This window comes from Pongo abelii, chromosome 14 (assembly GCF_028885655.2).
Source record: "Pongo abelii isolate AG06213 chromosome 14, NHGRI_mPonAbe1-v2.0_pri, whole genome shotgun sequence".
Classification (NCBI taxonomy): Eukaryota; Metazoa; Chordata; class Mammalia; order Primates; family Hominidae; genus Pongo; species Pongo abelii.
Window position 1 is genome coordinate 45,097,150 of NC_071999.2, and position 144,179 is coordinate 45,241,328.

The 144,179-nt window shown below is 42.5% G+C and overlaps 1 protein-coding gene and 1 long non-coding RNA gene across 3 annotated transcripts; one reads left to right on the forward strand and one right to left on the reverse strand.

Annotated features, from left to right (window-relative positions):
• Positions 1-3,092: 3,092 nt before the first annotated feature.
• LOC134759884 (uncharacterized) lies at positions 3,093-112,870 on the reverse strand. Of its 2 annotated transcripts, XM_063714893.1 has the most exons (6): positions 112,707-112,870; positions 43,096-43,158; positions 21,512-21,622; positions 19,073-19,209; positions 18,175-18,271; positions 3,093-6,297 (listed from the first exon to the last, which is right to left on the reverse strand). In XM_063714893.1, the coding sequence occupies exons 1-6, from the start codon at positions 112,707-112,709 to the stop codon at positions 6,232-6,234; spliced, it is 477 nt and encodes a 158-aa protein (XP_063570963.1). In that variant the 5' UTR covers positions 112,710-112,870; the 3' UTR covers positions 3,093-6,231. The 2 variants fall into 2 exon arrangements, 1 of the variants encoding a protein (XP_063570963.1); XR_010136750.1 differs by lacking the exons at positions 18,175-18,271; positions 19,073-19,209; positions 21,512-21,622; positions 43,096-43,158; positions 112,707-112,870 and adding an exon at positions 6,673-6,719.
• LOC103892214 (uncharacterized) lies at positions 110,041-117,228 on the forward strand. The gene is made up of 4 exons (XR_656435.3): positions 110,041-110,094; positions 114,352-114,459; positions 116,125-116,226; positions 116,657-117,228. It is a non-coding gene; the product is annotated as an uncharacterized LOC103892214 (long non-coding RNA).
• The last annotated feature ends 26,951 nt before the right edge of the window (positions 117,229-144,179 follow it).

The following is a 144,179-nucleotide window of genomic DNA, read 5'->3' on the forward strand; positions in this document are numbered from 1 at the left end:
GTTTACTCTGGCTTCCCACCCAATGCAGGAATTGCCTTTTCTGTGATCTTGATAGATGGCTATACAAGCCTCTGTTTGAATACTTGGGTTGGGGAACTCATTTCTGCACAGACGTAAATATTAGGAAGATCTTCCTTACATCAAGCTATACGGTGTCTCCAGCAATTGTCATAACGATACCAATCAAACTTGTCTTCTTCTTAAAAATGCTCTTTCTTTTATGTTTCCCATCTTAACTAATAGAACCACTAATCGACCACTTCAAAACCAGGCCCTACACAGCCTTCTTGTTTCCATTCAATGGATTACCAAACCCAAGTGAGTCTGTCTTTCTAAAATAGCCTCTTGGGCCTGCTGCCTTCTTTTTGTCCCAGGGATTTTGTCGCCTCTTTCTTGGATTATCGCATTAGCCAATAACTGATCACTCTGCCTCTAATCTCACCCTTTATGGTCCCTCACCCAAGTTGAATCATCAAGACTTAATTGGAAAAGGCCTGCAATGAAGCCCTATAACATTAAAGGATGAAGCCTTTCCCCTATGATCAGGCTCTGGCTTACCTCCCCAAACGTATGCATCAGTGCTCCTCCTAACACCCTTCTCATTGCCTGTTCCAGGCCAGCCCTATGGAACAGTTATGGTTACTTCCAGGAAGGTGCAGTGGTTATTCATACCCCATATGTTTTCATGAATATTGTTACTTTGCCTGAAAGACTGTCTCCTTGGTCTACGTAGTGAAGTGCCACTGATCCTTCATGGCTGTGCCCTAGCATCCACTCTCCCTGACCCCCTCTCTGTCTCACTGTACCTTCACCAAACCTTTTATCCACCTCAATCACAATAACTATTGTTTTTAGTGGTGTTTGTTTAAATGTTTACCTCCCTACTAGAATGTAACCTCATGAAATTATCCATGCTTGGAGCCCTGGGGGAATAGCAAAGTAAATGACTTGCAGGAAGTAGCATAGCTCAACCAGGCTCTGCATGTTTGTTGCAGGAAGGAAGGAAGGAAGGGAGGGAGGGAGGGAAGGAGGGAGGGAGAGATGGAGGGAGGGAAGGAAGAAAGGAAGGAAGGAGAGAAGGAAGGAAAGAGGGAGGGAAGGAAAAAAGGAAGGAAGGAAGGAGAGAAGGAAGGAAAGAAGGAAAGAAGGAAGGAAGGTAGGGAGGGGGGGGGAAGGAAGGAAGGAAGGAAGAAGGGAAAAAGGGGAAGGAGTGAAGAGACAGGAAGGAAGAGTGGAATAAGTTGTCTTCCCACACCATAGTCTTTAAGGTTTACAGACAGCTAGTCCTACCCTGAATTTTGAAAACTATCTTAAAATACTATTTTTTCCTAAACATTCTTCAATTATTCTTCATAAAATACTTTTTGCAGACATTTTACTCTCCTGATAGTTCTATCTGGATGAGTTCTAGAGTGGAACGAAATATCCCATGTATGTCTGACCAATTCTGTAACTATGCACTTGGTTGTACAGCTGTGACTAAATACACCTAAAGCAAGTTATCTGTTCTATTTGGTATATATTACGTCTAAACTCCACCTACCCAATATTTCTTTCTCATGACTTGCTTCTGTGTCATGATGTCTCATTCTAGGAATGTGCAGTACACATACCTCCTTCTCTAGAAACCTCACTAGCCACCATCCCTGCTGCCCACATGACCCTTGTTCCCCTGACCACAGCTGATGGGATGGTTTATAGGCCTCTCAGCTCCTCCTGGGGCCTGGACCACCAGTTCCTCCTTCTAGACATTGAGCTAAGACCCATGGAGGATGCGGCTAGATGGCGGTGGGGCTATGTACAGCTGGGGAAGCCTTTGATTAATGTGCACACTGAGGAGTAAGCAGAGAGATTCAGTTAGCAGAAAGCAATGGGCTAATGGGACAGACACCAGAGAAAAAGCGATAAGAGATCCTACAGGAAGAAAGAGAGGTAGAAGAGAGGGAGGCAGGGGGAAGGAGCAGGAGGAGGAAGGGAGCTGCCTCAGTCTCTGGTCTAGTTATGTGAGGTCCAACTGGGCTTTGTTCCTGGGCGGGGGTTGGGGGGTGACTCTAGATCCTTTCAATAACCATATGTATATGCTCTGCATGTATCATTAAAACAGTAGGACCCAAGGCCATTAGAAACGTAGAGGACTGTGTTTTAGCTATACAGTCTCTAGTCTTAGCTGTTCCTGAGAATTTGTCCGAAGATAATGATGCCCTATCAGCACTGAAACTTATTCCTGTGCCTCACCATGGTGCCTCCCCCCAGGACACACTTACACAAACACCGGAAACACACACAGCATTTTGTTTCCTTGAAACCAGGGAGACTTAACCAGGACTCTTAGCCTACTGATTTTTGTGGATCAAGAATCAAGCATTACATTTCCTCCTATTAAATGTAACATTTTTGTATTTGTCCATCATGCCAGTACTTCACAATTTCAGATTTCATTAAGTCTCTCTTCACAACTTTAGGCAACGTGTTCCCTGTATCTTTCAAGCTAGTGACCATGTGAAGAAAGAAAATGAGAGTTGGTATGGCCAGGTCTTCACGAACCCATGAGAATTCCTTATTCTATCCCAGTCTCTTCTAAAAAATTACAGGTCATTTCTTTAATCATCTAAACCAGAATTTTGAAAACTAAGACATCTTTTCATTTCTAGTCCTCTGCACCTTTTCCATTCTCCATGATTCTCCAGACACTTGGATATTGTCCCAACATATTACATTATTTCTTCCCGCCTCACGTTGGCTCAATCCTTTCTAGTCTGATCTGAAAATCGTTTTTCTTTGTTGTTGTTGAAGAAAATTGAATTTACAAAGGATTATGGAAATTTTTTCTGCCGTGTTGGAGGCAACATTATCCCTACTCAACCCAAGCATGAGATTGCCTGCTTCATGTTCTGGACTAAAATATTTTGTCCAGATCTCAGTTTCTCAGTTTCTCAAATTGAGAAGCTTTCCACAATTTCTCAAATTGTGGAAAGCTAGGATAATCTCTACCCTGAGTCTATCATTTTGAAACATAAAAGCATAATTTCTCACTCATTTCTTTTCAAATTCATTTAGTCTGGCTATACACACATAAAAGACAACAAGCATAATAACAGCAGTGAATATTTATTTTTTATTTGCCATATACAAGACACTAGATTAAATACTTCCATTATCTCATGTAATCCCAATAGCGTTATGAATTTCTGTGTATTAATGTAATAATAATTTATCCATAATGTATTAACTATCCACATTTTTCAGACAAAGAGATACAACTTAGAGAGATGATGTGGCTTGCAAAGTGATATTCAGGTATCAGACATTAGAGCAGAGATTTGAGTCTAGTCATGGTTTCCCTCCCCATTTACATCTATGTCAATGAAAGCGGCTAGAACTGATGCTAACTCTCTTAGCCACTGCACTCATGAAAAGCTAGCTCTTGTCACTATCATTATCATTGTTATTAATCCCATTAAGATTTCAATGCTAGTCAGTGGTGATGACGAAACTTGAACCTTGGATGATCTGATGCCTCTCAACGTGGATACCAATAAACCCAAAGCCAACAATCTGGTACATCAGCCATTGATAGACATAAATCCTCAAACTATTCATGGATTTTATTCAAAGTTGTGTTTGTAAGTTAGTCATTTAGAACCCCAAACACATTTCCTCATGGAAATAATGTTTTACATAGGACCAGCCCATACAAATAAAGCTGAAATATTCTCCATGTATAATTAAAACAGGAGAACCCATGACCATTATAAATGCATAGTGCTGTGCTGTAGCCATACATTCTCTAGTCTTGGCTGTTTCTGAAAATTTGTCTGAAGGTAATGATTGCCCTATCAGCACTGAAACTCATTCATGTTGAGGTCTACATGAGAAAGGTCAAATGATTCTTTAGTGTAGTCATCTTTGTGAGCTCCCACCCTCATGCAAGGGCTTGATACCAGGGAGGCAGTAAATGTTTCCTGGCTGAATGAAAACATGCAGTGGGGAGGGGGTAGAGAACACAGGAACCCAAAGGTGATAAGGCAGAATAGTGGGAGAGGTTCACTGAGACCCTTACAAGTATAGCTGTAACTCCATCGTAACTCCTGTTTTTGATGGATTCAAGTAGAAAGCAAGGAGAATTGGTGCTAAGCCTGAAATCTGCAGTGGGGGTTCATAATTACCTTGAAGTCCTATGCACAGTTGGGATTCCAATGCAACTGTTTTAACTAAGAAATATGCATTCCCTCCACAAACCAAGTTAGCCTAAAAGAGAGTTCATTCAAGTTGAATGACCCTGAAGAAACTTGTTAGTAAACAGTTCACCCACAGGCTCTATATTCTCCCTTAGCTGTTATTAAGCTGAACAGTTTATCTTTAATTTAAAGAAGCATCCACCCAGTATACACAGGTGACTTACACTGGGAATTGCCAGAAGCCATGGAAACATTAACCACCTAGATAACATTAGGCCCACTAAATTGATGGTTACTATCATGTGCTTATGTTCGTCTCCAGGGGCTCAGAGAAATAGAGTTCATTTTAATTGCTACTCAAAAAATGTCCTTGGTGAAAATAATAACAGCATCTTGCTACCACTAGCCCACATTTAAATGACAGGCCCAGGCCTGACTGATGGCTGCCTCAGGGAATATTCCCTCTGCTCTTCCCAGGGGTCCCTAAAGTCTTTCAGTCTCTCATTGTTCATCTGGAACTAAACCTAAATACATCTCTTAAAACCAAATGTCTAAGAAAAATGTATGTACATACAAAACACTTTCACAAATGTTTATAGCTGTATTTATAATCACCAAAAAATGGAAACAAATTCAATCTCATTCAACTGTTGAATGGTTACCCAAACTGTGGTACATCCATGCAAGGGAATATTACTCAGCAATAAAAAGGAACAAACCGTTGTAACAGGTAACAACGTGGGTGAATCTCAAATGCATTATGCAGAGTGAAAGGAATCAGACCTAAAAGGCTACATACTAAATGATTGCATTTGAAGAACATTCTGGAAAAGGCAAAACTATAGGGACAGAAAATCCATCAGTGGTTGCCAGGGCCTGGAGCAAGAAGAGTCTGACAACGAAAGGGCACAAGGTAATTTTGGGTGGCAAAGGACTATTCTATATGTTGATCGTGGGAGTGGTCACATATGAATATGCATTTCTCAAAAATCCTAGACCTGTACGCTAAAAAGAGCAAATTTTAGTACACTTAAGTTATACCTCAAGAGACTGATTAAAAATAATAATAAGATAAATTTCTTTTTGTACAAAGAAGAAAAAATACAAATGGCTAAGCGAGATTATACTATACTTGGCAGGGCGCAGTGGCTCAAGCCTGTAATCCCAGCACTTTGGGAGGCCGAGGTGGGCGAATCACAACGTCAGGAGATCGAGACCATCCTGACTAACACGGTGAAACCCTGTCTCTACTAAAAATACAAAAAAATTAGCCAGGCGTGGTGGTAGGCGCCTGTAGTCCCAGCTACTCAGGAGGCTGAGGCAGGAGAATGATGCTAACCCAGGAGGCAGAGCTTGCAGTGAGCCGAGATCATGCCACTGCACTCCAGCCTGGGCAACAGAGCAAGACTCCGTCTCAAAAAAAAAAAAAGATAAATTTCTTTTTGTAAAAAGAAGAAAAAATGCAAATGGCTAAGTGAGATTATACTATTCTTAACCCCTAAAAGTATTCAGGTAGGTGTTTTTAGTTGAGAATGATTAAGTTGATAGCTAAGTGCGGGTTAGGATTGGGCAACATCTGCCCAGCAGGGCCAGCTGATTGTTGTTCTGAGAGACCATAGAGACCCTCGTGGGAACAGCATTTCTAACTTGATTTCTAGAATTTGTTGATGGCATAGTTTGGGATGGCAAAGGATGGATAGGGTAAAAGCCAGAATTGGTGACTATGGGCGTAAGTCCCTAGTGGTTCTCCTCCAGGGCAAAGGGCAGATGTCTGAATGACCTGTGGCCAGAAATATGAGGCGATGCACACGCAGTTTCCAAGTGCTCCACACACCATCATGCTGAATGCTCCTAAGAACTTTTCATGCCAGGAGCCACCATTCCTGTTGTGTAGGTGACTGAAATGAGGTGGAGGGGAGGTGACTTAGCCAGATCACAGTGAGGAAATGGACTGGAGGCTGGGCCACAGGATTCCTGACTTCACGCTTGTTTGCTTGTTTGTTTGTTGGTGCTGGTGGTGGTGGTGGTGGTGTTCAAATGACATCAAAGCTCTTCATCCTTGATGTGAGTCCATCATCAAAATTTTGAAAAAGACCAGATAGAAAAAGGTTTTCTCTCCCTGCAAACATAAACACAGGAGTGATTTATAAAAAAAAAAAAAAGACAAAACAAAGGTCAGAATTTTGTCCAGAATAGTCGGGCTATGGTGACATGAAACCAAGCAGCTGACTTACTAATACAATGGTGTATTTCAGAGGAGCATTTGGGTATGTTGACTACACAACTGAAAACACCTGGATATTTAGTTTTGAGATTAACTGTATGATATTGTCCATGTTGGTCAGGTATCCAGGAATGATTGATTGACACCCTCCCAAGTGAAGACACGGGGCAGTTGAGCACTCCCTGGGCAATTCAGCATCTCACAGAGTTCTGTTGTTATATCTGAAATCACTAGACTCTCCCACACAAAAGAATGGGCAATAAATCAAACCTTTCATACATCTTCCTGGTACTGAAAAGCCCACTGCTACACTGCGCAAGAAACATAGATTGTGGAATGTTTTTCGGTTGGCATAGGAACAGCCTTGGAAATGTTCAGACCAGAAGGGTCAGAATGTTAGGAAGTTTGCAGCAGGAAAAATTCCTGCTGTGACCACGATAAGTTAAATATCCTGACTAGACTCTCTCCTCTCTTTCTGGCACGTGGCCTAGCTGAAAGGGAGCCTCGTGTGGTTCTGTAATAGTCACACAAAACAAAATGGACCGCACCCTCCCAAGGCACCCTTGCCCGCAGACCTTTTGAGGCCCTGAAGTGCCTATATGGGAAACTGAGGCCCAGAAATATGGAGTGCAGGGTTAGTGAGCCTAGAGAGAACATGGAAGTGGGGATGGGACAAGTGCTATGTGTGCACCATGACATATCACACCGAGTTCCCCTTCTCAGGCCCTGTGTCCGAAAGAGAGCAAGGAGTTTAGAGCTTGCTGAATCCCACCTTGCTGCTACTCCCTGCACTCTGATGATGACAGTGACCCTGCCCTGGCACAAACCTCAAGTTTCCTTAGAACCCACTGGCAAGCAGCTCACCTCTTAAGGACGAGGTGAAGATTATTTCAAATGTCTCTCTTCTCTTTCTCCCTGGGGGTCTGGGAGGGGGTAGGTGGGAAGGTAGGGGAGAGATGGGATAGGGAGGGGCACCAGTGAGGCAGCACAACAGTGGATGAAAGAGAATAAGCAAAAGCCCTCAAGCCCCAGTGTCTTAGAGGACTCTAAACACAGTAATTATACATGTCCATGCCACCTGCAGCCAACCTTTCACAATCTCCTGAACCTCTCTTGGAGCAAACACAGCTTGTGAAAATCTGGATTTTCACAGAAGAGAAATTATGGACTTATATTCCACTAGCAACGATGATACTTTGAAAGTACTCATAAATACCTTCATTAAATGGTCAGCTTTTTTTCTACTACACTTTGAATATGACTTGATTTCTAAAAATGTGATTTTCCCATAGCTCTTTGAGACCACACCTATTGCGTAAAGTGAGTCATGCCTCCAATAAAGTCAAGGTTTCCAGAGATGATTCTCCATTTCTTCCACCATTTACCCTAATACTTGGGATTAATGCAGAAGCAGTGAACATGAGAGCTAGGCTGAGCAGAGCAAAGACCTCTGCCTCAAGCCACAGTGGAACCGTTTTGAGCATTATTCTTTGCAAGATTTACAGAGTGACAATAAAGCTTTCTCTGGGCCAGAGTTGTCCTGTGCTAGCATAGAAGGCAGCCTCCCAAGTTACATGGAAAAGGGGGAGAGAGGAAAGAGAAAGTGAGATGGATGAGCTTCCTGATGACTTTATTTTCCATGGTTCTGGGTTTTATGGGGCCAAAGGGAATGAAGTGCATAAGCTATGAGTGAAATGAAGCAATCCAATTGCCTTTCTGACCGTATGTTTTCAATCCTGTCTCTCAAGAAGCAGTCAGTTTAACCTTTGAGCATGCCTGTGCCCAATCTGAATGTTACACTAAGAATCACTTGACTTGGCCCAAAGCTATTTACCGCGTTAAAATCACAGTGAATTCTGTAGAAATGATCAGCCAGGAATGGGCTTAGAATCATGGAAACTGCTTCAAGCATAACAGCCACTCATTCAATCAACCAATGTTTATTGAGCACCTACTGGGTGACATTTTCTACATAAGGCAGCAAGGCATCTACTATGAATATATCCTGGATCTTGGCCTTAAAGAGTCTACAGTCAAGTCAGAAGACACATACATACCCACATGGCCCAGAGCTATGTTAGTAAGACTTCAAACGGGGGAATAAAGCAACATGAAGGTAAGGGCAGTCCCAGTGATGACCTGTAAGTGGGAGTTGCTCTGGTTAGGGGAGGATATCCCCAGAGGATGGTTCTTGATAGAGTGCTGATAATGAGCAGAAAGCGATGCGGTGCACTCGCCATCCTGATTCAGCCACTCCAATGACTCCAGAACCAGGAGTCCCTTCTTCAGGACATTTTTGCCTCTGAGGAATTCTCAACCCATAAAGCAATGGATTTTCTATCAGGAAGGCTGCCAATTTAATTTTTTCCATGAAAATATATACACTCACACACATGCATGCACTTGCCCTTCTCGGTCTTGTCAGATTGATGGCAATTATTTCTTTTGTTCTATCTTCCCAGGTCAGGGAGCCATTCAGATCTAAATTCCAAAGGTGAATAGAGAGCAAATGTACCTCATTTTTGTGATTTCAAGCACTCTTGGGAAAGATTTAGGGTAGTAAATGAATAACAATTAACAATATTTTCCCATCTGATTGGCAGATCATATGGTGTTTGCTCTTTAGAATTAATTTAGCTTTCTAGTAAGGTTATCTTGCACACTTTCCAGGGTCCCCTGATATAAATAGACTAAGCAGTAAGAAGGAAATCAAAACAAGTGTGCATTTGTCTGGAACACAGTGACAACTATTTGGAGTGGAGAAAGACAGTAAATACAAGAAAACAACAATTAGTAGAAAGCTTTAGGACCGAGCTAGTGCCTACAGTATCTTCATCAGATCAACCGGTTAGTCACAAAGGACTATGCTAGAAATTCAGCTCCAAGCCAAGCAGAAGCTATATGTTGCAGTGAAAAGATGGGGTTGTCTTTCCTAATTTATTTTAAAAATCAGTTGAAGTTTAGCAAATTTTTTTTTTGTAAAGAAATAAAAAAGAAATGTCCTTACTGTTAGTAAATAATGAAGAATGGATCCAGCACCAGTCACGTAGAGCAAGTACTTGTTAATGGCAAGCTGGGGGGAAAAATGAATATTTATCAGCCTGAATACCTTAGTTTTCTCCTTTTGGGGGCAGAGGTATGGAAAGAAATCCTGTGGCAATCTTTACCTTCATTTTATCTGTAAATCTGAATGAACAATATGCCCTTCATGATTCTACTAAACTAAAGAAGAGATGCGTGAACACAGCCCCTGTTTGCCCAGAACTCCCCCAGTCTTATAGCACTGGCAGTCCCAGGGGCAATCTCTCGATCCTGCGCAAACCAGGATGGTTGGTCACCCTGGGAGAGAATGAATTCCCAAATCCATTCCCACCAAAGACATTCTGAAATAGAAAGGGCTTTTTGTCTAGCTCAAAGCACCCCTCCTACCCACCCACTGACTCAGTGGTTCTGGCTCCTTCCTTAATACCTGGTGAGTGGACTGTGCTGGGAAGGTAAACAAAAGGAGAAATCCCTTCTTTTCCCTTCAGAAGTTCTCTGATTGGTGCCTCTTTCCCATGGCCAACTCAGGTACTGACAGCAGATGGAGTTATTGGTAAATGAGAATCTCATCCACCTACAAACAGTAAGCTGGACATTCCCAAGAAGCTATAAGATGTTTCTCCCTAAATCAGTGGTATCAGCACCACCCACTTGTTAGACATGCAAATCATCAGGCCTTACCTCAGACCTACTGCACCAGGAGCCCTGGGGTGGGAGCCCAGCAAGCTGTGTTTTAATAAATCCCCCAGGTGATTCTGAAGCATGCTCCAGTTTGAGAACTGCTACTCTAGAGACTGATTTTGAAAGATCAGCTATCATAGGTATGCCTGATGTGCCTATTACAGGTACAAAGAATACACTCAGAATTTAGTATGTGAGTTTAAAGAATTTTCATTGCAGTCCAAACAATGGCTAAACATAATTTTCTTGCCTGATTTATACTCCATGAAGTAGCTAGCCTGTTTCACCATTAGGTTACACTCAGGTCCAGATTGACTATGTTTTCTCATTCCCCAAATCTCCAAAAAAAAAAAAAAGCTTAGAGGACAACTACAACCTGGATGGGGGTAAGCAATAGAACAATCACCATTTTAATTGGAAAGGATCTCCAGCAAACATTCATCCATGGCACAACCATGCGCTGGGGTCAGAAATTGTCACCCCTGAGAATAAAAGCATCAGTAGATTCTGGAGAATGTTGTTAGATGTCACCTTCTCTCCTCCTCTCCTCCTTTCCACACCCTCACCCTCACCACACCTATCTTTTCCTCCCCCTGGAAAAAAGAAAAAAAAAAAAAGCAGAAATTGGATCCTAGAAAAGTGCAGGCGCCCCTCCAATGCTGGCCCTGTCAGGGAAGTGACACCTCTCCGTTAGGCCTGTTGGTCTCTGCCCTCCTGGACAAGCCCACTTCAAGTCTGCCCCGCAGCCTAGCTTCCTGGCCTTTAGAAATGGTGATGGATTCATTTAGAATCAGGGGCTACCGAGCTGGGAGCTCAGGTGCCGCCGAAATGGCAGGTGGTTGGCGCTGACTTGACAGCAATTAAATGTACAAATCTTTGATTAGGCTCCCGGGAATGGAGTCATTAGCAACCCTGAACGGACCAGCTTGCTTTCCACCGCCTCATTAACTGCTCCGCTAATGTTACTTTAGAAAGCCAAGGGGATGAGGGGAAAAAGAACACCTCTCCAACACAGAATGAGTGACAAAGCAGAAAGGGAGGGGAAGAGGCCGGGGTAAGCATTTCTAGCTGAACAAACAGCTCCCTGCTTTTTTCATGCTGTGGTCGCTGACATGAGTGTGCACATTTGCTGGACTGTGAAATAGCCCCATACCTGTCTGATTCATCTGCCAAGAAGGGCTTTTTTTCTTCTTTTTTCTAATCTGCCTTTTCAAAATCCTCGGTTGATTCACTCTTCCAGCCAAAGCCTCCGTTTTGGCTCAAAGTCCATATCTGTCAGATCTAGAGTGGGGCTACTGCACAGCTGTCTACACCTTTCCAAAGAGTGGTCAGTCTGGAGTCTGCATTCCACCCTTTGGGAGCCACAGAAGCTGTGTTAATACTCCATCTCTGTTGCGTGGTCCTGGCTCCCACTGTGATGTTCATCTCCCAGGGATGGCATCCCCAGTTGATGTCTACCTGGCAGGTTTCCTCCATATTATTGGACAGCTAAGGTCTGGCTAAGCACAGCCATGCATGTTGAAACGTCTTCCCAACAGGGAACTTTAAAACAAGAGGGAAATTTGTCTCACAACCTTAATGTAAAATCCTGTGTGATCATTTATTTGATTAAACTGAATTCATTGCACAATTTATTATTTTTATTTTTCTCAATCTGCCAGTCACTGGATTAATATTTATAAAGTATGTGCCACACATACTTATTGATCATCTGTTATAAACCTCATTAATTTGTTGTGGAAAAGCTATGGGTGAAGGACGGTCTCTATCTTTGAGTTTAGAACCTATTAGAAAGAAGCATCCTGTGCATCTTCCCTCATTTTTTTAATTTATTTATTCAACAAACATTTGTCATGAACCTGCTTAGTTTAAGCATTGTTCTTGTCAATAAAAATATGAAGGACAACATAGTATAATAATTATAATTGCATACTATCTGATAAGCATTTTATATGCATTAATTCATTTAATTATCACAGCAACTCTGAAAGGTACTATTTTTATCTCCATTTTAAAGATAAGGGAACTGAAGCACAGAGAGGTTAAGTAACTTGCCCATGGTCACACTATTGGTAAATAGCAGAGCTGAGATTTGAGCCTAGGCAGTCTGGGTGCTTAACAACTATGCTATGCTCCTTTGAGGTGCCTTTAGCTTAACGGGGAAGACAAACATTAAAACCAACCATTTCAATACAACGTGATTAGCACATCTGGGTAAAGTATATAAAAAATATATGGTAGGGAGAAAAGGGAATTATTAGGTGTCCATGGAAAAAAATTCATAGTTGAAATGATACTTGATCTGGGGTTTGAATCAAGAAGAAAACAAAGCCATAGCCTTCAAGAAGTTTTAATCTAATAAAATAGTTCACCAAATGTCCTTGCCACTGTTATAACATAAGTTTCGAAACAAAGATATCAAATAAATGGAAAATTCTGAAAAGGAAAATATCACATCCAAGTTTGAGGGTGTTGGCAGGGAAGACTTTAATTAAGGAGGTGATATCTAAGGAAGCCTGTAGGGGCTGGTCGAAGTCAAGGATGGAGCCTTGGTAAAAGCAGAGAATATGGGAGAAGAGAAAAGAAAAGGATTGGAGGAGGGAGAACAGAGAGAACAAAGATAAAGGTGTTTTCAAGAAGGTGAGCATAAGGACATATGTTGGAAGAATGGTCTGAGCTGAAATATGAAGGACATTGAATGAGAGATTTTATCTAATTCTAGAAATGTATTGACAGTTTTAGGAGCAGGAGAGTGAAATAAAAATGACTTAGGAATACCAAGGAAAGCAATAGAGAAATACAATCAAATAAATATAATGAAAAAGTACATTTTCAAGCTAAGAAATATAAGGGGCTATTGTTACTCAGAATAACAACCTACTACAAAGAGTTTTTACGAAGCTCAAATACAGTAACAGGAGGCATTTCTTTGCAAACCATAATGTGCCACACAAATGCCATTATTACTTTCAACAATATATTTATGTGACCTTTATAACTCAATTGTCTTTTGTACAAAGTTAGGAGGCTCCACAAGTTATCTGCATGTCTCCAAGGGCCATTAAAATGGGACAGGCCATCTCAAAGAAGCTTTTTATTTTGCAGTTGACAATAACGAGAGGCCTTTCTAAACTATGTACCAGAGGAATCAGAATGTGCATTCTCAGAGCTCCTTGGCCTCCTGAGGAGGAGGCACTTCTAGAGTGGTGGGAGTTCTTCCTCTATTGCCACTACTGACGGGGTGGGTCCCTAACGAGGGAGAGGAAGTAATTATTGCTCTTGTGCCACCACCAGCAACAACGACCAAAAAAGATGGTTCTGCTGATTAAATTAAGGTAGCACGACAAACTTATTTACTATATTTTTAACTTTTTCATCCAACCAATTGACTTCTATTAGGCCACTGCCTGTTTCTTTTAAAAATAAACTCTTGGTCTTTCGTTCTACTCTTATTTTGTTCCACCTGTATGTTCCAGATGCTTGTTAAGTGACTTCCAGGTCTTCCATCATTTCTTTCTTTCTTTCTTCTTTTTTTTTTTTTTTTGAGATGGAGTCTTGCTCTGTTGCCCAGGCTGGAGTTCAGTGGTGCAACGTCAGCTCACTGCAACCTCCACCTCCCGTGTTCAAGCAATTCTCCTGCCTCTGCCTCCTGAGTAGCTGGGAATACAGGCACCCGCCACCACGCCCAGCTAATTTTTGTACTTTTAGTAGAGACAGGGTTTCACCATATTGCCCAGATTGGCCTCAAACTCCTGACCTCAGGTGATCCGCCCACCTCAGCCTCCCAAAGTGCTGGGATTATAGGTGTGAGCCACTGCACCCAGCTCCTTCTGTCACTTCTATCTAGAGTTCACTGCCCTGCCCTCAGCATTTCTGCACAAGGATCCCTCTTCCCTTGCTAACGCTACATGAAGTCCATGCTAGCCCCCAGGTCACAGGGAAATACCTGACTGCTATGGGAGCTCATCCAGTGAAGTTAGGAACTTCCAAAACTTTAAGCTGATTGATAACCGCAGGACAAGGAGAAAGAGACTTTTTTTTTTAGTGGCAGAATTTTCCTGTCACTGAGGCTGCAGTGCAGTGGTACAGTCATAGCTCCCTGCAGCCTTAAATTCCTGGGCCCAGGTGATCCTCCCACCTCAGCCTCCTGAGTAGCTGGGACCACAGGTGCAGCCCCCATGCCCAGCTAATTTAAAAAAAAAAAAGTTGTGTAGAGACAGGTTCTCCCTATGTTGCCTAGGCTGGTCTCAAACTCCTGGCTTCTAGTGATCCTCCCTCCTGGACCTCCCAGAGCACTGGGATTACGGGTGTGAGACACTGTACCAGTCTAGAAAGAAACTTTTAAAGTTAAATATATTGTTTTTCATGATTATGAATTGGAGCAAAAATAAAAATGGGGTCTCATCCATGAAATAATGATAAGACAGACATAATTTCTTTTGAGATAATTTCTTGTCCTTGAGCCTTTTGGGGATAAACAAGAAGACAGAAGGACTCTCATTAGCTTTCCTGAGCCTATTTTCTTGGCTGTTCCTTGAAAATACCATTTCACCAGCATCCCCAATTGCCTTTGCATTCCTGGACTTTCTCTGTGCCTAAGTGGCAAAGCTCCAAGCCTCAGTGAATACTACAATCTGCATTTCTCTTCTTATACTCAACTCATTAAATGAGGAAGGAGAAATATTGCCCAGCATTGCAGATGGGTGCTGCCATCAATTTGTGGTCTTCCATCTTTCTCTTGTCCTTCCAAAGTGCCTTTGAGTAGAAACTCCAAATCTTCATAACTCTCCAGAGAGGTCTTAATAATCTACTGTATCCCTCACTTATAGCACATGGCCTCCACTTCCACATATTTTAAAAACTTGAGACTGTTATGTGCAAACTTCAAGTTGGTGCACACCTACAAAAGCTTTCATCCACCCGTTTTTTGCCCAGAACCTAACAAAAGATGGAAAAGATGGTGGGTTTTGCCTGTTTGTTTTCTCCTATTTTATTCTAGACCAGTCTGTTTCCTTGTGAAGCTCTTGGTATTATATCCACCTGTCTCTTTCTGAACTTCTTTTTCTTTTGGCTCTAAAACCTCTTCCTCTCCGTAAGTTCTTTCCTATTAGATAGAAACTTTCTTCAATCTCTCCCACTAGAACAAAAAACATTAAGCATACTCTAGCTCTGTTTTTCCATTCCTTCCTCTGGCTACCTCCCTCTCTCTCTCTCTTTTCTCAACACAATAGCTGAAATAAAGAAAGGGTCAATGCTGTCTGTCTCTGCTCCCTCACCTCACATTCCTTCCTCCCCACTCTCACCTCCTTTTCCTACATTTGCAAAATCAGTTGGCCCCTCTCTGTCCTACCTTGGTGGGCCTACACATGTCATTTAAGATGGTGGATCTCTTCTGTCTCCTAACTCTCTATTCTCTTAGTTTCTGTCACACCTCACTCTATTATTTCTCCTTCATCCTCTCTGATCAGTCCTTCTTGGCTTTATTAGCTAATTTTCTTCTTATACTCCTTAAATGGTATTGTTTCCCAGTGTTTCATTTTTGATCTCTCTTTTCTCACCCCATGTTTTTTCCCTGGGCAATCTCATTCACTCTCATGGTCCCATAATCATCAATGTGCCGGCAACACCCAAGTCTGTGTTTCTAGCTGGGATCTTCTTCCAAGTTTCAGTGTAATATATACAGAGGTCCACCTGGCTACCTACAGATTCCTCAAACTCAGTTTTTGTTTTGTTTTGTTTTTGAGACAGGGTCTCACTCTGTCACCCAGGCTGGAGTGCAGTGGTGGGATCTTGGCTCACTGCAACCTCAGCCTCCCAGGTTTAAGCGATTCTCCTGCCTCAGCCTCCCCAGTAGTTGAGACTACAGGTGCGTGCCAACACACCCAGCTACTTTTTGTATTTTTTGGTAGATATGGGGTGTCACCATGTTGGCCAGGCTGGTCTCGAACTCCCGACCTTAGGTGATCCACTTACCTCAGCCTCCCAAAGTGCTGGGATTATAGGCATGAGCCACCTACCCTGACAAACTCAGTGTTACTGATTAATCTTTACCTGTGTCTTTCCTGTATATGCTTCTTTGACTTGTCTCCTATATCAGTAGATGAGTCACTGTTCATCTAGTCACCTAGCTTAGAAACCCTGGGGATGTCCTCAGTTCTTTCTTCTCCATTACCAACTCCTATCACATTTACCACCTAAAGTTCTCAAATATACCCCTTCCTTTTAATCCCCGTGGCTGCTTCCCTGGGTTAGGCAGTCCATTATTACTTCTCACCTGGACTACTGTAATATTGCTCACTGGACTTCTGGCCTCCAGTCTGATCCTCCCTCTCCAAATCCATTCACTGCACTGACCCCTGAAGGAAACAAACTATCTGAATTTTAAATCTGGTCATTCCCATGTTTAGAACCCTTTAAAAATCCCCATTGGCCGATAGAATAAAAAATCAATGTGTCTTTGGCTTCATTGCTCACCGTTTGCCTTCCACTGCATTTCTGGTAACAGTGAACCAGTGATGGTTGTCATCATCACTGCCATCATCATCATCATCATGAGTAAATACTCAACGAGTGTTTACTATGTACCAGGCACTATGATCATCTCTTCATAGACGTTGTATCACATGGTCCTCACAATGCCCCATCTGGTAAGTACTGTCATGATTTTCATTTGTACACAAGGAAACTGAGTCAGAAAGAGGATAAGTAAATTGCCAAAACAGCTAAAAAGGACCTGCGTGTTTTTCTACCTCTTCAGCTTTACATCCAACTATTCACCTCCTGTGGCCCGATTTTTGAGCACTTATCCTCCCTTTGGCCTTCCGGCTTCCATACTCTTGCTTGTGCCACTTTGCCTGTCTTTCCCACCTTTGCAATTCCTACCGATGTGTCAAAGGCAGCTCAGACAGCACTTCTTATCTGCAGCCTTATCTCCCCTCCTACCCTTGGCCAGCAGTGACCTTCCAGTGGTTCTTCTCTACATAAACCATTTGGAAAGTAATTAAACAGCAAACTAATTCTATAATGTCATAAAGCATTCTTTTTCATGGTCCGATCTCAAAACCAATTGTTTGCTGTTCAGGTTTGTGTAGAGTTGTGACTTCTCTCTCCAGGGAGAGTGTAAGTACTTTGCATGGTTTACACTTTTCTCCTGCAGTGCTCAATTAACAGGAAACTGGTGTTTTTTTCTTCTCTTTAAGACCTTGACTCTTCCCAACCTTCCCATCACGATGATCTTTTTAAAATTCCAGGCTCAAAGAAGAGACTTCTTTTAATATCTCCTCTCACCCTATCACCAAATCCATGGATCCTTTTCCCATGACCTCTGATGGATCTGTTTCTCTATCTGCAGCTTTCCAGTCCTAGGCCTGGCCTGCAGAGCCCACTGTTAGATCCAGTGCCACACAGAGAGGATCAAACAGGAGCATCCAGATCAACTTCTATGTTCTCCATTTCTCCAAAAGCAGCTATGCTAGTGCTGTGGCCACTGGTTAAGCAAATCTCAAACGTTCATGTTCCTTATGTACTTTTAGCAGCTCTATAAGGGGAAGAGCTGACAGACAACACACTTACAGAATGCCCACAACGTTGAGAAAATCAGGAAAACCCCTTGAACACTATAATAGGTAAAGAACAGCTGCCTTTACTAAACCCTACTGCAAATTTTGAGCTGGAATCAAATTGCATGGAATAACTAATGCACCCCTGCAAGGTGTGATGAAACCAGCTTACTTGTGGTTTAATTTTCCATTCAATATCCTGCTCTGTTTTATGAGCCATATAACTTTGCGATGCAATTATGGCTAACGTACAGACTCAGGCAGGAGGCAGGAACCTGTGAGCTGGTTACAAAAGACTGTGGCATGGATGGATCACCGATGTGGGAAAGTCAGGGGGCATGGACTCAGGTGGCAGAAGTAGCTGGAGAAAGGTTTTGGATGAAGACTTTGGTGACAGAAACTGTAGCATGCAAAAATAAATGCTATAATATGAATAAATGAGTCCTGGCTGATATTTAAAAGTAACCAATAGAAGGGGTAATTTTCTCACCAAAACTTCATATTGTCTCTTCATGGTAACAGGACCATAGATATCACAGGTCACCCTATTACCTCCTTTACAGGTGATCTCTTTTCGTAGTGTCACCCTGGCAGGAAAGATTTGACAGAAGCCATATAGTTAAATAATAATTTTACTGAGTACTCTTCAGGGGCTAGGTGCTATCTGAAGTGCTTTATAATATTAACTCACTTAAGCCTCTTGACAACCCCATGATACAGCTATTATTATCTTCCCCATAAAAATGAAGAAACTGAAGCTGAGAGGATTTAAGTCTCTAGCTAAAGGCCACACGGTAACAAAATAGCAGTGGCTGGATTTGGACTCTGACAGCCAGACACCAAACCCCATAGCATCCTCCTCTGGTGTCTGACCATGTCTTTGTATAGTGCCTTCTAGGTTCCAAGCACTGTCGTAAGTGGGTTTTTGCTTTTTTATGTATGTATGTATGTATGTATGTATGTATGTATGTATGTATGTATTTATTTTGGGATGGAGTTTCGCTCTTTTTGCCCAGGCTGGAGTGCAATGGCTTGATCTCAGCTCACTGCAACCTCCACCTCCCGGGTTCAAGTGATTCTCCTGCCTCAGCCTCCCGAGTAGGTGGGATTATAGGCACCTGCCACCACATTCGGCTAATTTTGTATTTTTAGTAGAGACAGGATTTTGCCATGTTGGCCAGGCTGGTCTCGAACTCCTGACCTCAGGTAACCCGCCTGCCTTGGCCTCCCAAAGTGCTGGGATTACAGGCGTGAGCCACTGTGCCCGGCCATGTAAGTGTTTTATATATACTAACTAAATCCTCACTACCACTCTATGGAATAAGAACTATTATGGTCTTCATAGCTTGGATGAGGAAACTGTGGCACAGGGAGATTATGAGACTTACCCAAGGGCACCTTCCTCGTGAGAAGCAGGGACTGGATGGAAAGGCAGGTGCTCTGGTCCCGAGGCCATGCTCTCAAGCACTGGTTGTAGGACCCACTCACTGGGAAGGAGAGGCATAAGAAGGGCCACCTCACTGAGCTGCCCAGAGATAGTGGGTGTAAGGCATTAGCACTGAGTGTGGAATGGGGGTGTCCCACCCAGCACATGTCCCCAGACCCATCTGAAGGCTTCCACATCCCCTTGGTTCTCTCTCTCCCTCATTTCTGGTGCAAGGCATCCAGGCCCTCTCCTGTGGCCACAGTCCTTCTCAGAGCAGACCAGGTGGCCGCACTCTGGCTCTCTGGAGCCAGGTTTTTTGGCCCCCATGCCTCATGCAAGCTGAGCTATTATCGCATGGCTACAAGACGTGGTTTTGCTAGAAAGGGACTCAGCGGGGCTGAAGTCCTTGTGTGTTCTAATCCCTTCCACGGCACTTTGTCTGCAGGGGCGGAGCAATCAGCCTGGCTTGTTCTCGTGCCTGTCCAGATGCCTTTCACATTGTCTGTTTGTTAACCTGCATTTTTGGCTTTGCACCTCAGACTCTGTTTACTTGTCTGCCTGCTTGTTCTCAGTTAATAAATTGGAATTGATTTGGCGACTTCACAAACAAGTGAGTCTCAATCTTGTTTAAAAATAGGGATGGGAGGGTGAAGTGTAGGATAGATCAAAGGGTTGGGGCTGGGTCGGGGGACTGTATAGCTCCTGATTCTGAAGATTTCCCAGTGAAGCTTACATAAAAGAGAGAGTTGTGGGGAGGGTGAGCAACATTTGGGCTGAAAGCTCAAAGTCCTGTTCCCCTGTTCTTGGGACAAACATTGCAGAATTTCCAAATGACAACTCTAAATGGTTTGCATTTGATATGAGAAACAAGAATGGCTGGCATAGCTCTGTCAACAGGCAAAAGATGGGGAACGTGAAGCTTTCAGATTCTGCCATGCAATATAAATGTAGCCAGGGAAAGAGTGGAGGAAGTCAAGTTCAGGGTATAAAGCATAGCCTCTGGAGCTTGGTTGCCTGGGTTCCTGCCCCAGCACTGTGACTAACTAGACATGCAGCCGTGAGCAAGAAAAGAATATCTCTGTGCTCAGCATCCTCCAAAATAGGAGAGTGGAAATTATGCCCTCCCCATGGGGAGATGGTGAGAATCACTTAGTTATCATTTGGAAAGCACAAAGCATAATGTCTGCTGCGTAGTAAACTCTCAATAAGGATTACTGGTCATTGTTCCCAGTGAATAACATAATGGGAACCTGAGCTAGGACAGGTGGTTGCAGAAAGGAATTGCTGCAAGGCTGTGAAGAGAATATAAGCTGAGCTTGCTTGTTCTTTGCCTCTGCCGATGCTGTTCATATTGCCAGTTTGTTAACCTGCCTTTACCTGTTAACCTGTAAAAATAGGCTATGATTCTAGGAGGGCTGTAATACTATTCTTAACCTTTTGTGGACATTTAAATGTTTTCATACTAAGACGTCTTTAAAATGCCAGGAGTTTGTAATGGATTGTTTTTGTTTGAAATATATTATTCTCTTTCTAGAAACTTTAAAAAAAAAAAACTTCATGTAATAACGTTAATAAACTAGAAATAGAAAGGGGAAAGTAAGATCCAGAGGAAAGAGCGAACAGCTAACACTGCCTTACGAAAACACTTTAGAGCCAGACAAACCTGGGCCCACATCCCAGCTGTACCATCCAGAGGTTTGGTGTCTTTGGGGAACGTACTAATTCTCCTGTTATTTGTTTGTTCTGCTCATAAAGCAGACTGATGGTCTCTGCTGCTGGGATTGCAGTGAGCTCTAAATGATATGCCATAGGTCATCTCCCAGCCCTCAACAGGGGCCCTCACACAGTGGGCCCTCAACCAACGTGACATCTTTCTTTCCTGCAATAGTGGAGTATAAGAGGTAGGGAGGAAATGGGGTGTGGAGGCGGAGGGGAAGAAAACTCCAAGGCAGACAACATGAGTTTTGCAACCTTGATGAGAAATTGGTTTTGTACACTTTGTTGGAATGGACTCAAAGCAAAACTGTGCAGCAGATGTAAATAGAGTGGAAGCGTAAGGAGGTGTAAGTAGAATTTTTTCCTTTTCCTTCCTGGCCGATGGCCCCTCCCACAGGGTCCTCAGAGCAGAGAGTGTGACTCATTTGTGTATACAATAAACAAATAGAATGACCTGAAATATAATGACTTCTAAGAAAATTTGCATTTTCACTATGCATAAAAGCCATAAACAAAAGAACAAAATACCACTAGATGCATTTCAGCAGGCACTGTAGAGGGGAGATTTTATTTTTATTTCTTTGAGGGAAAGCTGGCAGAGCAAAGGAAGGGCCTTGCTTGTCCTTGAGCCGTCGGCTGGGTGAATGAAGGGGGAAATGTGAAGCTTGAATTCAGTGCTACTCACTTTTAGGTGCTGACTCTGGTGGACAGTGGGGGATCCTGAATGGTCACAGCCCAGCAAGAAGTGGAGTAGGAGCTTCAGCCAAATGGAATGAGGCAGGATGCCTGCACAGGTCTTGAGGCACCAGTGTGGACAGGGAGGAAGAGGGAAAAGGTCTCAACGTGCCAGGTAACACAGAAGCTTCAACCAACATCATCTCACTGAGTCCTCACAACAGCAACACGAAGAAGACAAGGCTCTGTGAGGCCACGCAATGCACCCAACATCACACAGCTCACAACTGGCAGAGCCAGGATCTGAACCCAAATAGCCTGATGTCAAACAGCCCCCCAAGACTGCATACCAGGCAACTAAGAGGAGAACCAGGAGTGTCCCTGTGTCCCCACAACGACCAATTTGACCCAACCAAGCTACAGTAATTGGCATATGTGTCCCATGTGGGCATCTCATGAATGCAGCCCATGTGCTGGCCTGTGCTCCACCTGCCCCCTGCATCCGGAAAGGGGAGAGGGCTGGGTCCCCAGGGCTGTCATCCACTATCATTTTGCCATCCTTCATTCCATTTCAAACAATTGGCCTTCGCTGCCTCCACAGACTGGTCTCCCTGGGAGGCCATGTTCTGGCTGACCGTAGCCTGGCCTTTCCAGCTGTCTGCAGGAAGGCCTGCATTTCACACCCTTCCTCCCCATTCTCTCTTCCTCCCACCTCACCTGCTGCGCCTGCTGGTCCATTTTCTACTCCCTCCCCAGAGCTTGGTTTTGCTCTCTAGGTAGATACACAGATGGCTGCCTCTTCCAGGCACTAGTGGGCCACTGCTCCTGGGTTACTGTGGATGACTTTGATGATAAGGATGAAGGTGCACACAGTCTAAGCAACCCAACCAAGACCTTGGAAAATGTGCCAATGACCAACTCTTTCTTTTTGGAACTCTTGGTGGGGCTTTGGGATAAATATTCCACCATCTTTTGTCATGGGACATCCTGACTCTGGTGGACAGTGGGGTAGGAGCTTCAGCCAAATGGAATGAGGCAGGATTCCTGCACAGGTCTTGAGGCACCAGTGAGGACAGAGAGGAAGAGGGAAAAGGTCTCAATGTGCCAGGTAACACAGAAGCTTCAACCAACATCATCTCACTGAGTCCTCACAACAGCAACATGAGGAAGACAAGGCTCTGTGAGGCCATGCAATGCACCCAACATCACACAGCTCACAACTGGCAGAGCCAGGATCTGAACCCAATCATAATCTGAATCAAAAAATGAGACAGGAAAGAGTGACTTCTCCATCTTAGAGCTCTGGGGCATGAAGTGGGAAAGCCTGAGAGGAGAAAGGAAAAGGCATTGAGGGGAGGGGAAGGGCCAAGCCACTTGGAGACAGGTTAGGAAACAGAAATACCACCTAAGTTGTTTCTCCCCAAGGGAAGTGGCAGCAGCAACAGCAGCAGTTTGGGAGCCTCCAGCCTCACCAGAAGACATTGGCCTCTGGGACCACACCTGAGTTTTGCTAATAGGGTGACTCCTGGTGGGACCCTAGATAGTTTCAGGATGGAGGCTGGCCAGGCCAGTAAGACCAATCATGTGATTAGAGACTCGGGGCTTCAAGCCATTTGGTATTCACCCAGCCTCCCAGGAGAGGCACTGGAGATTGAGTTCAGACATGTGGTCAATGATTCAATCATCCATACACAGTGAAACCCCAATAAAAACTCTGGACCCTAAGGCTTGGGTCCCCTTCCTTGGTGGTGAATACATCAGCGTGCCAGCAGGGTGACACATTCTGATTGTATGGAGACTGGGCACAGAAGCACTGCATTTGAGACCATCCCAGGCCTTGCCCTAGTATCTTCTTTTGGGTGCTCCTGATTTGCGTCCTTTATAATTAAACTGTAATTTTAAGTATAATACTTTCCTGAGTTCTACAAGTTATTCTATCAAACTATTGAGCCTGAGGGGGTTGTAGGAACCCCTGAATTTGTAGCCAGTTGGTCAGAAGTATGGAAGCCCGAGGAGCCCTAGAATTTGTGGCTGAGATACTAGTGCTGAGGACTGAATTGATTACTAAACAATCAAATTCATTTGGTGTCTTTAAGATGGAGAAAATTTCACATAGTTCAGATACTGCCTAATTATTTTGTTGTTAAGAAAAGTGAATTGGCTTGGCCCTTTGCAATTTGATCGGTTGCTTGGCAATCAACTTGCCAATAGTCTTTGCCTCCTCATTTTTCTTTCCGATTTTAACTGTGGCATTGGAATAAAAGGATAGTCTATCCATCTGCTGCCTTAGATTTTGAAGCTTAATTTAAAAAGTCAATCCTTAGGCTATTTTTTAAATTCCCAGACTAAAGGAATCTAACTATTATTTCACAGCCCTTTTATTTCTTTCCTTTCACCCACGTCCCTCAATCTCCTCAGTATCCTTTTCATCTCTTTAAAAGATATGAAAACAAAACTAAATGTAATAAAGATTTAGGCAACACTAAGAATACAAGAAATTCTATTGGCTCATATTAATCATGTTCTAACTCAACTTAATTGTGCATATTTTGCTTGTACATATTCAGCAGTGCTTGTGTTCCACTATGACCCCTAGATCTTTGTATGTCACGCTTGCTTGGATTTCCACCTCCTTTCTCCCAATCTCTCCCTTTCCCCAATATCTCTATATCTTTGTATAATTTGTTTTACCCCTAAAGGTGATGTGTGCACCAAAATCTCAGAAATCACCAGTAAAGAACTTATTCATGTAACCAAATATCACATGTTCCCCAAAAAAATCTATTGAAATAAAAAATAATTTTTTAAAAAATAATAAAATAAAATTACATTAATTAACTATTTTATTTTACTTTATTTTATTTTATTTTTTGAGAAGGAGTCTCAAAACTTGTTGCCAAGGCTGGAGTGCAGTGGTGCAATCTCAGCTCACTGCAGCCTCCACCTCCTGGGTTCAAGTGATTCTCCTGCCTCAGCCTCCCAAGTAGCTGGGACCATAGGCGTGTGCCACCACACCCAGCTAATTTTTGTATTTTTAGTATTGATGGGATTTTACCATGTTGGCCAGGCTGGTCTTGAACTCCTGACCTCAAGTGATCCACCTGCCTCAGCCTCCCAAAGTGCTGGGATTACTGGCGTGAGCCACCACGCCCAGCCTTAATTTATTATTGGTTTCAGCAACATTATATTTTATCCTATGCATAGTTTATTAGGCCACATCAAATTTTCTCCATATTTTAAGTACCTAGTGACAATATCGCAATTTATGACATTTGCCTGTGATTAGAACTATTGCTTTTCCCTTTAATGGAAGTGTTTTTCACTCTTGACTGCTTGTAGTACAACATGGTCAGAACACACCCGCAGCCCTTTCTAAGGGACACTGTCCCACTCAGGGCCACTGCTGAAATGGCAGTTCTTGATGGGCCCCTATTACATCTGTCCTCATCTGATTGGTCTGGAAGTAGACACCTGCCTCAGGGATGCCTGTCCAGGCTTACTGGGAGATCTACTGTAAAGAGCTGAGCTCTAACAGGAATTCACTGGACCAATCATATTCTCACTCACAGGACTTTGAATTGAAAAATACACAGAGACTCAAGCTGCTATCAGGAGCTGAGGTTGAAAGAGTGCACGAGTAGCCTTGAGTTAGCTGAAGTGTAGAGTAAGCCAAAATTGTGAGAAAGTGGAAACTACGATTGAGCAGAAGATTAAGTGTAGAGAAGTTGTGTTAAGTCACGGTGGTGAGAGGAGAAGCTAAAGCACATACATCGAGAATAACCAGAGCGAGGGTTGGCCAAGCCACTTCAATGACAGAGCATGGGATTCACCGCCCCCCCAAGTGCCAAGGTCCCTAGAGCCTCACTGCCTCCAGCTCTAGTCTCTGTGTGGACTAACTACACAGCAGTTTCTTATGAGAGAACTTCCTTCTTCATTACCCCTTGCTTCTTGCAATAACCCAGCCCTTATTATGTGACCTGGTTATCATGGGTCATGGTTCCTTGTAAGTCTATGAGCCCACACCTACTGCTCCCACCTGTGCCTGGGTAGTGGAGAAACTGAGAGGCAGCACTGCCAAGGGGCCATGCCACTAACTTGTAGCTGTTGTTCCACCATGGGGCTCAGCTCACTTGCCCCACAATGCTTGTTTCAACATGGACTGGCTGCTTAGTCAAAAACTCCCTCTCCCAGGACTGGCTCTCCAACAAGAATGGCTAAAGGATCCAAGGTAAAAAGAAACAAACAAAAATACGTAAAGGTCATATGCCTTGCACTCCTTTGTCTACCTGGAAAGAGACAATTGTTCTGGCTGTATCAGCTTACCGGCCTCCAGGAAACTTTTTGGTTATGCATGAAGTCCGCCCTCTGTTCTGTGAGTCCTGGTTTCTAAATGATTCACAGGTGTGTGGCAGGAGAGGCACTTTCCAACTCTGGCAAAAATGATGCCAGAAAAAATCTGAGTGACACACTGTTTCTTCTCTTATGTCTCAGCCTCTAGTTGTCCTGCCAGACAGCAAGGTTTTGGGTACAATCAGTCATAAAATCAGAAGAGAGTGAATATTTATGAGCACTGCCCCACGTTGGGCAACTGCAGGGTCAAAGAGGCCAATATTTCACCCTCAGAGGGATCAAGAAGAAAGAGTACCTGAACTCAGTTCAGATATGTACATAGTGCATAGCGGGACTAGAAGCAGACTGAATGTCACTGATCCACCTCACCTCTTTCACCTAGGACTGTCCCAAGTCATTGACAACAGAGGGGACTTATTCAACCCCCAAAACACATTCAGGGATTTAGATCCCCCACCTCTTGTATCTGGCTGATGGATACCACCCTCAAATACACCCAGCTAAGTTATAAAATCTTTCTAGAGCTAACGCCTTAGTGAATTTGTTTATTCACTGGGAGCAGGTCTCCTAGACCATTTGACCCCACAATTCCACTCCCTTGTGTTCACACCCCAGGGCAGGTTCCAGGAGAAAACTGTCTCATGTCCCTCTCTTTTACTGGTACTGGTGATTACACAGCTGTTCAAGTCAAGATGGCTCCCTACCATGCATCCAGGGCCCGCTCTGGCAGGGAGAGTGGTTTGCCCGCTTAACCTGGCATGCCGAGGTCTCGGCTGTGCCCCTGAATCATTGCTTAGTGCGTCAAGGACTCCAGTCTCCAACCCTCTGCAGGCCTGACTCATGCAGCAGCTTCCCCAGAGTACGCCCACGGGCTCCAGGTACTGCTCACAAGCTGGTCTCCTCCTCCACGTAGACACACAAACAAAGCCAGTTACTAGGCTTGCTAAGCTCTGCTTAAAGTTACAGGGCCTTGCGTTTGGGGCTGCAGGCTGCCTCATGCACGCCTCTCTTGTTGTGGATGCTGGGCTCTACCATGACAACATAGGAAACCCAGGAAGGGTCCCTTTCACATTGATAATGATGTTATGAAATCTGGGGCCAATCTTGAAAAATGCAGTGCCTTATGGGAGGGGAAAAAGAGGCTGGGAGGGCAAGGGAACTCTATCAAGCAGCAACCCCAAGGCCAGACCTTGGACTCCTGGGCCCAGCCTCAGAGACTGTTTCAGGACATATGGTAGAAACTCTCACTACTGTCTTTTTAAAAAGCATCTCAGATGATTCTGATGATTCAGACAGGTTTGGGAACCATTCTCCAGGGACATATGTGTATACACACACACACACACACACACACACACACACGACTACATTGTATGTAGATAGGACTACATAGATATGACTGTGTTGTCATAGCAGAAATAAAAAACCAGAAAGGAATCGTGCATGTGTGGAGTCTTGTGTGGGAAGGCAGGAGATCTTCCATTAATGAATAAAACGATCTGGAGTAAATCCCTTCTCTGCCCCAGGCCTCATCTGGAAAGTAAGAATTTAGATTAAATTTTCTCCAAGATCTCTCCAGCTCCAATGAATGTGGATGCTGCACATTCTACAAATCGCTCACTGCCCTCAGACTTTAATTTTTTCTTTCAGGCAATCAGTTGTTATTTGAAAAGAGACATACAATTGGAGATAACCCAGAAGGATCTTTTTATTATCTTCTCATAGGTGACTAATATTTAGAAGGATAGGTAACAAGAGCAGGTAGTGGGAGTATGAATTAAAGAGGATGAGCTGGCTAAGGTGTAATTGAAACCTTCCCCATCAAGTAAATATAATGAATCCATTGCAAACTGTAAACAGAGAAACTCCCCAGCTGGGCATTGTGGGAGTTGTCATACGGAAAAGCGTTTATACTGGGAAAAGCAGCCAAGTTGCAAGATGGGATTAGGGGAATATCAGAGTTGGGGAGTAGAAACAAGATAGCAGCCACCAGCGCAGGGAGCCAAGTCTCTTCCCTTGCTAAATTCAGAGGGGCATTCAGGTGCTTCAGGCAGAGATCAAGCCAAGGAGGCAAACATTACCGCCTGGCTTATGGCTTTCAAAAAAGCAGGAATTGAGGAGCATGAGGCCACAGAGGAAGGAAGAGGTGGCATTTCAAAGAAGAGAATCTAAAAGAATTGTCCTGGCTTCCTTCAAGTGCTGGTCACGGCTATGTGAGAAGATCAAGTGCTGGTCACGGCTATGTGTGACGAGTCAGCCCTGATGAATAATTATGTATTTATTCAATAGCTAATATTTCCAGTCTGGGAGCTTGAGGAAGACAGAAGTGGGTATATTTAGTAAGAATCCTAGTAAGGTAAGGAAGTAGAACATGAACCAAGTCTACTCAAGATCTTGAAGGAGGTAACGTCTCAGTAGTTGTGGGTTGAGGCACATGGATTTCATAAACAGAAGTCATAATTCTCAGTGATTACAAGCAGGCTACACAAATGATGTTTAATGGCTATTACATAGTATTTTCAGTAAATCAAATTTATTTATGTAAATTTGAGGTGCTAATTTCATGTGTGATCTTCCTAAGGGCACCAAGAAAAGGAAACAGTCTCACAGGACAATATTCAACAAAAGAAACTATTGTGGGGATCTTTTTTTAATGGAACTTACTGCTATCAATGGTGAATCAAACCTTTTCAGGTTCCCTCCATTTTAAAAGGAAAACTAAAACATGGAAAAAATGCCATCAGAGTCTACAAATCTCAGAGGAGACAGATGAACCCTCTCTAGCTCTGGAAAACTAATCTTCCCCACATCTAATCAGAACGCTCCATCCCACCATATGTGTTTTGTCATAGATATGCCACCTCCCTTTTGGACAACATCTATTTTTCCTTCATATCATAAGCATGACCTTCTTTGTTAACCTTTCATGGGTCTCATTCTGAAGACATTATCAATGGTCACTATTTTAAATCCCTGAAACTGTCATACCTCTCTTCTGCATTTCACGACTCAGTTCTTTGGATCTCTTATACCCTACATAACCATCATCAGCTTCTTCACTCTCTTGCCATCTGACTTTTGGACTCACGGAAGCCATCAGTGATCTCCTCCTCATCAAACTCGATGACATTGCTGGGTTCTCATCCTTAGAACTTCTTCCTTAGTGCTCTTCCTAGCCCTGGCTTAATGAATAACTTCTTCCATTTCTCCTCCACGTCTGCTCCCTCATTCTGTCTCTATCAGTGAGTGCGAAGTCAAATGACAGCAGATGTCAGAGAGGTAACATACATGACCAAGGCAGGCCAGAAAGGAACTAGCGCTAAGGATGTGCTCAACCGAAGAAGGCTGGCTGGCCACTACCCACCTCTGAACAACGCCTGTGCTCAGGGGAAAGGAGGCCCAGTGCCGTCAGGTGTGCAAAGTTTAAGAGAATCCAGAAATCTGAGCTTTTAGGGAGGGAATATCCTCTTCAAACATTAGAAATTAATTCAAAAAATGTTTTCTTGCAAATACTTGTGAGCCAAATTAGGCACATCAGAGTGGAGATCAGCCCCCAAGCTGTGTTTTCCACATCTGCCCCACTCTGCCTCCTCTATTCCACTCCATCAATTACATAAACCCTGAGGCCAAGAAGATCCTATGTGAGGTGGGGAGTAACCCACCCATGGACAGAATTGTCTGGTATGGAATGGAGAGATATGCTCTATTTGTGTGAGGAATAACATGCAGGAATTTTCTTGAGGGGGCTGGAGAAGCAGAAAGGGAATTCAGGAAAGACAAATGGAAGCATCATGGATTATGAGAGTCTCTGTTGGGCTTCGTTGGCTGCAAAGGAAAAAGACATACCCAGATTCCCAAAAGTATTCGAGGTAGAACATGACTAGACTTGAGATCCATGGCAATTCTAGCAACCTGATTATCCACATAGCAACCAGCAGCAGATGCTTGGTGATTTCTCTCTGGTGTTCCTCCTTAACAAGCCTCAGTTACTGTCAGATTCCAGGTCCCTTATGCACCTTCATTCCTGGGCTCTCCTTCCAACTAGTGGGCGTTTATCTACATCTCCAGTTGAGTTCCTTCAAAGAATTCCAGTTTGAGCCTAATGATTTTCTGACTTTATTTGAACACTGCTTTAGTACCAGACTACTCACAGGCTGCAAGCCATGTAAAATTTGATTCCGTTGAGTCTCTACTCATGGGTCCAGTGTCCACCCCTGGTCAAATACATTGCAGTGGGCTGGAAGATTGTGTGGTGTTTACAGGACGCAGTCAGCTTGAGGCAGCTCTCGTACTAGAAGCCTGGATGAGGCCAGCAGCTAGGGGATTAGATAGTCTTCTCTAGCCAGTGACTCTGCGGACGCCATTAGGACGTGACTGAAACATTCAGAACAACTAGTGCTGGAACAGGGAAGGAGTTTCAGAGGAAAAAAGGAACTCTGAGATTTCTACCAGGATCTGCAGAAAACAAAGTGTTCAAACCTAGTCAGCTCAGGGAACAAGGGCATGAACTACAACAGGTAAAGGGAACATCTCAGAAAGCTGTAATCTCTATCTGTATACTAAATAACACCCATCCTTAGTGCTGAAGCCATCGAGGAAATAAAGAGGTCAGATAGAAAAGAATCTTTATCTATGCATAGATAAAGCTGGACTGGATAATGTAGCTCAGACCCATCACCAAATGGACTTTGGAATATTTCATGCTGGAAATAGGCAAATCTACCTCCATCAGTATTAGTCAAACTGAAATAACCCAAGTCTACTCACCCCAGAAGCCTTTGCAATAAGCAAGCAGTGAGCAGAGCATATTCTGTGTCTGAGCAGATGCATGAAACAAGAGTTTCTTTTCCCAAACTTGCCAGAGAAATTCAGGTACTCCCCCCTTTTGTGAAGGGTGAAATAAAAGGTCAGATCTTTTCACTTTGTGGTTAAGATACAAATACGGAGAGGGGAAGAACTGTGCCTCCTAATAATTCTCAGGTCAGTTTTCTGGGCATTGTTTTGAAAATTCGATGAGATAATAAATGTACTTATTTAGCCAAAAATTTTTTGAGCACTCACCATAAGCAAGGAGACCAGGTCTCTGTCCTCATGGAGGGCAAATGATTATGGTACCTAGGGCAATAAACTGTGTGTATGAAAATGTTTACTCAAGAGAGATTCAGGTCTTAAACAAGAACTTCTTTATGAATCTACGTAACTTTACTTAGATTTTACTCACATCATAAAACCTAGGCATGGAAGCATAGTTAAAAGATTAAATCTAATGACAGTTATCTGCTGAGACATAAAACCTCCTACATGGAAAAACTTAGAGACTGACTCTAAAAGTCAGTCTCTGACTTCTTTTTTTTTTTTGAGACGGAGTTTTGCTCTTGTCGCCCAGGCCGGAGTGCAATGGCACAATCTCAGCTCACTGCAACCTTCACCCCCTGAGTTCCAGTGATTCTCCTGCCTCAGCCTCCCGAGTAGCTGGGACTAGTCTCTGATGTCTTGAAACTGTAAGCATCAAATTGTGTTTTCTCTAATCATACTCAGACTCTGCTATACAGCATGAGAGTCTCCAGTACTTGCCTGCCTCAGGGAAGGGTGACTCCTAGGCCAGGCCAGGTGGGCCATCTAAGTATAGGTATGTACCCAGTGAGAGAACCCACCTGTTTCTATCACCTCCTCTATCTTCTCTAATATTTCCAGCCTGGGAACATTTCCCCAGGGGTGTCCCCAGCTGGTTCTTCACCCCTCCACATGGAAGATGATAGTGCCACAGGCTTGGCTCCCATGGGAGCAAATGGATCCTTAGTCTGAAACATGAAGCAGGTGTTAACACCCGGTAAAGGTAATAAGTTCAGAGCTTGCACGGATCCATTACCCTTTCTGCTCTCAGAAGTGCTAATATTTATTCCAGCATGTTCAGTGACATCCTGCCAGGCCAGAGTTCTTAACTCTTCCTAGTGTAGTGGTTCTCAAACTTCCAGGCATCAGAATCCCCTGAAGACCTTGTTAAAACCCAGATTACTGGTCCTCACCCCCAAAGTTTCTGATTCAGTTGGGCCAAAGCATTTACTTTTCTAACAAGTTCCCAGTACTGCTAATGCTGCTGGTCAGGGACACACTTAGAGAACCTGAGTCCTAGGGGATGCTTGATTCTCCTGAAATTCCATGCTTTATCTGTCTGTATGTGTGATTTTTGTTCTAACGTGTGTTTCATAGCTTTCATCAGAATCTCAAAGTGAATTAACTCAACCAACCAAACAAAAGCCAGTACCTTTAAGAGCATCAACTAAGGCAAAATACCTAGAGGAATGCTCATCTCAAAAGAGAATACACAATGGTGCCAAAAATACAAAACCATTGGATACAGCAAAGTTAGCTCCACAACAAGTGCTCAGAGTTATTGGGTAGGAGCTGGGTAATGGCTGATAGGCACAATCAAAATAAAGGGATTTGAATAGGAATTGATATTCTCACCCTACAAGAATTTATTTTTAATTATAGATAATTATTCTGAATTACAACAAGATGATTTGAAGCATTACGCTAATTCAGGAGTAATGAAGCATGAATTGCCGATGCAACCTTTAAAAATGTAACCTATCAATCAACACTGGAACAGCAACAGACAACAGGCTATGATGTGACATTATTATTTTATGGAGTCGCAGTTAAAACTGGCCTTCAATTTACTCTTTACAAGCCCCCATAGGACAATGAGAGATGCCAAATACCTGTGGCTCCATGTGGAGCTGAATGAAGATCTATATCCCTGCAGGCTGCCCTCCCCGCTGGCTGACTCCCAGAATCCCTTGCTTTTTAGAGGCAATGGAACACAATCCATACAAGCACAAACTTGTGTCCAGTCAGAACTTGGCTCAAATCCTATCTTTGACCTTTACTAACTGAATGACCCTAAGCAAGTACTTCAACCTCTCTGAGCCTTAGCTGCCTCATCTGTTAAATGGGAAGGATAGCCTAACATACAGAGTTCTCCTGATGATTACATAATGTAATTGGTAAAATGCCTGACAACAAACCATAACTTGAAACAGGTCCTGCCCTGTACTATGATGGTGCTAGTAGAATCATATTTAGCTATTATATTTAGGAAGTAGAAGTAAGTCTTCCAAGGAGCCATCCCAGACTCAGTGTCATTTAACAGGATACAGCAGGCTGCCTAGTTTTCATATAGCTAATATTGCATAAGCATTATGGCTCACAGTCTAAAAATGCTACCCGAGCTTGCAGGCCAAGTGAGATCCCTTTAGTCAGGGATGGGAGAAAGTAATTGCTCAGTTGCTGACTAAACATCTGCCCAATGTATATTCTCTTTCCTGAATCTAAGAGACCACAGACTGACGAAGAAGGAGAAGGGAGAGGGGAATAGGTTACAAATGTCTCCCATACAGTGAGTGCTAATTTCTATAGCAAGAAAGCAGATACCGTGGCTACTTTACTCAAAGTGAAAATACTTCATAAGGAAGGGAAAAAAAAACAGGATTGAGCACCATCTATGAGTCAGTTTTGCTTGCACGTAATTACATAATGCCCTTTTTTGTAGAGGAAAAACCATAATAACATTGCCTAAGTTCATGGAGGCAATGATTAGTAGAGGCTGGATTAAAACCTAGATCTACCTCACCCCAAATTTCATGTGTTTTTGGTTAAATCATTCTGTCTTTACCAAAATAGCCAACTTCTTCTACTTTATAGCATTGTTGTTTTAAGTTGAAGAAAAGAAAGATGATGGATACATAAAGAAGAAAGACCAGAAAGTGCCTACAACTGAAAGTAAGTTAAGAAAAAATCACCTCCCCATACGCAATCAGAACAAAAATTAATGGCCAAACACACAAAATCACTTGACACAAAATACATGATCAATCGCAGACCACAAGATCTTCTTTATCTCTTTTTTTGGAACTCAGAGAGTCAACCTGGCTAAATAGTAAAGGCAATGAGGTCAAGGACCTGTTAAGGGCAGCAGAGAGTTGGAACTATCTGGAGCACCCTTGGCTGTCAAATTCAGAGGGAAGGCAACAAAAAGCTTTGCTTGGTGAGCTTGTATTGATCTTTGAGAATAGGGATCTATGTAGAGATAGACCTAAATTAGTTAGGGTAGACCCAGAGACAGATCTCTGTACTTGGTTTCAGCCAAGCATTGCATTTGGATCAGGGCAGTAAAAGGGCCTTAACCAGAGAACAAACTGCCATAGCAATGGGTTAAAAGACCGTGGAGAGTTGATGGAGCTAGAGGCCTAGTAATATACACTGCAGAGGCATGAACCTGCTCAGCCCAGTTGGCTCTAAGCAGAGACTGCAACCCAGCAGCCCACCAGCCAGAAGTGCCCATCACACAGACAGGCTTGGTTTGATCTTCCTGGTGTTCCCTTGTGGGAAAAATATGGAGCTGGATGGACATAGTCCAACTTGATTACTTGCCTGCCCCATGAAGGCATGAGTTTGAAACTCTTGGTTTTAAGTGGACATTACTCCTAGGCAATAGCTTGGGGTTATCAACCTGACAACACTCATCATTGAAATTGTAGATATTGTAGACATAACTGGAATTCAGAATCTGCATAACAGAATGGACAATAATGAGGACTATTTGGTAAGTATAGAATACATAAAATGTTCACCTTCTCATCCATACCTTAGGTCTAAGGAGTACTCATTATGAGTCAGAGGCTATGCCCAATCAAACTACAAAGACACATAAGGTATAATGACTACCCTCCAAAGGATTGTGTAGTAGTGTAACTGGGGAGGTAGCCTGTGCGTAAAAAGATTTATAACAATGCCTTGGCATCTGTTAAATGCCAAGTAAGAAGGTAGACAATAAGGGAGAAAAGTGCACTGGAGTTTATTGTGGTCTGAGATGGTTTAGGTTGGCTTCGCAAAGGAGGTAGAACATTAACTGGATCTTGGATAAAGTTAGGTTTAGATGAGTAGAACAAGAGAAAGGAGGGTACTCCAAAGAACCAAGGAGAGGTGCCAGGAATGTGCGTGGCAAGGTTGATGATATTGAATAGATCAGTCTGGCTGAATTTGTGAATTCATACAGAAAGAGGAATGTTCATTCAGGAATTTTAAGAATAATCTCACATTCAGACTTGGAAGACTATATATCATATTACAGCCCCTAATTTTTGGTTTGGGAAACTGTGATCATCATAAACCCTGATAAAAGCTTTCAAGCCAAGAAAGCAAGTCCTGTTTGTCATTCTATCATTGTGTCCCTATCACAGTATTTGGAACTTAGTAGGCTAAAAGAGCTAATGCAATTTGTTCTCTATACTTTAAAACTTATGTTCCTGATAAATATTTAATTATCAAAAATCATATAGGGACTTAGGGGTTAAATTTTCAGATGTGCAATTACAAAGTTTTTTTCTTTCTGGAATTAAAAATTCATATATAAGAGCATAGCTTTAAAAAACCAAACATCTTTGAGCAAAGCCATTCATCTAGCTTAAGAAAGGCATTTCTTTCCCTATCACCATGTAAGGGCAGAGTTGCTCACATTTTCTTATCATTCACTAATGAGCCAAATAAACTACACAGCTTCTCCAAGCGGCTGTGCAGGGCAAACTCGAACATTTTCTTCCTTAAGAAGGTATGATTACTGGGTGGTTTTAGTATACAGTTGTTGGAATAAACAGTAGGTGTAATCCATTATTCTTAATTAATTGATCCCATCATATTCAATTCTTGTTACAAAAGCTCTGTTGTAGAAGAAATGCCAATGTTTGTGGATGGTTGGATGAATGAATGAATAAATACATGCAGAAGAACTATTGGTGACCACACTCTAGATGTTTCTCAGAATGTTGTTAGTGAACTACTTGCATCAGAATCAACCAGAATACTGATTTAAAACTCATCATTCTCAAAGGTGAGGCTCAGAAATCTGCATTTTAATAAGCTTCTCAGATGATTCTGATGAGCTCTAATTGCTAGAATCTTTGCTATAAAGTAGGGAGACAGCAGACTTTGGAAAACAATGTAAGTTAAGCTAAGAAGTAATTCTACGAGCTCCTGATTATAGGGCAGGGGGAGTCCAGGACAGAGAACTCCAATTGTTTTTCTGAGGCTCCTGCTAGCAGAAACACCCTGAATGTATGATTTGAGTTGGGGGGCGAAAGGGGCAGTTTGTAGAGCAAGAAATAGAGAACAGAGTTCAGTCTAGAACACTGAGACCTGCCTTCTAGGATCCAGACAAGCAAGGGTACCATGAACCAGCACAAACAACCACTGCTCCTAGGACGGTGTTGCTGCCTCATGCCATGGCTCTTCCTTCCAGGAATGGAGCCACACAGGCTTGTGGGATACAAGATGTTCCCTGGAGCAAGACAGAATCCCACAAGGGCAGGTCACAACCATCAGATCCTTTGGGATCCTTTGGGAAGACTACACAGCTTTAATAAGTTGTTCGGACTACTATCTGTAGCTAACAAGGGTCACAAGGCATTTGATTTTTAGGATGAGGGAGGATGTGTCCAAAAGAGCACTTGAGAAGATGAATCTGGGAAATATATGCAGATTGTATTGGAAGGAACAGAAATCATAGGAATCCAGTAAGGAGACCACTACCTCAGTTTACCTATTATAGTCTGCTCAGTTCTTTTGATGGCTATCACATTCTCTGCCAGCACTGATTACTTCAGGCTGTCTCTCTAAAGTGTAGAGATGATGTCTGACCAATCTTTGTGTTTCCTATTATGTCTGGTGCTGAACTGAATTAAGCACTCTCATTCAACATATACTACCTCCTAGTAGTGGAAATACAGTTGAGTGTCAATTCAATGCAAAGTATACTAAAAGGTGTACTACCTCCTAGTAGTGGAAATACAGTGGAATATTAATTCAATGCAAATCATACTTATCAGCCTTTTTATATTCTTCTAATTATTCAACAAGTATTAACTGGATAAAAATTTTGTGCCAGACAATGTACTTAACACTGGGAATAAAACACTGAGAAAAACAGACACGGACCTGCCTTGATGGGAAGTGCTGTCTACTGGGAGACAGGCGTCAGACGCAGAGAGCATGCAAGGCCATTTCAAGCAGAAGAACACAAGCAAAAGAGTAGAGGCCCCAAGAAGACCTGTGTCCACCATGTTGGTAAAGTAAGGGTCTCATGAGGTGGGGCAGTGGGGACAGAGGGCAAAGCATGGCCTTGAATGTCCTGCAAACGAGTTTGAAATTTAACCAACAGACACTATAAAGCCATTGAAGGTTTTTTGGAAGCAGGTGATTTAACTGAAAGGTTTGGGTTTTTAGAAAATAGATTTTATAACAAAGCACAACATAGGCTACAAAAGATTGACTCTTGAGACAAGTGTGTCAGTTAGAATATTATTGCAACAGTCCAGGTGAAAGATGATAAAGGCCTGAGCCCAAGCATTAGCAAAAAGAATAGTCTAAAGAGGTCAAAAAGGTCCATATAGGAGTTAAAATCTATGCAGCTTATCGCTGGCTGAGGAAGGGGAGGAGAGTAAGCTAGAAAGAGTTGAAAAATGTCCCTGTTCTGATGACCACTTGAATGAAGAGAATCTCATTAATTAGATTATGCAAGAAGGAGGGAGAGTTTGTACGAACCAAGCTGGCACATTCAGTTCTGATTCAACCTTCATGATGCAGTTAAGAGTATCCCATTAAACTTACTGACGTGACCACAGCTCTTAGCTCCTCTGAGCTCTCCAGTACACCACCATTAGTTAACCTCATCAGGTACAAGCTCATTACCTCCTAATGCAGCCACTGTTTGCTGGATGCCTACTTTGTTAAAGTCTGGCAGTAGGTGTCATTTTGGAGTGGAGTAGATTAAATGGTGAATTGGGATATAGCTCCTGCCTTCATAAGCTCGCAAGCCAGGAGCAATCGATGCATGCATCCTTCCTGCGGGCCCGATCGTGCACTGAGCACTGGCTACACCAGAGGAGTGAGCTGCTGCACCAGTAGATCCACATACAGAAACAAATTAGGTGCCGACGGTGCTCTACGACTAAAATGGATTCCTGTAGCTCACAATTCCAAATGTTAGTTCATTAAGCCCATTTTATTTTTCTCATTTATTGCTGCTTGTAAAGGGAAAGTTATCACTTTAAACAAAAATATGCCCCCTATCTATTTTACGTGCAGACAATACACATAAATACTTCATTTGAAATAAGGATTCTGCTGTTTAAAAGTAAACATGTAGTCTGACAGTTTGAAAACCACTGGACTACAGCAGCAGCTTCCCCATCGGCCCAGAAGCTGGGCAAGCATTGGTAAGTCACGTGCTACAGAGCTGCCACACAATTCCCATTCAATTCAATTGCCCAGTCCCAGCTTTGGACAAGTTTGTCTAGACCCAACATGAGTGTCCACAAGATGCAAAAATAGCTGCTTAATTCAGTTTAAGAAATTCAGTCACCTAGACTTTTTTTTCCTCTAAGACACCAGCCAAGTGTTTGGACTAATTTTTTTTTATTTCTAGAGAATTTATTGGTTCACATCACATAGACAAGAACTCTATGTCCAAAGAACTTGGAGTTTCAAAGTGACATGATGATGCAATGAGACATTTTGACCAAATTCCATTCTGAATTTGATAAATCCACCCAAAAGAAGAGAAGTGGCTGCTTCTGGTTTGCACCCATTCTCAAGGCAGTGGGGCATAGTACAAACATACCTGGACTGGGAGTGTGGAAGTCAGGATTCTCTTAAGGGCCCTGCTCCTAACTGGCTACAAAGCCTGGGCTCTGGCTTCCTCATCTATTAAGTGAACTATTTGAACTGGTTGATTTCAGAGGTTCTACCCAGCTCTAAAAATTCTATAATCCTGGGAACATCTCTTTAAGCATAGTTCTCTAACTTTGCTGTTCTGAATAAACATGATCTGGTCACACTGAAATTTCCTGTCCTTGGTAATTACAATTAATTAGCAGAAATCTATGGCATAAAAAATTAATCATAGTGCAATAAGGATTATAAAAGCTAGCCAGATGGTGTTGAGATGAACTAAGAGAAGAAACTTCTTTTTCATTTCTAAAGCCCTATTTCAAGTGTTTGTAGGCTTTTCGGACTTGGGTGGTTACCAGCAAGTCATTAGTAGTTTCTGCAAGCAGGACCCAGCCTAAGCTCAGCCTGGCTTTGAAAGAATACAGTCTGGTCTGAAGTTTCATTTGGAGCCTGGTCAGAAATACGCTGTTGATGGTGGTGAGATCTATCTTTTTCTGTGTTTAAGGACAAAGAGTCTTCTGACAAGCCAGTGGAAAGAAAGAGTCTCAATCCAGACAGCGCGAGTCAGGTCTGCAGTGTCTGTCTTGTTTGCTGTAAAGCTAAGAAGGAGGATATTTTAGAAGAAAATATAAAAAGGAAAGAAAGGCTTGCTAAGGGCCTCCTGCTGTTTGACTGTACCTCACCCTGGCTAGGGAGTGGGAGAGTTTTATTAAGCTATTCCCTTCAAGTCTGCATAGCTTAGGAGTGACTTTTCAACTCAGAAACTTGGGGTTAGAATATATTTTGAAAGCAGATCTGGGTTTCTAGTGGCGTCTGGTCTCCATCCTTCTCGTGTTTATTCTTAAATCCTGGTTGCCTTCCTTTCTCTTGTTATCTGCTGATGAGGATTCAGGTTAATGCCTTATTATGGAATTATTTTAAAATTTACGGTAATTTCAGAGTAGAACTAAGACCTTCCAGGTAAGTTTGCTTGTGCCAAAGAGTGGCACACTGTCCTCCAACCTATGGACACTCATGATTTTGTTTCACAAATTGGATTCCCTTATTCTGGCCTCTCATTTCAATGTGCTGGCCCCCTGGGGAAAAGGAAACATGGCCTCAAACCAAATAGAACCCAATCCACACCTACATTTTCACAAGGGAGTTGGCCCGCATGAAACTGTAGGAAAAGACCTAATAAAGCATGTGAGTGTTTAACCCAACTCCAACAAATGATTAACTACAATGTGACGAGAAAAACAATAACAGGAACCAACAATGGTATGAACATGGTGATGAATCATCCGCCAACCCTTGCTGATTGACGTCAGACCAGCCACAAAGGGTGTTTTACAAGTTAAGGACAAAGTGACCTCCAGGGTTACATGCTACAGTGTTCTTTAGATTATTTCCTTTCCTCCAGGTCCCATGGCTAAAGATGTATAAATGCATAGCAAGGGGGGCTTTCAGCAAGTTGCAGTCTCAATTTCAGAACTGCTGCCCAAAAGAGGTTTAAATTATCTGAATGTATTCTAAGAAAACAAATCTAGCAATTTCAAAACTTTCCAACAAAAATCTATATTTACATTCTTTCTGACCACCAGTATAAAAGTTTTTTTCTCTTTCTACCCTGACTTTATCACCATAACTCTTCCCTGCATGACATATTTTTCCTTGTTGCACTTATTACTGCCTGACGTGCCATATATTTGTCTATGTCTGCCCCATGACCCACTAGAATACAAACATTTTGAGAACAGGGACTTTGCTACTTTCACTGCTATATCCCCAACATAGAAGTCGCTATCCAGCTCACAGAAGGTATGAACGAATTAATGAATCTAATCAAACACCTATTATGAGGGCATTCAGTAAATATTTATGGGAATTTGTAAATAGATAATTAAGTTTAAAAAAGAGAACGGAGGCAGATTAAATGACTTCCTAAAATATGTCTTCAATTAGTGTTAGCCAACAACGTAATCATTATTTTTGTTTTCATCTGGGTTACCACTTCTGTCTTCCTTCCCACCTTCTTCACTTTACCTAGGTCCTCTTCTCACAGATAGGTAGCCTGTCTCTGATTTTAAGTAACGTACCAGCCCGGAGATCAAATCTTGGAGCTCCCACATGGCCATGGGATGAAATCCTGACCCACTCAGACTGTGCACGAATTCTCTTTATTTAGACAGTAAAGGAAAAACCTGTTGAATGAGCAAGTAAAAGCAGTAATAAGAAGATAGAGGGCTTTATTAGCAGGGAAACACTGATCATGAGGCAGTCAAAAAGCAGAGACTGATTAATCAATTTGTTTCAGAGAACATTTTGAGATTCTAGTTTCTTTCAATAAAATGCACTTATATATCTATTTGATTTGATATGGTTCACTATTTTTTTTAGACATTCTCTAAAAAAAAGTTGCAAAAAATATTTGAAAGTTTTTTAGTATACAGCTAATGATTGATGCTTATTAGTTCCTGAGTTCAGCTAAGTTCTTGTATTCCATGTAGACATAGGAAAGGTTCATTTAAAAAACATGCCTTTAGGGAGATGCAATTTTATTATATGGTGGCAGCTCAGATACAAATGATCCAGTTTTACAAGTTAGGTCTAATTTTACCTGGTCACTCAGGCAGGCACCTGACCCAAGCAGGCCTTGAGTATATAACAGCCCCAGGTCTCACAAGACAGTGCTGCCCCAGAAGGGTCCTGAGAAGACTGGGGACTGATGGATGTGGGAGAATTATATGGGATGCAGAGGGGAGGAAGGAGCCCTCTTTCCCCAGTGACTCTAACCAGAGATACTAACTGCCTGGGGAGAGGGAGGCAGGCACTTACAGGGTTTTCTCTCTCTTTCCATCCATAGAAAGGTGACAAGTGGCCCCTGGGGGAATATGGAGGATTTGTGAGTATTCCAGTCTGGAGTCTCAGGATGGTATGGTAGAGACAGGGAGAATCCTGGGCCTGATAACCCAGACCCTTGGTTTCTTAGCGAGGGGAACTTAAGATTCTGAAATTATATAAGTGAAAAAGAACACTATAAAATTCAGGACTTAAACTGATAATTATCTTCACCAACCTCTGGACTTTATTTATATTTGAGTAAGAAGCAGTAAATGCCAGGAATGCTTGGAAAACATAACTTTCACTGATACATAACAAAAAAGTTCGAATATATTTCTCTTACGATGAAGCCCCAGTCCAGACATGGTGGCTCATGCCTGTAATCCCAACACTGTGGGAAGTTGAGGCAGGAGGGTGACATGAGCCAAAAAGTTCCAGACCAGCCTGCACAATATAGGGAGACACTATCTCTACAAAAAAAAATTAAAAATTAGCTAAGTTTGGTAGCACGCACTTGTAGTCCCAGCTACTCAGAAGGCTGCGGTGGGAGGACTGATTGCTTGAGCCCGGGAGGTAGAGGTTGCAGTAAGCAGAGATTGCACCACTGCACTCCAGCCTGGGTGACAGAGTGAGACCCTGTCTCCCCCCAACCAAAAAAATAAATAAATTTAAAACAAAATGAAGCCCCTTATACTGTCTGAAATTATATACAGGGAGTTTTCACATTTTCAGTAATTCAAAGAGAGCATGAGTCAGGGCCTCTGATATAAAGCTGGCTCTGCCACTTGCCACAAGAACACCCTCTCAGTAGGAAGATTTTCTGAGCTTTCGCTTCTCTGCAAAATGAGTGATGAGCCAAGTGGTACTATACTCCATGAGGATATCTCTATTTTCTGGTAAGATAAGAGGTCAGAATAAATAAGAGTTTTCCAGAGGCCTACATAGTCAGAATAGGGCAGGAATACTACCAAAAAGCAGTCCAAGGAGCCTACAAAAATATATAAATGTAATAGAACCATTATAGTAAAGGCACAAATAATAATTAAGTCATGGAGGAAAAGACAGAGGGAGTGGAAGAGTTGTAGAATGTTCTAAGTTGAAGATACATATGTGATTACGCTTCCTTGTTAGTCCAAAAAAGGGAATGGGGCAATTATGATTCTCAATAGCTAATAAAGGGAAACTTAATAGTTTATCAAAGGAGAGATACTATAAAACAGCCTCAAAATCTAAACAGAATTTATTGTCTGGTTCATTATATAAGAAATGGTGAAAAACACAAATGACAATATCAGTAAGAACAGATTTTCAAAGCTCCAAAAATGTCTTTCATGCTGTTTCTTTCTCTTGAAGAGATCTCAGTAACAACAAAGCACCACCACCAATAATGACCATAATAATAATGAACCAAGGGACCTAAAATAAATAACATGACTATATTGCAACAGACCTTTGGTGGTCAGTATTTCCCTTAGACAATACTTCTCAAATATCAACCATCTCAGACTGGCGTGACTGGGCAAGGCCTATATACATGCAATGAAAAAACACTATAAATGATTGCTGCTATTATTATCAGATCATTCAACTTATATGAAGCAGTCATTAAATTAAAATTAGAATGACTTCATTTAGGCAAATGAATTGCTAGAGGCCCACCTCCAATATGCCTTCTGAGTAGCCACAACTTACCCAAAAAATGTTTTGGCCTTTGCAGGAGGTGGCCAAACGTTGGGCGGGGTAGCCATCTTTTCTCTGGAAAAGATTGGTAGATAACAAAATTAATATGGATTATTATTTGGAACCATCTGGAAGGAGTCAATATGCTCAGGGTTTGCTAGGCTGACACATAAGTTTCTATGGGCTTCTGAGGTTTCTTGAGATTTGTCTGGTGTGAGATTGGATAGGATCCTGTGCCATAAGTTTCCTGAGAAAAATACATGTTTGCTGGTCCTACATTCGTTTACATATAAAACAATTATATGAAACAATTATGCAATATGAAAGCTTACATTTGCTTGACAATGATAATTTTGTAGAGATGACTCCGGAATTTCAATCACATAGTATCTGATAAGTTACAGGTTTTAAAATGTCATTGTCCATTTTTTTAAACCAAATGAAGACTCACAGAAACATTCTCCACTTGCATCAAGATATTGATTACCACATTAGTTTATAATAGAGAACATTTGGAAACACCTACATAAACAAGAAAAAGGGAAATAAGAGGATTGTGGGTGTATCAGTTAGCTACTGCTGCCTAACAAACTGCCCCCAAACTTTGTTGTTTTGGATGAAAACAACAAGCATTTGTTTTTGCACATAAGCCTACAAATCAGCTAGGGGTTTCTTCTAGTCTCAGCTGAACTCATGCAACTGAGGTCAGCTGGCAGTTCAGCTGGGAGCTGATGGGTCTGGGAAGGCTTAACTGTGATGACTGGGAAGATTGGGGTTTCTTTCCACTAGTTTGTGATTTTTCTCAAATCTCAATATGATGGTAGTTTGTCTACAGCAAGCTTCCAAGGAGGCAAGCAGAAGTGCACAAGGCTTCTTGGGGCACAGGCTTGGAATTGACACCCCATCACTTCTGCTATATTTTTTTGGCCAAAGCAAGTCACAAGGCCAGCCCATATTCCAGGAACTGGAAAGTAAACTTCACTCCCTAATGGGAGAAGCTGCAAAATCACATTGCAAAGAATGTAGAAACAGGGAGGGGTGAAGAATTAGGAGCTGTTTTGCAATCTACCACAATGGTATATTCACTGGGTGGATTTTTCTCCAGTCATTAAAAGCAAAGCCTACGTAGCAAGTTTAGGAAGTTAAAAGGACAAAAGAAAATATTATGTGTTAACTTTTATTACAGCCATATAAATATACATGCAAAAAGGTTAGAGGAAAATATACATACATGATGGCTGTATAAGGATGGCAGGATGTGTGTTTTTGACTATTTTTTTAAAAAATATTCTGACAGTTTTAGTGGAGAACTCAAACCTCTTGTCATATCTAAATGTGGTATAAGCCACATTTCATTTCTTCAATAGGATTTTGCTGAAGTAACCAGTGAATTAACAAAAGAATTATGGAGAGAAAAAGTAAATGACCTATTTTTTGTTCTTTTTTGGACAAAATGATTCAACCCAGAAATTCCATGCCAAAATATTCAGCTGACAGAAGGAATTTAATGTGACATAGTATGCTTGCTATTTCTAGGGGAATGGCATTAGAGCTTTTAGAGTACAAAGCAAAAAGCCCTTGGCTATTAAAGTATTTTGCACAAGTGAAAACTTTCATTGTATGACTAACTCAATGAAGATTATCTCCTCAGTCAGAATTTCCTTTGTCTGCACGTGTACTCTCCGGGCATCTATTCTTGCTTTCGGTTCAGTAGTTGAGTCCTCAAGTAAATGACCCAATTTAAAGTAATGCTGAATATTGCGTTGAAGTTACACTGTAGATATTGATTTCATGGCCTTTGACGCCTTCTGAGGTCAGTCATTGACCAGCACATTGAACTTGGTCTCATGGGTTGACGTTAGCCACCCCTGGTATTGTCCTCACTAGTTTTAATTGAATGATTCTGTGGTTCTAATACAAACCTTCTCTAGAGTACAATTTATTCTGGATTGCTTTCGACAGGACTTACCTGTGGCCTTTTTAGCAAACAAACTGTGGTAGGTGATGGAAAGTCTAATGCATACTTACACTAGTGATGGGCCCTCATATGTGGCCAAAAGACACAATTTTCATGGTACAGCAAATGAAACCAGATTATAGAAATCCACAGCTAAAAGGCACTTTAGCATCTGAGGAAAATCAGGTCCAGGGGCTATAAATTATTTGCATGTGTTTCAGAGAGGTTGCTCCAAATCTCCTCTCCAAGTGTCTTCTCCACTGTCCTCTTGTCCCTAGAGGATTCTTTATTACCATATAGACAGCAGAAGGCTGGAAGCACCAACGCCCCCAAAACATTGCGTAGAGCTGGTCTAGGCAAGAGGAGAATAACTGTATGAGACAGGGCTGGCTCATGCCCCATTGCTCCCTGCCTCTTGCTTCCACTCAGAACTCCAGAACTAGTTGAGGAAGGATTATAAAAGCTGGCAGTCTCTTGCCACCCTCACTCCCACCCTTCTCAGATTCTTGGTTTAATCCTCTAACCCAACCCAGCTGCTATGTGTCCTTAAACTCATTCCTCCCAGTTCTTAGCAAAACGTGTGCTCAGGGCCTTTGGTCTTTAAATGCATAACTTATTTAAAGCTCAAAGTGCAATTCCTGTTCCAGGGATTTGCATGATCACAAGGATGGAATCTTCAAGGACTGTAACTCATAAAGGTTGACTTCATGGATGAACCTAAGGGAAGGGGAAAATGCCCAGAAGGTAACTTCAGGACTGAAGCAAGTCAGGGGACAGAAGTGAGGTTCTCCGAAGTGGGACCAGGAAAAGTAATTCTCAAATCATGCCTCCCAATCTAGAGCTCAGAGAAAAAGAGACACCAAATCACTGTATGCTTTGCTTAATAATGAAGAAGAGTTTAGCAACCCTATGTGCCTGACACTCTACCAGCAAGGGTCTCAAGGTGACTAGTGAACATGATGGTCCTGTGGAGCTAACAGAGGTGAGAGGGGACACTGCTCAATGTGCTACTGAGACTTCCTGGAGTGGGGACCCAGGGAGTTGCCCTGCTCAGATCCCAGGCTGACTCCTCACCCTCTGGTGTAAGGACCAGGTCATCCTTCTTGGGAAAACTCTGGTCATATTTTCCTTTTAAATTTTTTCAAAAGAAGTCAGCAATCTGGGTTTTATGTAATATCCTTTTATTTTTAAATGTTGGAAACTAATTCCAATTGTGAAAACTCCTTTTGGGGAACCTGGCCCTCAATGAATGCCCTTTTCTGACCTCTGCTGGAGTGGGCATCTAGGGAGGGGTGAAACAAAGTGGGACAAAGCAACACTCCCAAAATAATATCCTGTAACATAGGGAGTGGTACTGGGGGTTTTGAAGAAGGCTTATCAGAGTCTCCCAGGGTGGCGCAAAGAGAGGAAGTGTAGGATTTTTGTTTGACGTTTCTTAAAGAAAGCCATGGTTCCTAAAGGCTGCCTTAGTGTGTGGCCACCCAAAAGAAGCCACACACATGGGACCATGTGCTGTGAACAGAGGAGTCAGGGAGCATGAGGCTGAAGCCCACAGGTGTGGGGTCACCACCACTTCTCATGCAGGCATGTATGTGCCCACCCTCTCTCTGCTTATAGATCATGTCATGGCTAGTGGGGCATGAAATACTTTGACAGAGACGATCAGCAATATAGAATCTTGGACATTCGGTGCTCCAAACAACCTCAACAGTCTTTTCAACCTTGTCATTTTACACAAATAATCTGAGTCCAAAGAAGAAACAGACTTCTTGCTCCCAACTTTGCACAGCTGATTTACAGCTGAGCTGAGACCGTAGCTCAGGCCCCTGCCTCCCAGTGCAGACCTTGTCTTGAAACCCTTTCCTATCCCTCACCCCCATCCTCACTCCAGGAGAAGTTGTTGTAAAGGGGATTTGTGAAATGAAAAATCGAATACAGTGCATTTTGGTATCTTTGTAAGACTCTTCATATCAAAAATTTAACAAGCCAAGAAAAATAATCCTTTCTCAAATCGCACATCCCAATTTAGGGCTCAGAAAAAATAGACACCAAATCATTGTATGCTTTAATTACGATGAAGAGTTTAGCAAGTCTATGTGCATGACATCCTACCAATAATTTTACACGTGTTATTGCATATAATCTTCATGATTATCTCCATTTTACAGCGGGGGGAATTGAGACTTTAAGAGGCTATGAAATCTGCCCCAAGACTCAAAGTTAGGAAGTGATAGAGCCAGGATTTGAATCTGTATAGTGTCATTCAGAGCCCTAATGTAATAAATATGGTTCCTATAGCTGAGCCACCCCTAACTCCACTCCCAAGAGATAACAAAGGTCCAGTTCCCAGAAAGCTTTCTCCTGGAAAACCTACCACTGTCCTGGCATCTAGAGCATAGTCTCTTATGCAGAACACTAGCTTGAGCCCATTTCATGACATATTTTTTTTTCCAGGCTCCAAAAATGTGGTCTTCCTTTATTATGCCAATTAGGCAAGAACAGATGGTCTTCCTCTACTCAACAGTTAACCATTCAACATTTATGGAGAAAAATCCTAGAAGATTGAAATATGAAATATGAAATATGAAAAGTGCCAGCCCAAAGGAAAATTATTCGAATAATTCTCCGAGGTGGGAGGGGCAGTTCTAGAGGAAGACTTGCTGCAACTTTAACCAAAATGTCATGGAATGTGTATATTATAATGGCAGAATGTCTTGATCCCAGAAAAGTACACATAAACAGAGGGAGGTAATTGGAATCATCATTTTGACACCTGAAAGGATGACAAGAAACCTTTAACCTATGGATAATCAGTGCAGTGCACTGTCATTGTGAACGGCTCAGCCAGTCTGTGGGATATCACATTAGCAAGCTGGCTGGCTTATTAGAGACATCTAATTCTTTCATATACTTAGCACTGAAGTGGATAGGATTCAAAACAGCTTCCTTGTCTCTGACATGCATCCAAATTTTTAATAGCAGCTAAGTACCTTACTAAGCAATTGAATAAAATAATGCATTCAAGCCCCAGAAAACCTTTTCAGACCTCTTTTTATCTCTACATTTTACTGATAGAGAATGGATTGTAATTCAAATTTATATACTGGGCACTTGCCGAGCAATAGATTTTTTTTTCCTTTGTAAATCTCAAGAATTCCAAACTATTGAAGGAGTTAAGCAATTCTGATCATTTTGAAACTAGCTGTCAGATTTAATCTCTGCTAAGGAGACAGAGGGCAAATGTACTCTGAAGCTTGTTATATAATTTACAGATTATTTTTGCAATTTATATTCCATCAAATAGGGTATATTAGACTCTCAGAAAGTACATAATGATCAATTAATTTCAGCAGAGCCATCCTGGTGTCAGTTATGGGATAGACATGATTAGACCTTTTTCTAGCTGAGTCCCAAGGTCAAGTCATCAAATATGACTGATTACATTTTCTAATGGTTTCTCTATGCCCATTAAAGAACACTCAACTATTCAGACTCTCCTTTGATCGTGACATTCAAAATTTGCTCTGATGGCTCCTGACAAGCAAAAATGTATTCTCTAATCTTTAACCACACAAACAATAGCTAACCACTTGTAATTGAGTTTAAATTGATTTCAGGTGGCTTCAGAGAAAAGCAATTTCTACAACGGATTAACCTCTTAATTAAAGTATATTAAGAATACTGTCAGGTGTAGAAATTCTGCTACAGAAGAAAATTATCCCTCATTGACATTCATTTATGAAAGAATTGCTGTTCTGCTCCCAGGTAACAGGTTACTTATTTGTGCTTCTTGCCTCACTAGGCCAATGCAAGTCTAGTTGCAGTCATTAGAATATCAGGGTTTTATAGGGGAAAGATGTGGGGAAAGAGAGGGCGTGTCTGAGGGGGTGACATGAAATAGGTATGTTCCAGTACTTAACGTCTTCAGAAAGTTACTTTTCTCAAGAAATGAGACTTTCCTCAAAAACCATAGACCCCCTTAAATTAGCTGAGTAATGAGGAAACACAGGTGTCAACCAACATGTCAATAACAACTAGACAGGTTTCTTCAAGGTGTCCTTTGATGCACTGTAAATAGACACCATCTCTGTCCTCTGTGTCTTTGCTACTCAGACCAGCATCACTTGTGGGGACTGTGAGAGATGCAGAATCTCAAGCCCTTCAGGCCCCACCCCAGGTCTATGGAATTAGAATCAATCTGTTTTTCAACAAGATCCCCAGGGAATTCATTTGCGCTATTATAGTTTGAGAATTACTGCTCTAAGAGAATGTTTGTGCTTGGAGCCCCATAGTCTCAGGCTGTATCTATAAAACATCAAAAATATTTGATTTGGCGAATAAAACACAGTTGAACTGGTTATGGAGTATCATAGAAACCAAATTATTTTCTCTGCACTCTTTACTTTTTATCTCCTTCCTTTGAAGACCCTTCTAGCTTCCCATATTTTATATCCTGGCTGTGAACACCCCAGGTGAATTCAGTCCCACCCACCCAGGACTGGCCCAGAACACAGGACATACACAACTGGCTTTAGAATCAAGCTTTATTCATCCCTGATCCTGGAAGTTTGCTCTCTTGGCTCTGACACCTTCTTTGGCTCATGTCCCTGAATTGGTCTCAGTCTCTTTTTTCCCCAGCCTGGGATTTTGTTGCTGCTCTCTCTGAACTTGCATTTTTTAAAATCTTTCCCATTTAGTCCTTTTTTTTTTTTTTTTTTTTTTTTTTGAGACAGTGTCTCACTTTGTCACCCAGACTGGAGTAGTGCAGTAGTGCTTTCACTGCTCACTGCAGCTTTGACCTCCGGGTATCAAGTGATTCTCCTGCCTCAGCCCCCCAAGTAGCTGGGACTACAGACACGTGCCATCAAGCTTGGCTAATTTTTGTAGAGATGGGGCATCGCCATACTGCCCAGGCTGGTCTCAAACTCCTGAGCTCAAGCGATCTGCCCACCTCGGCCTCCTGCGGTGCTAGGATTACAGGCATGAGCCATCCCACTTAGTCTCAAGATACCTAGAGGAGGTTTCTGTTCTTACCTGTCTAAATTTAGACGTTTGCAGCATTGACTTTTACTCTATAGGTGGCTTGTGGTTGTTAAAAGGGAGTTGAACAAAAATGCAGCTGTGCTTAGCAGCCAGGTGTTGTTAATAAAATTGGTTGCAAACAGAATCTCTCAGGCTTGGATGCACATTAGAATCCCCCAGGGAGATTCAAATTTTCCAATGCAAAGGCCCCGGCCCCAGATCAACTAAATCAGAATTCCATGTCCTCAGCATCAGCGATTACAAAAAGCTCCCAGGTGAGTCTAATGAGTAGCCAACATTTGGAAATACCAGTTTAGAGAAACTTCTATGTCCCAGTCATGCCCATCCCCACGCCCTCCTCTGGGCCTCAGTAGCAGTTCACTTCTTTTATTCTACTTAGTCTTTTTCTCTTCACCACCAAAGCATTTAGAAAATAATGAATGAAGAATGTAAGCCTCTGGGTGTATTCTTAGGGTGGGGACAGGAAGTGAGGGGTGGAGAAGGAAAAAGTTACATGCATGGTCTATCACACTGCTAAAACTATGCAAAGAGAAGTTTGCCAGAATGGATATTAAACTGGCCCCAACATACCCCAGTTTAAGTTGCACCATTACTGCAGAAGAATCATAGAAAGCGAGAACATGGAACTCTTAGAAGTCAGGCAGACAAAGCATCAGAGAAGAGATTTAACATGGCACAGCCCACGATCTTCCCACTTGCAATATTCCAAACAAAAAAAAAATACCCCCAAACTTTGTGTCCATAAGTGGAAGTTCTAAACCTGTGTCTTTCGAGGCAAAGCAGAAAGGGCACCAGCTGCTCTGGTGAAGAGTTAATCTGCCCATGCCCCAAATCAAGGTGAGATGGAGAAGGCAGCAGCAGTGCAATCCACACCAGGGCTCTTGGCCTGGGACCCTTCCCTGGGTGGGTCTGAGCCTGCACTGGAACCAGGTGAGAAGAGCTGCAGAAGGCAGGTTGAAGGAAAGGAGCCAGGGTGCTCCTCACATGCTCCCTCTGCTTACCTTTTCTCTCCTGGGTTAGGAATTCACAATCACTGATGCAATTTGTTGGGTTCTCTAAGTGTCTTCCCCAGGCCCTACAGATGAGCAGCACCTGGGGACTTATTAGACATGCAAATACTCCAGAGGAGGGCCCCACCTCAGACCTCCTGAATCAGACACCTTGGAGGTGGGGCCCAGCCACCTGTGTCTTCAGAAGCCCTTCAGGAGTTCCTGATGTGCACTCAAGTTTGAGAACTACTACTTCATTTCATGCTTCTTAGAGCTTGCTTTTGTGGCCATTTGTTCAACTGGTCTGGAAAGGGGAAGAAACTTTGAAAGTGCTTGTTCTTCATTCAGACTGCTGATTGTTGATGCAGAATAGCAGCTGGGGTTACTGGCCATTTCTTCCCAGGTCCCCCTTCCTGAACCTCTCATCTTCTGTTTTCAGGCTCCTGGCTGTAGTTTCTGGTCCCTGCAGTCTGGCTTCCTGGACATAACCTTTGCCTGTCGAACCTGAGGCAGCTGCCTCTTCCTTCCCGCCTCAGTTTATCTCCCAGGCTCCAGACCCTGCTCCTCTCTCTAGGCCTCCCCACTATGCTTCCTTCTCTCATAAAAGTTGAGGCCCAGCCTCATCCTCTAGTTGGCATGGACTCCCAGATGATGCCAGCTCTGTTCATCCTCTTTGTTTGCCCTCTCCTGGCCTGCTACGTTTAGTTAGCAAACATGCTGCTATTAGCAAATACTTTTGAATGAAAGAGTTAAGTACTTTTTGGTTTCCAAAATCCTTCTACCTGCATTATCTCATCAGATCATTGTGACAGCGAAAGTACTATCCCTATTTAACAGTCAATAACACTGAGGCCAATCCAGATTATAGTCTAGTTAATAGAGCTAGGACTGGAATTCAGGTCTCTGAATCCTAACTCAATGCTCTTTTCATTATGCTGCATACTTAATTCATCTCTTCACAGAGATGCGTTTCAGAGTATTTTCCACTCTCCCCAATAGCACACCATTAACAATTCATGCAAGGTAGATTTTTAATCAACATTCACCTACAGCAAGAACTGGTTTAAGCTGGACAAATTGCAAAGAATGTAGTTTACCTCATTGCACAGGTGCACACCACCAAAAGATTTAGCAGAAGATAAGAGGATGGATGTTTGGGCCACACAGAGATTACCTGCAGCTGTGGTGATTGGTTCCTGGGGTCAAAGAGCCTTTGCTGATCAACACAGTTGATTAATGGGTCAGTAACTTTTGTAGTTTAGAAATCAAAAGATTTTCAACTCGAACCTTGTATTAGTTTACATTTACCTCTCATTTCTTAGGCAGGTCGATAATAAACTAGGGCATTTGAAAGCTAGTATGATTTCCTTTAGGGTCCTCTGCTGTAAGCCGCAGTCTCTGAATGACAGTGTTTGCCTGGAGAAGAAGCAAGTATCTGCATCTGCTGGCTTGGGCCTGCCTGGAGGTTAGAGGTGTGAAGCCCCTGACACAGGGCACAACCATTCCCCAGTGTGTGGTGGGGAGCAGAGTGAACCACTCACCTATCCCAGATTCTGCACTGATGTCTCAACCTCTCAACCCTAGCCCTGTGTCTAAGAGCTTAGATTGCAACATTGAGGTGCCTGTTGCCTTAGCCTCCATGACTGAGGTCTTGAGCTGTGCCGTCCACCCTCATCATATCCCTACCTGTACTTGTTGCCCCATTTGGACCTCTGACAAGAGGGCAAACAGATAAGAAGGGCAAACCTCCTCTGGCCTACAGGGATGCAAGGCCATGGCCATGCCTTCTGGTTCTGACCACAGCTCTACCTTTGTGACTCACACTAACATCAATCCTGTTTATTTCACCACCTGGCCCTCTGGTGCCATGTGCTCTATAGATAGTCCATCCCCAAGCCCAGCTGTAAATTATTTTGGTCATTTTGTTACCAGCGGAGGGTGCCCAGGTTATTGGCATCCTGAACAAAGAATTGGACAAAATGCTCAAACAAAGCAAAAAAAGAATGAAACAACAAAAGCAGAGATTTATTAAAAACAAAAGTACACTCCACGGGGTGGGAGTGGGCCGAACAAGCAGCTGAGATCAGGATCACAGAATTTTCAGAGGTTTAAATACCTTCTAGTGGTTTCCCATTGGTTACTTGTTATACACCCTATGTAAATGAAGTAGTGGCCACTATCAGTTTGATTGGTTGCAGGAGAGGACCAATCAGAGACTGAAGCAAAGTTACAAAGTTACACCCTATCAAACATCTGATTAGTTGCAGGAAGCAACCAATCAGAAGCTGAAATGAAGTTACAAAGTTATACTCCTATGTAAATGAAGACTTGGCCTGAGACCAGCCTGATTGGTTGCAGGAGGGGACCAATCAGAGGTACTTTCAATTTCTGCCACACAGAAAAGGGGAGTGTTGCAAAGGGAGTAGCCTCTGGTCCTTTTGTTACTTGGGTGTGGATAGTTAGGGTTTTCCTTTTGATTTAGTTCTAGAAAGTCAGTGTGAATCGGCTTTAGGTTCACTGCCTCCAGACCCTATTCTCCTGCCTCAATTTCTGACCTGTGCTTCCTGTGACCCGGCCCTAAAAGAGCCACCAGCTCTCTCCAGCTCAGCAGATGATCCAGTCTTTACTGGTAGAACTGCCTTGGCTTTAAATTCAAAGCATGGTTGGAGCTTAACAAATGATAGAAAAAAATATGGAGAATTGAATTGATGGGTGAATAATATTTGGAGAAAGAGGAGAACAAGCATAACCACACTTGCCTCAGCTCTCAAATATTAAGTAAGCTAAGGGGAGCTCATCATTCCTTCCTAAAGTCAGATTACCCTGATTCCACAGATATGGAATCCTGTGGTTATGCCTCCTCACAAGTGGTGTAAATTCATAGTTGTTATGAGATGACCCTGCATGTTCTCAAGCAAATGACAGTAAAGAGGATGATAATGAGTGAATGAAATAAAGAGAAGTAGGAGAAAGAAGTGGGCAATAAAAAATAGCTTTTAATGAGCACATACTCTGTGCCAGGCACTGTGCTAAACACTAGCACACAGCAGCACACTCAATCCTTACAATAATCTTATATAGTAGTGATATTACCCCTAATTTACAGGTGATGAAACTGTAGTGGAGTCAGAATTTGGTTCCAAACCTGCACCCCTAACCCCTTTGTGAAGCTCCTTTCCCCATGGGAGGTGAATTCTCTACTCTTAGGCTTTCACACTCCTTTGGCTTCAAGAAGTAGTGGCTAGGTTGGCCATCCCCTATCATTGTCATATGTAATGTTTTTACCAACAATACTCTTTGATGCTAGGGTGCATCTGTGTAATCCGTTGCAAAGTTGAAAAACTGAGTTCATCAACTAGGGCAAGTAATTTCAGCTCACGTGTCCTGGGAAGAAAACTGGACTTGGATCTAGTCCCTGGCCTGACCATGTGGCCTTGAAAACCACTCACCCCCTCTGAGTCTGCTCTCTAGCATTCCATGTCTCCATAGTGTTGTTCAAAACTTAACAGAGCCATTGGCGTAGAAGCACTCTATGAACTGTAAGGACTACAAAAATAAAAATTATTTCTATGTCATAAAAGAAGTTCAACTCCTTTTTTTTCCCGCTGAGTTCACTAATTATGTAAAACTCATGGAGACTAGATCTTCCGTGGCTGGATTCATTCCAACAACAGATTCCACAAACATCCAGTAAGGTCCTCACATGAGCCAGGTGCTTTTACAGTTTATTTTCTTTTTTCAAAGACAAGAAACAATACGTTTATGACCAAGTAACTTCGGCATCTTCTCATATTTTGGCAGGTATTATACCTGCTGAGGATTAAATACCTAGAGCTGGACTTGGATAGGTCAGTTAATTGGGATTCAGACACCCCGGTTTGATTCCACAAACAACAAGTTGCCCTCCACTTCCTTGGCTCACAAATGGGCACACATCTGTGTGGCCCATGGGGCAAGGTCAAAGTGCTTTTTCCTGGAGGCCATTTTGTCACATGGAGTCCCTACAAGACAGTGTGGATGAGTCACAGCAGATCCATCACACTTGTAACAAACAGCTTAAATGCATGCCCTGCTGAGCATGAGTCAGGGTAAGGGTAGACTTATAGGCAGTCTCGTTCTGGGCTTTCTATTTTTTTCCGTCTGGCTTCTCTTCCTGAGTTTGTTTTGCCTTTTGCTTTTTTGTAAAAAAAAAAAAATTAATATCCATTTTTTGAAACTTTCTTCTCAGTGCCTTGGCTAAGAAAGAGATAGGATATGTCTTTTCAGGGAAACGTGTTCAATATAAGCATGGTATTTATCCATTTCTTTTAACTAAACATATACCAGAAACTCATTTTTAATTCTTTTTAATTGAGATATAATTATAGTACCTTACAATTCACTCACTTTAGTCTATGATTCAACAATTTTAAATATGTTCACAGAGTTGTACAATCATTACCACGATCAATATTAGAACATTTTTCTTGCCCCCAAAAGAAATTCTGTCCCTATTAGTGGTCACTCCTCATTTCCCCTCAACCTCCCAGCCCTGGGCAACCACTAAACTACTTTCTGTTGGTATAGATTTGCCTATTCTGGACATTTCATATAAATAGAATCATTCAATATGTGGTCTTTGGCTTCTTTCATTAGCATAATGTTTTCAAGTTTCATCCATGTTGTAGTTCTCAAAAACGTCTGTGTCTTTTCAGTTAGGAACTCAAACTCATGCTGTTTCTTCCCATAGAACTTTATCTGACTGCCTTGGAAAAAATAATAATAAATAATAAAAATATCCTGTAGCAGGTGCTATCTATGCCAGGTACTATACACATAACCTTCACAATAAGCTATAAAGGAGAAATTATGGTCACTATTTTCCAAATTAAGAAACTAAGAAAGGTCATACTACTCAGTAAGTTATACAGACAATGTTCTAACTCAGGTCTCTGACTCTAAACCACTCTTCTCCTGTACCCCACATAGTAGGTCTGTCTTGGCAGATGAGTCATGGTTATTACCAGCATTGCCATAAACACCTACATCACATTTCTCTGAAACCCAGCACTGGCCCATGGTTGTGGCTTTGACTTGCATCAGAGGAGTACAGAGAAGACGCTCATTCAACAGGAAAAGCCCTCAAACACAGACTACGCTGGAGGTGAGGCAGAATGCACAATGGTCAAGACTGCAGGACTCTAGAGTACGAAAGACCTGGCTTCAAACCCCAGACCAGTCACCTTTTAGTTGTATGTACTTTAGGTAGTTACTTTCTAATTCTTGATTTTCCCCCATATAATTGAGGAGGATAGTTTCTACCTTGTAGGGCTGTTATGGGAATGAAATAAAAGGATGAAGGCTTAGCATAGTGCCTAGCACAAAGTAAGTGCTCGACAATATTTGCAACTCTTGGTTATTACTACTGCATTAGACAAAGGTGAAATGGCATTTTATCAGTCATCCAAGAAGCACGTGTTTATGGACCCTGCATGTGCACACACACACAAACACACCAGTGTAGTTTGGGGGTGAACTGCTCATCCTATTATCATCTCTAAAGTATCCTATTCATAAGGGGAAAGGGTTTAAGTGTAAGAAAGAATAAGGCAGGAGCAGACCTACAATATGGACAAGAAGACACCCCAAGGACCTGAGTAAATGATCTCCACGGAGCCCTGAGCTGTAGGGAAGGGAAGGTATCCAGGAGGAGAGGTAGCCATGCTGTCATTGGTTTTACAGTAGCAAGCTATGGATGGAGAAGCAGCCTTTGGAAAGTTCATTGAATTTGGCAGGGCTCAGTGGCTCACACCTGTAATCCCAGCACTTCGGGAGGCCAAGGTGGGTGAATCACAAGGTCAGGAGTTCAAGACCAGCCTGGCCAACATGGTAAAACCCCATCTCTACTAAAAATACAAAAAATTAGCTGGGCGTAGTGGCGGGTGCCTGTAATCCCAGCTACTCAGGAGGTTGAGGCAGGAGAATTGCTTGAACCCAGGAGGCGGAGGTTACAGTGAGCCGAGATCGCTCCACTGCACTCCAGCTCTGGTGACAGAACGAGACTCCATCTCAAACAAAAGAAAAGAAACGTTCACTGAATCTTGCAAAAACATGACTACCATAGCAGGAGAGTTTGCCAAATTATGCAATTCAAAGCAAAACCTCCCTGCCCAACCCCACAGTGATGTTCACCTTCTGGCTACACCAAAAGCAGTTGCTGGCAAGAAGATCATTTATTTAAAAAAAGGCTTTTTGGCATATGGCAAAAGGCAGAGAAGCAGAAAGAGAACCCTAGAGGAGTTTTTCCCTAACCTTTTATTAACATGATTTTATAGCTTTGGCAAAATGGCATTAACCAAAGCTTAATAAAACTCATTTACAAGCTTTTAATTGGAGAAAATAACTTCCTATGAACGTTTTGGGTAAGAACTCTATCCCACAGATATATGTTCATATGCACATGAAGATGTTTACTGCAATATCTTTAATCATTGTGAAAAACAACTGAAAGGTCCAAAACCAGGAGAATAGTTAAGCAGAATATGGCCCAAGCATCTAACAGCATACCATAGAACTATTGGAGTTAATGGAGTATGCTCATGTTTATATAGAATGATGTGAAAAGATGTAATTTGAAAAATATCAGTTCATTAGACAATGTATTTAGTGTTTGGTTTCTTAAGAATGTTTAAAGATAGCCTGGAAGGAGACACATTCCCCTGTTTGTACAGCTTGCCCCTGGGGTGGGGCCTGAGTTGCTAAAGGGTGTCAAAAGCTTCTGCTTCTTGCTACCTAAGCTTCTACAATTCAGAGCTTAAGGACATAGATATGGACTATTCTTCGCCTTGTGCACTCATTTCTTACTGTTCCTCCTGCCTGCAGTGCCTGCTCCCTCCTCTCTCTCAGGACTTGGCTCAGATTTCAGCTTCTCTGGCCATTATCTAAATTCTAACCCTTCCCTCCCTCCCTATCTCTCTTCCCCGCTTTGCTTTCTTCCTTAGCATGTGTCAATATCTAATGTTCCATATATTTTATTTATGTGTCATCTTTATTATCTGTCTCCCTCAACAAAATGGAAACTATCAGGGCAGGCATTTTTGTCTGTTTTGTTCACTGCTATAATTCTACCCCCTGGAATAGTGTCTGGCACATCGTCGAGACTCAAACATTTGTCAGTCAATTGACTGAAGGCAGGAATGTTCCCAAAATATTTTTGTAACAAACAAATATATATGTATATGGAAGTAAATGCATATAAATGTCTACGTTTATGTATATGTAAATGTATATGCATTTGTGTATATGCATATTGGAATAGCTGTTGAAATTATAACCAATGTCAAAGGCAAGTATAAAGATATTGGTGCTCCAAGACCAGAGGAGGATCCATAAAGAGCAAGCTCCAAACCTGCCTGTGCCTTCCTTACTCTTGTCCTCACTTGGGGTTACTTTTTTTCCTATGACAATAGTTCTTCAGTGAGTGCCAGTATTTATAGAATACATAAAGTTAAATTAATAAAGACAATGAAGCCATTTCAATATTTTAAGCCATTGCTGCTTATATTAAGAGGGCAGGCTGGGTGCAGTGGCTCATTCCTATAATGCCAGCACTGTAGGAGGCCGAGGCAAGAGGACTGCTTGAGTCTGGGAGTTGGAGACCAGTGTGGGCAACACAGAGAGACCTCATCCCTTCAAATAAAAAAAATTAGCTGAGTATGGTGGTGCATGCCTGCAGTCTCAGTTACTCAGGAGGCTGAGACAGGAGGATCACTTGAACCTAGGAGGTCAAGGCTGCAGTGAGCCATGATGGTGCCGCTGCACTCCAGCCTGGGTGATAGGGTGAGACCCTGTCTCAAAAAAAAAAAAGGCAGTTCCTGTCTTATATTAACCTCAGAATCCATTTTACTTTATTTCTGGTTACACCAGCTTAAGTAAATTTTGATTTATACAGATAAATACTTGCAAAGAGTAACTTTTAAAATAAATAGGTCAGCCTGGGGGCCCAGGAAATGATCTAGTTCACCTGAGATGGCAAAAGAAGCTTTAGCCTAAAATTTGCAAAAAATGAGATGTGGCAGCACATGTTTGAATTAGGGCTATCTCCAGCAAATGAAATTTTACACAAAGCAAATCTATGCCAGAGTAGCTAAAAACAACTTTTTAATAATAAAACAAAATAATTTCTTCAATAAAATGTGAACGAAATGGCTGTAGTTTATCCAAGCCACAGCAGATAGAAGGGGTGTGTGTTGGGTGGGGGTGGGGATGGGGGTTTCTGCAGGTTTACACATTTCAGAAGGCCCATCTCCACCCCCACCCAACACACACCCCTTCTCGAGAGAGGATCATGCTGCCAGGTCAAAGGGGTGGTAGCAATTGCTCTCCTCTGGGTAGTTTCACAGTTTTTGCTTGATTATGGCCATTTAAGATCAGTATCAGCTATCTCTCTGTAGCCCCCTTGAACACTGCAAGAAACATGAACTTCTATCTCTGAATTGGCTCTCAAGTAGAACTTGGTACCCTCACTGAAGCCTCTATCTTAATCACATGCTTGTTGGATCTTTCAATGCAATTATTTTTAATGAATCCGTCCTTACTAATGTAGATCCCACATAATATGGTTCGACAGAGAATGAACCCAAAAGAAAACCCAAATTCCTTGTCTTGCTCTCCAAAACTGGGCTTTTCTGTCTTACTATTCTGTCTCTTCGCCTACTGTACCCTGTCTTGCGCGTCTCCAAGCTTTCTCTCTCACGACCTGGCCTTTGCTCTCGCTGTTCCTCCTTCTTGCAGTGCTCTTTCCCTAGCTATTTTCATCATTAACTTCTCATGTTAAATGGTTTCTTCTTGAAAGGTCATCCCATTACTGCCTCATCTGTCCCACCAGGCTCTCTCTCCCACAGTGTTTTTGTTGTTGTTGTTCCTGGCATATCTCGGAGTGTTTCAATATCTTGCCTGTTGATTTCTTATTTGGGTATTATGGGTCTCCGTTCACTAAAATTAAAGCTTTGTGATGGCAGCAACTTTGTCTTGCTTTCCTCTGCATTCCCAATGCCTAGTACATAGTTGGTGTTTAGTAAGTATCTGCTGAATAAGTGAATGAATTAATTAATGAATGGAAGTACCTATGATCTGACATAGTATGGAGAACACAAAAGATTGTGCCAAGAACCAATAATTGAGAGCACAGGGTATATACAGACATACATGAGAGAAAGCTTCAGGGCCAACAGACAGAGACAGAAGCAATTTGGGGAACCATAAATAATCAGAAGCAGGATTTTTATTCAGAGAATAATGGAAGAATTAACCCCTCTATACAAATACAGGATCAATCTAGAGGCAGCTTGTACCAGGGAAGTCTTACAGCCATTAAACTAAAGTTAGGAAAAAGATTCAAGTATTTGGAGAAATATTCTTAAAACTAGGCAGGCCTTTGGTCTATGGGCCTACCCATGAGTCCATGGGAACCAGGCAAAAGTCTTTGGGAAACAGCCTAGATAGAATCCAGAATTGAGTTAAACCAGAGCTGTTTTGTTTTGATCCCTCCTAAGATATGAAGGTCAACAATTGGTGCTAAGGACTAGGGTGAGCTGACGTAAGTTGGGGTAAGAGGGTGGCCCCATGCAGGGAGACACTGGGAAACAGTCAGAGACCAAAGAGGAGGAGCAGACATGTGTCATCATGATGACGTTCAAAGGTGCACTGGGGAGGAGGGAATGCTGTCTCCAAAGCACACTTGTGTAAGGGGCTCTGGCCCCACAACAAAACACTCTCCAGACCCCATCCAGGCCACACATTTCCACTCTCCCACCTTTGCATTTGCTCTTCCCTCTTCCTTGGAATACCTTCTCCATGTTTTATCTGGCAAACTCTAGCTCACTCTTCACAAGCCAACTCACATGTCAACGCTGTTGTGAGCCCACACAGCACCCCACGGTATCCAAGTCTGGGTCCCTGGCCTTGCATAGCCATGGGATCTATTCTGTCCCTGAATCAATCATGGCATTTGTGCCATAAATGAGTCTGCATGGGTGAAAGCAGTGGGAGGATCTTGCCCAGGCCATGTCTCCCCAAGCTCACTCTCAGGGCAGACAGGCTGGCACGGTGAGAAGGAGTAGTGGTCAGAGCCACACTGAGCTCATGTCTTAGTCATTGCCCTTCACAGTCAGAATGGGACAATCCCCACTGCCTGATGTTGAGGCCCAGGCCAGGTGCCTGACATGTGACAAACTGCGCTTTTTCAGGCTGAGCTCACATCACCCGTTAGCTGGTCTGTGGGAGCTGCCAATGTTTGTGGAGTCTGGAGTTCCTCCTACCTGCATCTGGAGTTCAGGGTTCCCCAACACTTTGACTCAAAAACAATGCCCTCCAGTTCTTATTGCCAGAGGCATCCATCTACCCTGCGACTTCTCTCCACCAGCTAGTCATTCAGTCAACACTGATGTGGAACAGGGAGGGCACAGGGCTAGACTTTGTAGGGCTGGACAGAGAAGACAGCATGCAGGAAACCTGACTCTGTGGGGCTCCAGCTCTGCAGACTCCCATCTGGGACAGTTGGTGACTGACCCAACAGTCGGCAAAAGACTCACGCAGTCAACGGAGCCTTTCAGAGGTGAGGGAGAGGAAACACACTTCAGATTAGACAAATGAAAAAACCAAGGTAGGGAACATTAGGAGTTGAAATATTACATAAATTACCAAAAGCCAAGGTTCCTGTTTCCCTCAGAGGCATGCTCTCTGACACATATAAATATATGGTGGTCCCATTAAAACCATACTTGTTTGATATGTATACCACAGATGTATTAGTGAGATTTCAGCATGTGAGGATCACAGCTAATGGGAAGTCCTCGCATTTCATAGTCTGGCAGGCCTCGGTCTAAATCCTGCTTCTTTGGCACCATTCATTGTGTGTGACCCCAAGGCAAATCATGCCATCTCTACACATGCATCGTATCACCTGCAAAATGAGTTTATTATTAGTTTTTAGTAGGAGCAAATCAAATAATATGTGTCTCGTGGTTGGCACCATATCTCGCCCCTTGTAGACACTGAGAAGTGTTTCTGAAATATATCCTATTAAATTTCCAAGGCTTATTGTCCCAAGCAAGGGTAAAGTTAATTCCACCTAGACTAAAGAAGGTCATACAGTAGAAATGCATAAATAAATCAGTAGAAATCTTCCATCAAGTGGGAAAAGAGGGTGATTGGACATTAAGGGATGCTCCTTCCAGCTAGAAGGGAAGAAGAAGAGGGAGGCAGGAGCAGAGGAGAGGACGGGACACTGGTCAGCCCTGAGGAGGTCCCCACATCTGTTCGTCCACCAGCCCTCAAGTGAACATTGAGAGGAGTCAGGGTGAGCAGGGTAGTAGGGAGAGACTCTACGAGTTTAGGAAATGGCCACAGTGCTGATGTCAAGTCCTTCTTTCCTTGGGCACAATCAGAAAGACTAAAAGACTTTTGTGGAAGGCCGGTTAGGATTCAGGGCAGCCAGCAGGGTGAGGGAGCAGGTAGAAATGCGCAGATCTAGGGAGGGCACAGAAGCCACCTCCTGAGCCTCACATGATAGAGGCGGGTAGGGAGAATGTGGCTGAAGGTCTCCCAGCCTCCAGGGGCCTCAGCGATGCTGCAAAGATTAGAAGACCAGAAAGGGCAGAAGGTCAGCAATGAGAGGCTTGCAGATCCAGGGCTCTCTGGACAGAAGCAGAGGCTCAGTCCATAGACACCCACAGGAGCCCTCACAGACACCTGTGCAGGATGGCCAGCCCCGGGAGGGAGGAGGACTGTCTCAGACGAGGCCAGCAAGCACCTGGGACACCCTTGAGGACTTCTCCCTGCCATCAAGGTGCTACACAGGCTTCCCTTTAGACACAGGCACCATCAGAAGAAGAGAAAGAAAAGAAGGGCAACAGAAATCCACAAAGACTACGCCAGCTTCCCCAAATAAACTATGCTAACCTGCAAGAGGCCATTAGAAATCAGAGACAGAATTACATTAAATTGGAAAATTTAAGTGTTCTCTCCCTTCCTCATCTGCCCTTCTGCTACTGAGAAATTAGGCTCTGAGAGGAAATCAAAGCACATTTTAGTTCCTTGCAAATCTGAGTACTAATGAGTAAATTTCAATGCCCCACTACTTCCCCAATTATTAGTATTGTTTCTATTATTCTATATAATATTGGTAATTATGATAATATTTGACCATTTTAACCCATAAAAATGGCAGTTTCCAAAGGTTCAAGTGAATAATATTAATTGTTACCTTTATGCAACCAAGGTGTAGAAAAAGGGAGGCTCCATTCCCTCTGACACCACAGAAACCATGTCTGAAGGTTGGGGTGGGGTCTTGAATAGGTCTGGGAGGCCAGGAGGTCAATGCTTTGGTGCGTCTCTGCCTACTTGTATCCATTTCCCCTTTTCCACCATTTCTTCATCCAAATCACCATACTCAAAAATAGGGAAATCAAGCAGTGTGTTTATAAGCTTGGAGACATTTCTGACAAATGAAAAGGGCTTCTTCATACAGAAAAGCCTTACTTAATAACTGTGGTACTTTTTACTGTAAGAAGTAACTCAGGCTGGATATCATTTGAAAACACAAAGTGAGTCACTGACAGCCGCATCCTCTGAGGCCAGTATCTCACGGTTTCCAATTTTATTTTCCACAGATTTGAAGTGTGTGAAATAAAGAAGACAATATACATATTGGCCCTTATTGGAACATATTGCTGATCTAGAACGGAACAATTAGACGAGTCTAGGCTATTTCTGGACTCCCCATCTCCCTGTCAACTGGGAACAAGCTGGCCCATGACTCCCTAGCTCCCCAGCAGTCATGACACAGTCTCATGGTTAGAACCGGATTCAGCAATCCTGAAACCACGTCTCTGCACAACCTCCAATGTGAGAATTCCCCCTACAGACTTCCCTTGAGCAAGGACACAGTCTCAGCTTGAGCACCTCAGGCCACAAGGAGCCCACTTCTTCTCCTTCCATTGTTTAAGAATGTTATTCCTTAGTCAAATCACAACGTGACAACATGCACAGATTAATAGGATGGGTTTTGGAGCTGGAGAGATATAGAGTCTAATCCTGGCTCTCCCTGTCGCTGGCTGTGTGACCATGGGCAAAGCCATAACCTCTTTGTGTCTCAGTTTGTTGTTTCTTAATGGGTAAAAGGGGGATCCAGTCATTACTTATTTTAGAGAGCTATGGTGAGGATTGGTTAAAGAACTGCTTGTACAGTATAGACAGGTCCTAGATATAGTATCCATTCAATTAATGCCATACATTAATATATCATCACAGTTACTGGTGGAGTTATGCCTTCCAGGGTGACAAAGAACAAGACCAATACTCCCTTCCATTTTATATATTTAAAGACAGCAGTTATGAGTCTTCTGGCTGCACCAAGAAAGGTTCAAGTTCTGTTCTTTTACCTTCTGTAACAACCTCCAGTTGTTACAGAAGTATCCCTCCAAGCCCAGATGACCTACCTTTGTCTTGAGTAGGACAGTTCTGAGGTCCAGTTCTCCTGTAACTTGGAGGACATTTTTTGCCAGCTCCCTGCCTCTTCAAAGCCCATTCTATCCTTGCTTCTCTCTCATCTCTGACAGTTCCCTGACCCTCACCCAGTGCTTGCCTGGCCTATCATTAGCTAGAATTAGATACCTTTGGTTTGATGGTGTGTATAGCCATCCATAGGCATACAGATATCAAAGGGCAGTGGAGTGTGGCAGGTGTGCAGGGATTGACTTTGGTGAGTAACCAGGGGAAACCTAGAAATGCCTATCATTGGGGTAGTTGGAATCATCATCACAAAGTCCATCAAAATATCTCACCTGGGCCGGGTGCAGTGGCTCACACCTGTAATCCCAGCACTTTGGGAGGCCGAGGCAGGTGGATCATGAGGTCAGGAGATTGAGACCATCCTGGCTAACACAGTGAAACCCTGTCTCTACTAAAAATACAAAAAATTAGCCAGGCGAGATGGCAGGCACCTGTAGTCCCAGCTACTCGGGAGGCTGAGGCAGGAGAATGGCATGAACCCAGGGAGTGGAGCCTGCAGTGAGCCGAGATCACACCACTGTACTCCAGCCTGGGTGACAGAGGGAGACTCCATCTCAAAAAAAAAAAAAGTCTCACCTGGTGATGTTTCTAGACCACATGTAGATCTAGTTTCCTCATGAATGAAATTGGATAAGCGCCTGAGCTAACCTTGTCGCTTATCTTTGAAGACGGGTTTAACACAGGTTTTATAGCCAAGCTGGGTCAGTGGCCAGTGCCCAGGGAAGCTTGGCCAGTTCTTGAAAAGGCCCAGGGCTCTGTGAAAAGACCACAGCCTCTGATTCTGAACTGGGACCACACAGGGTTGCCTGGGGGTCTCCAGTATGGTGCTGACCATGTAGCCACAGACGACTTCGAGCCACTACATGGTGAAACCCCAGGCTCTGCCTGTTCAGAGTGGGATGAATGAGGAGCAGCTTCACAGGAGCAGGAGGAGCTGTCAGGAGTCAGAGCATGCCGCCATCATCACACACCTCCCTGGCTTCAATAATGCTATTAAAACTCACACATTTCCCCTGTCTGTGTGTACGTGTTGCAATGTAAGTCAAGCAGCAAGATTTTATCTCTGTCTCAAGATAATTTATTAACAAGCACAGTGCTGGAACCCTGGCATGATACTTTGAAATGCCAGCTGTGGCTGCGGGCCAATTTAACCACAGTCTGGAAGCTCAATTTAAAGAAATCCATCTATGGCTTATATAGGTAAGTTTATATTGTTCTCCTTCTGCATCATAGCCCTTAGGACAAAGTACATGTGAAGAGAACTGGTGAAGGGCAGACTGCTACAAACTAGTTGTCCAGTGGTTCAGGAAGGAGACCAGAATTCAAAGACAAATCCCAGGGAATGATTTCTAGTTAGTCATCCTTTGCGGACTGACTTTAGAAATTACGCAAGGGGTGGAAGAGGAAGCCTGAGGGTATTACGAGATGTGGTCCCTGCCTGACTTCATCTTGCCTCCCCTTGCCTCCTCTTGTGCACCCCAAACACTGGCCTTCTGCCTGTGCCTTCAGCTCCCCAGCTCTTCCCCACCTCAGGACCTTTGCACTTGCCAGTTCCTGCTGGAATGTTCTTTCCTCACCTCAGCTTAACTGTCACCTCCTCAGAAATACTTTCCTTGACTACATTATATAAAGTAAACTTTATGCCCTAGTTTCTCTCTCTGTCTCTCTCTCTCTCTCATCCTCTTGTTTCACTCCTTCACAGCACTCCTCTAATTTGAAATTAGGTTGTTTATTTGTTTGTTATCTGTCTCTCCTGACTAGAATGTAAATGCCGTAAAAGAAGAAATCTGGTTTTACACCCCAGTGCCTTATACATAGAAAGCACTCAATAAACATTGAATGAACGAATGATATTAGCATAATCTTTTAAGATTCTTAATGAGAGGAGAAAACAAAACTTTTCTTGATTTCCAAGTAGGGAGAGATGAGGAAATAAAGCAGAAAATGGAAGAATTGTTCACTGCCAATTAGCTTGAGATTGAAACAACCAGAAAAGCAAAAATCTGAATGCGTCATTATAAAATGCAAAGGCAGTTTGCAAATAGGCATGGGATGATGTCCTCATGAAGCAGATGGATTATAAAGTACCGAGGATGACTACCTCCTACCCCCTCAAGACCTGTGCCCAGCTCCTGCATATAAGGACAGCACGACTTTTCAGCCCTTCCTAAGAACCCTTCAGCCAGAAACACTTCAAATGAGAGTATAAGAGTCTCGCTGACACCAAGCGCCGGCAAGTCCTTGTCATGTACAGCATCTGGGCAGAAGTAAGAACATCTGTTCCCAGCATGAACCTTATTAGCTTCATCATTTGGCTTTCAACCAAAAAAATGTACAATTATGATACATGGGCTTAATGGGTGGCAAGGTAGCAACTCATGCTCTGCAGCAGGTGAGCTCAGGAGCAGGCATGGCTATGGGGGTAGCGGCCATGCAGTGGGGGCAAGACACACCTGGCAGCAACAGCTCCATTACCTGGAGACAACCTTGCAGCAACCCCAGGTTCTAGAGACAGAGGACAACTGTGGACTGGAAAGAAGAGAGAGTGAGAAAAAGGAGGGAGAACGGAAGAGGAAGAGGGAGGAGAGAAGGGGAGAAAGTGAATGAGAGGCATGAGAGTGAAGCCATAAAGACCCCACCCAGACATGAAAGTGAGGGTGAGGGAGCTGGGCAGACAGAGAAAGTAGCTCTGCCTGGCAAATGGTAGAGCAGGATGTCCCACGCACTAAAGCAGGGCCGCCTGGTCTCCACCTCATCTCCACCACTTCCCTGATATGTGCACTCAGGCAAGCTGCCTCATCGCTTTGTGCCTTAGTTCTCTCAACCCCTAAGAGGGGAAAATCACAGCACCTACCTCAGAGGGTTGATGTGAGGAGTAAGTGTGTTACTCTGCATAAGGCACTTGAGCAGTACTTGACATGGAGCAAGCTGCCATCATCACATCATCATCATCATCATCATTACTACTACTACTATCATCATTACTTGTAAGACTGATTTAAATACTCCTTATATACTTGTATATACTCCTTACAGCATGATGAGCTAGGTACCAGTATTATCCCCACATCACGCAGGAAGTGTGTGGAAGTGAAAAGCTGGGCCTTAGCAATCTGCCTCTGGAGGCTGTGCTCCTTACCATCTCCCAGGCAGGACTCAACAGCCTCCCTAAGAATCGCCCCTGAGCTTGTCACTGCCACAATAAAAACAACAGAAGCAGCACAGACTAAAGCTTATGTCTGGGTTTGTTACATGGAAGGCCAAGAGCAATCTCCTTCCCTGGGCCTCTTTATTACAGGTAGCACTCCCTACACCTAAGGAAGCAGGATTGAAATTAAGGAGACGTGGGTTTGAATCCCAGCTCCACACTCAAGAGCAGCGGGCATGCCTGCGGAGGTAAATGGCTGCCTCCTGCGCCTGCTGCTTTCTGCTGGAACCAGAATGAGACACCCCTAGGTCTGTGGTGAGGATCCAGCAGGGCCGTGGAAGTAGAGCTCTCCCAGTGTCTGGCCCTCAGCATATCATAGATCTAGCATCAGTACAAGACAGCGCGTTCCCTGTGAAAGCTGAGAAATGCTGGGAAGGGGAGACAGGAAGATAAAAGCGGGAGGACGGAGGGAAGCTTCAGCAGATGGCAGACAAGGAAGCGGCATCAGAGGGGGTGATGAGGTGGGAATGAAGGCTGTGGGAATGGAGATCGCAGTGGAGTGAGGTGAGCTCTAGAGAAACAGGGAAGAGCTGGCCTCCTGGGAGCGAAGAACCTTGCTCACCTCAGTACCCCAGGTCTCTCCCAATTACATTATGGGTGTTCCTGATAGCAAAATAAAGTTTCAACAAAAGGCTGAATGATGTGCAAAATTCTCTATATAAGAGGTCAGGGGTTTACACCTCTTAAGAGAGTGTCTTACAAAATTGTTAAAATGTTATAGAAGGTACGTAAAGTGGGGGTATGTTACTAACATCCAAAACAAAGCAGATTATGCAGAAAGGTTCATAGTCAATGGATTCTAATAAAACTGAGAAGTTGCTGTTTGTATTTATGTATGGTCCTTCATCCTGGAAGATGACTTCTTGGTGTTCTAGTCACCTGGGTGCTGGCATGTGAATAACTGTTTAATCCTGGGCAAGCTGCCTAACCTCTCTGAGCCTCAAGTTTTTTCCATCTGTGAAAGAAGTATGAGAATAGAGCCTACCTCATAGGTGGATGTAAACATTAAACAAGAGAACGCGTGGGAAGAGGTCACATGATGCCTAGCATGTGGTGAGAACGCACCAACGTGAGCTCATAGGATTACTGCTGTTTGCATTATCATGTGGCAATGGCACAAGACAAAGTGCTGCGACGTGGCTTCAGAGTCGACACATCTAATTTCTGGAAATTAGTCAAGGAAAACAGTCAATAATATTAACACCTCCCTTTGCCTCTCGCACCATCTGCACCAATCACAAGTCCTCTCAGCTCCACTTTATGAGAACTTCTATCTTCCACTCTGTTTCCTTCCTTCTCACTCATTGACCTCATTTGGTTTTCACCTGCCATGGGGTCTACCTCAACCAACTGCAAGGGCCTCTGCAGACATTCTTGCCTCTACTCCATTTAGTCCATTCTTCATACAGAAGCTGTGTAGCCCCTTTTTGAAGTCTCAGTTTGTATTAAAATTAGCTTCATCCACTTTTAAAAATTCTACTGCATAGTATAACCTCATTTGTTTTACTTTTTAAAAATCATATTTAAGTTACTTACCATTTGGTTAAATTGACACTCCCAAAACTTCCCAAACCTTCTCCAGCCAGCTCTGTAGCTAGTGCGTGTTAGGGGCTCAGCAAATGTTTGTGGACTTACACCACAGATGTAAAGAAATTTCCTAAGTAGAAATTCATATGCAAACATGATAATAACTGGGAAGTGAAGAGTTAATTTCCCAAGTATAGGGACAAGTATTTTCTAAGAGTCTTATAATTTAATACATATTTTTAAGATAAAATGTATGTGGGAGGATTACCTAGACGCACACATAGCAGAGCATCCTTTGCTTGCTACCTGTGTCTGCTGTTTGCAAACACCATTGCTATTTCTGAGCAATGTTTCTTCACCAGGAAAGAACAGGTCCCCCAGACTCTGACAGATCATATGCTGCCCAAGGATACAACATTAAAGAACAATGACCACTGAAGTCAAGAGAAAACGCAATCGTGCCCTTCCCAGGATCAAACAACAGTCACACCCTACTCCTGCCATCTTGAGTCAGAAGGAATAAATGCAGGACGAGCTTGGGACTCTGGTGTTGCCTCTCTACTTCCCTGCATCTCGGGGTTTTGCTCTTCTTGGGATTCTTGTCGGTAACACAAAAGGAATAGTTGACCACTACCTGCTCAAAGCAGTGGACTGGCTCAGTCACGATTTGCTAGCAGTTTCAAAACACAAAATGATATTGCTGAGACTGACTGCCAAGAAGCAGGGTTTATCCTGTATCTCTTCTCCCCCATGGGTGAGAAAAGAGAGCATCAGGTTTGTGGGATCCAAAGTTGCAAGCAGTGATTTATTTACTCTTAGCAACCGTGGCTGAAGCTTAGTGACATCTGTAAGCTGAACATTCTCATCAAGCATGTGTTTTATTGAACTGTTTGCCCTCAGGGTGCTGCAGGCTTAGTTGACATCCTGCTTGAAGCTGACAACTCACACTCCACCCTCCACTGACAACTCACACTCCACCCTCCACTGACAAGAGGCCTGGGCTCCAGCTATGCACAGGCACACACAGCACTCCTATTCTGCATCTAGTTTTTGTGGCTCCTCATCACCAGGTAACAGCGTCTCACAAACCTCTTAATCATCACTCCCCTTCTCAGAGTGCCACTGCCTCAAGGAAGATGCTTTTCCTTTTCTTGAAAGCACCATTTTCCGCTTTTTTCAGTTTCATTTCCTGTTTGCAGTTTAAGAGCCAACAAGGCATATGGATGAGGGATCAGCATGACTGAGAGGGAAAAACCATCCAAACGCTCCCTGCATAGCAACCGCCACAGGCCAGGCCTCCTGCAGATGATCCTGGAGATAGGTGAACGCTAGCCATGCTCACTTCTGCCATGCAGCACACGACTCCAAAACAGAGACGCATGACAATTTCCTCAGTTCTGGCAGACTCTTTCAGGATCCGGGGCTGTAAGACCGTTACTCAGGTCTCAATAACACACAAAAATCAAAAACAAGCAATCCAACAAAAAAGATGATTAAGAGGAAAAGCACTGGAGTGGGATAACTGTGAATTTATATCCTAGTTCTTGCATCAACTAGCTGAGGAGCCCTGGGCAAGTTATTTGACCTCTTGGCACTTCAGTTTTCTTGTCTGAAAAAGAGAGGGTATAATTGTACAAAGCTTGTAGAATTTATGGTGAGGATTACATGAGATAATTCATGAGAGTTCATGTAAATTCATAGCATAATACCTGATACCTAGTAAGTGCTTAATAAATATTATGTGACAGGGAGAGGAACATCACACACTGGGGCATGTCGGGGGCGCTGAGGGGAAAGGGGAGGGAGAGCTTTAGGACAAATACTTAATGCATATGGGGCTTAAAACCTAGATGACGGGTTAATAGGTGTAGCAAACCACCATGGTACATGTATACCTGTGTAACAAACCTGCACATTCTGCACATGTATCCCAGAGCTTAAACTAAAATTTTTAAAAAAGAAAATATCAAAAAAATTATGTGTCATTAGTCTTAGTACCTTGTTTCAAAATTATCAGTCAAGAAATGCACACAGATGGGAAATATTTCAGATTATTTCCATTGTCACTCAACTTTCAGCATATATAATCACTTACACAGTAAAGACCCTTATCCCTTCCCTGTTTTCCCTCGCCCACTCCCTGCCCAATGTGCCTGCTCTCACCTCTGACTCCTGTGCTGATTCCAGGGCCATGGGCAGTCTTGACCTTCATTCTTCCCTAGACAGTACCTTAAGGGCAGGCGCCATAGCTTTCCTAGCTTTTTATTCTTTTTAGTGTCTGGGTCTTCAACTAGGAGGACCTTCCCACTCTTTTTTGAGTAGAATGCTTGCCTTAACTCTGGCAACTTAAAAAATGAACTATTGATTTCATGAGCTGAGATCTTTGAAGATTTTCAAAGTCTCAGAACCACTTCCCAGTCAGAGAAGTTCAAAGAATGAATTCATCGACTGGCTTATTCTGCTCAGACATCATTTCCACTTCAGTCAGGAGAGGCCGGGGAAAGGTTGCTCACTGGGGAGTTTTCACCTCTTCACAGACTGTCTGATATCAGAGGAAGGGAACTTCCCCATAGTGTTCCCACGTCAGAACACTCGAACACCATGAACATAAAACTCTCCTTCCTGACGGGCCCTGAGTGGACCCAATTCTTGCTCCTACAGCGAGGGACCCTGTGGCATGGAGCAGTAAGCTGCATTGTGCCACAGGACCCTGTGTGGGGAAGCCTGGTGCCACATCCTGGAAACTGTTTTCTTTCTGCATTGAGATGTATGGGATCCTGTTAAGGCAGAATCAAAGCTTACGCCAGCTTCTCTAGGGAGGTCTCACTCCCTATGCTTCTTGACTCCTTCCAGATTCTCTTCCTTCCTTATGTATTATAACAAATTATAATTTATCCTCAGGTTTTAAAGGTGGATCTGGTGCTACCTAAATGTCAAGTAATGTCATTAATGTCAATTAATGATGATGTAGAGTCCTAACACCAGCACAAAAAAGCCAGTGAACAAGTAAGAGTTAAGAAAACTCCCCACAGCACATTAATTAAGAAAGCCAGGCTATGTAAAATGTTATTTTGAAAGAAGCCATTTTCTGCAGTGATATAAAATTTCATAGGCTGTTCTGGGCCTCCAGATAGGACCCATATAATAAGGCATCTCTGCCAAACCAGCCAGAAAACAGGGAAGTGAGACAGCCATGGGTCAGAACCCATAGATATAGGAATGGAAAACTCCAGAGAGCCCTCTTCTAAGATGTAAAGCCACCAATCAACAGACAGCCTGTTATATACAGGAAAGCTGTCAGTCATCTTTACTAAATAGGGAGGATACAACTTCCCTCCCCTCCAGGCCATAGAAAACTCGAATTCTTTACAAGTGTTTTGGAGATTCACATGCAAAATTATCAATGACACTATCAAAATGGATGCCTGCAGATCTTACAAACAAACTAGAGGCTAGCCTCATGGTTGCTCAGAAATGAGGGCATTTAGGCAAAGCTGGGAACTGAAGATTTGAGCAGGTGTGGGTCAGACCCTGGTGCTCAAAATAAATATTCTGCCCCAGAAGCTCTGGACTGGAAAGGAGGGACCCAAGTTCTCTGAAAGGGCAACACTGCCACAGCCAAACAGCTCAAGCAGTTTGCTGTCAATTATCCACCCCCTGTGTAATTTCAGGAAAATTTATTCTGTAAATTACAGATTTTTTTGACACTTAACTCAGCAGAAAACAGTTGTCCAACAATGATTTTATGTCCAAGTAAACCTGTCATCTTTATTCTTGGCCTTTTCCTTCCCTCGTACAGAAAATAAAAAGGATCCAGATATTTTCCAAGAGAAAATAAGCTCCTGAAGCTGAAAGATTTGAGTTTTCAAGTTTGGTTAAAATGCTGAGTCCAAAAAGGGGGTTCTCAAGTTGGCACAGTGCATCCCTCCCACATCCCTACTTAATCACCACCAACTCCAGAGGCTGTGACTCAGAGAATGTGTGAGCCCAAGCTTCGTCTCATAAACACAGCATTTCCAGGCCCCATGTTCTCCATTCTTTGCTAGCACAGTGCAACTCAGGGTCGGGGCAAATAAGGTAAGAAGACCATTTGAGTTCAACTTCTGAAGCTGTTCTTTTCTCTGCTAAAGTTTAGGTAGAAGCCAAAAGAGCTGTTTTCTCTATTGTCTCAAACTAAACTGCTGACAACTAAGTATGAGCACTTGGCAGAATTTCAAACTCCAACAATAAGCAAACTGCACGAGGAGATTGTTTTGTGTTGCTTTTCTGTGGCTCTCCTTTTTCTACCATGGGATGTTCCAGAAAGCTGTGGGCACTCTGTCCGTGCCCACTCCCAGCAGCTCATGGAGCACATCCAGGAATAGGTGGACTCCCTCCCCTAGGATGGGCCCACTGCTGACCCACCTGCTCCAGGAACTGTGATTGGAATACATTATCGAGATTTATGAGCATCAAGAATGACTGAAAACCCTAGTAGAAGTGGAGAGGCATGAGGCAGAGTTGAGAAGCTGCCACCTCCCGTCTTTTTTTTTTTTTTTTTTGAGACAGAGTCTCGCTCTGTCACCTAGGCTGGAGTGCAGTGGCGCAATCTCAGCTCACCACAACCTCTGCCTCCCGGGTTCAAGCAATTCTCCTGCCTCAGCCTCCCAAGTAGCTGGGATTACAAGTGCCTACCACCACACCTGGCTAATTTGTTTGTGTTTTCAGTAGAGTCAGAGTTTCACTATGTTGGTCAGGCTGGTCTCAAACTCCTGACCTCAGGTAATCCACCCACCTTGGCCTCCCAAAGTGCTGGGATTACAGGCATGAGCCACTGCACCTGACCTCCCCTCTCTTTTTTTAACCTCCATTTTTCCCTCAATATCTAGGGCTATAATGGTTTGTTTCTACCCCCAACACTCATTCACTCAACATTACACCTTCCTTCCACCCTCCCTCATCTGTTTCCCCCATGACCCAGGTCTTTTCCTTTACCTGTCTTCTACCAGAACTTCCTATGGTGTGCACCATTTCCTTTGGGCTCTGTCATAACTCAGTGACAACCAGGTTATCTGACAGAATAATTTCTGCTAATGCGCCAAGAGAAATATGTGCCTGTTGGGTTCCTTCTGAAGAAGATGGGATTTTTAAGTATGGATGACAAAGGACAGGGATTCTAAAGGGGCTGGACAAGATTAATCAAGTAACTGAAAGCCAACTGAAATGAATTTGAATGAAACTAGGAATTAATTGGCTTATGTGACTGGGAAGGGTGGGGGTGGAGTGGCTGGAGGAACCCTGTCGGGACCTGCACTGACTCCCATCACAGCTCTGCCGGTGTGTTGTCCCAGTTCTTATGAGCTTTTCCACTTAGCTGGGGCCAGAGCTACACTTCCAGGACCACACATCCTTATAGCTCCCATCAAGAGAAAAGATGTCTCTTTCCTGGAGTCTGGAAAGAAGGACTTTCATTGGTAGGGCCTTGAATCACATGCTCATCCCTGGACCAATTCCTGTGGCCAGGAGATTTAGCCTGTGTCCTCATTTGCTATTGCTGCTGTAACAAATTATCACAGGCTCAGTGGCTTACAACAAAACACATGTATTACCTTATGGTTCTGAAGATCAAACCCTATTAGGGTCTCCCTAGACTAAAATCCAGGTGTCAGAAGGCTGCATTCCTTTCTCCAGGAGAAACCTGTTTCCTTGTGTATTCAGTTTGTTAGCAGAATTCAGTTCCTTGTGCCTTGTAGGACTGAGATCCCAGTTTCCTTATTTGTCTCCATCTGTGGACCATTCCCAGCTTCTCGAAGGGCTCACATTCCTTAGGTTATAGCCCTTTCTTCTAGTTTTAAAGCCAGCAATGGTGAGTCAAGTCTTTCTCATGCTTCAAATCTCTCCTGATTCTTTTTTTGTTATTGCATTTCTTTGATCCTTCTGCTTTTCTCTTCCACTTTCAGGAGGCCATGTGATTACTTTGGGCCCAACTAGATAATCCAGGAGAATCTCTCCATCTGAAAGTCCACAACCCTAATTCCATCTACAAAGTCCCTTTTGCTGCATAATGGCAATGTATACATTAATGGCATACTTATGTAAACAGCAATGAATATGTAAAACATACTCAAGGGTTCTGAGGATAGAACACGACCCTTGGGGAGGGAGCATTATGTGGACACCACAGCCAGAGCTTGGTCAAATATCCACCTAGGGAAGCCAGGCCAGGGCTGGTGTGACTGACAGCTCCAACAGAACCATGTGGAAAGGGACGGAAGGGGAAACTCCCTAGTGAAGAATAGGATGCTATTAGCAGGAAAAAGAAGAGAAAAGATGTCCCCTTCAAAGCAGGTTGGGCCTTACTACACATTTAAGTCACTGCTCAAAGATATTACTGGGTTCTTTAGTTAGGAAATTTAATATTCCCAATAACAACTACCCTAAACATTTTTTTAATTAACAAATGAAAAAAATGAGAATGGAAGCAGGCCAGAGGCAGAAAATTAATCTATCAAAAATACCCATTTCCAAGGGCTAGAACTTTGCTGGGCTTAACCAAGAAACACAGAAGAAACAGAAACTATTTGTAGGCGTTTGGCCCAAGGAGTCATGCTCACTTATGGCAACAGAGGGCAGTCAGGAAGGAGGAGGGGACAAGAATCTGACTCAAGACCCATGTGCTCTGGTAGACCAGGGCCTGCAACAGAAGAGGTGTAGCCAAAGATGCTAAATATACCATCTATAGGATGAAGAAGTCTGGACTGTTTGTTGGGGCACACTGGTTATGGTCCAAACACCTGAACCAGCCACACAACTTTGGGTAAGTCTCCACCTTGAGCCAGTTTCATCTCCAGTGATATGAGAGAGTGGGACTATCAAGGATGTCTGTGAGGTGACTGCACCAGTCCCCACTCCACACCCATGCCTGCCCAACTTCCATAACCCACTCAGTGCTCTTTCCTGCTAAGCCCTTCTCAAGACAGCATTCCAACAGCCACTACCACCTGGTCCAAGTCAAAATGTGTATGAAAATCCCTCAGTCATTCTAGAGTTAGATAACTTCTAAGGTGCTTTTGAGATTTGACATTTTATATTGTACAGTTCTGATATAGATAGACCAACCACTTAGGACCAAATGAGACCCATTCAGGCTCTCATTTCAAACTCCTAATGCTGGATGAGGACAAAGCTACCTGGTGGGAAAGGCAAATAGAACTAAAAAAAATTCATGATTTACTCCAAGTGCTCAAGGACAGTTTCAGTAGGAAATCAAATCAGGGATAAAATAAATTTCCCTTTTCAACTTCAACCAGAAGGCTTGAAATGACACGTAGATGTTTCACAAAAGGTCAACTATAATCCTAGATGGACAGATAATTGCCTTGTGATTACATAGATAAGCAACCTGGGTTTTTGGCAGGAATAGCTGGTGCAAACAAATTGAGAAATATTGCAGATTGGTTCCCTAGAAATTCTGAAACAGACATTATTACCAAATAGGAAATTTATTAGGGTGCAGTCTCGGGACTAACACCTGTCAAGGAAGGGAAGGAAACATGATTTACTGGAGGGTAAAATTGGGCTGTGGACTCTGAAAATGTCTCAGTTCACTGCACAGGGAGCTCCAAAACTGGACTGGCCTTTCAGAGACATCCTCAGTTGGGGTATGGGGTCAGATCTTTAGTTGCCTCCATTGACCTGTCATTGAATGGAGGCTAGTCCCAGGCAGATGGCTCATGGGTAAGAAGGCTGTCTTTGTAGAGCTCAGTGCCCACAGAGGGCTGACAATGGAGTGCTGTCAGCCAGCAGCAGGCCCAGAAGCTACAGAAACAGTTCCTTCAATCCTGAAGGAAGATCTGGCAGAGTCACATATTCAGGAAAACAAGCAAATGGAATCTCCGACCTGGATGACCTATTCAGGACATCAGCACCAGCAGTGCCGGTTAGTGCTACCCTTTTCTGTCTGTTGGCACTGCAGAGGTCCTCTGGGTCTCCTTGTACAATCTGCAGCTTCCTCCAGTGTTGACCCATGGCCAATTTTCTGGTGGTGCTCAGCAAAAGAAATTACCCAGAGTAGGAGACATAACTGGTGTGGAAGTTTCACTTTGGTGGATGAATGTCACAAGTTGTTTTATGTTAATTTTATAGTAAAATAAATAGGTAGACAAATTATACTTTCCACATGATGTAAGTTCTGTAGAGATAGTATGTGAGTCTACTAGGACTGCTATAACAAAATACCACAGACTTGGTGGCTTAAACACAAAAATGTATTTGCTCACAGTTCTGGAGGCTGAAAGTCCAAGATCAAGATACTGGCAGGTTTGGTTTCTCCTAAGGCCTCTCTCCTTGGCTTGAAGATGGCCACCTTCTTGCTGTGTCCTCACATGGCCTTTTCTCTGTGCACACATCATTGGTATCTCTTTCTCTTCTTCTGAGAACACTAGTCCCATTAGATTAGGGCCCCACCCTATAACCTCATATTACCTCTGTAAAGGCCCCCATCTCCAAATACAGTCATATTGGGGTCAGGGCTTTAACATATGAATTTTGGAGGAATGTAATTTAGTCCGTAACAGATAGTTTCAAAAAATTCCTTTTAACATACACGGTCCATTAGTCTATGGATGAACTAATGGTAGAATGTAAAATTTATATATAGATGCCATTTTAAAGTGTATTTCTAGTGGGTTTTTTTGGTCTCCCTTTGTTCTTGCTTCACTGTAGAAATTTTATTGTTTAAATTAGAATTTGGAAAGCAAAAAGTTTCTCAGAAAAAATAAAATTACCCATATTACTATCACTCATTTAAAAAATACTATAACATTTGATGTGTTTTCTTCCAATCCTTTTTCTCTGTTACATATAAACATTTTTTATGGATTGGAGCATATACATATATTACAATTTTATACCTATATAAAATTGCTAATAATAATTAGATAATAATAGAGCATTGCTACATTTTAAAAGGAAAACAATATATCCATAGTTTGTCTAATGTTTTATTTTGGGAACTATTGCACCAAGTATTTGCACGTAAGTATTTTCTTGAATGTCTGCCTTCCCAATATTTTTCTTTTTTCATACCATTTCTTTTTCCTCTTTTTCTGTCCAAATTTTCCACTTCCTTGTAAACCCAGTTCAAGCCCTACCTCCTCAAGTAAAGAGTTCCCTGGCATTTCTAGACATAGGAACCTGGCCTCCTTTTGCTTTTATGCACATCCTCTTCTTAATTTCATCCTTCTTGTGACATACCTGCTATCATTGTTGTACTGTATTTTTGTTTTAAGCCTTACTTCACAATATGATTGTAAGACTCTTGAATACAAAGACATCGATTGATTGATATTGGTTGATTGATCGATTGATTAGTTTGCTGGTCAGTTTGCCGTTTTCTGAATATTAACCCAGTTGTCTGTGGAAGTAATTTCCCCCCCTACTTATCCTGGGGAGGGTACTAGTTTGTGACATTTCTGCAGCAGAGCTGAATTGGAAGCATTGTGTTCTTCTGTGTTAATCCTGATTTCCCCGCTCTGTGTGCCTTGACAGCAGGATGGTTCTATTATGTTATATCCTATTGTGTTTTTATAATGGCTTAATTACTGTGTATGGGCTTCTAGCTGAGAATTGGGGAGAGGGTAAATTCTATAAATAAAATGTGCTATCGCTGACATTAATATGCTGCCAGACTTAGTTGTGTCTATGTTGCACAGGTTCACATTAAAATTCAAAGTGTTGTCAAATATATGTTATAGGTAAAGAATCTATTTTAAATTCCTTTACGGAGTGAATTAAGCTACAGTCAAAACATGTTCTGGAAAGAAGAGCTTTGATGTTCTGATGTGCCATGTACTATATGGCAGTCTATCTCAACATGTCTTTTCTCTATGCAGCAGAAGACCGCACTGGCCAATGCCCAGAGATATCTGGAAAAAGATATTCTCCTTTGTGTCTAATCAGGTCAAGCAAAACCTTAGACTGTCATTATTCAACCAAATTTATCCACCTTTAAAATGTATACAAAACTGTGTCTGGTTCATTAGGATATGCATAATACATTACTGTAAATGGCTAACAGGCCAACCCAAATTACTTTCAGTATTTTAAAGATGAAGATAGAGAGTGAGGAAGGGAGGGAGTTGGGGAGAAAAAGAAGGAAGGAAAGGAGGGAGGGAGGGATGAATGGAAGGAGGGAGGGAAGAAGGAAGGAAGAAAGGAGCATATATATATGTGTGTATATATATGTATACGCATATGTTCATAATGTCACAGAAATCTGCCATTTCATTAACTTTTCTTTCAAAGTTTTATTATATTGTAAATTTCAGGTGAAATTAACAATCATAATAACAAGTATAGTCTGAGAACCTAGAATCAGCAAAGTCAAGGCATGACATTTTGACATTGCTGATTTGATACAACTATTTTGATGAAAGAATATTTTGTCATGTTTAAAAAAAATTTTCAGCTTTTATCTTTTAGAAATGAATGGGGAAGCAGATAACCGCCCCCCCTTCCAAAGCCTCACTCAAGCCCATATTTCACCCTTGAAATTCAGACTGCTGTTCTGACATACGAGATGGGGAGGTTCAGGAAGGAGACTTGTGGGGCAGGTATTACTTGCTTTTAAGAAATGATTTTTTTTGTTATTATTATTATACTTTAAGTTTTAGGGTACATGTGCACAATGTGCAGGTTAGTTACATATGTATACATGTGCCATGCTGGTGTGCTGCACCCATTAACTCGTCATTTACATTAGGTATATCTCCTAAAGCTATCCCTCCCCCCTCCCCCCACCCCACAACTGTCCCCAGAGTGTGATGTTCCCCTTCCTGTGTCCATGTGTTATCATTGTTCAATTCCCACCTATGAGTGAGAACATGCACTGTTTGGTTTTTTGTTCTTGCAATAGTTTACTGAGAATGATGATTTCCAATTTCATCCATGTCCCTACAAAGGACATGAATTCATCATTTTTTATGGCTGCATAGTATTCCATGGTGTATATGTGCCACATTTTCTTAATCTGATCTATCATTGTTGGACATTTGGGTTGGTTCCAAGTCTTTGCTATTGTGAATAGTGCCGCAATAAACATACGTGTGCATGTGCCTTTATAGCAGCATGAATTATAGTCCTTTGGGTATATACCCAGTAATGGGATGGCTGGGTCAAATGGTATTTCTAGTTCTAGATCCCTGAGGAATCGCTACACTGACTTCCACAAGGGTTGAACTAGTTTACAGTCCCACCAACAGTGTAAAAGTGTTCCTATTTCTCCACATCCTCTCCAGCACCTGTTGTTTCCTGACTTTTTAATGATTGCCATTCTAACTGGTGTGAGATGGTATCTCATTGTGGTTTTGATTTGCATTTCTCTGATGGCCAGTGATGGTGAGCATTTTTTCATGTGTTTTTTGGCTGCATAAATGTCTTCTTTTGAGAAGTGTCTGTTCATGTCCTTTGCCCACTTTTTGATGGGGTTGTTTTTTTGTTGTAAATTTGTTTGAGTTCATTGTAGATTCTGGATATTAGCCCCTTTGTCAGATGAGTAGGTTGCGAAAATTTTCTCCCATTTTGTAGGTTGCCTGTTCACTCTGATGATAGTTTCTTTTGCTGTGCAGAAGCTCTTTAATTAGATCCTATTTGTCAATTTTGGCTTTTGTTGCCATTGCTTTTGGTGTTTTAGACATGAAGTCCTTGCCCATGCCTATGTCCTGAATGGTAATGCCTAGGTTTTCCTCTAGGGATTTTATGGTTTTAGGTCTAACGTTTAAGTCTTTAATCTATCTTGAATTAATTTTTGTATAAGGTGTAAGGAAGGGATCCAGTTTCAGCTTTCTGCATATGGCTAGCCAGTTTTCCCAGCACCATTTATTAAATAGGGAATCCTTTCCCTATTGCTTGTTTTTCTCAGGTTTGTCAAAGATCAGATAGTTGTAGATATGTGGCGTTATTTCTGAGGGCTCTGTTCTGTTCCATTGATTTATATCTCTGTTTTGGTACCAGTACCATGCTGTTTTGGTTACTGTAGCCTTGTAGTATAGTTTGAAGTCATGTAGCGTGATGCCTCCAGCTTTGTTCTTTTGGCTTAGGATGGACTTGGTGATGCGGGCTCTTTTTTGGTTCCATATGAACTTTAAAGTAGTTTTTTCCAATTCTGTGAAGAAAGTCATTGGTAGCTAGATGGGGATGGCATTGAATCTATAAATTACCTTAGGCAGTATGGCCATTTTCATGATATTGATTCTTCCTACCCATGAGCATGGAATGTTCTTCCATTTGTTTGTATCCTCTTTTATTTCATTGAGCAGTGGTTTATAGTTCTCCTTGAAGAGGTCCTTCACGTCCCTTGTAAGTTGGATTCCTAGATATTCTCTTTGAAGCAATTGTGAATGGGAGTTCACTCATGATTTGGCTCTCTGTTTGTCTGTTATTGGTGTATAAGAATGCTTGCGATTTTTGTACATTGATTTTGTATCCTGAGACTTTGCTGAAGTTGCTTATCAGCTTAAGGAGATTTGGGCTGAGACAATGGGGTTTTCTAGATATACAATCATGTCATCTGCAAACAGGGACAATTTGACTTCCTCTTTTCCTAATTGAATACCCTTTATTTCCTTCTCCTGCCTAATTGCCCTGGCCAGAACTTCCAACATTATGTTGAATAGGAGTGGTGAGAGAGGGCATCCCTGTCTTGTGCCAGTTTTCAAAGGGAATGCTTCCAGTTTTTGCCCATTCAGTATGATATTGGCTGTGGGTTTGTCATAGATAGCCTTATTATTTTGAGATACGTCCCATCGATACCTAATTTATTGAGAGTTGTTAACATGAAGGTTGTTGAATTTTGTCAAAGGCCTTTTCTGCATCTGTTGAGATAATCATGTGGTTTTTGTCTTTGGTTCTGTTTATATGCTGGATTACATTTATCAGTGATGGAAGATGAAATGAATGAAATGAAGCGAGAAGGGAAGTTTAGAGAAAAAAGAATAAAAAGAAACGAACAAATCTTCCAAGAAATATGGGACTATGTGAAAAGACCAAATCTACGTCTGATTGGTGTACCTGAAAGTGACGGGGAGAATGGAACCAAGTTGGAAAACACTCTGCAGGATATTATCCAGGAGAACTTCCCCAATCTAGCAAGACAGGCCAACATTCAGATTCCAGAAATACAGAGAATGCCACAAAGATACTCCTCGAGAAGAGCAACTCCAAGACACATAATTGTCAGATTCACCAAAGTTGAAATGAAGGAAAAAATGTTAAGGGCAGCCAGAGAGAAAGGTCGGATTACCCACAAAGGGAAGCCCATCAGACTAACAGCAGATCTCTCAGCAGAAACTCTACAAGCCAGAAGAGAGTGGGGGCCAATATTCAACATTCTTAAAGAAAAGAATTTTCAACCCAGAATTTCATATCCAGCCAAACTAAGTTTCATAAGTGAAGGAGAAATAAAATACTTTACAGACAAGCAAATGCTGAGAGATTTTGTCACCACCAGGCCTGCCCTAAAAGAGCTCCTGAAGGAAGTGCTAAACATGGAAAGGAACAACCAGTACCAGCCACTGCAAAATCATGCCAAATTGTAAAGACCATCGAGGCTAGGAAGAAACTGCATCAACTAACGAGCAAAATAACCAGCTAACATCATAATGACAGGATCAAATTCACACATAACAATATTAACTTTAAATGTAAATGGACTAAATGCTCCAATTAAAAGACACAGACTGGCAAATTGGATAAAGAGTCAAGACCCATCAGTGTGCTGTATTCAGGAAACCCATCTCACATGCAGAGACACACATAGGCTCAAAATAAAAGGATGGAGGAAGATCTACCAAGCAAATGGAAAACAAAAAAAGGCAGGAGTTACAATCCTAGTCTCTGATAAAACAGACTTTAAACCAACAAAGATCAAAAGAGACAAAGAAGGCCATTACATAATGGTAAAGGGATCAATTCAACAAGAAGAGCTAACTATCCTAAATACATATGCACCCAATACAGGAGCACCCAGATTCATAAGGCAAGTCCTGAGTGACCTACAAAGAGACTTAGACTCCCACACAATAATAATGGGAGACTTTAACACCCCACCGTCAACATTAGACAGATCAACAAGACAGAAAGTCAACAAGGATACCCAGGAATTGAACTCAGCTCTGCACCAAGCGGACCTAATAGACATCTACAGAACTCTCCACCCCAAATCAACAGAATATACATTTTTTTCAGTGCCACACCACACCTATTCCAAAATTGACCACACAGTTGGAAGTAAAGCTCTCCTCAGTAAATGTAAAAGAACAGAAATTATAACAAACTGTCTCTCAGACCACAGTGCAATCAAACTAGAACTCAGGATTAAGAAACTCACTCAAAACCGCTCAACTACATGGAAACTGAACAACCTGCTCCTGAATGACTACTGGGTACATAACGAAATGAAGGCAGAAATAAAGATGATCTTTGAAACCAACGAGAACAAAGACACAACATACCAGAATCTCTGGGACACATTCAAAGCAGTGTGTAGAGGGAAATTTATAGCACTAAATGCCCACAAGAGAAAGCAGGAAAGATCCAAAATTGACACCCTAACATCACAATTAAAAGAACTAGAAAAGCAAGAGCAAACACATTCAAAAGCTAGCAGAAGGCAAGAAATAACTAAAATCAGAGCAGAACTGAAGGAAATAGAGACACAAAAAACCCTTCAAAAAATTAATGAATCCAGGAGCTGTTTTTTTGAAAGGATCAACAAAATTGATAGACTGCTAGCAAGACTAATAAAGAAGAAAAGAGAGAAGAATCAAATAGATACAATAAAAAATGATAAGGGGGATATCACAACCGATCCCACAGAAATACAAACTACCATCAGGGAATACTACAAACACCTCTAGGCAAATAAACTAGAAAATCTAGAAGAAATGGATAAATTCCTCGACACATACACCCTCCCAAGACTAAACCAGGAAGAAGTTGAATCCCTGAATAAACCGATAACAGGCTCTGAAATTGTGGCAATAATCAATAGCTTACCAACGAAGAAGAGTCCAGGACCAGATGGATTCACAGCCGAATTCTACCAGAGGTACAAGGAGGAACTGGTACCATTCTTTCTGAAACTATTCCAATCAATAGAAAAAGAGGGAATCCTCCCTAACTCATTTTATGAGGCCAGCATCATCCTGATACCAAAGCCTGGCAGAGACACAACCATAAAAGAGAATTTTAGACCAATATCCTTGATGAACATTGATGCAAAAATCCTCAATAAAATACTAGCAAACAGAATCCAGCAGCACATCAAAAAGCTTATCCACCATGATCAAGTGGGCTTCATCCCTGGGATGCAAGGCTGGTTCAATATATGCAAATCAATAAAAAACGATTTTTATATTTGACCAGACCATCTTGATGCATCAACACATCTGCATCAAATGTTATCTTTTAGCACTAGTCACAGTGGAGTGCCATTTCTGGACACCTAGCATGAATAAGAATATTGCAATAACTGCTCTGATAATTCATGGGGAAAAAAAAGCCATTTCATTTCTCCACATCTGTCAACTGAGAGTCACCTTGTGCCCTGATTAATCCTGTTGGTTGCCTCAGTCCTTTATTTCCTGCTGCAGGTGCAGCATCAACTCGATGTTTCAGTGTTTTCATGGGATGGGGTCCCACAAGGTTAAGAAAAGGCGATGAGTGTGCAGCAAGCGTGAGGAAGAGAAAAAGCAGTAGTTCAGGAAGGCCTGTGTCCTTTGTCCTTAAGCAAGAGCTAGAACAAGAATAAATCTTTAAAGAAACTGGGTGGGTGGTCCTGTCAGAGACGGGCTAGTGACGCAGGCACTTGCCTAGGATACAAAATTTAAAGGGGTTCCTGTAACTCAGCAGTCAAGATAAATGCTTTTTAAGCAATATTTTTAAAAATGAAAATGAAGGCAAATTCACCGTAAACAAAATACCAAGCTTTTAAGTAAAGGCAGATCCAACCCTGCAGTTAAGCAATCATGCCACATTCACCCCACCCTAACCCCAGCTCTGGGTCTTGCATTTCATCTTTCACAAATCTAAAGATGCTCTCTAAGTAAAAAATAAATAAACATTTCTCAGTCAAAATAAAATGCATGTTAAGTAGTTCTATATAACTAGTCCACAATGCATACATATTTCCAAACATCACGTTGTATACCATAAATATGTTTAATTTTTATTTGTCAAGTAAGTGGTGGGGGAAGACTTTAGAACTGGAAACATAAACCATGAATTCTGTCTAGAATCTTCTAAACTCTTAGAACGTATAAACATCTTATTAGGCTAAGTCCACATTCCAAGTTGTCTAGATATTTGAGATTTCATTAAACCCCCATGTCTTAGACAATACGATTGACAACCCCATCTTGGGCAAAAATATCAAAACAGGAGGAAAGAAAAACGAGTAAGGGAAAGCTAGTGAAGGTGGAATATGGGGGTGAAAGAAGGTGGGTGCCGACCATCACCAACAACAACTTGCAAATTAGGTAAATAACATACCCCTGTCCCCAACTAAATTAATATGCAATGGATCAATATCAATGATATCCAAAGTCAACCTTAACAAGAAAAAAACATATCTCAGGAGAACAAGGTCTAATTGCAACTGTAGGGTATTTTTTTTAATCTTATGAGCCTGGGCTGGACTCTGGAAAAGACAGTTTTGTCAGAGGGCATCAAAAGAGGGACTGTTGGCTCTTTACTTCCGGTCACACAGCAAGCAAGTAGGAAACATTCATGGATATAAAGAAAAGATGAGCTGGGACAAATAAAAATATTTGTTTAGGAGATGGGAATGCAGGTAACTTATGTCTTAGATCTTGGATTTCTATTTTTATAGCAATATTATTTTTGCAGAAAACACCATTACAGATATGTCAATAATAAGAAGGATTAGTCAGCCATGGAAGCATAAGAAAAGGAAAGTAATGAGGCAAACACTTCCCTGCCAATGGGAAATGTGTCGGTCCCCATTGCAGTTGCTGTGTAAAAACCTAACCCCATATCTAATGGTCTAAAACAACAACCATTTTACCATGCCCATGGATACTGCAGGTCAGGAATTTGGACTGGACACAGTGGGATGGGCTTATCCCTGCTCCATGATATCTGGGGCCTCAGCTGGAAAGACCTGAAGGTTGGGTTGACTCCAAGGCTAGGAACTGCAATCATCTGGAGGCCCCTTCACTCAGGCCCCGGGCTGGGATGATTCCAAAACCAGGACTGCTTATTAGAGTCCCTAGATGTGGCCTCTCTGGGTGTGATTCAGCTTCCTTACAGCATGCAGCCTCAGGGTAAGCAGTTTCCTCCCATTGCAATTCAGGGTTCTGAGCATGAGTGGTCTAGTGAACAAGACAAAAGCTGCACTACCTTTTATGACTGAGCCTCAGGAGTGACACAGCATCACTTCTGCCAGATCCATTGGCCCATGCAATCACAAGCTTGCCCAAGTTCAAGGGTAAAAGTATTCAACTCCACCTCTTGATGGGGGAGTGGCAAGGTTGCTTGCAGAAAATTGCATGGGACAACAGGTATTGTCGCTGCCATCTCTGGAAAATGCAATCTGCCACAGCATCCACACTGAAGGACACACTCATCTGAGCGGGTGGCAAGTGGAGTCCTGTTGTCAAGATGCACATCTCAGCCTATCAGGGACTCATGTTGTTTAATATAAGAATCACATACCTGTATGTCTATGCCTCTGATAATTCAGCTTCTCATAGAATTTGCCTATGAGGAAAAGAAGGGATCAAGGAGCCACATGGCAGTCACATTTCTCATTGTAGCTGATGAAACCGGCTCTTTCGTTTCAAGCATTCTCCTCTCCAGAGAATTGTAAGTAACCATGAGTCACTGTGACAGTCTCCTGGGGTCCCTAAGGTCTCCTCCACTCTGGGACTGCAAGGCTCAGGCCAGCCTCTGTTCTGCAGGTAATGTGCCATGATCAATATGGCATGGGACTGGCTGGAGGTGCCACCAGACCTGCCCCAACCTTAACCCTGCACACTGTGTAAGTAATTTTTTTTCCTTTTTGAAACCAGGAATAAGGTGAAGAAATATAAGTCAGACTGGAGGAGAAGAAGCTATGAAACAAAATGGAATACTAAAGAGAACAGGAAGGCGGCACCAGCTGGAAGAAAGAAAAGAATCCAAGAGTGAAGGAGACACGTTGAGTAAACTATCATGGCAATAGGATAGTTCCTGAGAGTTACTTCCAAGATAGCCTATGCTGGCCAGGCGCAGTGGCTCACGCCTATAATCCCAGCACTTTGGGAGGCCAAGGCGGGCAGATCACCTGAGGTCAGGAGTTCAAGACCAGCCTTGCCAACATGGTGGAAACCCGTCTCTACTAAAAATACAAAATTAGCCAAGCACGGTGGCATGTGTCTGTAATCCCAGCTACTTGGGAGGCTAAGACAGGAGAATCGCTTGAACCTGTAAGGCAGAGGTTGCAGTGAGCCAAGATCATGCCACTACACTCCAGCCTGGGCGATAGAGTGAGACTCCATCTCAAATTTAAAAGAAAAACACACACAAAATAAACAGAATAGCCCACTTTGAGCCTCTTTTCCCCCAGTGCCTGAGTTCTCCTAGGTGGGAACCAGCTGGGATGGGGACACAGTCACGCCTCATAGCTGCCAGCCTCTCTGCCTCCACATCAGTTTCCTGACCTCATCCCAGCGAATGCTCAGCCCATTGCCTGTGTCACCAAAGACACTCAGGGCACAGCCCCTGTAGGCTCTGCGGGCCTCAAGCCATAAGGCTGACCTCACAACAACACTAGTCTTCTTCCCCTAGTAGATTATTTATTTAACAAACACCTATACCAGGCTTACTACATGCCAGGCACTGTCCCAAGTACTTTGCAAATATTAGCTCAGTTATTCCTCTGCAAGGGAGTTACTGTTATTTATCTGTATTTCACAGGTGAGGAAACTGAGATAGGGTAGATGATTTAAATGTACCCATCCAGTAAGTGGTAAGGCCAGAATTCAAACCCAAGCAGGCCAGCCCTGGATTCACTGCTCACAGCCCCTGGGCTGTGTGAGGCTGGCACAGCTGGAGAGGTGAGGAGCTGGACAAAGAGGCAGATGCCCAGGATTCAGGCACACCCGCATGAGCATGACCCAGGTGGATCAGCCTAGACACCCTGGCAGGGCTTTTCAGACAGTTCTTTCTCTCCCTAAGGCCCATGAGTCTATCCTGGCTCAACCAACAACCCTCTTGTGTGTTTCCTTTATAAGTTGTGGGGCAGAGGGCCTAGGGTCTCTGCAACAGTTTGCAAATCTTGCCATTGGGCTGAAAATCTCCTTACTGTGTTCCTAAGACTCAGTCTTCATAGATGACCTGACTCTGGTTGTGGGAGGCAGCAGCCTGATAGAGCTAGAGTTGCTAGATTAAATATAGAATGTGCAGTTACATTTGAATTTCAGATTAATACTTTTTCCAGTACAAGTTATGTCCCATGCAATATTTGAGACACACTAAAATATTATTCATTGTTTACTGGGCATCCTGTACTTTTATTTGCTAAATTTAGCAACCCTAAATGTGGGCTTATGAAAACCTCTAAAATGTGGAATAGGAACACAGCCAGGGAGCAGGTGGGCTCTGCACTGCAGTCCAGGTGGTGGTGGGTGTGGGAAGGCCCTCTGGGGAAATACGCTAAGGGAGGCAGTTCCTTCTGCCCTGGACAGAGGCAGGCCTATGACATGTCCAGGCCCAGGAGAAAAAACAAAATAAATGCCCGTGGGCCTTGTGCTGTTTTACAGGCTCACTGTCCATGCTCTGCATGAAGCTCTTTCAACCCATAATTTTCTATTTTGAAAAATTTCAAAACTACAGAAAAGTTGTAACCATCATACAATGAATACCCGTTTATCACATTGGCATTCACTTTCCCATGGTGTATGTGTGCATGTGGGAACATATACACTCATCTTTATTAGTTCGTTTGATAAACCATTTGAGAGTTTATATCAGATATTCAGTAAGAAACTGGCTCTTTCATTTCAAGGGTTCTCCTCTCCAGAGAATTGTAAGTCAGCATGAGTCACTGTGACACTCTCCTGGGGTCCCTAGGGACTCAGCATGTAGTTCCTAGGAAGAAGGACATTCTCCTCTGTAACCGCAATACCATGACCACACTCAGGAAATTTAACATTACCTAATATAAAGTCCTCATTCGAATTCCTCCATTTGCCCCAATATGTGTGCTTGTGTACTTTTTTGAATCCAAGATCCTATCAAGGCTCCCAAATGTACTTAATTGTCATGTTTCTTGAGTCTCCTTTAGCCCAAGGCTGCCTTTTCAGAGCACCTAGTGCATGCTAGACAATATGCAACAGGCCTGGCTTGCCTTATCTTATTTCAACCCTGTGAGACAGACGTTATCTCTTTTTACAAAGAAGAAAACTGAAGCTTATTTGAGTGAAGTAACTTACCCAGGGTCACATGGCTGGTAAGCAGTATGGCCAGTATTTGAACCCAACCCTGAATCCGAAGTCCACCCTCTCCCCTTTACACGACACTGTCTGAGCTCTGTCTTCAAGAGATGATACTGAAAGAGTGATACTGAGGTTAGAACCTGAGAGCTTTTCCAGGAGGTGAGAAAATGTTCCATAGAAATACACAGGATTTTGAAACAGAAGCTGATGGGGTCAGCTAGGGAGGCAGTACCATGTCAAGGTTAGAAGTGAAATATTGAAGTCAAGTCTTGGGTTCAACTTTGAATTCCTCTATTCCCCAGCTATGTTCCCTTAGCCTTTCGAAAATCTTCACTTTCCCCCCTTTAACAGGAGAGTGGTAATAGTGACCTCACCAGATTATTATGGGACTAATATTCTAATATTCAATTAAGTTCTTAGCACCAAGCCAACCTGACACATGCCAGACATCTAATAAGTGGCAACTACTACTGTGATTAGGTGAGGAGAATAACTGCCTGACAGTTGCCACTTACAGGAGCCACAGGCAGATTGCTGGGGGCTGCCAACATGAAGAACAACTGCTAACATTCACACATGAGGGCTCAACACACCAGAAGGGGAGCAGCTGTGGGGGGACAGGGATTCAGTTTGCATTGCTGGAGACCAGTGAGCTGAGCCCTTCTTCCTGCCTGGAGCTCCCTTCTAAGGAACAGAGAGGAAAGAAGCTCAGGCAGGGACACCCTGCTGCTGTTCATGCCCACCAGAGAGGTGGGCAGGGAGCTGGGCTCCTCCTTGTTTTCCAGCATGGTCACTCATTTCCTGAGCATTTGGGAGCCCAGTGTTTTGGGGGAAGATGAGAGTGGGCTCCAGACAGCTGAAATACAAGCAAGATGTTATGGGCCGGATTATTCCCCCTCCCCAAATTTATGTGTTAGAGTCCTAACCTCCAGTTAGGAGGTTAGGACTGCATTTGGAGATAGGGCCATTAAAGGGACAATTAAGGTAAAATGAGATCTCTAGGGCAGGTGCTAACCCATTCAGCCCATTGTCCTTACAAGAAGAGGAGATTAGGACAGAGATGGGTACAGGAGAGAAACCAAACCTGCCGACACCTTGTTCTTGGACTTTCAGCCTCCAGAGCTATGAGAAGTAAATTTCTGATGCTTAAGCCACCTCATCTGTGGCACTTTGTTATGGCAGCCCAAGGTGCCATAATACACAGACTAATACACAGGCTCTCACATTCTTGGAGGAAGGGGTGGTCTTCTGGCCTACATCTTTCTCCCATACCAAATGCTTCCTGCCCTGGAACATCAGACTCCAAGCTCTTCAGCTTTGGGACTCAGATAGCTTCCTTTCTCCTTAGCTTGCAGACAGTCGATTGTGAGACCTCACCTTGTGATCACGGGAGTCAATACTCCTTAATAAACTCCCCTGTGTGTGTGCGTGTGTGTGTGTGTCTGTGTGTGTGTGTGTGTGTGCGTGTGTGTATATATATATATATCTCCTATTAGTTCTGTTCCTCTAGAGAACCCTGACTAATATTGGCATAGCCTTCAGGGAGGAATTCACAGGGCTTCTGCTCAGCAGAGGGATGAGTGTCACAACAGCAAGTCTCTGAGCCAAGACTTAAGAATCCTGGCTTATGACCACCTGCTGCCACCCCAAATCCTCACTGAACACAGGCAGGAGATAGGCCAGTTTTGCAGACTGTCTATGGCCAAGTCATTAGCATGTGTAATGACATTTCTGCAATGTGCACGTGGATTTGCTGATCTTTTAACTTCTCTTCCTCGACTAGAATCCTAGGATTCCTGTAGCCGTAGAAGAGGAGTCTGTTGGTTGGAAGAGCAAACTGAGCTGATCATTCTGTTGATGCAGGTGGGTCAGCGGTTTGAACGTTCCATCTGTTCTGTGGAGGGCCTGGCCTGTGTCGTGTAAGAGCCAATGGAGTGGAGAACCAGAGCCAGGCTCTCAGCACATGGCATGAATCTGTTTTTCCTTTCTCCACGGAGGAGGTTGCTTGACAAGTCAGGTGGCGTCGGAGCCAAGCTCTGGGTAAGTGTTCTCCTGGGCAATGGGAAGGTCTAACTGTGTGACAGTGGTGGTACGGAGTACCCTCTTCTTTGTTACAGAGAGCTCCCTGGCCTCAAGGGACGCCGAGAGTCTGGCCTCTCCAGGGATGCTGCCAGGCCACACAGGAAGCTGGAATGTTAAGGAGCTGGTAGGAGACGAGGACAGCCTGCAGCTAGCTACAGTCACACATGCTCCAGTGCAGAGGCTTCAGTTCCTGACACCCCTTGAGGGGGCAGCAAAGCTATTTGGTCCCAACCTTCTGATCACACCCACTTCCATACAGTGGAGAGGCTCTCTCTGGGCCTCAGAACATGGAGGGGCACTTCCTTGCCTTGCTACAATCTGCCTCCATCGTGGACAGCAGGCTCAGGTTTACAGGAGCAGCCACTTCAGAGCAGCTTTTTCTGCAATATTCTTGAAAGTAACTAGTGAGCCACTTGCCAGGCTCAAAAGGATGCATGAAATCATACACATATAAGACCAACTTTCTGAACTCTAGTTTGCTTTTATGCATTTGTTTCTCTCAGTCCTCTGATCATCATCCTGGGTCAAGGTGGTATGATCGAGGCAGAATTACTCTTCTCCAGGGAGGGTCAGGGAAATGAGTCACTGAGCAGTCCCATGACTTACCCAATGACCCCAGGCAGGACAGAGCCTGAGTAAGGCTCAGATGACATCTGCCAACCCCTGAATCTAGGTTCCAGCTCCTAGGAGATCTACATTTGGCCCATATACTCCTGGGTTTTTTCCTTTCTTATTTTCCAAAACATAATGTCTGTTCCATGTTACAAATAAATTCTAAATGTTCAAATGACTGAGAAATTCTGTTCCATTTTTACTTGTGCGTTTGATGTGCATCTGGATGGATGGCACCGGGCACACTTAAAATAAGGAGAAATAAATAGCTCTGAGATGTGACAGCATATGTATTTGCTCAAGAGTGAATGGCAAAGATCTGCATTTCATTTTTACAGGATTTCATCAGACATATGGTAAACCATGATAGGTGATTTTTATTTAAAAGTCAGTCACGCTGAATTCAAAACTTATTTTATTATTTTTTTGAGATGGAGTTTTGCTCTGTCACCCAGGCTGGAATGCAAGTGGTGCAATCTCAACTCACTGCAACCTCTGCCTCCAGGATTCAAGCAATTCTCCTGCTTCAGCCTCCAGAGTAGCTGAGATTACAGGCGCAGGACACCACGCCTGGCTAATTTTTGTATTTTTAGTAGAGACGAGATTTTGCCATGTTGGCCTGGCTGGTCTCGAACTCCTGGCCTCTGGTAATCCGCCCACCTTGGTCTCCCAAAGTGCTGGAATTATAGGCGTGAGTCACTGCAAGGAACATACAGATAGACAGCCTGCTCTCTGGGGGCACGAGAGCATTCTTATTCCTGGGGGTGGCATTACCAATATCTGAAGGGTGATCTAAGTTTTCAGAGGAATTGCCAGTTTCCAATATGAAACTTAGCCACACCTGGTGAAAACCAGAGGCTCCAGCTGTCTCCATTTAACATCTGCCCCTTAAAGCAGAGGCAGCAGGCAAAATGATCCAGGGATGGAGAGCCCCATATTGCTCTTCCACTCGGTTTCCCTTCCCCCAACTTTTCACAATCTGTCTGTGCCAGGGAAGCCAATAGTAGTTGTCTCAGGTGGTAATTGTCTGTTTAGCATCTTTCCCACCTCCTCATTTTTCCCTTTGGTTTCCTGATTAGGTCTCAGATGGGTATTTTGCCTGCAGGGCTGCAGAAGCATCTGCAAGGAAAGTGTGCACAGAGACAGGAGCACCATAGGAACTTCCTCAACAAACCAGAGATGACACATACCCTCTCCCACACTGGGAGCCCCCGATGTCAGAAAAGACAGGGTATTTCAGTATAGCACAGGGCTTGTCCTGTGCATTAAACTATGTGCACTCAGCAAAAAGAGAGGTGAAGGGAGAGAGGAAGTAGGAAATTTATTTTGTATAAAAGTCTTTATCAGACAATCCACATTACTGCATGTATTATTAATCTTGTATACTCAAGAATTACTGCACAGGCTTATGTACACAAACCACATATACTGCTGTCTACTTTAGGATAAGATAAGAGGCTTTCACTCTTTGCCTCACATACTGACTTTAGAACCAAATCTCCAAAAAAAGATGCAATCTCCACTTTTTAAGGAAACATAAAGGGTAATTTAATGATGCTAATTGGTAGAACTGTAAACTGAAGAAGTGTTAGCCTGAAGGACCCAGGGTTCAGCTGAATGATGGATGCTAGGTAGCCAAGGGTCTGGGTCAAAGACATTAAAGAAAGATGAAAAGGACAAAGGAGTAAGGTGTAGACTGACAGAAGTTAGTAGGAGCTGGAGCTGAAGTTCTCCTGTTATCCAAGAACACAAAGAACTCACCAAGTGTGCATCTTGACTCATGGCTAGGGCAGGGCAGTGATGAAAACAAAACAAAACAAACAAACAAAAACCCCTCACCTTCTTAGATGGTTTCAGAAGAACACAGCAGTATCTGAGAAGCACATAGACTCTAAAACAGATTTTTCATCTTGTCCCCCTCCCGTCCTTCTTGTCATCATCATTGTCATCATCATCGACATTTACTGAGTGGCTTCTCCGGTTTGACAGAGGAGACTGTGGGCCAGTATCCAGGATAGGGGTCACTTGGTTTCAAGGAACTAGGCAGCTCAGAGCAGCTCAAATCACAAAGGGGTTTCTTACAGAGAATTTGGAAGAAGGACAGCCAGGCCTCAGGAGAATGGGGAGCTTGCCAGGCATGGAACACTCCCCTCTGTTTCACTGTCTCCTCTCTGGAGACCAGCTTGGTCTACATGGCCAGTCCTAACAAGGAGGCCTCCACCACCACATCTATATGACCTCCCAACTTTAAACACCACCACCAGTTGAGTCCTGGTCTCTTGTGTCTCTTAGTTGAAATACCTCAAAGAAAGAGTAAGGGGAGGAGAGACAGAATATGAGCAGCCCAACTCAGGGTCAGGAAGGATACACCTTCCATCTTGTGAACAGGGCAGAGTCGAGGCCACATGACCACAGCAACTACCCCTTCTCCCTCTTCAGGTGGGAGGAAGTAGAAGTTAACGTGGAAGGAAAGTTTGGGTGGGGCAGTACAGTGAGCTAACACTACCACCAAAGCTGGGAGTCCAAGACAAAGGGATTTGAAAAGCATCTCCTGAAATGAGTAAGTTGGTACTCTCTACCTACTCAATAATCATAGCTAATATTAATGGACTTATTCCTATGTCCTAAGCACTGTGTGAGTACTAACAGGCACCACAGACTGAGCATCCCAAACCTGAAAATCTGAAATCCTAATGTTCCAGTGAGCATTCCTTTGAGCATCAAGTCAGCACTCAAAAAAATTTCAGGTGCAGAGCCTACAGAAGAGTAGAAGGCCGTTCTTGACCTCTGCACCCCTTCATGCATGGAAATTCGTGGGTTCCCTGCCTGCCCTTATTTCCAGAATGGAAATCGTTGCAGTTTCTTCTGTCCTGCTTTATAGCCCTTTAATGATTTCCATTTGCCTTCCCTGGATTTTTTTCAAACCCCTTCTTGGTCACTTCATCTCACTTAAGAGCCTGGGCCACAGAGAATGTGGAGCTCTAAGAGAGGCCTGACAGAGGCTGGACAGGGTAGGAGGATAAGTTTGTGTTCCTGCATGTTGGGTGTGCGTTCCTGAGTTCTAAAGCCATGACAGCCTTTTTCTTAATAAGAGCAAAATACAACTGACTTACGTTCAGCTTGCGTACCACTACGACCCCAAGCTCCTTTTCTTCCATACTTGTACATTGCCAGCTCCTTCCTGGCCTGTTTTTATGGCCTTATTTTCATTCCCACATAAATTACCCAGCCCTGATTCCATTATGCAGCATCCTGTTTTCTATCACTCGCTTTCATCAACTGGCCAGAAATACTTTCAGTGTTAATCCTCTGTTTTATTTTTCCTTCTCATGCATTTTGAAGGATTTCTAGAAATAATTATTTCCAACTAGTTCTTTGCCTTGGTTGGGACTCATGGTTGCCCATTTCATCTTTTAAAAGCTTCAAGGACAGGGTCACCACACTTTCTTTCATAAGAGGAGAGTAGTACTCAGGAGAGGGAAGTCTATTATATGCCAAGCACTGAATTCAGTACTTGCAGTACATTTTTTTTTCTTGTATTTCTTAAAGTGTCCTGGTGATATGGGTTTTATCATTATTGTTTTTCAGGTGAGGAAGTTCCGACAGACTTAAATAACTTGTGTTAAGACCCCAGTGTTAACAAGAGGTAGCGTAGGAGTTTAAACTCTGTTCTGGCAGCCTCCAAAGTCCATGCTTTTAAATCTTTTCCTACATTTACTGTTTTTCACTGTCAAAACATTTCTCTTTCCCAGACTTAGGTTTTACCCTAGCTCTGCCATCAACATGTCGTTAGACATGTCAGATAACTCATTTTGCCTCTTTGTGTTAGTTTTCTGATCTTGAAAATAAGACTAATAATATTCCTCTCGCCTACCTCCCAGAGCTGTTATGAAGGATCAATGTAAAAGTATTTCAGAAAGTATGTAACCTAAATAAGTGCAAATTATTATCATAGTTTTTTTTTTAATTTAGAGATGGGGTCTTGCTCTGTCATCCAGGCTGGAGTGCATTGGCATGATCGTAGCTCACTGTAAGCTTGAACTGCTGGCATTAAGCAATCCTCCCACCTCAGCTTCCCAAAGTGCTGGGATTGCAGGCATGAACCACCATGCCCAACCTCATTATTATAGTTATTATTACTAACCTTGTGCATTGTCCACTGGAGGGTTCAGAAGACTCCCTCCTAAGGATGTGAGGCTCCTCATGTAGACAAAGAAATTGATATAACTTGCCTAAGAACGTACTATATCAGTTAGGATGTTTTCAGCCAATAGTAACAGAACCCTGACTCAACTGCTACAAGCAACAAAGGACTTATTCATCTAGTCAGAAGTTCCAAGGAAGGACAGCTCTAAGGTTACTTAATCCATGGGCTTCTAGATCTCCTAGGTGAGCAAAGCTCCTGTCTTTCAGCTCTGCCCCCCTACTCCACAGTTTGGCTTGTATTGAAGGTAGCTCATTTCATGGAAGCAAGATAGTAGCCTGCAGCCCCACATACAAACACTTACATCCAGGAAAAGAGGCTGAAGCTGCCTCCCTCTTCCTCCTGGCAATCTCTTCTTATAAGCAAAATGCTTTCCCAGGTGCCCCTATGCCCCAGCAAACATTCTTTCTCATGTCACTGGGCAAAATTGCACCACAGGCTCTTGCCTAAACCAGTGCCTGGAAAGGACATGGAATGACCAGCCACACAGCAGTGTGGAGGAGGGTGGATTCTCCAAGTAAAGCCAGGGTTCTGTTCCAAGGATGAAAGGGAGGATAGCCACTGCTAAGCAACCAACAATATCTGCTCTAGAAAAAGAATTAAATCAATTAGCTATGATTGACTGTAGTCCTGCCAAATCTCAGAAAATCTCTAAAAGAGAAAAGAGCACAATATTCTCTCCACCTCCCAACCCTTCACTTCCATTTCATTTCAACCCAGTTCTAGTTTAAAGTATTACATTTCATTTCTGTTCACATTCACAGACTTAAAGATCCTTCTTTTGCCTCCCTCGGTCTCTCACTTTCTCTTTATTTTGGATACAACTTGTACTAATCAATTCCAGAATGCTGAAGGGCTGATTTACATTTTCTCGTTCAGGCTTTCCCAAGTGAGACAGAGAGGACTCTAGAACGGGAAGGCCTTCAAGTGGCCTTAATTAAGTGAAGCTATAAGTTCCTCTGTGTCTCCTTTCTAAATCACATCGCCCTCATCAAGGCAAGTATCCGCAACTTTGCTGCCGTTATTACCTTCCCGACAGGTTTAGTCTCTAGTGAACAATACCTCTCCTATATTCCAGAAAGAGAAGACACTTGTTCTGAATGGGCAGTGTGGAGTCACCAAGTGTGCAGGCATTTCTGGATTTAGTTCAGTGGTCTGTGAATCACAGTGACTGGTATGTTCCAGGAAAGAAGATCCAGCAGTCCAGATGAGCCTCAAGGTTAATTATGTAAGAACAGGTAATCACCATTCAGGAGTAATTATCAGATTGTACACCCATCGATGCTGAGTCTCAACTCAAGAATATTTTTAGCTTTGGAGTCCACTTGCTTTTCCTGTCTTTCTCTCCCTCTGTTTACCCTAAAATTAACATTAATCAAATTTTGGCTCCCAGCATACTATGCTTCCACCATGTAATTATAACAAGTTTCCTAATATTTTTTGTTGTTTGACCTTAAATCTTCAGCTTCTATCTCTGAGCCAAGGTCAGCATTTGCAGCAGTGAATTAATCAGGCTCTGGGGGGCCATGGATACTGCAAGAGGGCCCCCCAATAGTATGTGGGGGAGATCACCATAGCCCACACTTACAGCAACAGTCTTCCAAGGAAGCCAAGAGGAATATATTTATGCTTTGTGTTATGAAGAAATTATATGGCACAAAACCAGTGATATTTTGATTATTGCCACTTAGAGACCACCAAAATAGTTATAAGCAGAGACAGAAGAGCTTGGATAGCCAGTCATTCTGTAAACGTTTTAAAAACCACACAAAAACCTCAAACTTGATGCCATTCCTTGGCTTTCTGATGCTAATTCTTGTGACCATGATTAGGAGTCTCAAAATACTAGTAAGAAAACTCCTCTTCCTCATCCTCTGACCAGGAGAGGAAAATGAGGATATTGCATAACCTCCACCACCGGGTGGTGGACGTTATACCTCCTCCTTACACCAAAAGATAAATCCACTAATGATATTGGCTCCACAGGGGTACAAGGATTATGAAAATGACAATGAAGCAGTTTCTCTGTAATCAAAAATGGGAACTCGTAGAGCTTATTAGCAGGTTCAGCACTGTAAAGGAGTGATAAGCCGCTAAGCTCCCTTCTGGACATCTGGAAATTACCCGTAAATTTGTAAAGTTGAAGATGTTTTCAAAACACCTTCCACATTTATTTCATTTGAGCCTCAAAGCCTTTGAGATAGACAGGACAGAATCTTTTTTTTCAAAATTAATGAAATTGAGTCAAAGAGGTTAAGCGACTTACCCAAGACCAATGTGGGGTAACTGTATGGATCACTTTGCCCTTGGCAATCCCTGTTTCCATATTTTCTTGCATAGTAACTATTAAAGTTTGACTCTCAAGAGTGTCTTTAAAAGATAAAGTATATTGTCTCCCTAACCACAGGTCAAAATCAGAACATAGTCCTGTAATAACTCTTGGTCCAAGGTTGTTATGGCCACACCTCCAACACGGTCACTGAAACACCAGTCAGCCAACAAAATAAGCCGCCTCCTCTGGCTCCCCCATGGATTATAGCAAGTGACAAATCAAGTGAAACTCACCTGAGAAAGAAGAACCTCTTGCTGGCAATGGTGGTAGCGCCAAAGGTGACTTTCTCTTGACTCACTGTGGCTGACTCAATACTGCCACAGCAACCAGACTTGCCCAAGGTTCCAAATGTCAAGTGCTACTTAAAAATACCCAGCACTCATCACTTCTGGCTGCACTGATCTACTCAAAACGACCACTCTACCCTTCAACTTCCCTGATCCCAGGCCAGTTATTCATTTCAGTGCTAAATTTACCTCCTGTTCACACCAACCTTATAGTCTCTTACAGTAAAATAAGAAAATCGGAAATTGATGTTCTGATTCTGAGGAGACTGAAAAATTCATATACATATTAGACAAAAAAATAAAAAAAAAAACTCTTGTTAATCATAGAGTCTAGAGGTAGAAGCACTAGTTTCGGTAAATGAAAGTCATAAGATTCTTATTTTAAGATGTGACTTTGCCCACACTGGGAGAGACTAGCTATACCTTTTACTTTTCTTTCCTATTAAAGGAAGATATAAATAATGTGAGTTCTTAGTACGGAAGGAACCAGAGAAAGTCAATGCTTAGTTTTAAAGACTTAATTTCATGGGCTGGCTTATCCTTTTTTTTTTTTTTCCTGCATTCCTCCATCTAATTTGAACTGGTTTTCTCTCCAGGAGGAATGTTCTTAGAAGAAACCACAGAGGTGAATCCTCTCCTGCTCCCAATGGTGTCTCTTACTCTAAATGTGTGTATTTGAGGGCCATTTTCCTATTGAGCATTTGAAAATGTGCTTGTGAATAAGTAATTGCTTTTTTATGGAATGATTTGGGGCATTATCTCCATTTTGTTTTGTTGTGGTGGTTTTAACTTTTATTTTGGGTCCAGGGTATGAGTGCAGGTTTGTTATACAGGTAAGCTTATGTCACGAGGGTTTGTTGTACAGACTATTTCGTCACTGGGGTACTAAGCCCAGGGTACTAACCCCAGTACCCGATAATTCTTTTTCCTGATCCTGTCCCTCCTCCCACCTTCCACCCCCTAGTAGGCCCCTGTGTGTGTTACTCCCCTCTTTGTGACAGGCGTTCTCATCGCTTAGCCTCCACTGTTACCTCCATTTTGAAGACTCCTGTAACTTTGTCACCCCTCCAAAGGGGGAGCTGCGCGGGGTGAGGGGCTCGGCCACACCCGTGCTGTACCTCCCCCGTCTCCACGGCTCTTCCTGCCGCGGCCGCGCCCCTTCTCCTGCAGCCGCCGCCGGGGAGGCTCCCTCACTGCTTAGCAACTCCTCCTTGTGACCTGGGCAACACTCAAGACAGAGGCAAACAAGCCTTGGCGTGCCCTTTGCTCCGAAAAACGGAGGACGCCGCCGAAAGCCCAGGCTCAACCCTGCACCTCAGAGCCGCCCGAGGGCCACTGCCACGGGGGCAGCCTGGATGGAGGGCGGTCATAGTCCGTCCGTGTAGGGAGCCCAGTCCCCGATAAGAAGAGCGGGGTGTTAATATCAGGGCTGCCACTTAGAAACCCTGGCGACCCAGAGCAAACTTCCCATTCTCCCTGGGGTTCAGTTCTCTCCTGAGGGAACGACAGAGGCAGTCCAGCACCACCTTTGCCCACGGCTGTCACTCACACTCATCCCAGCCCAGGCTGCTGCAGATGCTGTGAACACCTGGCCTCCATCCCTGTGGCCACCTCGCACAGACGACGTTATTCTCCCCACTTAACACACGAGGTGACATTAAGTCACCCCACTCCCAAGGCCACACAGCACAGGGAGAGCTGGCACTTGGGTTTGACTCTTAAGTCTCTCGGGCTCTGTGGGTTAGAACGCACTGCCTCCCCTCTGAGGGCTGCTGGAGGAACAATAAAATAAGACAGGGTGACAGGCTTCGGAAAATGTCCTCCTGGTCTGAGCTGTCTTTGGTAACCCACCTCTCTGTCCCCCACATCCCCCTGGGTTCTCAGGCACGTCACAGAGTAGAGACCGAGGCGGGGGCACTTGTTCTGTGCCCTCGTGCAATGCCACCGTCACTCTGCAAAGTCAGTGAAGGGAAATGAAGCCAGAAAACTCTGTGCCAGGAACTCTTTGAGAATAATTATCTCTCGGGTCAGTCGGAGATGCCAGCCAGCCAACCGCTCCGGCACAGATGTCACTGATTCCTCAGGGTCTGTCTCCCAGTCCTTTGTTCTAGCTGAGCCAAGCAAACACACCCCCACCCAGTCACTTTCCCTCTTCTCTACCTTATCCCTTATTATCTCAATTACCATCCCAAAAGAGGCCCCGCAAATGAAGATGGGTTTGGAACCGCAATGGTCAACATCATGCTTAATAATAACAATTATATGATTATATATCTCTGCTATAATAATATGTAATTACCCAATAATTACTATTAAACAGTGCAGCGGTGACCACCGAGGTCCCAAAACCCTTTAATTATTGTTATCGCTGATCATGAAGCAGAGGATCATTCTCTAACATTGTTTCTGTGTATCACAGGCACTTCTCTTCAGAACTTCTAGAGCTTCTATTTATTTATGTTTTCACTCTTGAGCTGAGGTCTCACAGGGAGACAGAAACCTTAAACTTAGGCCATCTCCCAGTGCCTCAAGCATGTGACATGCAAATCTTCTAAGGATTTACTTTCTCCCTCATCTCCAAGTCCACACGATATCTGGAGAAGCTCTTCATCTGTGGCGATTGATGGGGAAAATCTCACATCAAAATAGCTAGAATGAAATGATGGCCCCAACTTCTTCCCAAACTGCTTTAAGACACTCAGAAAACAAATAAATGGTGATAACTCTTGGGTAGAATTAAACAAAGTTCTCAGTTATACTGACTTTAGAGTCTTTGACAGTTTGGTTTCTCTAATCTGATACTTGCCCTTCCATGGAGGCAAACACTGAATTTCATCTATTTTTTTTTTTTTTGCAGGATCCCACCTTTGAGATATGTTTTTGGGGGGCTTATAGGTGAAGAGGGAAGTACAACAGTATAAGAATTTATTTCTGAAAACTTTTTATGCTAAACGGATATAAGAAAAGTGAATTATTTGGTTAAAAACTATTCAGAATTCCAAGCTCCATCTTTCCCCTTTTTTCCAGACTGCAAGTGGATCTCCAGAAAATTTAATTAGGGGTCTATAAGCTAAGGAAAGATTTGCCTTTTCTGGTTTGAAACTCATACCCTTTTATTCTTAAGGGATATCTGATTCATAAGCAGTAGTATGGGCTAAAAATCAGCCCCCTGTCTATGGGCTAAGAGATTTCTAGCTTGGGGACCAAGGTATATGAGAATAATGTGAATGTACTTCCTTCAGATTAAACAATTACATTCATCATAAGATCATTTTTTAAAAAGGAGACAGAGAAAGCAAATTACTTTCCTAATTCATCATGGTAAGACACTGAAAACAAATGCTTTTCCAGCTTAATCTACCAGCTACCATTAAGTGGCTAATCCTTTTAGATAATAATCTAAATTATCCCCCAAACCTGAGGGAATACTATATGCAGGTGAGAGAATGCAGAATATAAAATAGTTTTTGAGGTCTTCACAGCACTCTTGTTAGTTACTCCTGGAAGAAGACTCTGTTAGTACAAAACATAATTAATGGCAATTGCCTAAGGGTTCTGTGTGGGACTCACTACGCCTACTTTATGCCAAAGGATAAATGATGGAGATGCATAGCTCTTTCCTTTCTTGTGTTCCGTGTTCGTGCCACCCCTTTTCTCTGTCACAAAGTCAGCCTGTGCCTTACAGGTTGGACATGACACAGAACCCATTCAGTTTGTCCCAGTGGGTGACTGAGGAAGCTCTTTCTGCCCATCTTGGTGCCCACTGGGCAGCTGAGCTTGCCGGGTCCAAACTCAAGCCTCAGTATCAAGTCTCTGTCTTGGGTTTGGGGTTAGAATATTCCAAGCCCCACAGCAAACGAAGGCAGACTCCTGCTCAAAAGCTTTTGATGGATTTCCAGTGCATGGAGGAGGGAACCAGAACGGACCTCAACATAGAGAGCTCCCTAAGAACAGTCTCTCCAGTTTCAGCAAACAGAGCACTCCTGGCTCCAATCATGATATCCACCAACACCAGCTTCCAAGCTCTCTCTGCTTTTGCATCTTGCCATACCCCTAGAGTGTTCTTATCTCCTTACTCTTTGTCAAGCTAGCTCCCACTCATCCTCAGGGTTCCAACTGGAAAGACATTACCTTAGAGGCCTGCTAGGACCCATCAATCTGAGGCTGTCCCCAGGTGTGTGTAATTGTGCGCTATGCTTCCTAACACTTTTTACATAAGTTATCATTAAGAGAAGTAAGGACAAACTTTGCTGCCCATCTTTTTTCCACTCAATTGTAAGCTTCATGAGAGGAGAGAGAGAGTTTTGTTCACTTTTATTTGCCCAGTGTTGGGTACATAGTAATTTACAAACATCTGTGAAATAAATAAGTGAATTTAGGAAATGTAATGAAAGGAATATTTAAAGACACATCCTAAAGCCACCTTAGGAAGTAAGGGAAGAGGAGCTGATGTTGTGGAATAAATAGAGAGTTGGCATAGAGGGATTGAGGTCCAGACCACCTAGTTCCAAAGCACAGAACAACATGTCCAGTCTTCATTCCACACACCCCATACTACTAGAATAACCTGGGAATTTGGCCCAAGGTAGCAACTGAAGAACTGTCCACAAACAGTACAATACTCCCAGTACAACACTGGCTTCAAATGTTTAACATTTTGTTCTCAGAAACCATCCAAAGTTCTTAGAAATGCTAATATCCTAGCATCCATACTGCATTCTCCAGTATCTCTCACACCTAGAGACAGAGACAGGGAAAAAAAAAAAAAAAAAAAAAAAAACAGAATCCTTTGCTGAATCATAAATCTGCATTTTTGGTTTAGAAACTATGAGCACAGAGCTTACATGTGTGTCAATCTCAGAAGTTAGGGAGATGTTCCAACACAGCCTCCCTTCCCTCAGTAACCTACTGCAAGGATGTAATTTACTATTTTATTTATAGCATTTTTGTAACTATATTTTTAATCTCTACTTAGAAATGATGAGTTTCATAAGTTTACTACCTGCTGTATGAAGTTGTAATTTTACAAACTCCTCCAAAACCCTTGTTCTCTAATGTTTTAAGCCACACTGTGCCCCTTGTCTGTCTCTCTCTCTCTCTCTCTCTCTCTCTCTCTCCATCTGATAGTTTATTAGATTAGGAAGGTCCTATTTGTCCTTTCTCCCTGCCTCTCCACTGGTCATCTTAGCACTTTGGCCCACTTGTGTCTGGTAGCTTCTTTATGGCCAGTTCCTTTCTCAATGGACTTGCTTTATAGAGAACCATTCAGAAGAATAAGGTTTCCTTCTCTGCTGCTGCTGCTGCTGCTGCTTAAAGGGTAACCCGCACCAGCAGCAGCACTCTGGGCTCATTAGGAATGCAGAATTCCAGTCCCCACCCTAGATTCTGAATCCAAATCTGCTTAACTAAATAGTAGATGACTTCTTTGCCCATGAAAGTTTAAGGAGCTGCTCTAGAGAATCTTCATTTCAGTTCTCAAGAGCCTTTGCCAGGTCGGGTGCAGTGGCTCACACCTGTGATCCCAGCACTTTGGGAGGCCAAGGCAGGTGGATCATGAGGTCAGGAGTTGGAGACCAACTTGGCCAACATGGTGAAACCCTGTGTCTACTAAAAATACAAAAATTAGCTGGGCGTGGTGGTACATGTCTATAATCCCATCTACTTGGGAGGCTGAGGCAGGAGAATCATCACTTGAACCCAGGAGGCGGAGGTTGCAGTGAGCTGAGATCATGCCACAGCACTCAAGCCTGGGTGACAGAGCAAGACTCCATGATAAAAAAAAAAAAAAAAAAGAAGCCTTTGCCTAGGGGGCTCCTTCCCGAATCCCGGCCCCTGGAGCAAACCCTTTCCACACACAGCAGCTAGCCGGCTGCTACGACCCAGTCTCCTCCTCTCTTGGATTAAAAGAGCTCAAGGGGTCTCAGGACTCTGAACTCCCAGCAAATGAGGGTTTTGGGGTTCTAATAGTAAATATCAGCTGCTTTATGAATTTAATAAAGTTTTTGTGAGCCACCATGTGATCTCATATGTTAAGAGCATCTCTACCCATATACATATTTGATATGTGTGTATATAATACACACTGTGTGATACATGATAATTAAGTTCTCACAGTAGTTTATGTGGAACACACACCCCACATTCTGATCATATGTAATATATTGTAGAGAAAACAGCACAGCCTTTGGAATTAGACAGAACCAGGGTTTAGCCTGTCTTCACCACAACTGGTGGCGGAAGCTTGAGTAGGTCACAGGGCCTGTCTAACCCTCAGATTGTTCACCTATAAAAAGAGGGCAACTGTCACCTTGCAGGGTAATTGTGGGATTATAAATTGGGTATAATCTGTGTTTGCCACAGTTCCTGTCACTTACCAGGTACATAGCAACTTGTAGTCCTGTCATCCACATTATTATCATTATACACATGCAATACAGGTTTCTGTTCATGCTTAGATATTTAGTTACATTCCATGCAGTTCTCAATCAATCCCTATACTCCTTTTTGCATAAACTGGCCCTGGTCAGTGCTTTAATCAGATGGCTTCTTGATCCTAAAACCTCCTTTGGAAGTTTCCTCACACATGGGAACAAAGTTAGTTCTGCAGCTGTAAGGTAATCTGTACACGTTGTTGGCCACCTTTGTCAGTCCCTCAACATTTTAGAGAGAAGCATCTAACCAAACCCATAATTCCTGACCACTTGAGTTCCTGCCTCACTCTAAGGCAGTGGTTCTCAATGAGGGCACAAAAATCTCAACAGGGCACACTGGCAATGTTCTGGAGATGTTTTTGATTGTCACACTGGGGGAGGAGGGATACTACTGGCACCTAGTCGGTAGAGACCAAGGATACTGCTACACATCCTTCAACGTGTTTCTCCATCATGGACAGCCTTCCACGATGGAGAAAAGTCCATGAGTAGCACGGTACTGAGGTTGAGAAGCTGCTCTAGTTTAAAGTTGGACTGGCATTAAACTCAGTAAGTGGCCTTCTTACCACTAAACTAGTATGTTCCATCCTTTTCACTGTCTTCCATTTCCCCTCACAAGGAAGCCCTCAAACTTGCTTAACTCTTTATGCCCCATCAGGAGTTTCAAGTCTCTCCGGAATGGCCTGGCGGCTCATTTCCTGCTGGCTGTGGTATCGCTTTTGTTTACTTCATAGCTGGAACAACTTGGTGGGTGCAGGGAGAGCCGCATAGGCACACCCTACAACATGTCATACACACTGCCACTTGACAGGAAGGAAGATGGCCCAGGATTCTGGCACAAGGCCTTGTATGTGCTTCATTCTTTCTCTGTCTCTTGGTCAAATTGGCCCAATCAGACTCTAAATGAAGAATTTTTCTCCCATGAATGCAGATAGAGTCTCCCCTTCCCCTGCCCTAGGAAAGTGAGCAAAGAAGCATGCAGCCCTGATCTTTTCTGGGAGTCATCATATGGCCTAGAGGAGAACAAGCTTGAGAATGAAAACACTGCCAAGGACATCAGAGCAGAACGACAGAAAGAACCTGGGTCCTTGTGAACAGAGTCATGGAATGATCTAGTCCTTAAGTGCACTCTGGTTCTTGCTGTGAGAGGTGATCCACCTCTTTCATGTTTGTCATCATCTCAGAGACAGAGCATCCTAACTGATCATTTATCCATCTTGGCTGAACTTAGGGCCCCATGAAGGAGGCACCACCCCTCTCTCTCCAGGAGGCTAAGTAATCCACTAACAGTTTCATTCACCTTAAACTCCTTCCCAAAATACCCTCCTAGCTACTGCAACAATCAAGAGCCCTCCTTCCTAAAAGGTTGGAATTTTTTTTTTCTTTTTTTTTTTTGTTACACAGAGTTTTGCTCTTGTTGCCCAGGCTGGAGTGCAATGGTGTGATCTCGGCTCATTGCAACCTCTGCCTCCCACATTCAAGCAATTCTTCTGCATCAGCCTCCTGAGTAGCTGGGATTACAGGTGCCCGCCACCATGCCCGGCTAATTTTTTGTATTTTTAGTAGAGACGGGGTTTCACCATGTTAGCCAAGCTGGTCTTGAACTCCTGACCTCAGGTGATCCATTTGCCTTGGCCTCTCAAAGTGCTGAAAGGTTGGAGATTTTATACTCCAACTCAAGACCTTCACCAAGGCCTCCTGGGTCCACTGCCACTCCATTTCCTTCTTTTTCTCTGTCCTCTCCCTTCCGGAGTTCACCAGCCAAACCTCTTTCTCACTCTCTACTCCTCAGCCCACACCCATCCCTGCCAGGGCTTTGTGGCCTTACTTGTACAATTTACCCACCGTGGCCTCAGGTACAAGGGTTTATGACGTTTGTAACAAGTACTTGCTAATCTCTCAGAAGCCACTGGGTATATGGAATCCTGCAGTTTATCTGGATGATCAAACTATTTCATTTTTTATTCTTCTTAGTTGGCATCAGTGCCTTAGAATAGAATCTGGATGTGTGCTTTACCTAAAAGGAAAGAGCTGACAGAGCTTGCAACTGGCAATGCATCAGTTCCACCTCAAGGAAATCAACAGGGAGAAGCTAATGAAATGGAACAGTTCTCATATTAACCAGTTAGCTATTCAGCTTAGGACAGATGTGGAAAATAAGCCCATATGAGACAAATTCATTAAAGTGAAATTATCCGTTCAACACCTTGATATCTGAGCAGACTGATGTTTCAAAATTATTATAATTATGATCATGGGGATAAAGAGAGCCAAACTTTCGAAAGAAGACTTGAAAAAAAATTAAAAATTCTAGTACTACCCTGTGAGATGAAAATAATGAGCTGGTCACAGATCCCCAGGATATCAGCAATTGCTCTAAATCCTTCTTGATGAGGAATCTGTGACTCCAAACTCAACATTAATTCAAATGCAAATAATATCTCTTCCCCCTGAGAATCATTATTCCTGATTCAGCAGGCAATTTAATGGGAAATCTGCAGGTGCACTGCAGACTTTGAACCAGAGAAGTTGTTCCAGCTCCAGATGAAGCTTTGACTCCTGAACACATGGAATCTGACAGTCAGAGCTCAGAGATTTGAATTCTCTCACTGCCTCTGAGATGGTAGTCCCTGGGTAAAGCATATGGAACTCAGTAGGGCATAGATCTGGTACCTGCAGCCTGGAAAATATCACAAACCTCTGTCTGCTTCTCTCAAACACACACCCCCTTCTTCAGTAGCTGTTAACCACCTTGACCCTTTGCATGGAAGTTCTTCTTAAATACCACCGGCAGAAGACAGTCAGCCTCCAGCCTTGTCATCTTGAGGTGACCCACAGAGGAGAAAAGGCTGGAAGCCTCTAGAATCATCTGGCTCAGGTTGGACTGTCTGATGCTGGGAAAATTACATGGCCATTCTGTGCCTCAGTTTCTCCATCAGCAAAATAAGGAAATGAATAACATCTGCCTTATAGGACTGTGGTGTGGTTTAAGAGCTATAACAAACTTTTCATAGGCAAGATAACAGAAGGGTTAACAGTATGAACTCTGAAACCAGACTTTCCTCGTCCAAATCTGAGCTCTGCAGCTTGCTTATTAATAACCTTGGCAAAACAACCTTTTTTTTTAACATCAGTTACCCCATGTAAAATGGGGGTGATAATATTAACAACCTGAGTTGTTATAAAAATTAACATTTTAAAATAATTTAGACCAGTGTCTGGCTTATATACCAAAGACTGTGTAATCACTTATGGTACAAGCAGTGCTTGGGCCATTGTAAGAGCTCAGTAAATGTTATATATTAGTATAAGAATTGTTAGTATTTCCATGAGTAGTCATAACACCGTAGAAGAAACAGGGAATAATATTTCCAAAGATAGAATAGAAAGAGGCAAGCTATTTTCAGTTAGAAGAAACTGCCCTCTCAGCAATTTCTTTTTACCAGGTTTTATATGTGTAACAGTCTTTTCAGGATTCTATAACAACATACTATAGACTGGCTGACTTAAACAACAGAAATTCATTGGTTCACAGGTCTGGAGACCAGCGGTCCAAGATCAGGGTGCCAGCATGGTTGGATTCTAGTGCGGACTCTCTCCTGACTTGAAGACTATACCTTCTCATTGTGTCTTCACATGGCATAAAGAGAGAAAGAGAGCTCGCTCTGCCTCTTCCTGTAAGACCATAGTCTTATTGGATTAGAGGCCTGTTCTTATGACCGCATTTAAGCTTTATTATCTCCTGAAGGCCCCATCTCCACATATAGTCACACTGGGGCTTAAGACTTCAACATACGAATTTTGGGGGATAAGATTCAGTCTATCAAATCCATCACATTCAGTCTAACATCACAATAAAAGGCCCTGTGATGCTTTGGCATACCCTGGTGACTCAAGGATGGCCAACTAGAAATATAACAGGTACCCAAATGCCATTCTCACTGAGAAGTCTGGAAACGTATTTCTGAGAAAAGCAGAAGAGAGAGAGTTTAGCGAAGGTGGGAAGCTACCACATATGGTGAGGCCATGTGTGGCAAGCATGCGTCTAACTAGCCATGGACACATGAAGTCCTTCAGTGCTTAACAATGCTGAGTCATATAATAGATTATGTTCCAGAATCCTACACCCACAGCGTGTGAGGCAGATAAGCTGTACTTACCCAAGAAATGTAAACACAATAGTCCTTGGTTGTCAATCTGGTAGGGTCACGAAGACCTGCCTAGTATCAGTGTTTTTTAAAGCAACAGCTGAAAAAGTGACACCTAACTAGTCAAAGAACAGAGTTACAAGAGACATGCTGATTCAACAAATGGGTAATTATATATATTTGTTTTATTTGCTAAATCTATCCCTAAAATTTGTGTGTAGAAAAAAAAATGGAGAAGTAAATTATGATGAATATTTGGTTAAAACAATCCTGCAGCAAATCTGAAAAATCTATGGAAATAGAAACAATCACCCCTCATTTTAGCTTTTGGGGTTTGTTCTGTTATTATTATAATTGGATAGATACATTGAGTTTACATAAGCCAGGATTTATATTTTTTATGAGGGTCTTTACTTGACTTTTTTTATTCTAGACTTTACTTCTTTTATTCTAGATTGTATTAGTAAGAATTTAAAGATGTTACAAGGTAAGCGAGAGTTTAGATAAAGTTCTATCATACAGAACTTTCTCTTGGTTATTTCAGGGCAAATGAGTTTTAAAGTACCTGCACAGTAAATATTAATCACTGCATCTTGCCACATCTTGCAGATTTGCATTGTCAAAGGTTACAATTTTATCATGATAGTCTTACAATGTGATTAGAATCCTGTATTAGCTAAAGCCATTTTATTTTCAAGGACAAAATTCAAAGCAAAAAGGGGAAAATATATGAATGAAAAGAAGAAAAGAAAAATAATTTGTCTCCTTGACCTTCAGTGTTAGGGAAAATGACTAGAAAAAAAAGACAATAATATTCGCCTTTGCTTCTAGGTCAAATTAATCTCCAAGGTTTTTCTAACTCATTATCAATTTCAAAAAATAAAAATATATGAAATGAAGAAATAGATCACAGCTCCTTATTCATCAGAGACACATCCCTTAATCTTCTCTTTAGCCACCTGGCAGCATATATTCAGTTTTTCTTTCTGCATTTAGTTTCACAGATAAGGGACATTTCCAACCTCTTGCTTCTATTATTTGTTGATGTTTCTTGTCTCCTTGCAGTTACAGCATTATCTTGAATAGAGTTTTACCTCCATATCTGTGTTATCCCCAGATGGTGATGTCATGCTACCAGAATCACCCATTAGCAAAGCATCCTGATGGGGCACAACCACCTAGCTCCCTTTCGTCTCAGTTACCATGTGGCCCAGAGCCTTTCCTCTCTACACTAACTGAACCACAGTTTATCTCGGGGAGGAAACAGTAGGCTGGAAGCAAGGCTAGAAACAGGTCACCCCTCTCATACAGTAAGAGATAGACCAGAAAAGCCCAGCCAGATGTCCTTAGCCCCCTCTGTCTCCTGTTTTCAATGGAAACTACACCTGAGTAATGCCAGAGCCACCACAACCTCAAATTTCTCCGTCATCTGTAACCTGAGGGAAGGCCACAGTCTGATGGCGGCCCTCCAGTTAGGAGGCTGAGAGCTCCTGTCTGTTAATTTATTGTTTGCTCTTTGGAACCAGAAAGTGGCAAAAAACACTGGAAAACCTGTTACTTGGGGCCCTACAGAGTGGTCTATTTATTTCTGTTTGCAAATTGAGGGACGCGTGTCTTCCCCACTCCCTCCATGGTGGGGCCATTTCTAATGACCTTCACTTGCCTGTCAAGCTGTTCTGACTGCTCATGTCTATGGCCCTTGTTCCAATATCCAAGTCAGATAATGTAACATTCAGAAAATCTTGTTCCCATTCCTTGTCCTTTAAATGTTTCAAAAATCACAGAACGAAGGAAGCAGAAGCGAGGTTTCATGCCGAAGTCTAGTTGCTCTCCCGTGATGGCCTGCATGGGATACAGTTTACTCTAGGGTTTGAGTGTCACTGAGAATTCTTGAACCACAAAAACTGCATCAATGTGCATTGTCCCTTCTTAAGCTCCCAAACTGATATTACAATTGCATTGACTTGAGACTTTGCTCACGTCAGGGGTTCCAAGGCTTGAGAGTAGATCAGAATCACTAAGGGGACACATTAAAAATGTCTATTTCCAGGTTCCATCCCCCAGGGATTTGATTTAGGAGTTATAAAGTAGGGGCACAGAAATCTGAATTTTTAGCTACAGATTCGTTGATTTTGAAGCAAGAAAGTCTAAGACCGCATTTATACACTGACCTCAGTCAAAGTTAACATTTTTTAAATCCTCAAGAGGGCCCTGCCTTTTCCTGAAGGATGGATTATTTTATTTCTTTCATACTAAGTACTCAAGATTAGGTGCTGTCTCCAGGCCCTGAACATATCTTAATGCCTTGTTGAGATGAACAATATGTTTTGTGCTTATCAAATTGCTCTTCATCAATTAGGTAACAGTTTTATAATTCATATTATGTGCCAGGCACTGAGGATATAAGGGTGAGAGAAGCAGCTCTTGCCCTCAGGAGCTGGCAAGCACATGGGGAAGATGTTCAGTTAAACTGGCAACTGCAGTAAGGTGGAAGAGTTGCAATTGCAAACACAGGCACAGGTTGCTATGTGAGAGCCAAAGAGGAGCACCACCAGAGAGAGGAGTTTAGGAAAGCTGCTCAGAGGAGGTGGCCTCAGGAAAGGGCTTTGGGTAAAGAGATGGGATTAACCAGGTCAAGAAGATATAGAGGGAGTCATATTTGCGAAAGCACAGAGCAGAGCGTGCTCAAGCAACCATGAGGAGTTAAATATGTTCAGGGTAAGGACTCATAAGAACAACAAGGTGTGTTAGCCTGTTCAGGCTGCTGTAACAACTTACCATGGACCAGGTGGCTTATAAGCAACAGAAATGTATTTCTTACGGTTCTAAAGATTGTGAAGTCCAACATCAGAGCACCATCAGATGCTGTGTCTGATGAGGGCCCTCTTCCTCCTGGTTCACAGATGGCTGTCTTCTCACTGTGTCCTCACATGGCAGAAGGGACAAGGGAGTTTTCTGGGGCCTCTTTTATAAGGCCAGTCATCTCATCCATGAGGGCTCCACCCTTAGGACCTGATCACCTCCCAAACGCCCACCTCCCAGTACCATCCTGGGGGTTAGGATTTCAATATATAAATCTTCAGGGGTAGGAGGAACACAAGGAGAGTGACTGAAGGAGTAAAGCAGGATGTAAATCAAACTTAGGAGTTTGAAAATTATTTATTCAGCGGTGAGGAGCTATTGGAAGGTTCTATTGTGTACAGAAGATGGATCCAATGGGGAAAGATTGGTATTGAGATTATTATCTCAACATAACCAGGCTCAAATACCAAAGCTTAATAACACCAAAATGTCTGTGGCTTTGGCTCCATGTTTTCTCTTTTAAGTAATAAAAAAAGTTTAAAGTTTCTATTACACATAGAAATCTGTTGACAATTTTAATCTGATGGCAGCCATGGCACTGTGACTATTCTGTCAGAGTCCTTTGCCAGTAGAAACAAAGAAGATGCCGTTGCTGGCATGCTTCAACTCAGTTTTATTTCCTTATTTTATAAATTCTTTTCCTTTTGTTAAATCTGTCTTCTCCTTGAAAGCTAGGATCTTCCTGATGGATCCTTTGAGTTTTTCTAGGACAATGCATTTGTAGCTCAAAAGAGTAGTTGGCTGCAAACTCTTTAACAGCCCTCAAACCCTTTACCGCAGACTCCAGCCTGCCTTTCCAGAAATAGCTTCTGAACGTCTGCTGCACTCCAATCAGATGATTAGAGTCCAAACCAGCCACAAGATTGCCTGAACCTGTGCCTTGGCTCAAACACTTTCTTCTGCCTTCCACTAAGAATGCCCTCCCTCCAGCCCTATCCACCCATGATTATTTTTCTGATTCTGTAAGTTCAAATGCCTGAGCTTAAAGATACCTTCTCTGATGGCCTGAGCAGAATTGTTTCCCCTCTAGACTTCCTCAATTTGATTGTCTTCTAGAGTTTGGCTTGCATTATAGTTACCTGTGCACAAATCTGCCCTGTGAACCCCTTTAAGGACATGACCCTGTCATGGTCAACTTTGTCTCCATATTCCTTGCTTAGTGACTACACAAGGCTGAGTTGCACTGTACAGGGCTACTTTTCCATATTTCAGAAACTGTGCTTTAATAACCACAATCCACATGAAAGCTCAGCTCATAATAAGAGCTACAGCTACCAATGACTGAGTGCTTATTATGGGTCAGACATGGAACTGAGATTTTTTTCACATGTATGTATACTAAAATTAATATATATGTGTGTATGTGTATGTACATATGTGTAAATATATACATATATACACATAGACATATATTTATGTATATATATTTATATGTGCATATACATTGTATATTTAACTCAGAACATATATGTGTGTGTTCATATATATATGTATGTTGGGTTATGTGTGTATGTATGTGTGTATTCAATTAATCCCACATAAGGGATTCTCTCTTTTTTAGAGATGAGTAAACTGAATCATAGAGAGCTTAGGTGACTTGAAAGAGACTTGACTGCTGAGCAGGGAGACCATCTGTAGCCACCTCCCTGTCACAAGGAAGCCTGCACATGTAAGTTACTCCACCCCTGCCCCAGATGACTCCTGGGTGACAGCTGTGAAATATTTCGATTCATCCTGAGGCTTCTCTGCTAGCCCTATTGGAAAGTCTGGAAGTAGGTATAGGGGGCATGAGGAAGAAATAAAAACAGAATCCTGTGGAGTCACTACATTGTAGAAGAAAAGAGAAAGACAAGTCGGGGATGGAGAAAGAGAAAGAAGGGTTAGAGACCAGGGAATGCAGAATAGTGAGCAGCACAGGTCATGAGAGCATAGCTCTGTCCCGGCTGTTTTCACCGGAGCAACTCACTTTCACCTGTTGGATGGCTGTCCCGCATCACTGGCCTGTAAGCTCTCGGAGAGAAGAGACCATAGTAACAGTAGCCATTATTTATTGAGCACCTACAATGTGCCAGGGCACTGTTCTAAGCATGTCTCTTGTATTATCTAATCTTCACAAAACCTTATGAGATAGGTAATATTATTAACTCCATTTAATAGGTGAGGAAACCGAGCCCCAGAGAGGCTGCATAACTTACCTGTGTCACACATCTAAGACAAGTCAGGGCTGGCTGTGCCGACAGACGCTCTGACACCAGAGCCTGCCTTTAACCATGATGCTGTGCCACTCCCCATGGCACATGAATTAGCCACTTATTAGGTATATACTGAATAAAACAATGAAAAAGATGGGAGGGTCACCAGGACCAAGAACTGGAAGGAGGTAAAGGATTATGAAAACTGAAAACAATCTTTGGATTTGCCAATTTAAGAGGATGTTGGTGGCTTTCAGGAGAGCATGGTGGAGTCCTCTCTCTGTCCCCAGGTAAGATGGGAGTGTCCAAGGCATCCTCAGCTCTTAGCATAGGTCCTAGAACCTGGTCTGCACTCAGGGATACCTGCCAAGGCAGGAGGCCAAATTCCCCCCATGTTCCTTCCCAAGCCACCCACTAACCCCTATGAAGGCTCTGGGAGTGACTGAAAAACTGGCATTTTTGGTCCTACAGAGACGTCAAAGAGAGGAAACGTTGAAGACAGAAACCCAAAACTCTCAGTTTATAACTTTGAACTGGGGCCGGGGAGAGGGGGTGGGGAATAGCTTTCATTGGCTACAGCTACCACATCAAAAATAAGTAAAACATGAGAACTGTGAACCACATGAAGAGAGAGCGCGCCAACCTCAGTGAATCTCTTAACACTTAAGACACTTCTTGGTAGAACTGAAGCCTCCCAAATGAAAAACAAGCACCGTTGTTCTTTATGGTCCAAATCACTTCAAAAGAGACTTACAAGCCCAAAAAAGATAAAGCCCAGCTTAAACGTGCACCCCACCCCACTTCCTCGCTGGCTCCTTCCCCCATGCACTGCCAGAACCTGCTCCACTAAACAGCAGGGGGTTGGGGAGGGAACCAACAGAAGAGACGAAGGCCCTGGCCACCCTCTGTGCGTGACTGCCACCTGCGTATTGCAGGGTCTGGGCCCCTTGAGGAGAGAGGTGGCACCGTGCTGCATGTCCGTGTGGCCGGCCAACTGGATCAATGAGTTCAGCCGCACTCAGCTCCAGGAGGCTGCAGATTTCTGACTCAGATCTCAGCGAGTAGCACTGCCATCTATTACCCCAGAAAGAGATTGGATATTGGGCTTAATGGATTTTCTGTGTGTTCCTTTCTGACCATAGAGAGACCTCCCATAGAGACGAAATATGTCTACAAAAGGGTCACTGCCCTTGCAAGGAAAATGTGATCCCAGCACGGCCTGGCGTGTTCCTGGCGGCAGAAAGGTAAAGGAAAGCAGCAGAAACAGGCCAGCCCAGTGGGGTGCAAGCTGGTAGAAGCTCCACTCCACTGGGTGTAAGAGAAGTGAGCCGTGTGGAGGCGGCGCGAACAAGGGAGCATTCAAAGTCCCTTAACGTTCAAGAGCCTTTGGGTGCTTATATTTAATTGTGGGTGTGTCTGGCATTTCTGTAATTCACAACACATGAGGTCGCAGTGTGAGAACTCAAATCAGTAGGAGGTGGAGAGCAGTCCAGTTTCCCATCCCACTCCCGCACGCTTAGCCCTCGCCCCCGACTCCAAGCTGGGGGCGACGGTCCAGATTCCCAGCTCATGAAAGCAGCCCAGGCCTCTGCCCAGAGGTCGCCTGCCTTCTCCTACCAAGAAGGAAAGGAGCACGGAGACAAACTGACTGACTCAAAAGCCCTTCTTTCCTAGGACTCCTGCCAGGACAGGAGGAGAAGTTGCGGCTGGGACGAGGAGAGGGTGGGAAGCCCTACAGATGCCCCAAGCCCACTGATGCCACAGGAAGGGAAGGGAGGAGGCTGCTGTGCTTTCTGTGTACCTTGTTCTCTGCCCAGAAGGGTCAGCACAGCCAGGCAGCCCCGAAATGCAGTGGAGGCTAAAGAAAGGAGGGCCCTCTGTCCTAGAGAAGGCTCAGTAGGCTCCCGAGGAAAGGGAAGGAGCAACCTTTTCCATTTGACTTCAGGTAGGAGGGAGAAAGTGTACAGAATCAAAATGTGTGGCACCTGCGATTCAGTTGGCTCATTTCTGAAAAATTCAGGGTAGATTAGGCGCCCAATGCACCATAAGCGTTATGTGTGTTTGTAAACACACACGGGGCTGTACACAGGGGTAGGGGTCTTAGAGAGGAAAGTAAAAAGGGAAAAGAAGGAAAGTAGCAGAGACTAGTTTACACATAAAAGTACATAAATAAGTTTACTTATGAAGACCATGGTTTCCCACAAACAGTCCCGTCTTGGTAGCAGAATGGGACAAACTGTCACACACCCACAGTGAATTGTAAATAGCAGGGAATGGAAGGACAACGTTCGTATGCATTGGATGTATAATAAGAATACATGTGTGACCTACATATGTCTGTTTAATTAGGACAAGTGTCCATCCCTGGTGAAGATTGATTAGTCATTGTGACCTCGTTTTTGAAAGGTTAATGAGAGCAGATGAGACTTTTGCTTTAACAAACTTACTTGGCCAAAATTTTAAAAGCTGGCAGTTCTACCTTGCTACCAGTCCTGATTGATTTGTTGTTGTTGTTGTTTTTCCAACTTTACTTGTCTCTGATATTGAAATGTCTAGGAACTGTAACCTATGACATAGAAGTGCTATATAATTTGTTTTCAAATTTCAAGCCTCTTTAACTAATGTGGATTTTTATTAAGTAGTTGTTTGACATTCAATGTCAAATGGGTTACAAGGAAAGCTGATGTTTAGAAGGATGTACTGTGTGTTGGGCATCATCCCAGATTCTGTCTTTTAATTCGGGTCATAAAACTTACTCATCTTTGTATGGTAGATACGACTTAACCCAATATTTTTTCAAAAGAGAAACAGAAGCTTTATACCTTGCACAAAACCACAGGTGGTGAAGGCAGAATACAAACTGAGGACCCGTCTGACTCAGAAGCCCACGATGTTTCCTATCCTATCTCCTCAGTTACCAAAAAGAGGTTCACAGCACTGGACCAGAAAGAGACCTTGGCTGTTAACTCCACCAGCCTCTAATTTTGCAGAGAAGAATGTGCTACAGCAGAGGTTAGGTTACTTGCCTAAGGCTTACTCAGTAAATTTGGTGATGTAGCTAAATTCATCACCAAATTTGGCTGCCACTCAGTCTCTAAATCGCTTGCCTGGTGTCCTCTCCACCCTCACCCCCACCCCTAACCCAGCCGTGCCCCAGGCACTATCCATAGATGAAAAGTGACAGCCATCCTCAGCACCCTCCAGACCAGAGCAAGCTGAGAAAAGTTGATGCCTCCCCAGAGTTCCTGACACAACTCCAGGGCTGTGGAGGAGGCCCGTCCCACAGAGCTGCTGCAAGAAGAAGATGCTGGGAGCTGAGCTGCTCCCTGGCAATTGCCTCCAGGCCAGCTCAAACCATGCTAAGGGATGGGGGTCATAGGGACAAAAGGGCATTGTGTGAGAGAGGGAGCAGGGAGGGAGTGTGGGGAGGAATGCACTGGCAATTTCTTCCTCTCCCAAAGCCTTCCTCGCCCAGCTGTCTCGTGGCAAAGGAAGGACCCTCCCTGGAGGGGCTGGCGGCCCACCATGGATGCCTGGAGACTGGAGCTGATTGATTGAGTTATTAGATTTCCTCCAAAGGATAGAGGGCTTCATTTAGCCGGCATTGTGTCACTTGCTACAATGGCCCCTGAGTATATAGACGCTGCCTTATGCCGTTCCCTTTAATTCCCTTCAAATAGGGACATTTAGAAAGAGTCCAATAACATTTTTCTGAAAGGAACCTCCACCTCCTTTTTTTAAAGAACAGAATGATTTGTTTCCAAAAGGGGGCCCTCCAAAAGAAGCTGGAGGAGCAGAAACCATTTTAATAGCATCTTCTCTTTGCTGAATTGTGTCTTCATTTTACACTGCGGCTTTATTCTCTGCCCCTTTGACACAGCCAGCTGCCTTTCACGTTCCAGCTCAGAAACAGGCTGGCTTCAGGCTGTAACAGGCACCAGCTTCCAAAGCCCTTTCTCCAGATGACTCACGTTAGCTTGTGTGAGCCTGTGAGCCCGGGAGCCCCACACCACAGCTCCCAGACCTTTGTTCCTTTACAAAGTGCATTTAAGCTCCAAGTACTAAAACAGTGTCTACCTAAGTCTCCTGCCTTACAGTGGAGTGAAATAATTAATTACACAGTGGAGTGTCTGGTTCCTATCTTGTGCAGGTTCATCCTGTTATCAACTCAGCAGCTGGAGGAAGTGACATCACGTGCCCAAGCTCGGCTTTGAAGCTGGAGGTGCATACCAAGACACTGTATGTGGTACTGCACTCTGGCCAGGAAACATCACCCTTGGACCATCTGTTAAACTATTTTTAAAAAAAAAAAAAAGTTGGGACATCAGTTTCTTAACTAGAGTTTCAAATCCTATTGTTCAAATGGTGAAAAAAGCCTTTTGTGAATTCTGCTCTTAGCCTGGAAGATTATAAAAGGAGTGGAGATAAGTTCCTGCAAGTGTCTTGAAAATTAAATCCTTTTATATAAAGCATAAATATATGTGGGGCTAGGTGGGGGGAATGCTCCACTGAGCAGGCTCCCATGTAACTAGTGAAGCAGATCCATTTAATGCTAGTCACCAGGATTTCTTTGCCCGAGTATTCCAAGCCCCGGTCTGGGGCTGCTTTTCTACTCCTATGAAAAAGTGCTTTATCAACTGCTTATCTCAAGTTTTTCTTAGTGAGTAACAGCTCTGGGAACTCTCTGTGTGGATCTGAACAGCATGCAAAATCATTTTACTTTTAAGACAAAAGACATTAGCTTCCTGTAGCTTTCTTAGCCATCTCTACCTCTCTTCCCTTCCCACCCACTTTTCCCTCCCCTCCCCTTCCTCCAACCCCCATGGCACTAAATAAAATGCTTAGAAAATGAAGGCCACAGCTGCCCTTTCTTCCCATTAAAACAATCAAGAATGATGGTGGGTTTAATATATTTGATTAGAGAAACTCCAATTTGGTGCACTTGAATCAGCGGCCTTTGTCTTCAGCTCCCGATGGCCCGATTTCAGTGGAATGTCCTCTGCTGTCCACTGCCAGCTCCGGCTGGGAGAAAATTCAGACGCTGAAAGCATTGGCTTGGCATGCTCAGAAACACGGTATTTATGCTGTAGAAGATGCCAGGCCCACTTCTTCCTAATCAGAGGGAGCGCCACTTCATTAAATTGTGGTCACTTACTGATGACCCTCAGAGTTGTAGCCCTGGGGGGCCTGTGGTACTCTTTAGCAATGTTAATTTTTCATGGATTTTATTGCTTTTCTTCGTTGATATTGGCTGTTGAAATTCAAGCCCGAATCCTGTTTAAACAACCCAGGAGATTCTGGTACCCAACTTGCACAGAGGAAATTCAGAGAACAATAATCACATTTATATATGGAGTCTCTTTCATTCAAAGAACAAATAGAAAACTAATGGAAAATAAGAAAATGTGTCATCATTTCCCCACAAGGTGTTATTAAACAGGTTTGAAATATTGCCTGGGCAGCCCCAAACTTGCAGGGTACTTGAGAAGGAATTGATTTCATGGGGGGCTGGAGGCTTGGCAAAGACAGCTTATTTGCACTTAAAGTTTATAGAGATTTTTAGGAAGGGCTCTCTTGAAATATTCTAAATAAATGTATGCTCCAAGAATAAGTACAAGAATGAATTCAGGATAAGAGTTTAAATTCCTATCAAAGACATATTGAAATGCTACAGAGTTTGTAGGGGTTTATTTGAATATATTTAATCCCTACCATGGCCAGAGTCAGAGATTGGAGTTAGATGGACGAGGTCACAAAGACTGCTAAACTCATTTTCTACACTTTTATGAAGTGAAATCCCCATGTCTCCCAGTATCCACCCCAAGTCAGCTGCCTAGCTGAGCCTCTGCCCAGTGACTTCTCCACCCAGGCTCTGTGGTAGGAAACCAAAGCCCAGGGACACAGCCAAGTTAGAAATAGCATTCAGGCTTTTGGGTCCCAGTGTCCACGCCCGGTCTGTGAGTTGGCCTATCAACAACATGGACAAGGGACATGCTGGGCTCTGCCAGGCTCAGGAAGAGTGGTCCGGGAAGGAGGGCTTCCTGTCCTCCACAGCCCTGGCAGTGAGCATCTCGCCATCACCTCAGGGGCGGGTGGGTGGGGGCTGGAGGTCACTCAGAGACCAATGTGGTCCCCATCAGCTTTGCAGGCGCTGCAAGCCTAAGTCCTCGGAGGAGACCTGCTTATAGTCCGGCTCCACACTCAAAGGCACTCTGGTCATGGGGCAAGAAGAATGAGCACAGCCTTCTGGGAGGGTTGGTTTCCCAAGAGCAGCACCCGCACGCAGAGAAGGACTCTGAGAGAAGGTGCCGAGCCTGGTGAATGAGCTCCATGCTTCTCCTTGGGAGAAACGCAAGCCTTGCTAGACGCCGAGGGAGCAGAGTGCAGGCAGCTAAGGCCCACACGGCCCCCCAAGGTGAGTGAGATAACTTTAGTTACAAAAATACAACAAAGAGCTGGCTGCATTTTACCTCCCCTTTCACTGTAAAAGTCAAGATTTAAGATTCCTGTTGTATAAGAATTAATATGAAAAGGATTTTGTATCCTATTATGGCATTGTGTTATAATAATGGAATGCTCTCCCCGCCCAATCTGGCTTACTGTCCCCTAGATCTTGCCAACGATTATTCAGTTCCACAGTGTGTGAGTGTTGCTGTGGGGACAGCCTCCTGAGCCTGAAAGAAAGAGGCCATGAATGCTTCGAGCTGGAAAACGGCATAGTCAGCCCTCTGCCCCGGGCACCCCTGTCTACACACACTCAGACACACACATGGGGACACACACACTTCACCCAGCGGTTTTACTGTCTTCCAAGCTAACATGGACCTGTATGGGAAGTTTAATACTTGGACAACTGCAGCTGTATGAGCAGCTCATTGTCTCTGACGTGACACACAATGGGTTCCAGAAAAGGAAAACAAAATACTCTTTAAACTGTGCTGCATTCTGTTTGGAAATCGAGAGTCCAGGCAAAGGGTTTTCCTTGACAAACCAGAACAGGGGTGTTGTTGCTGCACTTTAATTTTGCTTGGTAACTGGATCTTGTTCCCCTGAGCATAAAGATTTAACAGAGTTTCTCCAGAATTTACCGATTCAAAGAGTTCTGAACAGCTAAGTAGGGGTGGGCGGCGGGAAAATGTGTTTTTAACTCATCACATGTCTGCAGGATTCTTAAGGAGAAAACGGTGACTGGTTCTTTTCCATGTCCACCGGAACAGAGCAAGGAGAAATGAACTTCAGCTGCAGCAGGTGAGATTGAAGTGAGACATGAGAAAAGTTTTCCAGCCTGAGGAATGTTGACTAGAATGTATCACTGAGTGAGGATGCTGAAACACTGCGGAAGATCCATGGGTCTGGCTAATTACTGCGTAATAAGGGGTGGAACCCTTGGATTCTACGGAAGCTCCTGGCTGGTTAGGTGCTGATAATGGTGTTTGTTTCATTTTGTTTCAAGATTTCTAGTTGTTGGGCTCCCATTGTCACATATTTCCCTCAAATCAACTCCCTCCAAATCATCCTATTTGGAGGGAGACACTGTTCTCCATTTCCGCTCGCCCACTTCCAGCCTCACCCGTTCTTTATAATCTTCAGTGAGGAAATGCCTCTCACAGTCACTCTTCCTTCCCTGCCATGGCACTGAACCACAGATTGCCAGCATTGAACAATGGCCATGGAAGATGTATCTGGTTGAGTTTGTTGTTTGTGTTTTTTTTTTTCTTTTCCTTTTTCTTAATAGAATTCCTTCAATTACATGTATGTTTTCAGCAGCCGGGCCAATCCTCCTCCTCAAAGGGGTGAGGTCAGCAAACCCAGGAAGCGTTCAGAGCCAAGAAAGCCTCAGATCCAGGAGGAAGTAGTTATGGATGCCCATGGCTGAAGTGCTCTGTGTCCACTGGAAGTAAAAGGGGCAGCTTCCTGCCCACGAATGTACAGAGGACGTGAAATCATCTGTGGCTGCACTGAAGCTAAAGGCTGCCAGCCAACCATAGCCAGTTGGGGATATCAACCTCTAAAAACCAAAACTGGGGAAAATGGCTCCCCATTTTCTGAGGTACTCTTGGAGCACAAGCTGAATGAAAACCAATCATCATTGCCCTGCCTAGCATGAAGCATAATGAAAAGAAGGCAGATAATATTTCCTCCCATGAACCACTCATCCATATCTGCCCTGTTCAGATATTTGTGCCTAAGCAACTGCACCCACCCCTCTCAGCATTCACCCACAGATCCCTGAAACCAAGTCCTAGCACAATCAACTCCAATGAAAACTCAAAAAGCCATCCTGAACATCTCCAGCCTTCTTTCCTCTGCAACTTCCCTCTTTCTTCTTCATCACCGATTATACCACCAAAGTATCTACAACTGCTCAGATGCAGGCAAGCTACCCTGAAAGTGCTCACACATATTTCTTCCTTCCCTTGGGAATGACATTCTACAATAATTCCATTAAGTTTACAAATAGAAAAGTTATTTCAATACATCTGTATATTATATATATGTATGTATATATATAATATACACGTAGCTTTTATATCACTGACACAGTGTTACATACAATAAAGAGGGGAATTATTTATATCAGTACAATTATCCAAATTAGTAAGTGCTAGCATTGAATTAGGTACTGTACAAGCGGATTACAATGCATATATACAAACTATATAGAAGCTTGTAATTTTGAAAATATTCAAACTTGAAACATTTACGGGTATGTTTCAAGATGTGCCTATACCTATGCATCACAACAGTGCCATAGGTCAGTTTTTCTGAGATTCAGGTGTCCATCAGATCTCCTGATGAGCCTTAGGCCCTCAGAGAGGTCTACATGGTACCTACAGGTCAACAGATGGCATGAACAAGGGCATTTCCTCCAGCCGAAGACTCTGAGAACATCTGTCTCTGAGAACATCAGAGTCTGCCCTCTGATACTCAGAAGAAGGTAGACATGAGCCCAGACACCTAGCTTGACTCCAGCCTCCATCAGCCGTTCCTCCAGGATGAACCATCCAATAAGATATTTAGTACATACCAGTCGAATGCCCCAAACTCAGGGAAACATATGTTAAAAATAGGTCACAGGTAGACTTCTTGAATACAGAAGCATTGTCTTACTCAACTAAGTATCTTCATTGCCTGGCAAAATTTCTGTTTCACAGTAGTTAATAAATCCTAGCTGCTGAATCAATGCAGGAATAAATTTTGTCAAGCCTCAAATATCAGAAAGCCATCAAGGAATTCCGAGAAGGTGAGGAGAAACAAGGTGTGGTGTGTTAGTGTTGACAGGAAAAAGACAAGTTTGCAGGGCCATGGGTAAGTAGGATTTGGTCTACAGATCCGGAGCAAATGCAGGGAGAGAATTAGTTGTGAATTTACCTATATTGTCCAGTACCTCTATTGCCCAAATGTGCATGGTAAGAAAGACTGACCCACTGCCTAGGATATGGAGACCTAAGACAGCCAAGATAGGAAGGATACACACCCACACAGAGTGCAACTTGATGGATAAGCAGCTCACAGAAGGTGACTTCCTCCAACACATTTCCTTCACAATTGTACCCAATTGGGATGGAGGAGATTCTTCTGGGTCTGAAGCAATATGCTCAGCTCTGTGCCTCTCTGTGGGAAAGGAGAGCATGGGTGTGCCCATAAAAGCATGCATGTGTCCATGGATACCTGCTCAGTCCCACAGAGCACCTGAGAGACAGAACCGGGCCAATGATCATTATCATCATAATTAAAATTGTTACTGCTAGTAGTTGTATTAGTCCAGTGCCCAGCACCCTGTAATGTGTCCAATAATTGGATTGAAGGCTGAGCATAAAGAAATGCTAAATAATAATAGTTTCATACAACAGACGAAAAAGAAAGATATAAATGGATGCAGGAAAAGTAAAGGAAGCACTTGCTTTGATTTATAGACCTTTACCAGTGTTAAGAAATCAGTGGTGTGGCATTGGAATCTATACTTAGGGCATATTTAGTATATATTAAATACATGTAGGTCTTGCTTCTTGCACCAAATGAGTACAGTTGGAACAATTGCAATACTCACAGGAATTTTAAAGTACGTTGAAATGTACATAACTATTTCTGAAGATGTTTAAAAACACCCTTGACCCATTACTACAGTGCCCCCAAACCCTTTTTCATTTGAAAGCCAATAACAATGTCTTCGCCAGTTCATATTCCTACGATCCCAGCAGGTGGGCAAGACTAGAAAAGCAGCCAGGCCACACATTTGCATGAAACAATAGATAAACAGCCTTTATGAGGGACAGAACATAAGGAGAAGGGACAGGGTGAGGAAAGAGCACAAATAGGATTGTGCCTCAGCAGAACATCTGAGGTTTACCACCATTCCATCAACTGCATCCTCAGCAAGCTGATAACGATGAGCCTTTAATGCATTTGCTGCCTCTGACTTGTGTGGCCCAGCATGCAACCATCCAAATGATACCACAATAATGCTGGAGCACACATTAAGCACTTACTGTAATAGCTGGACTGCTGAGCAGGAGACATCGAAGGACGCAGAGCAGCAAGCATTAAGGGTGCCTTTGACTGCACGTGCACACTCATATGAAGCCATGGTGTGGGCTCCAACGGGCTATGTAATGACGACTGCAGTGAGATCAGTGAAGAAGGAAATCGAGCAATGAAAGGTTGCTGATGGGACCTCTCTATTTTTAGGTTAAAAAATGTATTACACCAAAAATGAACCCTAATGTAAACTGTGGGCTTCGGATGATAATGATGTGTCAGTATAGGTTCCGCTGTAGCAAATGTACCCTCTGGTGCAGGATAGTGACAGTGGGGGATGTGGTGTGGAGGGGAATGGGATATATGGGATATCCTTGTACTGTCTGCTCAATTTGACTATGAATCTAAAATTGCTCTAGGATATAAGTCAATATATAAATAAATAAATTGCAAACGTGGGATCCGGGGAGTTGTACGATATTCCCTGCAGTAAATAGCATTACTTATATATCAAGCGGCCTCATGCAGGTGAAGATAAAAGCACATAGCATCAAACATCTGGGTGTCTGCAGCAAACCATCCCAACTCCCACTCCAAAGAAAATGACTCCAAAGGTTTTCCTGTTAACATATTTCCAGGTATCAAAATCTTATGTTTTCAACCATCAGACATCTTGAAAGAGTAGTTGACATTTTCATTGTTGTCATTGTTGTCATTACTCTTAAGTCTTAATGGCTCTGTGTTATTTTCCTATGGCTGCTGTAACAAATCACTACAAACTTCGTATTTAAAATAAATACAAGTTTATTATCTTACAGTTCTGTAGATCAGAAGTCTGGTATGCATCGCAGCCAACTAACGTCTAGGTGTTGACAGGCCGCGCTCCATTCTGAAGGTCCCAGAAGAGACTGTACTTCCTACTCATTCAGGTGGTTAGCAGAATTCCCTGCACTGGTAGGACTGAAGTCTCTATTTTCTTTTTTTTTTTTTTTATATATACACTTATTTTATTTTATTTTATTATTTTTTTTATATATACACTTATTTTATTTTATTTTATTATTTTTTTATATATACACTTATTTTATTTTATTTTATTATTATTTTTTTCTTTTTCTTTTTTTTTTTCTTTTTTTTTTTTTCTTTTCTTTTTTTTCCTTTTTTTTTTTTTCTTTTTTTTTTTCAACCTTAACATTTTATTATTATTATTATTATTATTATTATTATACTTTAGGTTTTATGGTACATGTGCCCAATGTGCAGGTAAGTTACATATGTATACTCTATTTTCTTCCTGCCTATAAACTGAGAACTGTTCTCTGCATCTAGAGGCCACCACATTTCCTTGGCCTATGGCCCTCTTCCTCCATCTCCAATATCATATCTCTCTGACACTCTTCCTGCTGGCTCTTTGACTTACAAAGACTCTTGTGATTAAATTGGGCCCACCCAGATAACCCAGGATAATCTCCCCATGTCAAAATCTGTGCCCTTAGTCGCAACTGTGCAGCCTCTTTTGCTGTGTAAGATAACATATTCACAGGCTCCAAGGATTAGGGCAGGCACATCTTTGAGGGGTGGGGCGTATTCTGCCTACCATACTCTCCTTAACCCATTAATACATGGCCCTCATCCCCAATGCTTCTGAAACTCATTTCACTAAAGTCATCTTGAACACTTAAATGCTAAATCCATCCTCATCCATACGTGACCATTCTGCAGTGTTTGACATGGACATTACCTAATTCTTGAAGCACTTAACTTCTACGTGCTATAACACTGTCTGCTGATCTCTTCCTACTCCCTAGACCATCTCTTATTGAATCCTGCATTCATTTCTCTGCTTTCTTGTTCTTTCTTTGCATAGTGTGGTGGTATCTGTACATCCCAGGTTTGTGTCCAGATCTCCTGGACCTTGGTTCCCAATCATAACTGCCTTCTGAGCTCGGCTTGCATGACACATAGGCTCCTTTCCATTCTTCACATAACTGATTCCCTTTTCTGCGTGATATACCTCATCATGGCAGCACCAAACCTCACTCTTCCACGACGGATCATTAGAAATCATCCTCTTCCGCCGGGCATAGTGGCTCACGCCTGTAATCCCAGCACTTTGGGAGGCTGAGGCAGTCAGATCACCTGAGGTTGGGATTTCGAGACCACCCTGGCCAACATGGTGAAACCCCGTCTCTACTAAAAATACAAAATTAGCCGGGCGTGGTGGCACGCACCTGTAATCCCAGCTACACGAGAGGCTGAGGCAGGAGAATCACTTGAATCCGGGAAGCAGAGGTTGCAGTGAGCCAAGATCGTGCCACTGAACTCCAGCCTGGGCAAAAAGAGCAAAACTCCATCTGAAAAAAAAAAAAAGAAGTCATTCTCTCCTCCTCCTTCTGCCTCTGCTCACAACCCCCCAACCCAGACAACGATAATGTTCTATCTTAACTCCTGAGTATCTCTTGAATCCACTCTCTCCTCTCTTGCTTGCTGTCATTGGTGATGTTCAGGCCCCCAGTATTAGCCCCAAGATTACTGACAACACCCTTGAGTCTTGTGCCACCACTCCCGGCCATTCTTCACATTTTCACCAGACACAGATACGATCTTGTCCCTGCTCTGTTTGAAAACATTGATTGGCCAGGCATGGTGGCTCACAAATGTAATCCTAGTACTTTGAGAGGCCAAGGCAGGTGCATTGCTTGAGCCCAAGAGTTCAAGACCAGCCTGGGCAACACAGAGAAACCCTGTCTCTACTAAAAATACAAAAAAATTAGCTGGGGTGATGGTGCATGCCTGTAGTCCCAGCTACTCAGGAGGCTGAGGTGGAAGGATCACTTGATCCTAGGAGGTGGAGGTTGCAGTGACCTGAGAGCATGCCACTGCACTCCAGCCTGGGCAACAGAGTGAGACACTGTCTCAAAAACAAAACAAAACAAAACAAAACTGGTTGCTGCCCATTGCCCAAAAGCATCAAATCTAGCTCATGGCAATACCCTGCATACACACATACCCCACTGGCCTCGAAGGGGTTGCTGGGCTCATCACCTGCCCTTCTTCCACTTGCTATCCATAGCTGCAGATCAGTCTACAGACCAGCAGCATCAGCATCACCTGGGAGCATGTTAGAAATACACAATCTCAGGCCCCACCTCAGATCTACTTAATCAGACTTTGCATTTAAATAAGATTCCTATTTAAATTTTATGCACATCATTAAAGTTGGAGACACATTGCTCCAGAGCTGTGCTCCCCAGAGTGAGGCACGTGAGGTAAGCTTTTGAGTATGGAAGTATCTTATTAGAAATTCTCTTTATTTTTATGTGTATTCTCCTCCAATTTAATTTGGATTTTTCCACATGTTTTATGAATCACTGCCCATTTTAACAAATCATCCAGACCCCTGTTCCTGTGCTTTTGCCTACACTATTCCTTTTGCCTGGAATAATTTTCCTACTCTCCACTAACTAAAACGAGCTTCGGAACCCTCCAGCATCCCCTGCTCTAGGAGGCTTCCCCATCCCTTCAAACGGGTCATCACTCTCGCTTCCACACTCTCGTAGACATTCTTCTTGCATTGCTTTTGTTTGCCTATTTATCTGCTCCATTAGGTCGTGGGCTCCTCAAGGATGAGAACTGTGCAATCTCTATCTGTGTGCCCTCAGAGCATGGCACAGTGATATTTTCTTAGCTAAACAGATGAATAGCTAACTTGATAAAAGTTGTGTTATATTTGTAATACCTTTTCATTTTTCATGCCTTTATTTGAAACAAAAGAGAGTTGTTGCCTAATCTCTTTCCTGAGATCACACAGCTCATACTTCTGGATGATTTCTAGCTGGTGACACACCAGCTGGACAGAGAGCTGAAAGTAGACAAGATTTCATTCTCACTCACCTGTAACCAACCCAGAGCATTTCAAATCACGCCCCTTCCAGCTCTGTGTCTATTTGGCATGGATATACACTACAAAGCAGAGAGGGAAACAGACATCTGGATTAGAATGTTTAGCATCCTTTGCTTTGTGCAGACTTTAAGCTGAATACATATTTCATGACCATGGTCATGCCAACATTATTGCCCATATGAGCAAAGAGCACACTCCTCATTTCAAAGAAAATCATTTTGTTTTCTGTCAGCTCCAGGGTAACATTGACTGATTCTGACCCTAATTGGTAAGCTACCACCAAATGGTATTAAGTTTATTAGGGGTATAGTCTGACATCTTGTAATAAAATGGTAGCTGATAAATTTTTCAGGTTGGCATATTTCTCTACATCATGTACAATGAAATTTCGTATGTGCAGAGGTCAAAGAGACATATCACAGGACTAAAATCCATTTCTTCATATGCAAACTTGAGATAATAACGCTTACCGTGTAGGGTTACTGTGAAGGTCTAATGAGATGATACATGTAAACAAAATTATACACTTTAAAACTCTATATGAATGTATTATATTTTATTAATAATATTAATCTTTTTTAATGACTCCTTAGATTTCACTTCCTCAGGCGGGCAGTTGCAAGCCTTCTACTCTTTCTTAAATATTTCTTTTTCCTGGCTTTCTGTTGTTCTCATCCTCTTTCTTAATTCAAAGGGATCTATATATCCCTTAGAATTAACTAGTAATTCAATAGTGTGAACAGGATAACCGCTTACAGAATACACCTATGCATTTCACTTATTTCATTTAATCAGGATTTGAGTAAATTATACATTTTTTTCCTCCCTGACATGTCATGCACTTAGCACTATATAGAATTAAACTTTAAGCTAAAGGGTGACATCATTTCTTGTTTTTTCTTTTTCTTGTTTTATTCTTTTTTTTTTTTTTTTTTTGACACAGAGTCTTTCTCTCTTGCCCAGGCTAGACTACAGTGGCACCATCTTGGGTCACTGCAACCTCCACCTCCCGGGTTCAAGTGATTCTCCTGCCTCAGCCTCCCGAGTCACTGGGATTTCAGTTGCCTGCTACCACACCCAGCTAATTTTTGTATTTTTAGTACAGACAGGATTTCACCATGTTGGCCAGGCTGGTCTTGAACCCTTGACCTCAGGTGATCCACCCACCTCGGCCTCCCGAAGTTCTGGGATTACAGGCATGAGCCACTGCACCCGGCCCAAGGTGACATCATTTCTTATCACTCTAATATCCCTTGCCTATGATAATAAATTATCTGCCTCAAACAAGATAGGTGTGCACTTGTTCACACGGAAAGGTAGGCAGGGAGAGGCTAGAAAGAGGACAGAAAATGACAGGAAAGATGGAGACTTAGATGTTGTTTTTCACTTTGGCTGCACCAATATCTATTTTATGGCTATTTTCTTTCAGCTATTCAGTACAGTGAAATAGATGTAAGATCCATTCAAAATTGAATTCAGCAAACTTAATTAACCACGCCAAATTCTATTAATTAAAATAGCAAACATAAATATTTTATATTTATGTATCTAAATAACTGGAAAATAATACAAAAAAATCATATGAGACAGAAAAAGTATATACTAGAAAAGTATATACTATATACTAAAAAGTATATACTATATATGAAGGACTATGATAGCAGAGAGGGATTAATTTAGGCTAAAGAGAATCAGGAAAGCTTTCTCAGAGTATGTGACTTTCTTTGACAAGGGCCCAAAAGGAGCTGAGAATTGGATAGGCAGAGATGGATGGGAAAGGGATTTCCACAAAGAGGAACAGTGGCATGAGGGTAGGCATGGGTGTGGCAAAGAGCAATGACCTCTACAGAGACATGAATTATAGCACATTGTGCAGTGAGTCTGTTATTCACGACAAACAGCCTTTGTTAAGGTTGGAAAATGAATACCTATTATGAGACGTATTTTTGTGTCTTCTTTTTAGTCATGTTAACTGATGTATAATTTACATACGGTAACATTTCCCCTAATATACTTATTTTAACATCTAGCATAGGGCCCCAATGTCTAACTGAAAACTTTGCACATTGCAAATATTCAACATATATTAACTAGGGGGATGAATGGTTTGCCATCAACATGGTATTATTTCATGTTATAAACTGACTCTTTTTTCCACAAGATCTGTTGGTAAGCCATTAAATTGACATGGTAGATAATATTAATGTTTATCTTGATAGTTGTCTGACTTTCAAAGTTCCCTTGACCGACCTCACTAACTTTCTATCTCTTCATTTATAAATGTCTGCATGTATGTCAACTCTCTCTCCAGAGTGTCTCAGGACATTTGGTTTGAAAATAGTTGATATGATTTGGATAATTGTCCTCTCCAAATTTCATGTGAAATGTGATCCGCCAAGGTTGGAGATGAGGCCTGGTGGGAGGTTGTTTTTATCATGGGCGTGGATCCTTCATTAATGGCTTGGCACATCCCTTATGGTAATGAGTTGAGTTCTTGCTCTGTTAGTCCATGAAAGATCTGACTGTTAAGAAAAGCCTGACAGCTCCTCCTCTTCTCTTGCTTCCTCTCTTGCCATGTGACATGCCAGCTCCCCTCGTCTCCCACCATGAGTAAAAATTTCCCAAGGTCCTGACCAGAAGCAGATGTGAACACCATGCTTCCCGTGCAGCCTGAAGAACTGTAAACCAGATAAACCTCTTTTCCTTATAAGTTACCCAGCCTCAGGTATTCCCTTACAGCAAAGCAAAATGGACAAACACAATAGCCATAGAAAATCCTGAACAACAGTAAGACTGGTTATTTTATTTATTTCTCACTTTGTGATGAATAGACATTTTCTAACTAGTACTTTCCTTGAGGAAGAGATAGGATTTCATAGGGAGACTATATTATATTAACAAAAAAAGACAGCAGTCACATTTTATTGCCCAAAGCCCACTTGCATTCACATTCTCTCCACTTATGGGCACACATACAAAGTAGGCATTATGTGCCCAGTTTGATAGATAAGGAAAAGAACTTTGAAGGCTGAAGTGACTTATTCAAGGTCACACACACAAACATATGGGCAGCAGTGACAGGACTAGAACTCAAGTCCTTACAGTGTTCTTGAGATGGAGTTATTAGCAACAGTCACAAAACACTTTTTAATTGAGGTAAAAAAGAGTTGAAATCGTCTTTTTTATGCTGCCTTTGATAAATCTATCTGTCAGAACTCAGTGGTGGAAAACAGAAATGATTTTAGCTATTTTAAACTGAAAGGGATTTAGTACAGGGAATTCAGTGTTCATACAACTATTGGAGGGGCTGGAAGGGTAGGCTAAAGGTTGGATCCAGGAATGCCTTCCAGTACGACACTGCTGAACCAGCCTTCAAGGGAGCTGCTCCCTCTACCCCAGTTAGAAGGTGGGGTGCCACAGGAATGATTGAGTTCCAGAACACAATCTGGAGCTGTGAGATACAGAAACTACCAACATGCTGCTACAATTGCTTCTCTACTCACATGAAGCTTGTGGCTATACAGTAGAATTTTGCTGCAGAAAAGCACAGCATCTTCAAGACTTTGCATGCCAGCAAAAGTAGTCAAAGCTGCAGAACTCTGCCCTTTTGTCACATTTCCTCTTTTCAAATCTTGCATAGGCACATCTAATTGTGGAAACTGCTTTGCTTCCATGACTCTAGCTGCAAGGGATTCTGGGAGATACATAGTTGGAATAAATGCCAAATGCCAATCTACTATACCTACAACCCAGAAATTTGGAAATATCAACAGTGTCTCCCAAGACAGATTAGAAATGGGATTCTTGGTCTGTGCTTTAAACGCAGACATCACAGGCAATCTGCATTCAGGTGCCACATGTGGTTGCACAGGTTGTGCACTCCTTAGAATAGGAAAGGAATGAACTCCTCAGGTTGAGCACTAGTCACAGAGACTATGAATAGAGTGGCCAACCCTGAAGCTACTCAATGAATAATCTATGCCAGTCTTCTCAAGAGCTGTCTCCATCAAAGCAGGTCTTGGTTATAGCTTTGACATGGAAAGAAAGCCATATATATAACTAGATTAAGGAGCTACTTAGAAATGGACACATTGTGGAGGATCCACCATCCAAGGTGCTAAGGCCATGACCAGAGGAGGAGGGTTGAGTGGAAGTTAAGATTGACTTGACAGCCTGATAGCCACAATACCTGCCCAGACAAGTAGGTCAGGTATTTTCATCAACATTTCTTAGAGCTTAGCATAAAAACACCAGAGAATAAAAATATCATATATTATGATCTAAGAAAGTCAAAATCAATTATGCTGTACTGAGAAGTCTTTGAACTGAATTTGCATTATGTAAAATTAGAAATAAAAACATGTTCCATCTCTCTACCCATGTGTTAAACACACACACACACAAACAAAGCTCCTTTTTATTATTTTTATTATTCTCCATTTATTTATATTTCTGACTTTTCTCTCCAGATAAACTCAGAATACTGTATTGTGTTCTAGATTTCCCACTCAATAAGAAAATTGAGAAGCTGGAATATATTCAGAAGGGAGCAATTAAAACAGGGACAGGTCTGGACCCAATGACATGGGTGAAACAGGTGAGAATTAGGAAACTACTATTAGCCTTGGAAGAGAAGGTAGTGGAAGAAAGATAGTCATCTTCACACATCCAAAAAGCCCTCATTCTGAAAGGCTGGGGTGTGTGTGCAGCTGCAGAGAAAGGAATCCGGAAAAATGACTAAAACGCACAGAAAGGGAGAGTTGGGCTCAGTTTAACCATTATATCTAGCAGCAAATGAAACAAGCTACCTACGTAGGTATCCCTATGGTGAGAGAGCACCTCTAATCATGTTGATCATTTGGTCCCTTGTATCTGCTGCATAGACAGACTTGATCCGCTGCCGGACTTGAAGCAACTCAAGAACATGAGTCATACAGTCTCTCCTCTGTACCCCCAACTCACCCCACAGTAGATGGCATAGGGACAGGAACTCAAATACAATCTAGATGAAAAAATGAAGAGATGAACAAGGCCAAAGGCCACAGATGACATCCTCAGAGAAAGACTGGCTTTTATGGGCACCCCAGATATCTGGCTCAGCACGTAAGAGTCAGCAACGCTGAGGAAAACTGGTGCCTCAGCCAGGGTTTTGCCAAGAGCAGGCTCAAAGTGTGGCCAAGAGAAAGAGAGATGCTCATATGGAAGCTCAGAGCCTGGCCTGAGCACAGATTCCAGGTAAAGCTGGTGGGAATGAGAGGAATTGGCAGGTTTGGCACAGATGCTATTATGCTTTCTCAGCACTCAGAAACAGTGGCAGAAAAGGCTGGGGTTTTCGGATGGGGAATAGTGACAGAATAGCTTCTAGATATAGAGGGCCTTTGTTTCCAGATCTTCCAGCATTCTCTATGTATGATCTCACTCACCCTACCTCTGCTCTGGGAAGAAGCATGCAGGTGGCTGCTACAGAAGGCACATAGGCCTGTTTTGACAAGAGCAGGCGGAATGGCTCCTCTCTGGCAAGCAGCCGCCTTAACAGCCAAGAAAGGACTGTCTTTCAACCCCAGTGACATCATGGAATGATTTGAAACCATATCAGTCCATTTTCTATTCTTGATCCTATGACTCATTGGTTAATATTGAAATGTATATTGCTAATCGTGAATTAGTAACCTGTGATTCAGTGTTGGACTGAATCAATGAGGCCGAATGGATCTGTGGAACAATTGTGTCTTTGTCTGTGTGTGTGTGTGTGCTTGATCCAGCACAATGTGTAGAAATGTACCCATCTCCTACACCCACCACCCTACACCTCCACATGAAGCCACCCCTCTCACTAGCTCCCCAGAAGGCCAGGACTGTCATTCTAGTTGCACTGCTACTGAAGTGCATAGTACATCTGATCTGCAAGTGAGCACTTCCTGTTACCTTATTCATAACACCCTGGAATGAAGCTGTTCCTGCCCTAGCTCCACCCCTATCACTCCATCATTTCTTGTATGCCTCTTTTATTTAGTACCTCCCAGGTTTAAGGGAAGGACAGCTCCCACCTCCCATACCTGCCTGTCTGATACCCCAGGGTCCAGCTTGCAACCCTCCATTCTTACAAGTCAGTGGCCCTAGGCTGCGTATTCATGGGCTCAGATGAGAAAGCTTTCTCTGTTGATTCACAGGAAGAGTATTCAGACCTTTGACTTCCTGTTTTTGATGAACCTAGTGAAAGAAAAAGAAGTGCCTTTTTAAAAATATAATTGGCCCCAAATGGTAACACATAAAAGAGAAAAATGGAAAATGCACATTGACTATGGACTTGTCCATGAAGCCCAACGTCAGGGTGAGGTGCCGGGGACCACCCATGACGCTAATGGCTAATACTGGAGCAGCCATGTTTCTTGGGACACAAGACGTGACCGTTTTTAGGACAGGAAGTGAAGAAGGGTGTCTTCAACTGAAACCCCAACAGACAAAATGTGCGCAAAGTGAGTCAGTGGGATGCAAATGGACTGTGAGGAACTGAAAAGTCTAACTCCTGTTCCAGCAGATGGGGGCTTTCTCCAAGCACTAACCTACCAACCTGATGTGTCTCATTCAAAGGACTGGGGGAAGACCTCACTCACATTCAAAAGTGGCCAGAGGATGGAAATGCAAAATGCAGTCCCCCATGATAACTCTGGGCTGAAATAGCTGTTGTCTATGCAGCATCCATTGCTTGTAGAGGCAAGGTTATAGAGACCAGGGCAGCCTGTGCCCTGCATTGTGAGCATACTGGGTAAACTGACTAGAGAGCTATAGCGAAGAGGTGTTGAGCCCTGCCCAGCCAGCAGGAAAGCTAAGGGAATCAATATCCCAGCATACCTGTTATCTATTCAAGCTCTGGTTAATAGATGTAATGGTGGCATCCAGATGGGTGTGCCTGGCCTATCAGTGCTTGCAGTGTTTTTCTTTACAGAGATCTGGCCACCCTCAGAAATGTCACAAGTGTTCAATTAAGTGACCCCCACACATACTATATGTTCAGTAAATAATATGTCCCTTCTCTCTAGAAAGACTTTATAGCTGTTAGGAATATGGCCCTTGGCAACAACATTTTGGCTTTGCTATTTATAAACTAGGCACCCTTGTGCAAACTGTTAATAATCTAGAACTCTTTCCTTACCTTCCTAACAGGTTTGTTGTAATAAATTTACTTAATATAAATAAGACAAAGCCCAGGCTATAATAAATGCTCAATAAAAGATAGGTAACATTTTTCTATGCCATGGCTCCTCGCATTGATGAATTGCCCCAGGCTGGGCTCAGGCTACATTATTGCACCATTTGTCTTCATGTATTGTAGTTGATTTGTATTTGTCTGCCCATACACACTGGACTATGAATCTCGTAATGCAGGAGCTATTTCTTGCTCATTTCTGTATTCCCAGCACATAGCATGGGGATTGGCACCTAGTGGGTATTAAAGAAATGAACGTCACGTAGCATATTTGGCATGCAGAGCATTGGACACATAGCCAGCGTACAGCAGTGACAAGAGGATGTACCAACCCTTTTTCTTCCCAGCTGCAGGCCTTCTTTCTCTTAGTCTTAGTCTTATGAACCTGCAGAGTCCCCTTCAACTGCAAAGCTTGGGCATGGTATTTTTTGACACATGGAGGCTTGCCCCAGATATTACAAATCAGAACTATGGGGGTGGCACTGTGGAATCTGCAGTTTAACATAGACCCCGGATGAGTATGAAGCCCATGGAAGACTGACATCCACTGAGTTGAGGAAACAGCCGCTGGGTTGTCCTGCATGCAGCAAGCAGAGATCAGCAGGCTGCAGGCAGCCTCCGAGACAGAAAGGCAGAGTTTCCTTTCCAACTTCTATGAGAACAAGAAAGCAGTGATTCTCACACCTGCAAGATGAAGAGTGGTGCCGCCAGGTCTCAACAGATGACACCTGCGTGTAGAGATACTCACAGAATGAGCCACGTCCTCCAACACAAGATAACAGAACACTCTTTCTCAAACTCCATCAATTCTATTACACCAACAACCCATCCAGAACCCAATTCAACCTTTCTGAACCCAGGCCAGAGGCCTAAATTCCTTGCCAGTCACTTAGGGAGGAGGCAGGACCCAGCATTTACTATGCCCTACTAGGTGGCATGCTTTGTACTAGGCCATCGTTAAATGACAAAGCATGCTCAAGAAGGATGATTTAACATCACTTGGATTTAGTAAAACCTAAACTCCATATTCCCTCATTGGGGAAACTCTTTTATTATTTTTCTGAAGAGTACAGGAGGTTAAAATAAAAGCCTACCAGTTAATAGCGGCATTACAGGCTATGGTTCCATTAAAGCAAGGGGGATTCATACCTGTCAACTAGGGGCACATTCATCTAAAACGCATCATTAAAGCCACGAGGCCTCATGCTCCATGCAGATACATCACCACAGCAACAGAGAGCAGAGATGCATGGAGAATAGGCAACGTGAATTTCCCAGGCTGTCATTAAGTTTTTAGTTGATTTTTATCTAAAATGTCTTGGCCTACAGCATCATGTTGGAGAGAGCCACTGACTGCAGAGCAGGTAACAAGAGATTCACAATGCATGTTTTCATGAGGGGCAGCCTCTGGGGGAGGTCAGCACAGCATGCCACTCAGAGATGTCCAGCAAAACATCTGTTCAGCAAAACATCTGGACAGCAGGCACCCATCAGGGCCCATAGACAAAAAGTTTATATAAATCCTTTAAACTAAACTCTTACTCAGGGCACAAACAACCCTTTGCTCTATGCACCAAACAGCCCACTCAAGGGCAGAGTGTCCAGGGCCCAAGGCAGTAGTGGGCCAACAGCACAAGCCTGAGCTTGCCTTTCTAGGGGTGCTTGTCATCCCAAGCACCATCTACCCTACAGAGAGGGCTCATCATGGCCACAAAGCCCAAGCTCTCTGTCTTCCAGTGCAAGAGGGTGACATGAAACAAGTGGAAATCTGGAAGGATCCAGTTGAATCCATAGCTCTAGGGACAATGGTGGGATGTGGTCACTGAGAGGGGCAGTTTTGTCAATGTCAATTCCTCAAGGGTTGGCAGTCAAGTTAGGGAAATACCCAGCTTTTCTCTTTTTTAGCAGAATGGTTTTGAGCCACTTATTGTCATTTTCCCTTTCAAGAGAGGGCTAGAAAAGGAAAATGAATCCTTTTGAGCCTCCACCAACTAACCCTGAAAAAAAATGGGAAGGAAAGATTAACATGGCCAAATGAGGCATGGGTTTTGTGAATCCACACTTCCTCTAATGGGTGCTTTTTGGGAATGAAGGCTAACGGCAGAGAAGGGTTCCTTTCTGTTTCCTCCACTAAGTGACTCCTTTAGAAGCTTCCATGATGGCACAACTCTGGCTTAGGTGTCCCTCGTTGATGTTTCTATAGCCCCCTTTCATGATCTGTATTATAATGATTATCTGATTGTCTCCCACTAAAGACTTCAGTCCATGAAGGAAAGAATTGTGTATTGTTTTGTCATTTGCACCATGTCTGGAATATAGTTTAAAAAGCAATAAATATTTGTTGGATGAAGACTTGAATAAAGATAATGACCAATGTATAAACAAATACAGAACCAGAATACTTGCACATTGTACCCTATTCAGGGCTTTATTTTAAACACCTTATACCCAATTACAAACAACTGTGAGAGGTAAACAGATAACAGTGTTGTTTGTAATTTACAGGTGTGTAAGGCAAGCCAGGGAGAAGTTAAGAAAAGAGATAGGACAGATGTGGAGCTGAAAGGTGTGCCAAGTCTTTGCCTTCTGGGAGAGGTCAGGAACATGCACAATTTCAATACAGCCTGACCGCTTGTACATGGCTTTTCACTTTTTCAAAGTGCTTTTACTTTTACTTGAAAAAGTGCTTTAAAAAAGTGAAAAACCATGCACAAATGGCTATATTTCATCTTGTTTTATCTTCACAATAACCCTGTGAAGGAGAGCAAGCTGATACTATTATCCCTGTTTTATTTATTTACCTTATAGATAAGGTAAAGGAGGCAGAGAAGCTTGACATCACACCCCAAGACACCTAGTGAGTGGGTGGTAGAGCCAGTGTTAGAAATCCTGGGCTGGTCTTTGTTTCACCGGCCCGCAGTGCTGATCTCACCCAAGCACTAGATCAAGACTGGCAGAGGCTTCTTCCAGCGGAGAAAGGAAGGAAGGGAAGGGAAGGAGTGGGGAGGGGAGAGGAGGGGAGGGGAGGGGAGAAAATTAGCTCTGGAGGAATAAACAGGGAAAGGGGCCTCCAGGAGGCAATAATCCACATGTCAGTCAGAAACACACTCATGAGCCAGACACTTGAGGCCAACAACTGCCCGTGGCTGCCCCTCTTCACCTCTGACAATCTCTGCCCATTGACCCTTTCCCATTCCCCTGACCCGCTTCCTCTCCCATCTCCCACAATTGTGAGCCAAACTTTCTCCTCTGCCTTTGAACCTCGGTTTATCTCAGTTCCTCTACACCCCCTCCAACTCCACTAAGAGAACGAGGCCATCAGTTAAGAACATTCTGTTTCCGGGGACGACTTCTTCCGTGATCTCTCATCAGCTGTCTACACAGTTGACCGTGGCCTCCTTTGTTAAGCCTTCTCCTCTGTTAGATTTGGGAATCCGCCCTCTTCTGGCTTTCCTCCTACCTCACAGACTGCCTCTTCTCAGCCTCCTCCCTCCTCTCCTCTTCTGCCTGTCGGTAGGTCAGCATTCCTCAGGGCTCCTGCTCCCCTCCATCTAGGTGGTTTCATCTGGTCTCATGAATTTTAATCTCTTTCATGATTATGAAATTTCCATCTTCACCTGCTCTGCCCCTAAGCAGTAGGCTCCTACATCCATCTGCCTATTTACTTGTCCATTTGCATACTCCAATGCATGTCAAATTTCACTTGTTCAAACATGCTTTGATTTGTCCCCTAAAAACTGATCTTCCCATCTTCCTCAACTGATTCATTGGCACCACCATTCACACAAATGATCAAAATAGAAATCTTGGAGTCATCTCTTATCCCTCCCTCTTCCTCAACCCTCACATTCAATCTGTTGCCAATCCTATTGGGTCTACTCCAAAAATTTGCACTTAATCAATTTCTCTCTGTTTCAAACATTCCTGCTGTAATCCAAACTACCAACATTTCTCATTAGGACCACAAAATAGAGGCTTATGAATGGGTTCCCCATTCTTCCACAACCCCTTCCTCCTGCACACAGCAGCCAGCATGAGCTTTTAAAGTAAACAAGTTGGTCCTCTACCTAGCACCTCTCAACGGTTTCCTATTGTACTTAGAAGAAATTCCAAACATCCCGCCATGATCTTGAGACATACTCCATCCAGGTCTTGCCAAACTATCCAAGCTCCCCTCATCATCTCTGCACAAACTGTGCTCCAGTCACACTGGACTTCTGACAACTCACACGCAGACTTGCCTCCCCTGACAGACTCTGTGCTTACTCTTCACCCCGCCTGAAACTCTCTCCCCTGGTTCTCTGCACAGCTGCCTTCTTATCCTCTAGCTTTCTGCCTAAATGCCATTCCTCAAAAAGGCCCTCCCTCACCTCCTTTTATTAATAAAAGATATTCTGTAATTCAGGATCATTATAGCATACAACCTCTGTGCAGGCAACAACTTGTAGTTCTTTAGTGACTCTCACAAGAGAAGTTTATATCTCACCCCTGTGATAATCCAGGGTGATTCTAAACTGGAGAGAAAGGAACTAGGAGCATAGGGAGTTGCTCAACACAGAAAGTATGGCACTCAGGCTGAAGGAGTTTCTGCCATCTCCACCATGTGGTCTTCAAAGACTCCTTGAAGGTTGTCATCCCCATCCATCAGAAGGAGAATCTAGAGGAGCATGCATGGGAATTTTAGTAACTGGCACACGGCATTTCCAATCACATTCCAAGGGCTAGAACTCAATCATATGTTGCATCCAATGGCAAAAAAGACTAGATGTCACCCGGCTGCATATGAAGAAGAAAGAAAAATGGTCTGGCAGTCTGGTGAACAGCTGCCTGCCTGGCATCTGCCATGCTGTCCTTTTTTTTTTTTTTTTTTTTTTGAGACGGAGTTTCGCTCTTGTCGCCCAGGCTGGAGTGCAGTGGTGTGATCTTGGCTCACAGCAACCTCCACATCCCGGGTTCAAGCAATTCTCCTGCCTCCACTTCCTGAATAGCTGGGATTACAAGTGCGTGCCACCACTCCCAGCTAATTTTTGTATTTTTAATAAAGACAGGGTTTCACCATGTCGGTCAGGCTAGTCTCAAACTCCTGACCTCATGATCCACCGACCTCAGCCTCCCAAAGTGCTGGGATTACAGGCGTGAGCCACCGTGCCTGGCCCACGCTGTCCATTCCTTCTGCCCTCAGGCTTAGTAGACATGGTCTCCCTCTTTTGTTCAAGGTCAAATCTTCCCCCTCTGCTTTGAATCTCATCTCTTTCCACCTCCTCAAGATTCTTTCTTTATCAATTTTCCCCTTTCATTTCTACATTTTCAACTTCTTCCTTTGTACTTGGATTCTTTCCTCAAATGACATCTTTCATTTGCTAAAGCCACCAACAAATTTCATATTCCCACATCCAATGTCTTTATTTCTTTTGAACTCTGCAGGAGCTGACATTGTGGACCCCTTCTCTCTATTTTAATTCCTCCTCACATCTTTAGTGATAACACTCTTTGCTGGTACTATACCATCCTTTTTACCCCACTTCCATAAATACTTTTCCCAGCCTACTTTGTGTTCTCTGTGCTTTCTTTTGCTCTTCATGCATCACCCCCTAGCTTCTGCCTCTTGCCCTTGTCATCATCCCATGTGAACTTCATCTATCACCAGAGCATCAACTATCCCTTGCACTAATATGACTTCCAAATCCATATTTTTAAATGAGAACTCCCTACTACCCTCTAGCCATTATATTCAATTACCTCCACACCATCTTCGTTGAGTATTCTTTAAGTATTTACACCTCACCTTTTTCCATGGAACACTGAAACGGGTCACTATATATATATTATATAATATGTATATTATATAATCTATTATATATTATATATTATATATATTATATTATATATTATATATATAATATATATTACATATAATATATAATATATATTATAGATTATATATAATATATATTATATATTACAGATTATATATAATATATATTATATATTATGTATAATATATATGTTATATATAATATATAATATATTATAATATAATATATTATATATAATATATAATATAATATAATATAATATGATATAATATATAATATAATATAATATAATATATTATATATAATATAATGTAATATATTATATATAATATAATGTAATATATTATATATAATATAATATAATATATTATATATAATATAATATATAATATATAATATAATATATGTATACTATATAGTATAATATTATATATAATATATAATATTATACTATATAGTATAATATATAATATATAATATATATTATATATATTATAATGTATATTATGATATATATTATATATAATATATTAATATATATTATATATTACATATAGAAAATATATATATTATATATTACATATAGAAAATATATATAGTATATATTATATATAATACATATAAAATATATATTATATATAATATATAAATATATATTATATATTATATAATAATTATATATTATATATTATATAATAATTATATATTATATATTATATAATAATTATATATTATATATTATCTATTATATAATATTAAATATATATTATATATTTAATATTATATTATAGATACATATAAAATATATAATATATGAATATATATAATATAAAATATATAATATATAAATATATATAATATAAAATATATATAATATATAATGTATATAAAATATATAATATATAATGTATATATAAAATATATATAATATATGTAAAATATATATAATCTATATAAAATATATATAATCTATATAAATATATATAAAATATAATCTATATAAAATACATATAATATATATAATCTATATAAAATATAGATTATATATAATCTATATAAAATATATAGAATATATAATCTATATGTAATATATAGAAAATATATATAATATATAATATATAAAATATATATAATATATATAAAATACATATATAATATATATAAAATACATAATATATAAATATATATTATATATAAAATACATAATATATAAATATATTATATATAAAATATATAATATATAAATATATATTATATATAAAATATATAATATATAAGATACATAATATATATAAGATATATAAGATATATAAGATATATATTATATATGATATATAATATATATCATAAGATATATATAATATATCATATATAATATATATCATAAGATATATATAATATATCATATATAATACATATCATAAGATATATATAATACATGATATATAATACGTATCATAAGATATATATAATATATGATATATAATATATATCATAAGATATATATAATATATAAGATTATATACTATATATCATAATATATAAGATATATAATATATATCATAATATATAAGAGATATATTTCATAATATATAAAAGATATATAATATATAAGATATATATAAGATATATAATATACAAGATATATAATATATAAGGTACATATAATATATAAGATATATATAATATATAAGATATATAACATATAAGATATATAATATATATGATATACAATATATAATATATAAGATATATAATATATAAGATATATAAAATATATATTATATATAA

What these genes read in the sequence shown, in the direction of transcription:
- LOC134759884 (XM_063714893.1), bottom strand. An exon ending in AAGGCCAAAACATTTTTTGG is followed by an intron (nt 21,623 to 43,095) that starts GTAAGTTGTGGC and finishes TGGTGCCTCAAG; the next exon opens with ACCTGTGCAGGCATCCTGCC. An exon ending in AGAGACAATATGAAGTTTTG is followed by an intron (nt 6,298 to 18,174) that starts GTGAGAAAATTA and finishes TTATGTTTGCAG; the next exon opens with GGAGAGAAAACCTTTTTCTA.